General features: G+C 38.3%; 5 protein-coding genes and 1 long non-coding RNA gene across 16 annotated transcripts; 3 read left to right on the forward strand and 3 right to left on the reverse strand.

The window, feature by feature from the left end:
• Positions 1-396: 396 nt before the first annotated feature.
• On the reverse strand, positions 397-39,897 carry pak4 (p21 protein (Cdc42/Rac)-activated kinase 4). 4 transcript variants are annotated; one of them, XM_044120079.1, is made up of 11 exons: positions 39,721-39,897; positions 20,463-20,693; positions 18,597-18,775; positions 17,620-17,809; positions 16,325-16,558; positions 12,948-13,400; positions 10,860-10,993; positions 9,655-9,781; positions 4,446-4,571; positions 4,163-4,297; positions 397-2,465 (listed from the first exon to the last, which is right to left on the reverse strand). In XM_044120079.1, exons 2-11 carry the CDS (start codon positions 20,661-20,663, stop codon positions 2,310-2,312), a joined length of 1,935 nt encoding a protein of 644 aa, XP_043976014.1. In that variant the 5' UTR covers positions 20,664-20,693; positions 39,721-39,897; the 3' UTR covers positions 397-2,309. The 4 variants fall into 4 exon arrangements, with proteins under 4 accessions (XP_043976014.1, XP_043976013.1, XP_043976011.1 ...); XM_044120078.1 differs by lacking the exon at positions 39,721-39,897 and adding an exon at positions 29,517-29,842 and having other exon boundaries at positions 18,576-18,775; XM_044120076.1 differs by having other exon boundaries at positions 398-2,465; positions 18,576-18,775; positions 39,721-39,896.
• A 5,729-nt stretch (positions 39,898-45,626) lies between these two features.
• LOC122832927 lies at positions 45,627-60,243 on the forward strand. The gene is made up of 3 exons (XR_006370896.1): positions 45,627-47,937; positions 59,154-59,306; positions 60,162-60,243. It is a non-coding gene; the product is annotated as an uncharacterized LOC122832927 (long non-coding RNA).
• On the reverse strand, positions 51,972-72,369 carry ccdc9 (coiled-coil domain containing 9). 3 transcript variants are annotated; one of them, XM_044120072.1, is made up of 14 exons: positions 71,294-71,452; positions 70,148-70,195; positions 69,904-70,008; positions 68,162-68,311; positions 66,219-66,578; positions 65,701-65,784; positions 65,452-65,616; positions 65,179-65,363; positions 63,946-64,007; positions 62,546-62,666; positions 61,757-61,904; positions 61,054-61,678; positions 60,182-60,337; positions 51,972-54,531 (listed from the first exon to the last, which is right to left on the reverse strand). In XM_044120072.1, exons 2-14 carry the CDS (start codon positions 70,148-70,150, stop codon positions 54,527-54,529), a joined length of 2,169 nt encoding a protein of 722 aa, XP_043976007.1. In that variant the 5' UTR covers positions 70,151-70,195; positions 71,294-71,452; the 3' UTR covers positions 51,972-54,526. The 3 variants fall into 3 exon arrangements, with proteins under 3 accessions (XP_043976007.1, XP_043976006.1, XP_043976004.1); XM_044120071.1 differs by lacking the exon at positions 71,294-71,452 and adding an exon at positions 72,349-72,369 and having other exon boundaries at positions 51,974-54,531; positions 66,219-66,581; XM_044120069.1 differs by having other exon boundaries at positions 51,975-54,531; positions 66,219-66,581; positions 71,294-71,450.
• A 12,584-nt stretch (positions 72,370-84,953) lies between these two features.
• On the forward strand, positions 84,954-98,631 carry LOC122832915. 2 transcript variants are annotated; one of them, XM_044120150.1, is made up of 4 exons: positions 84,954-85,368; positions 86,851-87,172; positions 92,878-93,086; positions 93,619-94,370. In XM_044120150.1, exons 2-4 carry the CDS (start codon positions 86,863-86,865, stop codon positions 93,664-93,666), a joined length of 567 nt encoding a protein of 188 aa, XP_043976085.1. In that variant the 5' UTR covers positions 84,954-85,368; positions 86,851-86,862; the 3' UTR covers positions 93,667-94,370. The 2 variants fall into 2 exon arrangements, with proteins under 2 accessions (XP_043976085.1, XP_043976084.1); XM_044120149.1 differs by lacking the exon at positions 93,619-94,370 and adding an exon at positions 96,132-98,631 and having other exon boundaries at positions 84,962-85,368.
• A 6,448-nt stretch (positions 98,632-105,079) lies between these two features.
• sae1 (SUMO1 activating enzyme subunit 1) lies at positions 105,080-121,548 on the reverse strand. Of its 2 annotated transcripts, XM_044120118.1 has the most exons (10): positions 121,479-121,548; positions 119,042-119,151; positions 118,320-118,431; positions 117,804-117,977; positions 113,908-114,053; positions 113,021-113,120; positions 112,392-112,497; positions 107,036-107,180; positions 106,676-106,745; positions 105,087-105,359 (listed from the first exon to the last, which is right to left on the reverse strand). In XM_044120118.1, the coding sequence occupies exons 2-10, from the start codon at positions 119,131-119,133 to the stop codon at positions 105,267-105,269; spliced, it is 1,038 nt and encodes a 345-aa protein (XP_043976053.1). In that variant the 5' UTR covers positions 119,134-119,151; positions 121,479-121,548; the 3' UTR covers positions 105,087-105,266. The 2 variants fall into 2 exon arrangements, with proteins under 2 accessions (XP_043976052.1, XP_043976053.1); XM_044120117.1 differs by lacking the exon at positions 121,479-121,548 and having other exon boundaries at positions 105,080-105,359; positions 119,042-119,317.
• zc3h4 (zinc finger CCCH-type containing 4) lies at positions 120,835-137,534 on the forward strand. Of its 4 annotated transcripts, none has more exons than XM_044120045.1 (14): positions 120,835-121,140; positions 125,340-125,649; positions 125,730-125,837; positions 126,367-126,565; positions 127,355-127,500; positions 128,848-128,944; positions 129,035-129,171; positions 129,252-129,359; positions 130,028-130,139; positions 131,272-131,381; positions 131,807-132,270; positions 132,769-133,007; positions 133,091-133,318; positions 134,836-137,534. In XM_044120045.1, the coding sequence occupies exons 1-14, from the start codon at positions 121,061-121,063 to the stop codon at positions 136,386-136,388; spliced, it is 3,891 nt and encodes a 1,296-aa protein (XP_043975980.1). In that variant the 5' UTR covers positions 120,835-121,060; the 3' UTR covers positions 136,389-137,534. The 4 variants fall into 4 exon arrangements, with proteins under 4 accessions (XP_043975980.1, XP_043975981.1, XP_043975984.1 ...); XM_044120046.1 differs by having other exon boundaries at positions 132,772-133,007; XM_044120049.1 differs by lacking the exon at positions 120,835-121,140 and adding an exon at positions 121,652-121,945.
• The last annotated feature ends 6,645 nt before the right edge of the window (positions 137,535-144,179 follow it).

Genomic DNA, 144,179 nt, shown 5'->3' on the forward strand with positions numbered 1-144,179 from the left:
CCTTGCAGCAAGAAGGTCCTGGGTTCGATTCCCGGCCCGGGGTCTTTCTGCATGGAGTTTGCATGTTCTCCCTGTGCATGGTGGGTTCTCTCCGGGTTCTCCGGCTTCCTCCCACAGTTCAAAAACATGACTGTCAGGTTAATTGGTCTCTCTAAATTCTCCCTAGATGTGAGTGTGTGTGTGAATGGTTGTGTGTCTCTGTGTGTCTCTGTGTTGCCCTGCGACAGACTGGCGACCTGTCCAGGGTGACCCCCGCCTCTTGCCCAGAACGTAGCTGGAGAGGAACCAGCAACCCTCCCAACCCCATTAGGGACAAGGATGAACAGAAAATGGATGGATGGATTATAAGCTAAAAGTTAAAACCAATGCTAGTCATGTAGCAGCTTTCTGCCCTCCTGATTCCACAGAACAGCTGTTTGTGTTTACAACAAACACAGGAATCACTTAATCAATACCACAGATTGAGTTTACGTGGAGGAAAGCTGGTCCTCCGGATGTGGAAAACCAAACAGTTTATTTTATTTACAATCCAGGCGCCAGATCAAACAGATAAACCTGCAGACGTGCTCTGAGGACGCCTGACACCCGGCTGGAGCAGGAATACCCCAGTGTGGCATTTCATGGAGAAAAAGTGTCATTCAGAAACAGAACGGGTCGATTTCATCTGTTGTTTACTGTAAAAACAGTTTGTTAGTAGCAGGAGACGTAAAAATAAAAAAAAAAACATCACAAGAAATCAAAAAGTTTGAGTTTTTTAGTTCATTTTCTACAGTGAAAAAATTAAATATATATTTAAAAAAAAAAATCAAACATAAAGTGAAGCCTATTGTTCTAAAAAAATGCTACAGTTATTAAAAAGTAAAGCAGGAATGAGTTAAATTTGACCTGGTGTTACGGGACTGTGTGCTGATTGGTTAATGCTCCCGTAGCGTCTCTTCTAAAGGGTTTAGTGTTGCAGGAACGAACTGCGAGTGCAGCTGCTGTGCATCTCATCACCAGTGCTCAATACGCTTCACTCTGTACACTGCAAAAACTCAAAATCTCACCAAGTCTTTCTGGGGAGTTTCTAATGCAAACGTCTTATTACACCTGAAATAAGAGAAAATAACTTATAAGCAAAATACAGGAACTTGTGCATCACGTCACCATAAGGCTCCCTTTATAGATGGATAATAAATAGTTCTTAGATATGTTATTCATTCATCTATAAACACTTAATAAATCATCAATAAGTAATAAGTATAAGTATTAAGAATGAGAAGGAGATGTTATGCCAAAAATACATTTGCAAAAGCTTATTGTTCTTACAAGATAGTCTGAAACATTCAGTACAACAACTTAGACAATAATTAACAGCTAATAGTGATTTATAAAGTGCTTAAAGATTAATTAATGACATAGTTACAAATTACTGGTCATCTGTAAGGGAAGCCATATTGTAAAGTGGCATCAGAGTTTTATTTAAGTAAATAATCCCTTAATGTTGATGAAAAAGTACCAATTCTACTGGGAGATTATTTCATTTATAAAAATGTCTTGTTATAAGTCAGTTTAACTAGTCCTGCTTTTAATCAATCAGCTAATTATTTGCCTAAAACAAGCTCCTTTATTTTGCTGAAAAGTTATTTTGTCTTATTTCAAATGTATTGAAATATTTGCACTTCAAACTATGCAAATATATTTGGTAAGATTTTGTGCTTTTGCACAGCAACAAACAAAATACAACAATCACAAAAACAGAGACGGTAAATTATCGACGCTTTCTCTAAGTTCACCGTTTTTACACAGGAATATTAGCAAATAAGTGGAAGGAGAAAAAGTCCTCTGCTACCATGACTCCAGTGTTTACATGTTCACTTAGTGTGTTTTTGCTCGTTTACAACAGGAAGCTAGGATAATTATGGCTACAAAATACAGTCCGAGTCCAAAGGTCGCCGCTGTCAGTAGTAAATTCAGGGGTCCAGAGGTCGGGTTCAGTGTCTGTAGTGGAAACGTTTGCAGATTGTCGGTAAGTGAGATTTAAAAAGTTACTCCAACCGTCACCGACTCCTTCGAACCCGGCTGTTCACCAAAAAAAAAAAAAAAAAGAGAAAAAGCCTTTTACTGCGTCCGGAAACACACGATCTCACACTCATTCACCCACGCATTCGTCGTTATTGCCTCTGATCCGGGGAGTTCAGTGGCTCCCCACAGTTCAGTGACTCACAGCGGATAAGGAGGATACTCCCGCACAGCCGGGGCTCCCAGTGCAGGAGTATCCTGATCCATCCGAGTCGCCTTCACAGCCCGGAGGTGTCGAGCGCCGCGCTTCATCTCATCCTGTTCTGTCGCATCAGGGGGACGATGCAGGACGGCGGGCCGGCCTTGGACAGGAACTGGTGCTTGAGCAGCTCGCTGGCCGTCGCCCTCTGACCCGGCTCACGCACCAACATCCGGTCCAGGAAGCCTTTGAGGAGAGGGGACACCTGCAGGGGAACATACACGCCATTTATTTACCTTACAGGACGATAATTATGCATTTAGTTAGTTATGAATATTCAGACTGGCTGAGAATGCTAAGTTATATATATATATTCAGCAATATGTTATTATATTTATGTACAATCCTGATTTTTCTGTTAAAATTAAAATTTTTTGAATTAGTTTTTCTGTGGTCCGGTGGCCAAGCGATCACATTTCATTCCCAATTTCACTGTCGTGTCTTAAGGACAATAAAATAAGTCAAAGTTTATTTTATGCAATAAAAAGACACTTAAAGGCAAAAGAAATCCTGAATATTTCATCGTTCCAGCTAAACAGATTACGCCGGCGTCATTTGGAGAACCTCAAGGCTCAGAATTAGGATTCATCCTCTTCTCCACTTGGACGGAGCTTAAACCAGGGCTGCAGTTAATTATCTCACTAATCGATTATTTTATCGATTAATCAGATAAAAAAAATTCATTCAACCATTAAAGCCTTTTTATAAATTATTAAGAATACATTAAAGATGCAAATGAATAATTTAATTCCAGTTTTAAACAAGAAAATAAACATTTTACTGCCTAAAATGAAACGAGATCTTATTCCTTTGGTGAATGTGTGACGGTTTCTGGACTCTAATAAAATACTTTTCAACATGTGAAAAGCTGAAACCTTTCTGTTACAGTGTAGGGCGGATCTGGTGGTTAAACGGGAAATATATATATATTTTTATCTTAAATGCAAAATGAATATTCTCTTGTACAGTTTTGGATTAGATACCATTCTGAGTGTGCTTAGAAAATGTTTATTGTGTTTAAAAAATAGATGTTAATGGATTTTTAATATTGCATTAATAGGCTTAAGTGGCTTATTGAAAAATATGCAGAATGTGCTAATCTTCTTATCCGATTAATCGTCAGAATAATCAAGTAATCGGCAGCCCAATTATGAGAACATTCAATTGTCAGAATAATTAATTGTTTGTGTAATAACTAGAAAAATCGATTAATTGTAAGAATAGTTCTTTGAATCAATTAATTGTCTGAATAATCGATTAATCGTCAGAATAATTGTCTGAATAATCGATTAATCGTCAGAATAATTGTCAGAATAATTGTTTAATTGTCAGAATAAATGTAAGGTTAGTCGATAACTAAAATAATTGCTACCTGCAGCTCTATCTGAAATGTCCTGCTCCGCTATATTTCCCAACCAGCTGTTTTTGTGCCGTTTCACAGCTCAGTAGAAATGAATGGAAATGGGGAAACGACAAGCTGATAAGAACCTGAACCACATAGATGATAAACCCGTCAGCTGGACAGAAGCTGTCAGTTTCGTTCTCACTAAATATATCTGACACATTTCACAGTAAAAATACAATTATAGACTTCTTGATTCTGATGACCCAAAACTACGACTTAAAGAACCATTTGGACTGGTCGCTGTAACGAAACAGATTTTATGTTCTGTCCCAAAGGTTTCTGCTTCATTCTGATTTATTCTGTAATTATGAAAGCAGCAGTGAGAGTGAATAAAAGCTCAGATTACTCAACTCTTTTCCCATCTGGTGTCTCAATTCTTTCAACATTATAAAGAAACATTTTGGCCTTGAGGACGACGTGGGGAAACAACCACGTTTCACATTCCTCACAGAGAAACAAAGATTTCACATCCTGGTTTTCTGCTTCAGCAGTTTCACCTTGTGCAGGTTCTTCAGTTTGGGCGGCTTGTTGTCTCGAATCATCTTCATGGCTTTGAGCGGCGGCTCGTTGAAGTATGGCGGCTCGCCGTCCACCATCTCGATTACCATGATGCCCAGAGACCAGATGTCTACCTGCAAACGCCCAGCAGAAAAACATTAAAAAAACAAATAAAAGAAAGACAAGAAATAAACAGTAAACATTCAGTCGCCTGTTTGTTTCCACCTGCATGTTTCATGTACAGTAACTTTGAAAACATAATAATTTATCGGTAATTTTCACCTCTGGTCCGTACGGCAGCCTGGATATGAGCTCTGGTGCCATCCAGTACGGCGTTCCAACCAGAGACTTCCTCCGCTGGACTTCCTTAGAAACCTGAGCGCAGAAACCGAAGTCTGACAGCTTCACCTGGAGACAGAAATACAAACACGGTGACGTTAGGATGGTTTATGACAAGAAATACAGGCAGCATTCACACCAGCCCTGTTAATTGTTTGTTTATTGCGTCAGGCTCTGAATCCATATGTGAACTCCAAGCGGACCAGAGACCGCTCTAAAAGCAGGAAGTGGACTACAACACAGGGCATTCTGGGTAAATACAACCAAAACAAACGCAGAGGACAAAAGATTAAAATTTTAATTTCTGGTGGGCCGAAAAAGTCATTAAACAAAAAAAGTAAAAGTAAAAGAAAAACAGTTTTCAAATCGTTTGGATTATCAGGTGTTTTCTGCTTTGTTGTCCAAATTCTTTAGCATTCTTGACTTGAGGTCAGAGGTCGCTGACCCCTGGTTTAGCATTAGCAGGAGAAATGGCTCGAAATCCATCAACTGCTAAAATCTGACGCTACTCCATTTTTGTTTGGTGAAGAAGGAAGTCACACCGTCTCTTCTTTAGAGGTTTTTGTGTTGTTTTCTTCAGTCGTTCCTGGTGCAGCGCCCCCACAGTTCAGGAGGGGAACAGGTTTTCCAAAATGTTTGGTATGTTTGACACAGTGCCGAACCACAGCAGCTGAAAGTCTAACAAATACACTGCAAAACCTTACCAAACAATTTTGGTCCAGTTTTTAGTGCAAATATCTCAGCATGCTTGAAATAAGACAAAACCAACTTACAACTAACTTTTCAGCAAGATACAAGAGTTTGTTTTAGGTCAATAATTCCTTAATATTGATGAAAAAATACTAGTTCTACTGGCAGATTATTTCACCTACATTTTTCCCATAAGTAAAACAATCTGTCAGTGGAACTAGAACGTTAAATTAGTTGTATCTTATGCCAAGACATTTGCACTATAAACTAGACTTAAAATACCTTGTAAGGTTTTGTGTTTTTTGCAGTGTGTTGAAAGTTTGGACCCAAATCAAACTGAGCTTTTGGGTGTGAAAACAACCTACAAGTTAGAAAACTGATTTTCTGCTTTATTAGGTGTTTTAATCCAAAACAAAGTGGTACTTTTGTTTGAATATCTGGGACATAAGTTTGCAGCCTCCTGCAGTGGACAGATGAGAACCCACCTTTCTCTTTCTCAGAAAGTTTGTGCCTGGCTGAGTACTGTTGAGAGGCGGGTTGTGACACCGACCACAAGGCCGACTGCAGCGCTCAACCCCAGAGAGGGAAATGAAACAGGCTGGTTCAGAGAACTGACTCTCATTTACGCAAACAAATTCAAACAACAAATGTGTAACATGACCTCAGTGGATGCCACACAACACCTGATATAATTATATTTTACTGAACAACGCAGTAATTTAAGGCCAGATAATGATAAGAGATCAAAAACAAAGAGCAGCAAGCGGGTTCATGAGGAAGGTCAAACACACGCCCATTCTTCTGCCGGGAAACGCTTCAGGGTCGGTTGGGTCCGCTTCCCCTGCAAGGTCAAACCACAAAGTCCCTCACACCCAAACACCAAAACTCTGCAGCCTGCTCTGAGAACTGCAAACCAAAACCATGGATTCCTGCAAGCAAATCAGCTCTATTTGGTAAAAAAATAAGTGAAATTTGCATCCAGACATTTTGCACAAGCCCAAAAATAAAGGCTGAAAGTGTGAGAATACAGAGAACCGAGCTGGAGCTGCACAGCTGCAGAGTTCATCATCAAGTCAAGAAAAACGATGCAGGACATATTTCACTTTTAAAATAACGAGTGAAATTAAGCCTGTCATGATCAATTTTGTTGGACGATAAACTGTTCCAGAAGTTATTACGATAAACGATAATATTGTTGGTTTAATGCTAATAAAGAATCAATACATTCTCAAAGATCAATAAGCTTTAAACTCTGATGAACATTTAACACTGGAACTGGAAGACATTTAAATGATCCAAAACACATAACAAATAAAAGTGATAGCAAAGTTTCTATAAACAAAACTGTACTTCAAAAAAAAAAAAGAGCAAGTTGAGACCAAAACAACAGACTGAAACTTTTATCATCCAGTTAGAAAAGAAGGAAAAGAGAGAACCAATAAATCATGCAAATGGAAATTATTGAGTTTGTTTTAATTTATCATGCAATTAACTTATTTATTGCTTATCACGACAGATCTAAGAGTAATGTAAAGATGGTAAATTAGTTAACGATTATTTCTATAATCGATTAATCACGATTAATCGTTTCAGGCCCAAGGACGTCCTGGTTGGTTTACCTTCATAAATCTGTAAAGCCATTTTCTGGTAAAACATCCCACTACAAACTGGAGCGCTATGTCATTTTTTAAAGTTGTCACGTTTTTATTGAGCTCAGTCTGTTAATCATTAGAAGACGACACACGTTTCGACGTCTCAGGCGTGCAAAACATTTTCTACGACACCAACAAACCTCTTATCCTCCAGAGGTTAAAACAGAGAGTCAAACCCTGAGTTATTCAGCTCTGAATTATTAGCAGCAGACGATGAAACAGATTGTGGGTAACTGTGTTCGTTTTATCTTCTGGCTTGAAACCAAAGAGACAAAGCGACGCCTGCTGCAGCAGCTGGAGTCCAGAACTCTGGGTGAAACAAGCGAAGATGCCAAACCACAGACAAAGTCAGCTTCCACTGTGGTTTACACATTAGCTCATCTAAACTCATGCTGATCGTCAAGAGCACAAGACGGTCAGGCTCGACTCGAAACTAGCAAGTTAACAAACTTTGCTTTGTTTTGGTGCAACTGAAAAGGAAGAGAGAGAGGCAGCGCTCCGTGGATAAAAAAAGCAAGTTTATCCATGTTAAGACTGCAGCTAATGGCTATTTTATTAATTGATTATTCTGACGATTAATTGCATTAAAAATGGCCGAATTCTGCAGATTTTTCTTTTTAGTTTAGTGAACGCCTGATCATTTGTAGCAAACAACGGATCTGAAGATGTGAACAGCTCAGCCCTTTCTAGACTGAACGTCAATCCAGTGATCAGGTGATTATTTCTCCATAAAAATTAATTGGGTAGCAAAAGATGCTCAGGCTTAACAATTTCTAAATAAATGTGAATTATACAATAGTGCAACTTTCTACACGTTTTTCCTCTTCCTGTCAAATGTTTTGACTAATGCGATGGATAGTCTGGAAAATACGGCACTTCTTCAGTCACTCTTATCTGCAGGTAAACATCCGTGTTGCATGTTAATGTTTATCTCTGGAAAGTTTGCACATGAACATGTTTTCAGACTTTGTTTATTTTGTCATTATTAATAAGTAATCACTGTGGCTAATTAGCTACTGCTGCTATTAGCTAGGCTAACACAGCGGTGGTAGATTGCTCTACTGATGATCTGCCACAGTTGGTGTGTTTGTTGCTTTTTTAAAACTCAACCGAAACAACAATTCTGCAGCACATCTACAGGTTAAGGATGTCAAAGTCAAGCTAGCATAGCTAGCGCTTCCTCACTATTTTTTTCTTAAAACTTTTTCCTGGCCTTTTTATCTAGTATTTGTAGACAAATGGCATCTTCTTTTATATATGACGCGTACATTTAAGACTTAGCTTACGTTGCTAACGTGACAGCTAAAACAATGCTAGCAGTTTTTGCCCTCCAGTGGATAAATGGGAGGTGGGATCTTGCATGCATGACATCACGCTGCAATGTGTCTATATTAGCCACATAATTGTTGCCACAATGTTCAACACATTTGAAAAAAGTAACAACATATAGTCTGGAAATGACGATAAATAAATCACTGATATCAGTAATAGGAAATGTTTCTGATGCAACCTTAGAGATATGATCAAAAACCTGACAGAAACAATTAAATAGTTTATTTGGTTTTATAAAAAATACAAAAGCTAGTATATTACAGTTACGTATAAGCTTTAATTTAGCTGTTATGATGCAAACAGATGGCAAAGCTCAGGTTTTACCCAATGAAAGACAGACGGCCATAACAATCTGCAAGTACAGAATCTAACACACAGAGTGACTGTAATGTTCCTCTTCTGTTTATTACTCACTTGAGCTAACATTGCATCGCCAACATCAGTGTAATAAACTCTTCTGCTGACTGTGACACCAAGCAAACTGAGGCGCTTCTCACTTCGGAGTTGCTATGCAACCAGGCTGGTTTTATTTTCTGCAGAAAGCAGAAACCTGCTTGTCACCACGCAGGAAGTGATCTGGTATCTGCTGCAGCTCAGCAACAATACCAAATAACTAGAAATTAGGCCACTCTTAACTCCAGACTGGTTTTACTTACGTACATCTCAACTCAAGTTCCTTTTTTTAAAGAAGTGGGAGACTTATTGCTCTTTACTGCAATAAAAACTAGAATTTAAAAAAAGTAAAAGAAGAGCTGAGGATTGGTTCTAATATGAATGAGTAACTAAATATGTGTAAGAGGTTTTACAGCTGCAGTATGTAACTTTTATAAAAATATATTTTACATATTTGTGTAATATGTAAAATAAGTTATGTTTTTATGGGTTTGTAAAAAACAAACCAACCAAAACAAACCCGCTAGCTTAGCGTGAGCTGGAGAAATCTGACACTACTCCATTTTTATTTACATTTCATGAAGACTAGAGTTGCGCTCAGTGTCTTTAGAGGTTTTTGAGTCGCTTTCTTCAGTGGTTCTTGGTGCAGCGCCCCCACAGGTGAGGAGGGGAACAGGCTGCTTAAAGGGTTCTGTAGGTTTGACTCAGCAGAGAGAAAAAGAACCACAGCAGCTGGAAGTGGAACCAATGTTGCAACTTTGGTTTCCATCAAGTAGAAAAACACCCTTAGATTAACACTTCTGCATGAAAAACTTCAAATGAACGTCACTGTTGAGTAAGGTGGCAAATGTGTGATGCTGTGGGCCCAGTGAAACGTGTCAGAGACCTTTAAAATGCCTGAACGTAAACATGAGGGATATGATAAGTAATAAGTGATAGAACCAGGACTGAACATGGACAAACATCCCTCTTTCTGTGTGGATGTAGATGGTAAAGATGCCAATATTTCTGAACAGATCAGTTTATTTTGAAGCTTCTCGGACTTGGAGGGCGTTGTGTGTTTTTGGCGTGTGGCGGCTACGTACCCGGCCATCATGAGTCAGCAGGATGGAGTCGCTCTTGATGTCTCTGTGGATCACGCCTTGAGTGTGCAGGACAGACAGCGCCTTCAGCACCGACAGACACACGGTGGCGATCTGCTCCTCGTTCATCCTGCAGAGTCAAACAGAAACCAAAGTCATCCAGGATTTAGAGTTTCTGGATTTTAGAGTTTCACTGAATTTCATGGGCGACTAATTTGAATTTGGCACCAAGAAAAGCAGCAGAGACACTGGAGACATTAAAAAGCTGCTACTGTGGAAAAATACCAGGTCACAGCACAGATTCTCCATCACTTTGTGCAATGCTGCCCCCTACTGGACAGAAATATTTCTGCTGATTTCAGATCAGTTTAGTGAAAACATTTATTTTTAGTATTTTATACATTGCTTTTAACACTTTAAGAACTTATTTTCTCCTTTGTGGGAAAATAAAAAGCTGTTTCTATTCCATTCTTTTTTCTTTTTTTTTTTTTTAGATATTTCTTCATCAGAAGGTGGAAGGTTTCTGATCAATAAGCTGTAGTGAGTTTTCACACATTTCAGGTTCCACATTCTTCAACATTTTGTAACATTTCACCAAATTTTAGAATAACATCACTGATGGGACTCGATTAAAATATTTAATCAAGTTAATTACAGGGTGGATAATTAAATAATCGAAAGTAAAAAAAAAAAAAAAAAAAAAAACACCCTGAAAATAAATATCAATTTTAATTCAATAACTGTATTTTGCTGCTAAGTTATTGAATAAATAGACATATGAACTCAACAACAAAGATTTTAACGCTTATAGTTGCTTGTGCATCAGATTTAGGGGTGTATCAGAAACGTGCAAATACAAGGTTCCACTTCGGGACTTTAGTATCCAAAACAAAAACAAAAAGCAATAAATGGTGTTAAAGTTATTAATTAACAGAAATTTGCACGTAAAACTCTCAGAGGGTTTGTTTGGCACAACTTATTCTGCTGGACTGAGAAGACATATTTAAACACCAGAGTGTTTGTAAGCAGTATGTAAACTTCTGGTTCCAACGCGGAAACCAAAAATGTTTAAACTGAAACATTTTCAAACTCAACTTCCAATTTTTAATCCAAGAAATTCCAGCAAATCTGGCAAAGACCTGCAGCTTCTGCTAATGGAAAACAAAAACAAAGAGCTGCGTCGCCATGACGACGGGTTCAGCCGTCACCTGGTGTGCGTCACGATGTCGGTGAGCGCTCCTCCCTCCAGGAACTCCATGACCACCCAGAGTTCGTCGCCCACCAGGTAGCTGTTGTACATCTCCACCACGTTGTCATGGTGATAGTCCCGCATGATCACCACCTGCCGTCAGCGGGAAAAACAAAACCAACAACCAGGAATTATCATCACACAGCTGAGACTCATGAGAGGTCATTCCTACTTGATGGTAGTATAAAATAGTTTTTTGCTCTGCTGACCATAGAAGTCTTTTTTTTTTAAATCGTAAATATTTTTTTTGCAGTTTTTTTCTGAACATGTACTACAATTCACTCTAGCTACTGTATCTGTTGCATCTTTTCCTTCCACTCAACTTTCTAGGAATAAGCTTAAATTTTTACACAATATTTTAATTTTCTAAGACATAATTTTGTTATAGTTTATATAGATATATAAATGATGTTCTGTATAGTTTCTAATTCTCTACAGACCTTGTTGCCTGGACTTTTGCATTCTTCTTTTTTATCTAATCAACAACCATCAACTATTTTTTTATCAAGATTTTGATGCATCGCATTAGAGAAAGTTGATGAAAACTGAAAAATTCGAAATAACTCTCTCAATTTTGCAAAAAGGGCTGCACAGTGGCGCAGTTGGTAGAGCTGTTGCCTTGCAGCAAGAAGGTCCTGGGTTCGATTCCCGGCCCGGGATCTTTCTGCATGGAGTTTGCATGTTCTCCCTGTGCATGGTGGGTTCTCTCCGGGTTCTCCGGCTTCCTCCCACAGTCCAAAAACATGACTGCCAGGTTAATTGGTCTCTCTAAATTCTCCCTAGGTGTGAGTGTGTGTGTGAATGGTTGTGTGTCTCTGTGTTGCCCTGCGACAGACTGGCGACCTGTCCAGGGTGACCCCGCCTCTCGCCCGGAACGCAGCTGGAGAGGAACCAGCAACCCTCCCGACCCCATTAGGGACAAAGGTGGTAGAAAATGGATGGACTTCACAAAAAGATTTCTCTGCTTGTTTGAGGTGGTTTTTGGCTTTTCCATAACATTTTTTTAAATGGAAACAAAAGTTCTGACGCAGCTAAATAAGTTCTGACATGAGGGAACTTCCCTCTTCATTAGTGGGTCTGTGCCTTACCAGAGGCAGAGTTCAGACCTTCAGCTCAGATCGGATCATTCTGTTTTCTCAGATGTGTAGTTCAATTAGATCTTGTTTATTACAGCCATGCATGACGGCAACATCTGACTGGTTGATTTGCTGTAAACCTGTAAACAGAAACTCACCTAATTCGCATTTTGTTTGCAAAATTTTAAAAGTTCACTCAAAATGTAGATGACAATGAGATGGAAACGTGGCTTATTTTATGTCTAAATTAAATATTTTTGGCATCTGGTGTGGGCAGCAAAGAAATAATTTAATCATACAGAGAAACACTGTAAAATCACAAAAAAGTATTTTTGGTCTAGTTTCCAGTGCAAACACCTTAGTACACTTGAAATAAGACAAAACTCTCTTACAAGTAACTTTTCAGCAAGATATCGGAGCTTGTCAATAGTTAATAATTCCTTAATATTGATTCAATCAATGAAGTTTATTTGTATAACACATTTCACCAACAAGGCAGTTCAAAGTGCTTTGCATCATAAAAACACAAAAATACAAAGTAATCAACAATTGAAACATTACATTTTACTGACGTTTAAAAAAGAAACTAGTTTCACTACAGCATGGAAAAAATCTCATAAGTGAAATAATCTGAATAATCCAGCAGAACTAGAACTTTTTCATCAACATTAAGGAATTATTGACTTAAAACAAGCTCCGATATCTTGCAGAAAAGTTACTTTTAAGTTAATTTAGTCTTGTTTCCAGTGCACTAAGATATTGAAACTAAAAACTAGATAAAAATACTTTGTCAGGTTTTGTGTTTTTTCAGTGTGGATTCATTTTCTTAAACTGTGAAACTGTTGACCTGTTTTAGTTTTGCAGCAGACTTTGCTGGAATGTTTACAGCTTTTCTGAAAGCTCTCCGTTTCAGCCACAGTTCACCTCCAGGAGGGGTCAGAGGTCAAAGCGGCCAGCTGTTAAAGCAGTACCTCGTTGAAGAGAAGTTCCCTGCGCTGCTGCTTTCTCAGGTCCATCTTCTTCACGGCCACCAGCTTCCCCGTCGTCTTCACCGTGGCGATGCACACGATTCCCGTGGATCCCTCGCCGATCTTGATGTAGTGGTCCAGGTAGGTCCGCGGGTCGCCGGGGTCCACCACCAGCTGCAGCGCCGCTCTGAACTGCTCATGGGAAACCCTCTGGGGCTCCCGCTGCGGGGAGCGGCCCTGCGGCGCCGCGCCCGACCCCGGGGCCGCCGCGGGCACGGGGGGCCGCGGGGCCGGCACGCTGGGGTGGGGGGTGGGGGGCACCTGGGAGGAGTCCGGGGTCAGGCTGGGGTGGGATGTGTGGTGGGAATGAGGGAGGCTGACTGGGGGCTTGGAGGAACCCCGGGCGGAGCTGCTGGAGGGCCCGTTCTGGGGGGAAGACTCATGGTGTCGCACCACCTGGGCAGGGAGACGAAAAAACGTACAAAATGAAAAGGCGACATAAACACCAACTCTCACAGGTCATCGGTAGGGCAGGCGTTTAAATTAGCTAATCAGCCACCGCTGAGTTAGCATAGCTAATAGCAGCGGTAGCTAATCAATCACAGTGATCGCTTACTAATAATCACAAAATCAATCCTAAAAACATAAAACTGTGAAAGACTGAATGTAAAGGGAAACGTTTGAGTGTTTCTGGTGTTGAATCCTGAAAGTTTTTCTCAGTTGCTATGGCAACTAATCTGTGTAGCGTAGATGACACAAACAGCGAGAAAAAAAAAAACAACTGGTTTTAGTTTTTCCTCAAAGGTTTTTCTGAATTATTTTTCCCTTTGCACTGAAGTAACAATATCTTCATCTGCGTGTTTCGTTTTCGCAGATCTACCGCAAAAAACCCTAATTTAACAAAAACGTCCATAATTTCAATAATGTTGTATAAAGTATAAATTATAATCCATTATTTTAAATACACAGATCAATAGGTCCTTGAGCCATCAGGAATAATAAATATAGTTTAAATTGAAACATTTCAAACAAATCATGTTGAGGTAAATTATCTTTCTGTTCAGATTAAACACAAAACACAAAGAATGGTACAATAAAAATCTGTAAGAATTATCAGTTTTTTGGATTTAGTAAATAGAAATAATTTTGGTGATTCTAACCAAAACGATTTAAAACAAGAAAAGTTTAGACTGATTTAACTTCAGATGGCCAGAAAAAAAAAGTCTGACTTTTTATGAGGTGTATGAAAACATCTGGTTTAAACTGTAAATAAAATTTTTCAAATTTATGCCTTTAATAAAACATTAGTTTGAACTTTAATACCAACCTGTGCAGTTTGAATATGAAGAATTTTAAAGGACTTTAAAACCTTTCCAAACCTTGAAAACATCTAATTGAAATTCAAGCATTTTGTCAAGCAGCCACACAAAAAACTGCGGTAAAAACCGGACTCCGATAAAAACCGGACTCCGATAAAAACCGGACTCCGATAAAAGCCGGACTCCGATAAAAGCCGGACTCCGATAAAAGCCGGACTCCGATAAAAGCCGGATTCTACTCTGATAAAAAACGGACTCTGATAAAAGCCGGACTCCGATAAAAGCCGGACTCCGATAAAAGCCGGATTCTACTCTGATAAAAAACGGACTCTGATAAAAGCCGGACTCCGATAAAAGCCGGACTCCGATAAAAGCCGGATTCTACTCTGATAAAAACCGGACTCTGATAAAAACCGGACTCTGATAAAAACCGGACTCTGATAAAAACCGGACTCTGATAAAAACCGGACTCTGTTAAAAACCGGACTCTGATAAAAACCGGACTCTGATAAAAACCGGACTCTGATAAAAACCGGACTCTGATAAAAACCGGACTCTGATAAAACCGGACTCTGATAAAAAACGGATTCTGATAAAAAACGGATTCTGATAAAAACCGGATTCTGATAAAAACCGGACTCTGATAAAAACCGGACTCTGATAAAGACCGGACTCTGATAAAAACCGGACTCATATAAAAACCGGACTCTGACAAAAACCGGATTCTGATAAAAACCGGATTCTGATAAAAACCGGACTCTGTTAAAAACCGGACTCTGATAAAAACCGGACTCTGATAAAAACCGGACTCTGATAAAACCGGACTCTGATAAAAACCGGACTCTGATAAAACCGGACTCTAATAAAAACCGGATTCTGATAAAAACCGGACTCTGATAAAAACCGGACTCTGATAAAAACCGGACTCTGATAAAAACCGGACTCTGATAAAAAACGGATTCTGATAAAAAACGGATTCTGATAAAAACCGGATTCTGATAAAAACCGGATTCTGATAAAAACCGGATTCTGATAAAAACCGGACTCTGATAAAAACCGGACTCTGTTAAAAACCGGACTCTGATAAAAACCGGACTCTGATAAAAACCGGACTCTGATAAAAACCGGACTCTGATAAAGACCGGACTCTGATAAAAACCGGACTCATATAAAAACCGGACTCTGATAAAAACCGGATTCTGATAAAAACCGGACTCTGATAAAACCGGACTCTGATAAAAACCGGATTCTTATAAAAACCGGATTCTGATAAAAACCGGATTCTGATAAAAACCGGATTCTGATAAAAACCGGACTCTGATAAAAACCGGACTCTGATAAAAACCGGACTCTGATAAAAACCGGACTCTGATAAAAACCGGACTCTGATAAAAACCGGACTCTGATAAAAACCGGACTCTGATAAAAACCGGACTCTGATAAAAACCGGACTCTGATAAAAACCGGACTCTGATAAAAACCGGACTCTGATAAAAACCGGACTCTGATAAAAACCGGACTCTGATAAAAACCGGACTCTGATAAAGACCGGACTCTGATAAAAACCGGACTCATATAAAAACCGGACTCTGATAAAAACTGGATTCTGATAAAAACCGGATTCTGATAAAAACCGGACTCTGTTAAAAACCGGACTCTGATAAAAACCGGACTCTGATAACAACCGGACTCTGATAAAACCGGACTCTGATAAAAACCGGATTCTTATAAAAACCGGATTCTGATAAAAACCGGATTCTGATAAAAACCGGATTCTGATAAAAACCGGATTCTGATAAAAACTGGACTCTGATAAAAACCGGACTCTGATAAAAACCGGATTCTGATAAAAACCGGATTCTGATAAAAACCGGACTCTGATAAAAACCGGACTCTGATAAAAACCGGACTCTGATAAAAACCGGATTCTGATAAAAACCGGATTCTGATAAAAACCGGATTCTGATAAAAACCGGACTCTGATAAAAAACTGGATTCTGAGGAGGAAATACTTCACTGAACTAACCCGCAGTAGTGTCGAGGATCTCGGTGGACTCCTACCTGTCCCGTCGGACTGCGTCCTCCGTCGCTGTCCGTTCTCGGGTACGTGTTGAACGGCCGCGTGTTCTGCTGGGCCGTCTTCATCACGCCGTCGGTGACCGGCAGGTTGGGCGTTCGGATGTTGGGTCCCGACAGCGGCCTCTTGTCCCTCGGAGACGTGGGGCTGCCGTCACGCGCCGCGTAGCTGGACTTGGGACGGTGGTCGCCGGCTTGGTCCCGGCGGACCACCTGGTCCTGAAAAATGGAGAGGTTGATAAAAATACAACAGGCCGGTTCTTAGCGACATTTAATTGTATAAAAAGGAAGAAAAATCTGCAGATTCAAAAGCCGAGATGCGCTGATCAGAATTTAATCAGAGAATCCAAAAACTGTACTAAAGTAAGAATAGAACGACTTCAACATGTTTTTACGCAAGTACAAGTAAAAAGCAGCAAGAAATTACTAAAGTAAAAATGAATTTGGTTAAAAGTCTACTCCTGTAATATTTAAAAATTACATGTGGACCAAAACATAAAGTTTAGAGGAAATGTTGGCATTTTAACTTTAATAATTCATAGAAGTAACAAAAAATAACAAAATTAGGCAAAATATTTTTTTTCCCCCAAATCAGTTTCTTTCAATAAAAAAAACTTATGAAACTTTAACAGAAACTACAGGTGTGTGTTTGTGTTAAAAACTTTTTGATTTCCATTCAGTGGGAAGAAAATCCAGACATTTTACTCCAGCAGAAATACTTCATAATATAGTTGCTCAAGTACAAATACTTCTAAAAGTAATTTTTTATGTAACTGAGTAAATGTAACTAGTTACTATTTATCTCCTGATGGTTGATATTAATTTCCAGTCAGTTTGTTTTTTTAGATCTAAACTGATGAAAAGTTCATCCAGTTTTTCAGGAATTTGTGTAACAAGGACCAAAATATTTGATGTGTTTTTTAAATATTTGACCAGGTAGTCGACCTGTTTCCATCAGTTTCTGTCTTATTTATTTTAAACTGGCTGTTCCGCCCCTGAGTGAACAAATTAAACTTGTTCCTCCATGTTTGATGAGCTTTTGAAGCTACTGGTGTATTTCAGTGAGCTGAACTGGTGCAGAGTTATCAAATAAATTTGTAATTTAGGATATTAATGTCTGAGTTAGAAACAAAAAAGTTTTATGTCAGATCCTCAGTTCTTCTTTAACAGATTGGCCGAATGTGAACCTCGGGTATCGGAAGTTAAATAACTGGATCTGTGCGTCGCTGGTTAGTAACGTTTAGTGAGACTGAGTGAATCATTTGGGTCTTGGCTGGTACCTGGTCCCGGTCCCGGGGGTCTCTGCGAGGCTGCTGTCCCGAGCCGGACCGCTCCCTGTAGGCCCTGCTGGGCTCCTGGCCCCTGGGCTGCTGCTGGGGCCGGCCCTGCACGCCCTCGTCCCTGGGCTGGACGCCGCGCTGCCCGTGCTGCGGGTCCCCTGCGCCCGGGTAGTCCTGCCTCAGTCTGTCCCTGAGAGCCGCAAACATGCAGTTAGCAACACCAATTAATCAGTTATTTCATAATCAAGTCATCTAATTTTTGGTTTTCCCACTTTGTGAGTTTCCATAGCGCAGAGTGACGTCACCTCGCTCAGGGCGGCCATTTTGTTTGACAGCTTCTACTTATTTGAATTCAGGTCAACTTTAGTATCCAAAACTTGAACTGCAGCACAAGCAAAACTACTTCAACATGTTTTTACCCAAGTAAAAAGTAGCAAGAGATTAAAAAGAGTAAAAGAGTGTTTAGTAAACTTTAGTACTGAGCGACTGATCAAATTATCAATCATTTAATGTTTAAAAATTACATCATCAGATGGACCAAAATATGAAGTCAGTGGGAATTTTGGTATTTTAAAAACAAAATGTCAATAATTTAGATAAATAACAAAATCAGGCAAAATAATTTTCCTTTCCATAAAAAAACTTCTGAAACTTTAATAGAAACTGCAGATCTGAGTCTCAGCGAATTTAATTTTACTCAATTTAGAGTAGAGACACTTCATAATAAATTTACTCAAAGTAAAGCATAGTAAAAATACTCCCAAAAGTAAATTGGTTTCAAAAAAAGTTACTCAAATGTAACTGAGTAAATGTCATTGACAAAGTTACAATAACTCTCATCCTGGTTGTTAGAAGGGCTGATTGAGATAAAAGCCACTTTTTGAAGATATTTTTTTATTTTCTGTTTGTATTTTGTTTTCTAGAAAAGAAAGCCAAAGGAAAGTTATTTTTCCTACCTGTCTGGGTGTGTGTGGTACCTGGGTCGGGGGTCGCCGTTCTCCTGCTCTCCGCCTGCAGAGCTGGACTCCCTGCGGGGCTCAGTGGGGGGGCTGCCTCGCCGCAGGGAGTTCGACCGAGTCACGGACATGGTGTCGAACTCGTCCAGCAGCCACGTTAAAGAGCCGTCTGCTCCCAGCTTCGTGCCTCGAACGATCGTCTGCCGTTTACAGGACAGAAAACGGATCTTTTTAATCTAAAGCATGGAAAGGATCCAGTCATTTTCAAAGTCCATAAAATCAGAGCGCTGCCGTCCTGCTGCAGAGTAACGTACTCTTTAAATTTAAATAAACGCTTGGGCAATATGGTAAAATTCAAGAACATTTCAAGCATTTTCAAGGTAACTTTTAAAATCACCACACTGTGGAGTTAAACCTATAATAAAACTAAAAAAGACAGTTTAAAGTCCCCATTATATGATGTAATTTATCATATTATTATTATATTGTGATAGTATTCTGCATTCAGGGACAACATAAACAATAATATAACAAAAGTTCAGTAAATGTTGACCAGGCTGGTCTGAAAAAGTTACAAAAAATTCTCTAAAATGTTCATGCTGAGCCTTCTGGCATTTAGCAAATATAAATAATTTGGGTAATTCTAACTAACCTAAATCTAGAAAACATTGGTTTTAACTTCAGACAAAAAGGAAAACAAAATTATCTGTAAATATCTAGTTTCAACTGTAAGTAGCGTTTTCAAATCTAGGATTTTATGTTTTATTTAATGTTTGCACTTTATTAGAAAACTGTGCAGTTTGAATATCAAGCACTTTTCAGGTCTTTATACAGAAATCAAACACTTTCCAAACCTTGAAATCACCTGATGAAATTCAAGCATTTTCAAACATTTCAAGCACCTGTATGACCTCTGTCTTCAAAAGTGACTAAAACTCCACCAAGATTCACATTTAAACACTGAAATTAATACAATTACAGTTAAAAGTGAACCTTTATGCAGACGACATCGTTCTTTATTTGACTGATACTTTAGGAGCTTTAAGAAACCTTTCAGTGGTTGAAAGCTACTCAAGTTCTTGTGTTTCATTTCCTCCACGCTGGAAGGGAAGAAGCCTTTTGAGTGAAGCATCTCCGACACGGCAGAAAACACGTTTTTATCGACAGCATGTGAAGAACTAGAAGGATTCAGATTGTTGTTGTTAAAAGGTTTTATTGGCTCTAGTGACTTTTATTTGACAGCGATTTGACAGGAAAGTGGGAGAGGCGGGAAGACATGCGGCAAAGGTTGCCGGGCCGGGAATCGAACCCACGACGGCCGCGTTGAGGACCAAAGCCTCCACATGTGGGCCGTGCGTTACCCCTTCAGCACCTCAGGATTCAGTTATTTAAGGCGGTTACTGTTGGTGGGTCCAGTTCAGTCCCAGAAACTTGAATGTGGCTTTTGCATGTTTTTCAACACCTGATTTGATTAAATGTTTGAGTAATGTCAATATTTGCTCTACAAAAGTGACTAAAATGCCACCAAGATTCAAATTTAAACAACAGAATTAATACAATTACAGTTATAAGTCCCCTTTATGCAGATGGCAACATTTTTTATCTCACTGGTGCTACTTTAAGTATGTTGAGGAACTTGAAGCATCAGTTTAGGGTTTGAAATTCACTCAAGTTCTTTCATTTTGTTGAAGATGTTTTGCGTCTCGTCCAAAAACATTTCTTCATTTTAAACAGAAGAAGCCTTTGGGCGAAACAAAATCAAAATCTTTGAGACAGAAGGGAAACAGCCCAGTTGCTTTTTATCACTTCCTGTATGCCTGAGAATTGATGCCAACGCCTCAGCGTAACGTCAGGAATATGAATGAAACAGAGACTTGGTCCTCTTACCTTTCGCGGTTCTACAGTAGTGATGACCGTCGCGTCGATGAAAGGCTTTGGCCTCTTGGCCGTGTCTTCGATGAGGGATTGCCATTGGCGCGGCAACCCGACGAACTTCTGCTCCTGCTCGTCAAAGTCCGTGTGGACACGATGCTCGAAGTTGGACGGAGCAGAGATCTGGATTCGAGACTTCTTCTTTTTGGCAAACATGATGGCAACGGCTGCAAGCTAGCATCAGATCTGCAGCGAGGAAGAAGAGAAGAAGCCAATCTCATTAGCAAATAAATACAAAAGGAAAACATTAGTGCACCAGCACAATAAAACTGCAATCCACACATTTTATGGCATTAATATCTCATATGCTTGCATATTTCAGTCCAAGGACTAATAGGCTGGATGGTGGCATTTATCTAGCTCTGACCTTTAGCTAAAGGTCATCATCAGGCTCAAACAAAACTGGACCCCAATATTGATGACAAGACATAAGCTCCAAGCATTTCCTGAAGGGGAGAACAGTTTGAGGAGACGGAGACTCGACTTTAAAAGGTCACTTCCTGAACATTAGCAGCAGCTTTTATAACCCAGAGGAGAAAGTTAACGCGTTTCAGCTGAGAGCCGCACCATGCAAGAAACAGAGATGAAATCAACAAAACAAAAAATGAAAACAACAAACTGCAAGATGAGGGAAAATTAGGAAAAAAGCAGGTAGTCTGTAGGAGGACAGTTTTGTTTCCAGACTTTATAATTTATTTTGTTTGTCGTTTCTGCTTTAAATCTACAGTTTATCTTTGAGAATGTGTTCTTGCATTATTATTACCATTATATTACTTGTAAATGGTCTCAAAACAACAATATTATCATTTGATTAATGTTGCGATAATCATACAGTCAGAACCAGAAGTTAAATAGTCATTTTCCTCACCATCTACAGTTAAATAAGATCAAACTTCTCTTATTTTAGGTCCTTTAGAATCACCAAAATAAATTTCTTTTGCTAAATGCCAGAATAATGAAAGGCAGAATTAAGGCTTTATATATGGCAGAAAAATTTACCACAATGTGAGCATTTCATATCAGTCAATATCCACAATGGAATGGTTTTTGTTTAAATATAATGCAAAATAGTGTTACTGGTAGAGAAGAAACAGATGCTAGGCTACCAGCTAGCTCGTTAAATTGGTTACTATCCATTTGGATTTTGGAAAATGAAGGAATTTGACAAGATAAATGTTGGGAATCGGTAATTTCCACTTTGAAACCACACACAGAATCATAACGTACACCTGAGTACGTGGAAGCAGCTTCGTGTTTCCACCTGCGAGCCTCAAAACCGTCTAAAAATAAAACAAGATCTGGGTGGAGAGGAAGGAGAAAATCAGTGCAACTGAAGAGGAAATAGTGGATAAAAGAGGAAAGTTCATGTCAGCAGCTTAGCAGCATTTTGATTACTTAAATAAAATACAATAATTATGGATAGAGTGAAATCAAAAGCTTAAAGAGTGAAATCAAAAGCAATAAATGAAAAAAAAAAGCTCCAACTCAGTTCTAGCATGAAAATCAGGCGCATGTTGATAGAAAGGCCAGAAGAATAATTAGGTTTTTAAATGTGTGTTTGCTAGCTGGTGAAATCGGGTCACCAGCTGATTAATCGCTGCTGACCTAATATTTTTCATTTTTTTGGCCTGCTGAGCATCAGTAATCTCCTACAACTGGGAAACATCTACAAGGACGAGCGCACTGCAAAAACGCAAAATCTTACCAAGTAGTGTTGTCTAGTTTCTAGTGCAAATATCTTAACTGACAAGTAACTTTTGAGAAAGTTATAAGAGCTTGATGTAAGCCAATAAAGCCTTAATATTGATTTTAAAAAGTGCTTTTTCTACTGGCAGATTGTTTTAATTGAAACAAGACATTTTCATATGTTGTAAGTGAAATATTCTGCAAATCAAACAGGAACTTTTTCAGGAGTTTTAAAGTATTATTGACTTAGAACAAACTCCTATTTCCTGCTGAAAAGTTTCTTGTCTTTGGCTTATTTCAAGCATACTAAGATACTTGCTCTAACTGGACAAAAATAGTTGGTAAGATTTTGTGTTTTTGCAGTGTGGGACATCAGACGTCCCCTGTTGAGGTTTGACTCCATAAAAACCTGCAGGTTGAAGAGAAAACACTCCCAGTAATAAAACAGAGTCCTGCTGGTTAGCAGCATGCTAAACCGCTAAGGGGCATTTTTCATTTTCATCCAGCAAATTTTTCTGTTATTTCCTTCAAATAAACAGCACCACACCTTCAAGCACTGCTTAAATAATAAAAACAGACTAGAAGAAGAAAAAAGATGCAGGGATTGTGGGACAGAGTGAGGAAGAGCTGGGTGGGAGCGCTGGGTGGGAGCGCTGGGTGGGAGCGCTGGGTGGGAGCGCTGGGTGGGAGCGCTGGGTGGGAGCGCTGGGTGGGAGCGCTGGGTGGGAGCGTCGACTCGGGCCATTAGGGCGGATCATAAGCCAGAGGGTGAGTCATGCTGCTGGCCCAGGCAGTCTGCAGAGTTACGACAGACCTTCACAGCAGGGATGTTTGATGTGAAGAGAGACCCACCCAGAAACAGAAATGAAAAAATAAAACGACTCAGTCGCTGCCAATGTAGCGCTGGAGCCGCAGCAACATCCCACCGAGTCAAGATACTGGAAATATTTACCAGAGAGACGTTTATGTTTATGTATGGAGTCTAAATCAGGGTTAGTCAATGCAAACTTAATATTTTGTGGTAGATTACCCAAAAATGTCTCTCAAGCAGCACATCTTTACTGAAGAGTGATAAAGTATTTGGTAAAAAAAAAAAAAAATTTAAAAATAAACTCAAGTTTTGAGTAAATGATCAAATGATCAATCATTTAATGTTTAAAAATTACATCATAAAATGGACAAAAATAGAAAGTTAAGAGGATTTTTTTGGTATTTTAATAACCAAAATGACAATAATTCATACAATAAATAAAATCAGGCAAAACAATTTTTTTGAAAATCAATTTCTTTCAATAAAAAACCGTATAAAACTTTAACAGAAACTGCAGCTGTGTGTGGTGAATTTCATTCGTCATTCTGACGTTTTCATATTTATAGGCCGGGAGTAAAAGAACATTTTGGTTCTGAAACTCTGAGTTTTATCCTTCATCTGGTTCCAAATCCCTGTGGGCGAAAAACAAGATTTTACTGCAGCCCTGAGGAGCCAAGAAATCATAATATGTGATGCAAGGCGAGAAAAATGACAAACAGGAAGCGGATCACGGCGCGGCGGTTCAATGAAGCAGCTTTTCATGGGCTGATTCTGATTAATGGAAACCAATCAGCTGCTGATGAATGTTTAGAATCCAAAACAAGAAAATAAAATATTTAGATTGAAATTCGTCAACATTTTCTAACAATAAATACACCTGAAAGTGTTTCAGGAATGTTTTTATTTTAACTGAAAACTGTGGTGGAGATCTACTATTGAAAAATCACTTCATGTGTTCACAAGTCATTTCTTCCAAGTCCAAGTTAAGAAAACAAACATTTTCTGATAATCTAACTCCACCTTAACCCAGCATCGCTTTAAACTGAATATATTGGATTAGGAATCCAAACATCTGTCACTACAAAAAGAATAAAAAACTATTATCGTTTAATGTTCATAAACATGTACAAGCTAATAAATTCTGGTTTATATAATGTTGAAAATTTCTCATCATGTGTTCAAAATAAGATATAAATTACAGCATATTGAATTAGTCACAGCGTAGTAAGTAAGAAGTGCTGAATTTATGACGCAACGAAACAGGAAGTGCTTTTATTTTGACATTTCCAGCAGGCGGTGTCCCTAATGTAGCAGCTAGCTTAGCAGTGAGAGATTTGGGAGATGAGCTGTGTTCATTTTCTTCTGAAGTGACTCAAAGTTATTTAATGCAGCATTCAGTGTCTGTTATTTTACATGCCCCATATGGGCAGTTGCCCAGGGTGGCATTATGGAGGAGGGCGATCAGCTAATGGAGAGTTGAAGCCACTTTCACAGTAAAACATGGACAGCAGGTACAGTTTACAGCTCACAAACCGGCTTCTTTTCAGTTGAAAGTTTTCAAGGAAAAAAAAAAGAATTAAACAAAACCTTAGAAATTTTTCACTTTTGTAAATTTTCTGAGTTGAATTTTTGACTTAAAACTCCCAAGTTTTTTGTAGAATTTTTCTGGGATTAATTTTAAAGTTTTTTAGTGCTATTTTTGGGGAAACTTTTGTTTTTGTGTCTACAATGGCCTTAATACAGCGTCACACTTTTCTCTAAAAACCAATAATAGTAAAAATATAAAACCTTGTACATATCCACCGTTACATTCCTCCGTCATTTTCTGAGTTTTCCCATTCCTGTGTTGGTTTCCCGCCCTCCTCCCAGAGCGAAGCGGTCCCTCGCAGTCTGTCCATCCATGCCTGGCTGAACAGTGAGAAAGCCTGTCTGCTCTGTGGACCGAACCGGACTGATGGGTTCTGGACAGAGCCGCTGTCTTCTGGCCTGATTCTAGTATTGTGCGTGGGTGGTCTGCACTGTGAAAGATGCCAGTTTGAGTGAATAATGATACAAGATGAACTGAAGCCAGCTGCGACTATATGAAGAGATTTAGGCCGTAAGCATATGGACTAAATATGCTCCAGATTTCTTTTTCTTCATAAAGTTGGCAGGAGAGCAATAATATATTCAGTTTAAACAGACGAGATGATGCACATTATTGGATTCAGAGGAACAGAGAATAATTTAGGGTTGGAGCCGTTAATCATGATTAATCTGTTGATGAAATAATCAGCAACTAATTTAGTAATTGATTAATCATTCACTGAAGTACACAGAGTCAAAAAAAGTCTATTTTCTATAACAACAACATATCTGGAGGAATTATCAAGCCACACATTTTGCATTTAAGATAAAACACTTTTGTTTGTGATATTTTAAACAAAAACTCCTAAAGTGGCAGTTTTAGCTTCACCTGGTTCCAGGAATGCTGTTCTTGCCTTTTAAATCATAAAATGTTTAAAAAGGAATTGAATTTTGTTTATATTCATTTCAAAATATTGCTAATCTTGTATAAAAGTGGCTTAAGTGGTTAACATATGTAGGATGTGTGATTTGTCTGAGTAATCGTCAGAAAATCTGGCGGAATAATTAATTGCTAAAATAATGGTTAGTTGCAGCCATAGAGCAATTCTTAGGAAAAATAAGTTTGTGTATTTTCATCAACAGAGTGAAGGTTTCACAGATCAAACTCTGTGTTAATCCTGTGTTGAATGTCGAGTCATTCAGCTCAGATTTGATCTGTTTATGTTGACATTTTCTAACAAGGTAAGAAAATGTAAGTTTTTTTTACCCAAAAAAGTTTTGTTTATTTTGTATAACAAAACAATCCGGTTCGATTCAGAATAAGGCTGAAAGGATTAATCGGATTAATTGCAATGATTAAACTTATAGTGAACTAATTTAGTAATGGATTAACTGAGTATAGAGACTGGGAAAAAAGTCCAATCACTGAAAGAACTTCGCAGTAATTAAGACAAAACTCTACATAAAACATGCATTTTGCATATAAGACTATAAATACATTTCACCCACAGCACAAGTGGCAGTTTTTAAAAATAAAGAAATCTGTTAAGCACCTTTTGTTATTCAATTATTAATTGGTTAATCCAAAAATAATAACAGATCAGTTCTAAACTGCGGTGATGCCAAGTCCAGCAGAAAAGGCAGAGATTTTCAGATTAAGTATTTTACATCCTTTGCATTCACTAAAGAAATGTTTTTATTGCTTTTATGGCAATAAAATCTTGAATTTCTTATTTAGAAAAGGAACTGAATTCTTTACTTGCATGTTTGTATGCATTTCTGGTGTTGACAAAATGCTCACGTGGTTAAATGAAAAATCTGCAGAATGTGCCAATTATTTTATTTAACTAATCAATTAATCCCCAGAACAAACATTAGTTGCAGCCCTAATGCAAAAATACTTTATCAATTGCAGAGGGAACCTAAATTCCTCTCCAACAAATAAAATAGCGTTTGACCTGATGAACCCCGTTTCTCCTGAAATCTAAAATCATCTGTTTAGTTCACATCCAAGATAGGACGATTGTTTCCACACCAGGCCTTGTTTCACAGGGACAGATTATTGCTGTCGCACCACATGCTTCTAAAGCTGTGGACCCACAAACACCAGGCGTCCACACCAACGCAGACAGAAACAGAAAATAAGAACATCTCTTTTACCAAACACCCACACAGGAAAATACGGAGTCGTTCCCACCAACCATGTTTAATCCGCTTTAATCCAATTCCAGTCCATTTGTCTAGGAACTCCGGTCCATTTGTCTAGGAACTCCGGTCCATTTGTCTAGAACAGGGGTCTCAAACTCCAGTCCTTGAGGGCCGCAGTCCTGCAGGTTTTAGATGTGCCACAGGTACAAAACACTGGAATGAAATGGCTTAATTACCTCCACCTTGTGTAAACCAGTTCTCCAGAGCCTTAATTATTCTATTCAGCTGTGATGCAGCAGAGGCACATCTAAAAGTTGCAGGACTGCGGCCCTCGAGGACTGGAGTTTGAGACCCCTGGTCTAGAAACTCCGGTCCGTTTGTCTAGAAACTCCGGTCCGTTTGTATAATACACACCAAAATAAATGAATACTCGTCCGCCTACAAACCTTGGTGCCGGTTCGGTACAAGTGAACTTTGGTGCAGTTTGAATGCATTTATGAACACCAAACACACCAGAGACAACTCCAAAAACAGAAAGTGAACTACAGAGCAGGGCATTCTGGGTAAATACAACCAAAACAAACGACTTAACCTAGTGCTAGCAGCAGAAATGGCTTGATGTCTTTAGTCAAAGACAAAAGAGAAACCCCTAAAATCTGATGCAACTCCCATTTTTGTTTCCATTTTGTGAAAATTTTAATTTAATTTTATTTCTTTTCAAAATGTCAAACTGAGCAATTATATGGTGAATGGAAACATAGCTGATGTCTTCTTCAGAGGTTGTCATGTTGTTTTCCTTCAGTGGTTCTCGGTGCAGCGCCCCTACAGGTGAGGAGGAGAACAGTTTCAAACAGGTTTGGTTGGTTTGACAATGCGCGGAGTTAAAAAAACAACAAAAAAAAACAACAAAAAAAACTGAAAATGTAATAAATGTTGCCACTTTGATCCCCAAACAAACCGAGTGTAACGGATTATAATGTGTGAAAACAACCCAATAGGTACTGATACCTGAACTTATGCACAGCTGGCTGTCAGCTCACCTTGCTACAAACAAACAGGAGGGTTTATTTAAAGTCAAATGTCTCTCCTTCTGACCATACAGTTAAAAACTCTCAAAACCACAGGAATTGTGGTTCTAAATTAATTAAAACGAGGCACGAGCTGGAACAGGAAGTGAAGTAAACGGTGCAACCATGAGGTCTCACACAACTCACAAAATTATCCCAATCTATGCCATAATCTCTCTGTGTTGAAGCAAATTAATCCATTTATCACAGATAATGGTGCTGAAGTTAGTAAATACGACACGAATCCCAACATTAATAAGTTTAATCCAATGCAAATACCGTTTTGCATGTCAGACATTTGAAATAAAAAAAAAAAAAGCTTTTTATATACTGACCATAATGACAGCAGACCACAAAATTGAGATAATCAACTTCCTCTGAATGACTGGAAACCTGCCACAGAAACTGGCAGAATCTATAAATCCACCAGCCAAAAATCAACAATTTCTCACGTTTTAGTTGGAGGTAGCAGCTCTTTAACGGGACAGCACCATTTTGGCTTTAAAGTTATCCATCGTAAGGCTGCATTCAGGCTGCCCTCATTGTTTCTAATATTATCTCACTGCTGCTGAATCCGAGGTGATAATTCATAGGTTGTTCCCAAACTGCAGCAGATGCAGGATTCCCAGATTTATAACGGCCTGCAAAGACTTACAGTTCACAAAACTCTTTATACAATTAACCTGACAAAATCTGCTGTCAGTTGACATTATAAAAACTAGAGGTGAGCGATATGGACTTAAAATTTTATTGCATAATTTTGTGGTACTACTATGACAACTATAAAGGTGACTATTTATAACTACGGTATGTTTTTAGGAAACTGTAAAGCTGTGTCACATCAATTATAGCTTCACAAACACAAATACTGCTCTTGAAAAACATTTATATTTGTAATTTGCTTCTTTAGGCCTCCAGTCACATAAGAAAATGTGATTTATGACACTAAAATGCACAAATTCAGTGCATTTAGTCATATTTTCAAATATACCGATACACCTTTGTTGAACAAAATGGAGAAAAATAGTAAAAATCTCGACAGTTTGAGGTTTCTTTAAACAGTAATTGGAATTTATGGCAACAACAACAAATCAAAGTATTATTTTGATAAGAAATTTATCACAATAAATTATAAACAATTCACACCCCTATTATGAACTAACTTTAATAACTGTAAATAATAATTAACCTGATAACAATTTAATCATTTAAAATCCCACATTTTAAATGATTAAACTGGTTTATTTTTTAACCTGGTAACAAGCAGTGAGTGGCACTGTGTTTAACAGACGTTAATTACTTTATTAATGCTGATTAAAAATAGGATTTATTCCTCCAGGTTTTAACTGACAACACAAAAACAAAAAGGCAGCAGCAGCTCTATCTTATCTGTAAATGCCTGAAATTTTAATTTATCTACATTTCCCCCGTTTTTTATTAAAACTCCGGTTAAAAGTGCAAACATCGCCATCCTCCCCCTCTCTGCTCAGCTCCATGTGTCACTAACACTTGTGCAAATAAAGACAGATGACTGTGATGGTGGAGTCCAACAGCTGTCTCCACAGTCAGCAACAGGTCTGAATGGGAACACTGGGAGAGAAATAACACAAAAATAAAACTTACTCTGCTTTTTAAATCCCAAAACCGACCGCGAGATTTCAAGACGACTTTGGGAGAAATCAAACTTTCCTTCTGTCGCGATGAAACTCAGCTGTGATCAGTAATACTCACTACGAACCTGAACCAGAACCGAGTCCAGCGAACCAGCACCGGATCCGTTTCCGCGGAGGAATCCAGCTGGGAAGCCGCGACATTAACCGTGGAAGCGGCGGAACCGAGTGGAGCGGCCGTGGGCTCGGAAACACGAAGCGTGTCGCATTCCTTTGGTTTCAGTGTCGTGACGTTACCGGGTGAGACAGCCGGTCACCGGGGGGAGGGAGGGAGATTAGCGCGGCTCTGTCGGCAGCCAAACACGGGTTAGAAATCACAGACAGCAACGCCTCTTCCTCCTCTCCGTCCCTCGCCTCACAAACGGACCTGCAGGTGTTTCACCTGCACGGTCACGTGACGCACATTTGACTTTTTACACTTCCTGTTGGGAGGATCATTTCCAGGTTTGGTTTTGTTTCGGTTTTTTCCCCAAAGTAAATAATAAACCGTGTAAAACAAACCGTGATGCGTTCAAGGACCAAAACTGGCGGTGGGAAAATTAGAAAACAACCTATTGCTGTACTTTTTAAAATTTTTTACATGGATCAAGGTTGAACTAGTTAACAGTGGAGGAACTAGAGGCAAAGTGTCTCTCCTTCATTTGCATTTATTCATTTTAGTCTTTAAACTACCAGAATTTGCATATAAAAGTTTATTTTTGTTTGTCTGATGTCATTAACTATAAATCAGATTATCTGATCAGTAACTCAGTACTTAATTATCTTTTCATGGAATACTAAATTTAAATTTACATGACTAACTTCTTACCAAAAGCACACTCAAAACAAACCGTGATGCGTTCAAGGACCAAAACTGACGATGGGAAAATTAGAAAACAACAAGTGTAGATCAGGTGTTGCACCTTAAAATGCTTTCTCAAAAAATGCTTGGTGATATCTGGGAGCCCTCTGCGTTTAGTTTTGGTTTCATTTTTTATCGATGCGTTCGTTCTGCACATGTTCAGGTATGAAACAAACGGGGCAATCGTTCGGTATGCCAGATCAACGAGGCTGTTCTGGATGTTTTCAGTGAGAAGACGTGCCAGAAAACTTTAAAAACAAGAGTATATTCAACTTCCAGCCTCGCAAATGTGTATTTTGCATTAGATAATGACTCCCTCCTACACAACAAGCGGTGACAGTCTGCCTCAAATTAGCCTGTTTATCTAATCAAAGCATGCTGCTGTGAAATACCAAGTCTGCCTGTTAATATAAGCACATTCATCACCAAACTGGGCACAAACACAGACACAGCCAAGGCCAAATCACAGAACATGACGTCAGAAATCCAGTCAAAACCCTCCAAGGACTGTTTCATTTGCTTGAGTGTGGATGCAATCAGATAAGCAAAAAAACAAAGAAACAAATTGATTGAATGAAAAGTTTGGTTGTCTAATAAAGAAAACTGGTGAGTTTATTTTGAGGTGCCGATCAGGAATGTATCCAGTACTTGAGAAAGGAGAAAGCCTGTTGACATTCCTGAGTAAAAATACAGCAGAAACTGGTTCAGCCGACGTTTCGACGGCTGAGACGCACAAAGCTGTCAATCCGGAGGCCAAGTTCAAACAAAGCTCGCAGTGTTGCAGCCAATGAGAGCCGACCTTCAGGCGCAGGTTGTGGAATGTGGAAAGGTCAGAGATAAAGACAAGCAGAGAAAGTAGGGTAAACGAGTACACAAGCTGACTTCCACACATTTCAACACAGACTTTCTGAATGCGCCTGAAGGAACCTTTTCCAGATTTCTACACGCTCAACAACAAAGAAATACTTTAAATAAACCCTGAAGCACCTTTAGATCGGTTATAAACTTACCTTTAGGTTGCAGATGGTACATTTAAACCGGTCACAATAAGAAATAAATCAATTAATTTCATGATTAATTGAAAGAAGTGAAATAATTTCCATTTGCGTGATTCACCTGAAGAACATTTCCAGGATTAAAGGACTAATGTCTCAGCCAGATCTAGAGAAACTCATCCATGCGTTTATCTTCAGTCGTATTGATTATTGTAACGGCGTCTTCACAGGTCTGTCCAACAAATCAATCAAACAGCTGCAGCTGATCCAGAATGCTGCTGCTGGAGTTCTCACTAAAACCAGGAAGATAGAGCACATAACACCAGTTTTAAAGTCCCTCCACTGGCTCCCTGTAGCTCAAAGAATAGACTTTAAAATACTGTTGTTAGTTTATAAATCACTGAATGGTTTAGCACCACAATACATTAAAGATCTGCTGTTGTTGTATCAACCTTCCAGACCTCTGAGGTTCTGGTTCTGGTTCTGCTCTGCATCCCCAGAACCAGAACCAAACGAGAAGAAGCAGCATTTAGCATCTATGCACCAAAAATCTGGAACAAACTTCCAGAAAACTGTAAAACAGCTGAAACACTGACTTCCTTTAAATCTCAACTAAAAACCCACTTGTTTAGAGTTTTATTTGAAACGTAATCAATTGCAAATTTATTGACGGAATCTGACTATGTTGTGTTTTTGATGTTGATTCTATGTTGCATTGTGTTTTTGTGTTTGATTTAATGTAAAGCACTTTGAAATGCCTTGCTGCTGAAATGTGCTATACAAATAAAATTAGATTAGATTTATCGTTTTCTCTTTCTACCAAAACCTGGAAGATAAAAGTCTTCAGTCTGGTGTTTTAGTCTCAACTAGCTATTTTTTAAAGGATAATTTTGTTAACAGATACTTCATAATTAATTTTATTTGTTTCTCTTGTTTTGTTTATTTATTTAGGATATTTAAAATGTCTTTCAGTTCCAGTGTGAAATGTTCTTAAAGTTTATTGTTCTTTGAGAATGTGTTCTTGCATTATTGTCATCGCATTACTGGAAAATATTTATCGCAATAACTTCTGGGACAATTTATCATCCAGTAAAATTTGTCAGGAGTCACTACTGATTATTATGTTTTTAAGGGAAATTTTGCTTTTCTGTTTTATTTTGGATTTTTAAAATGTCTTCCAGTTTTCATGTTAAATGTTCTTTGGAAAGTAAAGTTTACTGATGTAAATGCATTATTATGTCTTTATCATATTTGTTGTAAATAGTCTCAAAATGATTATATTATTGTTTATATTGATCATTTCTGGGACAGTTCAGTATCCAGCAAATTTTTTATTGTGACAGCTTATAAAATAATACTAAAAATTCACATTTACTGCATTAAATATTTTCCATGACTTCAGACCTTTCCAGAAATATTACATTTTTTAATGTATTTATTAAACATTTTCTACATTTTTGTGCCTGTTTTGCTCATTAATCCTAACATTTGTGAAGTAGAATTACCAAAAATAGACGATATTTTCAAAAATAAATAAATAGAAATAACCTTTAATCTGATGTAGATATTGATCATCAAAAAAGACCACTTTTGTCAGATTTTGGGCGTCGAGACTTAACTTAACTGAAGCCTATCTGGAGGACATTATGACAATAAATGCAACAAAACACACATAGGAAATTGACTATTAACGTTCAATCCACTTCCAAATTATTTTAAAATAAAATAAGAAAAAGAGACAACTAATAGCAACCAAACACTTCATCCTTAATCTAGCACCAAATAAAATTCTACCAATTTAACAAAAGTTTCACCCTCATGTCTCGTGATGTCCTGTTGAAACCCATTTAGACCAAACTACACTGCAGAAACTATTTGAAATATGCGTAAAGTGAAGGATATACAATGTATAAGTAATTAATGTTGCATGAAACACAGCTCTCATTGTCAACAGAAAAATATGTGAATTAGTCAAAAGATTAACAGAAAAATGCTTCGGATTATAGATGAAAATACTTCGCGTCCTCGATATGCTGCGGTGAAAACAAAGTTCGGTGAGTCATGAGCGACTGAAAATGTCGTATGAATTTCCAGACAACAGGAATATCCACTTAGAAAGATAATAGATCCAGAAACGATTTCTGTTTCAGCAGGAAACAAATACCGACTCTGAGAGGGAAGGAAGAAACAGGACGGACAAGAATCTGCCGAGACCCGATACCTGCTAACTCATGCTTAGAAATAGATTAAATTTAATGTTTATAAATACGAGAGATAAGAAAAAAAGTGCCAAAGGTAATAAAGTTGTTCATTTGAGCTAATTATGTGCTTTTACACCAAATAAACAGCTGGTTCAAACATACTCACCACAAATAATTTAATTTCCCTTTCGGATGAATAAAGTATATTTTAATTTAATTGAATTATAATATTTTCAAATAGATATATGCGCTCACAGCGTACTTATGTTGGGAGCAGAATAATAATCAGGATGCTGGTCCAGTGTCAGAGCTCTGGTAATCATTTCCAGATGGTTCATGCTAGGAATGCACAATATAAATGGCCTCCAGTATGATGGAGACCTATAGTCTACCGGCTAACTGCGCTAAAGCTTGTTGATGACGTAACCGGCCGGCATCAAAACAGAGCAGGTGGGAAGCAGCGTGGCTGAGAGTGCAAAGGAAGAACTCATTAAAAAGCATGTGCAAAAAACATCCATTATCAGGTTTAACCTGCGGCGACGCTCAGGAGGAGCGCAGCAGATGTCACGGTCAGACAGCGACAATCTTTAATCAGACATTACATTACAATCGGTTAGTGTCTGATTTTTTTCTTTTCTACTGTAAGTTTTAAACAAATCATATTGTGGTATATATTATTACCACCACTCATTACAATATATATTGTGATATGAATTTCATGCCATATTGCACATCTCCAGTTCAGGCTTAAACTTTTTTTTTTGTTTAAATCGGGCAACATTTTAAAAAATAAAATCTTTTCTCTTTTAAAAAATGAACAGAATTATTATTTAGTAGCATCTTCTTCAAACGGTTATTTTACCAACTTAAGCAACTACTACAGAACAGGACAATTTTTTGATTACTCGATTAATCATCAGATTAATCCCTAAATGACTCAGTTACAAAACTAATCTAGTGAGAAATCAGGCTGAATTTGTGACCAAACTGGCCATAATCCCCAGTGGTGTCCAGTAAATATGTGAGTCATGGTGGCGTTGTCATTACATAATGATGTCATGTCGTAAACAGAAGCAATGAGCGTGCGATCGTCACCCCTCTCATTAGGAAAAGGCAGACGTCATGTGATCTCAGATTTAAAGACAGTCCTGAAAAGTGCTGCTCTTTAATCAGACATCATGTGACCTGTGAACCTGCTGGGAAGCTGCCGCTGTGGTGGAAGGGACCAAGTCAAGTTGTGTGAAGATTACTCACAATTTGAAAATATTATGTGAAGATGAACAGAAAGGTTCTTTCAAGAGTTCTACAAAAGGCAGGATCCTAGGAACGGGTCGAGTCCTGTCCAACTCATCCGGACTAGCGAAAGCTTTCGTTTCCTCCTCTGAAACCCGACCGGAACAGAGGTGACACGCCGCCACCATCCAGAAGTCTCTCTGCATTGTTTCTGCTAATCCTCCGTAACACTGGGAGCACACAAGCCTCAGCATGACTTCACAGCCAGAACGGGAAACGACTGCAGAACAAACATTTACTGAAGCCAAAATAGGGACAAAGAACGCATCGGCCTTCCAAAAAGAGAAAAACTACAACTCCCTTAAAGTAAAACACAAACTACTGGAGGAAAGTAGGTCAGGTTATTGTTCATTTACAATAAAGCTCACATTTTGCTTCCTCCTCTACTGCCGATATCCATATTTACAAGAGAAATACTCCACTTATCTGATTTTGTCTGATCCAATTCAAACATTTATCTCATCTGAAAAGAAGAAATCTGTTCATGCATACAGGCAGCAAAGTCACAAAATTAACCAACATCTCACACCGATGAAGATGCAGAAATGTAAGCAGAATTTCTGGGCTGGAACGATTAATCGTGACGAATTCATTATTGAAATAATCATCAACTTAGTTAGTAATCAAAATATGTTCATTTTGCATTAAAGGTATAAAAAAACTATGCAAAAATTTGTCCATCTACAAATGATCAAATGTTCACAAAAGGAATGATGTTATTGCACTCCAGGTATTTTTTTTATTATTTATGAAAAAAGAACCAAATTACTTGTTTATTTGCATCTTTTAATGTATTTCTAATGTATCATCAAAAAGACATAAATAGTTAAATAAAAAATCTGCTAACGTGCCAATTTTCTACCCAATTAATCGGCCTAATAATTGATGGAATAATTGATTACTGAAATCATTGTTGCATAATTTTCTTATTTGCTTCGCTCTGCATCATTTAGCAGTGAGTAAACAGCTGCTTCACATCTTATCTGCTGCAGCAGCAACAAGGGGAAACTTGTCCTTCACCTTATCAGGCCTTGTTATTGTTGGTGTCAACAATAACAACCTTGTTGCGTTTTTCTCTCGCTCTAAAACTCCTCATTCAAGTTTGCTTGTGCTTACAGAAGCAGAAGAGAAAATAAAAGCAAACAGTCTGACGCTCCTGTCAGTCAGGCAGGAGACGACAGGCGACCCGTCCTGCAGCAATTCTGTCGACTTCACCTGAACGCATTCGATTTAGTCTGAATCTGCTGCAGGAATCCCCAGCATTCTTTGCATGGTTTTATTTTAAATCGAATGGATTCTTCAGGCCTTGTTTCATAGATGAAGCCCTGCAGCTAACATTTACAAGATGCCATAATTGCGGGTTTGAACCAAACAAACGCAGCTAATTGACGGTGTCAGAAACGGATCTGCTGCTCCACTAACAGGGAAAATCTTCTTTAGTTCAGTAACTGTTGTTTCTGATTCTGAGCGCCTCCAGGCCCATGTTGGAGTTGGCCGGTTCAGTCATTCCTCAGAGGATTTTCCTTTCTGTTCACCAAGTCCAGTTCTTTAGCAATGTTTTTTTTAAAAAGTATTATTTCTTCATCTTCTCAATTTCTTCCTGTTTTCCAACCAGGACTTGTGCAAGTCTCCTCATCCAACCAGCGGAAACTGTTCTCTGGACCAGGATCCAACCCGCCGTATCTCCCCAGAGAGCAGAGTAATGTCAAATCATCCTTTGTTGAAAAGACATTTTGTTGAGATACATCGATGAGCAAAACATTCAGATACACCTGGCCATCTTGGGAGGTTCCTGAACCAGGTTTACAGTCCAGCATAATCAGGATCAATGTCTTAGATGATCAGAGAGCAGCAACTGTCCACATCATCCAACCTGGATGTGACTCTGAACAGCTGCTTCGTTCCAAACCTGCTGAGTATTTTCATCTCTGTGGTGAAACCAGGATGAGGGAAATGATGAAGGACTGTTACAGTCCTGTAATGTTTTGTTGTTGCAACATTATCCATATCTGTGGCTGAATTAATGGTTGAAATTAAATTTACATCAACATCCACCACATATTCCGTCACTTTGCTCTTATCAACTTTATCATTTCTAGAAACTGACAGAAAACCAACAAGAACAGCAAACAGCATAAACTTCAGTTAGACACGAACATTTAAACTACATTTAACTCCTTCATGCTGTAAAACTCAAATCTACTAAAGTGAACCATGTTTCAGCTGAAGGTCATCAACCAACCAAATACAAAGAAATAAACTTCAACACTGGAACTGGAAGACATTTTAAGTTTAAAAAACAAATAAAGCAACAGAAACAACAAATAAAATGAATTATGAAGTCTTTTTAAGCAAAACTGCCAAAATACGGGTTTGTTGAGACTAAAGCACCAAACCGAAGATTTTTATCATCCATTTTTTGGTAGAAAGAGAAAAACAAACCCTGGAAATGGAGCTTGTTTTAATTTGTCATGTGATTAATTGATTTATTGCTTATTGTTACTTCCTGTTCTTCCACATGAAGGTTAGCTTTGTGAAGCACACTTAGTTTAATGAAGACAGTCAGTTTGTATTTTATCATCTCAACTCCAATGTTTTGATATTAATAAATAAAGATCAGATGACCAACTCATATTTTAGCTATTGCTGATTATGGCTAATAATTTCACTAATTTAGAGTCAATCAAGTGTTTTTTAAACGTAAGATGACCGTTCTTTTTGCTGACTGAACGTTTGTCAGCTTAACTCTGCACCAGGTGCTCTGCAGGGCATGAAGTCGGCGCTGCTGCTGAGGTGTGATGTATAATGTGTGAGAACAGTGACCCCTGCATGCACCTCTGGCATCCAAGGAATGTGCTGTATGAACCCAGGACCAAACGGACAACTTTACTGAACTCCCTCCACTCACCGCAGACATAAACGATCACAGGCTCAACATGAACACAGAACATGAAATATTCTGTAGTCGATCCAGAACAAAAAACACTAAAACAACAGAGGAATGCTACAAGTTAATAATATTTTTCATTGCAAGTGTGCGCAAAAGAAACTCGATTAAAATCACATGAAAATATGTTTGTTCATGCAATAAGTTATTAAAAACAGGCTGCACCTCCTACCACTTCCTGTTCTCTTCTTTGTGGTTTCTGGCAGTAGTAACATCCTGTTGTTGATTATGTGACTCGTGATGCGAAAAAAGTGTTTCCATTGCAGTTTTGCAAAATAAACCAATTTTGATTCAATACTAATAAAAAGAACACTCAATCATCGCGCCAAAATATTTTTTTTGACAATCATTTTTTTCAAAATTGCCATTACTCCATTAAGCAAATTATTTTTCGAAATATAAGATTTTCCAATTATATAGTCAACTGATGTTTGATAGCAACTTAAAAAGTCAGTAAAGGAGTAAACCTCTTAGTCGACATAAGCTAACAACTTACATTTAAATATTAGCTTCATGTACGCCAACAGTCCAGTAACAAGATTTGGTAAGTCAGAAGAACACGATTCTCTGTTTTAAACCCGGAATGCTCTGTTCAAACCCCCACAACTCTCCATTTTACTCCGGTTCAGATTAACACAAGCAAATGTTAATCAGCTGTGCAGCAGACTATTGAAGCATTGACACAAACCAGTGTAACTTTGAATTCACAGCGACACGTGCAATATTGTTGAAGTTCTTGAAGTTCTGTGTAAAAGCTAAGGATTTTCCCCAACAATCAACGGCTACGTTCACACAGCAGACAAATGCAACCCAAACCCAACATTTTTTTTCCAAAATCTGACCAATATTTGGCTTTTTCACAGCAACCTGAATGGTCCAATTACAATCTGTATCCGATTGTTTTCAAAGTGTCCGCAGCCTGAAACAGTTATGTTACATTTTATCCAACTTTTACGTCATTGACACGAGACAAATGTAGTAAACCTGGATGTAAACAATGATTGAAAGTTATTACATGTTCAACCATTACTCAACCATCTTAAATGGAATGAAAATGTCAGCCTTGTTGTAAAAATAAGAAAACCAAAACAATTAATTTAATTTTTACTGGAGTTAAATAGTTTCAAAAGTAAAAATGCTAAAGAAAGACTTATTGGAACTGCTGACATCACTGCAATATTCAACAAAATTGCCATCACAGCAGCAAGTATGAATAAAAATCCCTTTCTTTCTACAGAATGAAGCTCCTCTAGTGCTTTAGTTTTGTAAAAAAAAAAAAAAAAAAGTTTATAATCTCTAATTTATTTAATTTATTCTCAATAAATATAGGTTATGTTTCCTATAAAATGGATGAAATTGTAACATAAAAACAAACACTGCTCTGGTGTTTATAAATTATTTTCTCTAAAACAACTTTAACATTAAGAAAAGTTAAAACTTGTTAAAATAAATAAAGAAATAAACAAATTGAGATGCAGGAATCACAGCTCAATAGTTGTACCTATTGTGATGTCATCGACCTAAATACTGACAGAGCAGAAGTAGTTTATTGTTTTTGCAACATGGTTTTTAAAGTCGTATTATTTTTAGTCCTTTAGTTGAAAACAGTACTTCAGTACTCAGCTGTTTTTCTCGTCAATGTTGTTGGTACAAAAAACACGCCTTTGGGCAATCGCTTTAAATCTCGTAATTCTTACATTAAAAAAACAGATTCTAAAACCCGATTAAGCGGTCAAATCTGCTGGATATACATTCATAAGCAATTTAAGACGTTTAGCGTAGGTCATTAATATCAAACTGTAAACTTTCCATCAAGCTGTGAGCGAGTTTTTATTAAATCAGAGAGAAGAGGCTGCTCTGCTTTCCTCGGAGGCAGCTTGGAGAGCACTGAGAGCGGCTAACGTTAGCTCCTGTTAGCTCCTGAACGCGGAGCGGAGCAGCAAAATAACCTTTAAATACTTTTATTAAACCCGAAGCCGCTTACTCACCCAGAAAGACACGGAGAAACTCTTTCCGCTGCCTCGGAGGGGACTCTGTAAACTTTCCCGGGCCTAGTGGAGCATGAGCGGCATAAGTTTGGGAAAACTGTCTGACATTAGCAGAAGTCTCTTACTTTCCCAGCGCCATGTTGAACAGGGAAAAGAGTACATCCGGGAAACTGGGGCCGCGCGTCACCATGGAAACGGAGTAGCGTCGGTCAGTCCTGCCTGAATATTCATGCAATTGGCGTCGTCTTAACCTTTTCATCTCTAACGTATTCATTAGCTTGTGAAGGTTTATTTTGATTAGCTATATTGTTGTGATTTATATAAAATCATAATTTGTTTTGGTCATTAAGGTCAAACCAAATCTATTAGATTAATCAAAAAAATTTCCGAGTTTATTCTAGAAAACCTTTGACTTTTGAAACTCAGAAATTTAAAAGTTTTGTGAGAAGATTTCTGAGATTAATTATTGAATTCATTCATTAATTCTTTTCTCACAAATGTTTTTTTTTCAGTTCTATAAAATTTCTGAGATTAAATTCAAAATATAAAATTAGGTTTTTCAAACCAAATTTTTGACTTTGCTTGTTTTTTCTAGAAAGTATTTGAGATCAAGCCTAAATTTTCAGATTTTTTTTCTTGAAAATTTTTTGACTTTTGTAGCTCAAAAATCTCCCATTTTCTTCTAGATTTTTCTCACAAATTTCAACTTTTGGAATGCAGAAATGTTCAAGTTTTTTCTAGAAAAATTTTCGGACTAATCTTAAAATTTCAGATTTTTTTTTTTTTGGCCAAAACTTTGAGTGGCTTCACAGCTGGTGTTTTTATTATAGAAGCTGAATAAGAGTCATGACTGTGTGGAAACTGATTCAGAACCAGCAGAGAAACAGATGTTGTTGATATAATAGCAGCCTCCTCCTTTGGCCCGCTCTCCTGCTGCAGGACCCGATTGGAAACAAAAAAAACATTTTAGGAGTCCAGAGCTGATAGGAAACCAACCGAGGTGAAACGCAGAGAGGAGGAAGAAAAACAAAACTGAATATTTATTTAAAGTTTGTAACAGAGGGAAGAACAATCTCTAAATGATTCATTTTAAAAGCGGAGCGGGGAAGAACAACATGTTCATGTTTCTGATCAGAGATTAGGCTGGAAGTTTGTTCTGGCTCAATCTGCTGGAAGAGGAAGATGAGGATGATGATGATGACAGAGACACTGTGTCTGTCTGTCTGCTGACTAAAGCAAAACAATACACAGTGTGCTTATTAATGAGAACAAACTGAAATGTTTCTAATTTGTGTTATTGTCCCTTAAAATAAAAATCTAAATTTTAAAAATCACTTTAGATATCTTCCACCGCCATTTCATTATACATCATTAAATATAGAAATAAAAGAAAGAGAGAAGACAGAAAACAAATAAATAGAAAGAAAGAAGAAAAGAAAGAAGCAAACAAATGAAAACAAATGGCTGCAGCGTCAGATATCCAACACTGACCTCTAGTGGTCGAATCCTCGCATTGCACCAACTGCCCCGCTAGTTTCCGCTGAGCGACTCAAACTTCAGTTATTTTAACCAAGCCACATTAATTAATAAATAAAAAATAATTAAATGTTCTGACTCTTAGAGTGTCATCAAGCTGACCTTTTATGATCTTAGAATATTTTTTGAAAATTATATTAATTAAAGTTTTCATATATATATTAATGTTCTACAATAATATATTTCAGAGAAAAAATATTAAAATTTATTCTCAATTCAGTTCAGTGCAATTTCCTTAAATATAATATTTTTTACACATAATAAAGAAGCAATTTATATGTATTCAACAGAATCTGACATTTTTTAATTTAATTTATTTGAATAAAACTCAGCATAATGCAGTCAGATAAATGCTTAATGATTAAAAATCATCAAGAAAAAAGTTTTCTGTCTGGGAAATCTTGTTTCAAGCTTTACAATTTACTAATTATTTTTGAAGACAGTATTTCACAATCACCTCAAATTCAAGCCAGACTTTTCAGGGAATCTTTCCATCCTCTTCACCACCTTGTGTTTGTTTAAATCCTACCTTTAAAAAGTGAAATAACTTCACTAATGTACAATTTTTTCTTAAAATTTCTTTAAATCTCCTCTGCTTTATAACACAGCGGCTTAAAGAGCCGCTTTGTCCTGCAGCAGAAACTCATTCAGTTTATCCCAGAAACATTGACTTTTTCTCATCACTTTGCAAACAGAGATCAATAAACCACAAAAGAGCTGAAAGTGCTAATTAGTTGTGTACTTTTAAAGCTCATTTGCAACATTTGTCTTGTGGAAAATGTTTTTGTTTTTGCTGATTTTGCTTCCTGATTTTACAGAAAGTTTACATGTGCCATTTAATCTCATTTTAGACTGCATCCTGCTGACTGTATGTAAATTTAAAGATATTAACGTGATTTAAACCTTTTTCCCACTTGGCTAGAAACTTTAGTGAATAAAGAGGCTAATCAAAATTATTTGCAGCCATATTTCTAAACCAATTTCAAATATAATTGTACCTGTTTAACAATAGATTAAGCATATAATGGAAATGAACAAAGCAGTTAGAGATTTTGTAAGAATGTGTTCAGAAATTATTTCCTCTGCAAAAACAAAAAAGCATGATGAACATTTATTGTGGTAAAAGACAGGCACGTTTATGGGGAAGGAAGGGATTTTTGTCACTTTACAGGTCAAATTTCAGTTAAACTAATTCATTATTTATTTATTTTTTGGTGATTCCAAGTAGTCATTAAATAGTTGTGTCTTTATTTAATATAAAACCAAAGAGAGTGTAAAAAGTTAGAAAAACTCACATTTTAAGGCTTTTTATTTTGAGTCCTATTAATATGTCCATGTTGTCTTCACTTGAGCTGCTGTTCATTCACGCGTCGGCTGTTTATTCTGCAGGCTGAGGCTCAAATGTTCTGCACCTGAAACGGAAAGGTTCGTCCTGGTCGCGTCCCTCGGGTGAGCCGGTCTGCTCTCAACTCTTTCATCTCTGAATCAGAGAACCAATTAGTGCCGCGGTGTGAAGTTTAGTGTAAAAACGAAACAAAACAACGGTTAGCAAACGGGTCTCAAGCTGCAGTCAGACAAAAAGGAGAGAGACTTTCAACAGAAAAAACGGTTAGAAGAAACAAACAAACAAACAAAAAAAACGTTTATCCGCTGACATGGGTGGCTATGCTAGCTAGCTTAGCATTCGCAACAAGGTATGCTAGCTGTCGCTCTGTGCACCGAAAGAAACTAAAAAATCATTCTTAATAAATATTTCCTGTTGCAAAATTGAAAATAATAGCATCTATAGTAAATAATATTTGTGTGTGGGTGGGGGGGACTTTATTAGTTCAGGATTTTTTAACGTGCTATTTTAAGAAAAGGTACCATCAGCAGAGAACTAAAATAAGGTGGTTCTGGAGGCTGGAAAGGTGAATCGATCTAAAATGTCGATATCATCAACATCTATTTGGCATCAGTATCAGATGGACCGTGGCGTGCTAGTTTAAGATTCTGCTATGCTTGCCTACTAAGATGGCCCGGATCACTTCCGGTTCAGACTTAGTATCAGATCAGTAACAAAATATCCCAGAAAAAAATAATTCTTGCAGTTGTGGAGAAACTATTGGCTCATTTAAGTCAGGTAAAAGCATTATTTTCTTTAGCTTTCTTGTTTATTTTATTTTTTTGTTTAATTTAGGGCTGAAGCGATTAATCTGACTTATAACAATTAATTGAATATTGAAGTAACACAACTAATTTAGTAATCGATTAATCGTTAACTGGAATACACAGACTCCAAAAAGTCTAATTGCTGGAAGAACAACACAATCAGAGTTGTGATTTACCCAAAGCTGCATAGAAATATAAACATTTTACATTTAATACTAAAAAAACTTCTTGGTCTTTAGATATATTCTACCCAGTCTTAACTTCACCTGGTCCAAATTGTGCTTCTATTAACACTATTTACTATCCAATTATTAATCAGTTAATCCAGTAAGTAATCAGTAGATCAGACCTGCACTGTATTGATGTTAAGTCACGTTTATCACATGCTGGTGTTAGTATTTATGAGCTGCAGACGCATCCTTTGCTGCAAATAATCAAGTATTTACATACTGAAATAATTGTTTATTTGCATTTTCTTCATCATTTTCTAATGTTTAAAATTAGTTTAAATGGTTACATCACAAATCTGCAGAAAGTGCTAATATTTATAATTAATCAATTAATTGTCAGAATAATTGATTACTAAAATAATGGCTAGTTGCAGCCCTACTCATATTGTTTTCAACATCAATTTTTCTGTTTTTTTACTGCATTAATTGTGTTTATTAGTCATGCATTACTTTCCTGTGGAGAACAAAACAGGCCTTTTGCTTTTTATACATTTTTTAGGCTCATTGTTGCTTATTTTTGGTGAATTATTAGCACTGCAGCTGAACAATATGCAGAATTAAAGAGAGAAAATCCTTCTTTCACCAGCAAACCAAGCACCAAATCCCCAAAACATTTGCAGCTTTTCATTTAAACAGCAGATTAAAATCAGCATCAATGAATGATGCAGAGCCTGTACTTTATCTAAGTCGCTCCATTTGCGCTGCAGATGTTTGCAGGAGAGAAAAGGAGCAAACAGTGAACCCTTGGAGTGGTTGGGGGGATGCAGCCTGCAGCAGAGGGTTTTTTTTGTTGCTGTTGCTGCAGTCTGAAGCTCAGAGATCTGCTGAGTCATGCCAGGGCTCAGTCTTCAGGTCACAGCTGCAGAACCACTGCTGAAAACTTCAGCTGCTGCTGATTTAATTATTGATCGGAGGAGGCGCAGCCACCTTCCGGCAGCTGCACACAGCTACGGCTGAGCCGGAGCAAATAATGCATGAAGTTAAAATCTGCGGAGCAAAACATGATGAGATTTAGAGCGGGCGTGACAGGCGGCTGAAACACATCGCTCTGGTTTTATTGGGCCTGTTACCCCCTCTGATTCCAACTAAAGGAAATGGCAAAACAACAGAATCAAATGGGGTCTAATGCAGCACAGCATGCAGGGAAATCAACATTTACTCTACATTTTATGTTAATTATTAGAAATTCTGAACTACTAGTTCCACTGGCAGATTATTTCACTTACACTGCAAAAGCACACAATCAGTCTTACTGAGTAATTTTGGTTTAGTTTCTAATGCAAATGTCTTAGCACAGTTGAAGTAAAACAACAAAAAAAAAATTAAAAGGAACTTTTCAGCGACATATGGGAGCTTGTTTTGTGTTAATTATTCCTTAATATTGATGAAAAATGCTTGTTCCACTGGGAGATTATTTTATGAGTAATAAGATGTTTTTATCTTGTTATCATCTGCTGGTGGAAATACAACTTTTAAAATATATTAAGGAGTTACTTGCTTTATTCAAGCTCCCATATCTTGCCGTTATACCATTAATCTGCTGCTATGCTAACTAGCTTTAGCATTCACAACATGCTATGCTAGCTGCTTTGCCACAGGGAGTTGGTTACTTGTGAGTTTTGTCTCATTTCAAGGATACTATGATATTTGCATTAGAAAATAGACACAATTACTTGTTAAGATTTTGCTTTTGCAGTGTACAAAATGTGAAATCTGCATATTAAGTGTGCATTTTCCATGTTTCCTTTGTGTTTTTCCTTAAAATCTGTGTTTATCTTACACTTAATGTTACATTTGGGTAATTTTAGAACCCAGTAAAGATCCTTTCTTTACGTAAAACCTTCAAACATGCTTATCAAGTTATTCTTTTGAAACTAGAAACATCTCAGATTGAAAGCAGAATCAAACTGATGTCAGCATGGCTGCTTCCCTTCTGCCATATTTCAGCCTGCAGTTCGTCTGTTTCCCCTCATCTGTCCACCGCAGTGAGAACAACACACACACGCAGTCTGGAATAAATGCATAGTTTATCATATCATAACAGTAAATAAAACAGTCTGGTTACATTTAAGGACTGCAGTCTAAGTTATAAAGTGAGGCGAATAAACGGTTTTCTCAGAATCAGTGTCACACTTCGTTGTAATATTTATGCTAATTTCTGTGAGGCGATGCTAAACAACGCTAAACGCTAAAAACAATAATAAAGAGAGGTTAATCATCCACTTGGTTTAGGCTACATCTCCTCCTGGTACCTGAATGAAAACAGCTTCCTGCCGTGCAAAGAAAAAGAAAGAAGACAACCGTTCTGCTGCAGGAGGGGAGGTCCATCAGTTCACTTCTTTCTTATATTGTTAAAAAGTTGCAGGAGTTTGTTGTCTTCCTGGGTAGAGCTCAACAGATGCAGAGTGATTCTCCTCCAGGGTTTTAAAGTGATTTAAAGTGTCTTAGTTTCAGTTTTCCGCTCTTAAGAAGGTCTTAAAGCAGGGGTGTCCAAACTTTTAGCAACATGGGCCAGAATCCCGACGTTGAAAATACCCAGGGGGCCATATTGTTTCTCCAACTTGAAATGCAAAATAATTACACTTGAAATATGACAAAACTAACTGACAGTAAAAAAAAAATAAAAAATTGGCTTGGGTTAATTTAAAATTTTCTTAATATTGATGAAAAAGTTCTAGTTCCAATGGCGAGTTATTCCACTTATTTTGCTAACAATGGTCGCTGCACCGTTACCTAGCAACCCCAGCCAAGCCCAGCCCGTAACCTAGCAACCGAATTCTAGTTCCATTGACAGATTATTTCATAATTTGCCATTGGAACTGGTACATTTTCATCAGTATTAAGGAATTATTGACATGTAATGAACAGTTACATGTTGGAAAAAAAATAGTTTTCTCTTATTTTAAATGTAGCCACTAAGTTATTTGCACTAGAAGTTAGAACAGAATTTGCTAGATTTTGTGTTTTTGCAGTGTAACTTTGATCAATTTTTAATTTTGGTTTAGAAAATCTTTTTTAGTCTATTTCCAGCAACATAAATGAGAACCTTCTTCAAAAAACAAGTTTATTAATAAAATAAATGTACACTATCCCCCCAAGTAAAGATTTTTAGCTGCTTAATATTAAATTAAACACTCTCCATTATAACGGCATTAAATTCTGTAAAATTTATTTTTTTTAAATTACCACTAAAGTGGCAAATTAGTAGCATTCCTGAACAGTCGGGGCCCACACAGAATTGTTCTAAAGGCCACAACTGGCCCCCGGGCCACATTTTGGACACCCCGGAATTAAAGCATGGGGGGATTTCTGAGCAGCAATTATGCATGTTTTTAAAAAACTTCTATAAGGATTACAGGAGCATCAGTCAAGACGCTTTGTGGTTCATGCATGGAATCAATTCTGCTGCAGAGAATATGAATATTTAAATATTTCAGAAGAAAAATGCTGAAAAACGTGATTGTTTTTATTTTTTAAAGGTTTTCTCACTCCAGACAATTTAGATGCTACCTATATGTACGTATAAGGAGTGGAAATAATGTGGCATTAGAGTCCATTTCTGTCCAACAAAGATAAAAAAAGCAGCAAGTTTTTAAAACATTCTTCACTGAAAAAAAGAGAACAGGTGATCCAACTTAAAAATTAAGTTTATCCAAGTAAATATATTAAGTTTATTACGTTGTCATGTTAAACAAACGTAAATGAAGTAAGTTTGACAAACTTAATTTGATTACGTGCAATAAATTAACTCTTTTTTTAAGTTGGAGCTCCAGTCACGTTCTAGAAACAGTTACACAGCTCTGAATGCATAACTGGACCAAAATAATCAAACTCTGATCCACATACAAACCTCGGTCTCGGTACGGTTGAAATGAACTCTGGTGTGGTTTGAATGCATATATGAACGCCAAGCGGGCTCTAGGCCGCTCCAAAAGCAGGATGTGGACTTCTGCGTAGGGCATTCTGGGTAAATACAACCAAAACTAACCTGCTAACCTGCGCTAGCAGGAAAAATGGCTTGTAGGGTTTTTTTTTTTGTTTGTTTTGTTTTTTTAGAAAAGACGAAAGAAAAATCCTACAACCTCTAAAATCTGACAGTTTTGTTTACATTTTTTGCAGAGAAGGAAGTTGGTTTCAGTGTCGTCTTCAGACGTTTTCATGTTGTTCCCTTCAGTGGATCTTGGTACAGCGCCCCCACAGGCGAGGAAGGGAACAGTTTGGATGGTTTGACTCAGTGTTTCAACTGAGATGGAAACCACTCCAAAAAGCTGGAAGTGGACTACAACGCAGGGCATTCTGGGTAAATACAATCAAACCAAACGTATTGATCTCGTGCCAGTGGGAGAAGGAGCTTGTGGTTTTTCTAAAACCAAAAACAAAAGAGAAATTCAAAAATCTGACGCTACTCCGTTTTTGTCTATATTTTTGTGAAGAAGGAAGCTAGGCTAGGCTCAATGTCTTCTTCATGTCGTTTTCTCCAACGCCCCTACAGGCGAGGAGAGGAACTGTTTTTAATTAGTTTGGATTGTTTGACACTGTGACCTCAGCAGCGGGAAATGTTGTATTTTTGTTCCCTAATCAAACCGTATCAGGTGTTTTCTGGAGGATCTCTTCTGGGAATCACGTCCTGCATCCGGAGGGACTTCTGGGGTCTTTTGGACGCCTCGGTGCCCAGAGGCTCGGACAAACTGAATCGGGCTCTGGCTTAAAGGTTGACAGAAGGGCAGCATCTGGACTCCTAAAAATCCAAAAACGACATTTCTGTGTCTGTTTGACGTGCAGAATGAGACCCAGAGGGTTCGGGGATAAAAACGGAAAAGCTCCTCCATCCATGCAGAATCCTCTCCATCACCCCGCAGCCGCCTGTCAGGTGTGTGCGTTCACCTGTCTACCGCGTCCCGCGCAGTCATCCGAAACTCGGCATGCACTCGGTGGAGTTCGCCGCCTCGGTGCTGTTCGGAGAGTTGGGTTTCCAGAAGAATGCGTAGTAGATAGCCAGGATGAAGGCGGCCACGGACACGCTGAAGAAGTAAGCGATGGCCATGGCCACTTTCACCCAGATCTTGGACGACATGTTGGCGTGCTTGGCCCGCAGCTCCCCGGGGTAACTCGGCCTCCGCTTCGTGTCTCCGTTCGGCGTCTCGGAGGACACCCCGACCTGCCTGCCGGCCGCTTTCATCTCGGAACCAGCGCTGGAATCTGCTCCTCAGATGGATGTGGTCTGTTCATTTGAGTCCGCGGCGGTCGGGACGGGTCTTCCTCAGGCTCTGGTGCCGGTCGCAGGGCAAGCAGGTTCGGATTCGGTCCGCGGGACGCTGCAGCTCCGTGACCCCGCAGAGTCCTCTGTGCGCACCGGACAAACTGAACTCACTGATGCTTTCCAGGCATGAGCTGCACGGGACCGCTGTGAAGCTGCGGAGAGCCGCACAAAGAGCTTCCGGTGCGCGCTTTCAAATTAAATGTGCGCAACTGAAACGTGTCATTTAAACCAAAAACGATGATATGGAGCTAAATTGAGGCGAATTTGTTTGTTTAAAGAAAAAATATTATACTGAAAAAAAAAGTTTTGATACTGAACAATTTTTAAACAGAAAAAATATGAAGCTGATAAAAACATTTTGAAACTTAAAAAAATATGCGAAACTGAAAAAATGTTCAAAGCTACTTTTTGAAACGTAGTTTAGAAAAGTTTATGTTTTTTCCATTTCAGATCTTTTTAATCAGCTTCTGGTTTTTTTCTTTTTAATAAACTTTATAGCCCAATTCAGAACCATACGGATTACAGAAATTTAAGGCACAATTTTGGAAAGAAAATGAAAAATGTGACATAAAGAAGCATAAAAAACAAAACCTTTAACATGCAACATGTGGTTTTCTAGAATTGTCATTTAGTTGCATATTGTGTTTATTATTTTTTATTTTGTATAAGCTTCAAATAGTTTTATTTACTCATATTGTTTTTAAAAGGGGCAGCATTATGTATTTCTGGTACATAGTACCATTTCATAGCACCATCATGTAATGATAACTGACAGCAACAACTGACTATGTTATCATCAGTTGCTATAAAATTACTGTGACTTGGAAGAAATTTGACTTTGTATTTAATTCCTTGAAACTGTCTCTTTAAGAAGCTTCTGCTTTGACATTTAGCCTTCAGGAAGTTAACAATGTTCCTATTATACGTTTATATTTTTAATAAGGAAATATAATTATGCAATTTCTAAGATAAAAAAAAATACAAAACGTAAGTTTTTACTGTACATTGGTGCCACAAGAATAAATTGAACTAAAGTAGTAAATAAATTCATAAATAATAAAAATACATACATCTCCATGAACCACATAAGACTAACAAAGTGACATATATTTCATTAGTGAATGCATTGGGCGATTTTAAAACTTTATGGCTTTTATTTTGAAATTGAAAAGTTGTACTTTAAATATCTTTAACCAGAGATTATTTTGACACTTTAATTCTCGTTTTAAATAAGAATTCCTGATGTTTGATTAAGATTTTATTTTGAAAAGCAGCCGGCATCATTTCCTGCTTTGTTCTTTGCGTTTCTGTTCGACTTGATGCCGTTTGGGTCGAGGAGGAGCTGAAAGGACGCAACATCCAACGATTGGGTCCCAGTTTGAGAGAAACGTCCCGCAGCAGAGACGAGCCGCTTCAGAACCAAAGGTTCTGCTTCTGGTTCTGGTCCGGGAAGAAAAACTCTGCAGTAGGGAAAACTGCAGCTAGGTTTTTTCTATCATAAAACAGACAAATCATCTCCCTGAGCTCCGAGATTTATTAAATAAATAAACAGAAATGTTTAAAAACAAACAAACCAAAAATCTTTGGTTTTAACATATAAGCACCGATTTATTTAACTCCGTAAATCAGAGATTTGTTACTTTGGAGAAGCAATAAATCCTAATTAGAGAAGCAACTGTTGTACTTCATTAATCTGGGGAGGATTATAAAACGGTTTCTAAACAAATTTTTTAATTCTACGGAACAAAAGCAGCTTTTCCAGCAAATTCAACGCCAAAGTCGATTATTCTGATGATTAATTGGATGATTAATCAGATTAATAATTTAACCACTTCAGCGTTTCAATACAATATTAGAAACACATTTACATTTTAACAGAATTCCTTATTAAAAGAGTACATCTGCAAATTTTTTATGCAACAAAGTTTACTTTGTGCAGTATTAGACATGGATTAAATAAATGCAAGTAGTTAATTTTCTAAATAATTAAAAACACTATGGCCTGAAATGCAATATGCAAATAGTTGATGATTTGTTTAAATCCGCAGCTTAAATATGTTTCTAACATCAACATATAAAAAGCTGATCTGATCTAAGATATTTTTTAAATGAATTTTCTCTTTTACAGAATTTTTAGAGACATCATGTAGTCTGGTGAAACTGTTTGGTCATAGGGATGCAAATGATCGATTGACGAGTTAATCTAAAGTTGATTGATCATATCGATCGACTTACGATTAATCGACATGCAGCAATTTTCTTAGATATTTTGAGACGCTTTCCATAACATAAAGGGCTAAACTTTTCATAATATTCTGAATAAAAACAAAAAATAATAACATTTTAACATTATTTTAGGTCAGTTGTTTAAAATACTGGCTGACTAAACAAACAATTGTGGTTTTCTGACACCATTAGATTTAGACATATTTATAAAGAACTTTTAAGTTGATGAATATAAAAATAAGTCAAACTTTTTAATTCCTCATGAACACCGAGATATTGACACAGAATTACCGTCTTTAATTTCTCTTGAAGGGAGGTTAAAACGGCTTCCAGAAGAGCATTAGCTCACGAAAGCTCCAAAAAGTATCAGCCTCGTTTATTTTCTGCTTTATCCCCTCCGCTTTTCTGTCATCATATTTCTTTACCTTCGCAGCACATCCGTAATTTCTGAATGAGAAGTCGACGCCGCTGTTAAGATGAAACTTAATCAGCTTATCGAGTGTTAATATTTCAAAACAAGACGCAGCAAGTAACATTTTCCTCCCAAACCGGATTCTGTTTCAACCGTTTTTCTTTCCTGTTCTGTTCCCGCCGCCATCTTTAATCTTGTATCAACGGATCGCTTCAAGAGGACGAGCGGCGCCCTCTGCTGGATGGCGGCCAAACCGCAACATTAAAAATAAGGAAACCAAACAAAAACTATTGAAGGGCCACAAAATTCATTTAAAAATGAAAAACAAAACAAAGAAACTGTCTGTCAACATTTTAATTAAATATATAAGTTCATTAAAGATCCAAAACTACTTTGAATCTAATAAACCAGTTACTAATTCATTGTTTACATCCTTAGTCATAATAACCATCCCAACATTTGGAGGAAAACAGGAAAGTTTGAACCACCATAACTTTGAAGTACGGTGGCGGCAGCATCATGCTGTGGGGCTGTTTTTGCTGCAGGAGGAATTGGTGGACTTCATAAAGTAGATGGCATTATGTGGAAATGCTGACAACATCTACAGAGATCAGGAGAAAGTTAAAGCTTCATGGAGGTTTTTGACATGGCTTGTTTTCCAGACACCAAAAAACAAGCAAATGAAGAATGGCTTTAAAATTGCTTCCGGGCAGAAAAAGAATGTTCTGGCTGTCACAAGGTACTCATCTCAGTTCTATGGAGAAGTTGTAGCGACCTACCCGCTGTTTGGATGATGGAGCGTCCAGATATTTTCTTCCACCACCAGAAGAATCGTAGTTTGTCGTGAACATAGAAAAACATGTTTTATCACAAAACTAAAGCAATCGACTTTACATGCAGGATTTAACAGAAACAGCTGCAGGACATTAAGAAAAGAAACTGCGGTGTCTTTGAACCCAAATTCACGATTTTTATTCATCAGATCCCAGACACGAATATTTTAAAGCAATCACTTTGCCGTTTTGTCCTCAAACTCCACACAGCTGCTCAGATAAAACACCATTTACAGACAAGGAAAAACTCAAAACAAACCAAATAAAAACCCTCTTGGTCTGCTGAGGTACGAGGGGAGAGACAAAACACACATACTGCATCCGAACAATACATCATTTTAAGGTAACTGAAAGTATAAAAACAAACTTTTAGCATCAGAGGCAGTGTTGTTCTTTGCGTCGCTGTGGCAACAAACTCAGACATAATTCATGGATGAAGAGAAAAGAGGAGCTGGTTTAAAGCAAAAAACATGATTGTTCAAAATTAAAAACATGATTTGATATGATGCAACATTTAATTAAAAAACAAACAAACTTGTGTTTGTTACTTAATGTAGTAAAAACAGACTTTATGATTTAAATCCAAGCAACATAATAATCAGCATTTCAGACTCAGGCATTGTTTACACGACGACAGTTTCTGGTGAAAATGGACGAGTTTTGTTGCGTTTGTGCTGCACATTTACGTCAAACCACTGAATGTTTCCTCTGACAACGGCACAGATTGAAGACGGGCTCCAGAGTGCAATGGTTCTGAAACGTTCCGGTCCTGTTGTCTTGTGGATCTTTTCTGTCAGGGAATCCCTACCTCATGCACAGCGTGACGCAAAACACAGAAGAAGAAACTACTGACAATGCTGCTCTTACTACAATTTGTGTTTTCCAATCAGATACGGTTCCTCCAGCGTCTCTTCACCGCTCCGCACCGCTCAGGTGGAAAAATACACGTGTGCTTGTTCAGTGATCATAACGAGCACTCGCTTGTTCAGCGCTCTTATCTAGAGAACTACGGACAGCGTGAAAGCTCTAACAACGTGTTTCAGCAAAGTTATCCCTCTTTTCTCCATCTCCATCCTAATCAGACACACATGGTGTGTGTTTCTCCCCAGTATCTGGGGGAACGGTACCTGATGGGGAAACACAAATCGACCTGCTTTCAAGTAGAGTGTGTGTTTGTTTTTTTTAAACACATGCGCACTTAGTTTCAAAGCACCTAGCACCAACTAGTGGCGTGGCCGGAGCATTACACGTTTACGATGTGTACCGTTAATGTGTAAACAAAAGATTGTAATTAGAACGTCTTCATGTAAACGTGTTAACAGAAACAGAACAAAAATTCCATTTTCGTTGGATCATTGTCGTGCAAACAGGGCCTCAGACGCCATGTTGTCTTCATGAAGTGTTTCTGTCAGTTTACTGCATCGTTTACATTCAAATCCAGCCAATCACTGTATCTGTTTGATCTTATTTACAACATGGGATTAAAGAGTCAGATCCCCTTTACTCACATCCTGCAGGTGGATTTAAAACCAGCAACTACACTTTAACCTGAGAGCGAAGCTTTGAATCAACTAGCTTAGCATCGCTAGCGGCTGCAGGTGACTTCATAACGTCACCAAGCCAGTCTTTTCTGAAAAATTGCAAATTATGTAGCATAATCTGGTCATTTCTAATCTAAAAATCTGAATTTAACTCACTTTGCTGAAAAGGAGGTTTGACCCCGACTAGATTATATCATGTGAACAGAAAAGATGCTAAAAGATGCTAAAAATGCCACTTTTTACACAGATTTCAGTTCATCAAAGAAATTTGTTTTCAAACCATGATTTCATGTAATAAATGTGAAAAAAAAAGATTTTTTTTTATAGATCTGGCCTTGTTTCAACAAGCCACATCCAGACTTTAGGTTAACATCTGGTTTATATCTCATTGGAGGAAGAAACCCTTCGTTTGCAGTGAGATTAAAACATTCAGAATACTGAAGAAACAGATGGAGATTTCACCAACGAGTGATCCAAAGTCTTAAAACCAGCTGAGAGCGACCGGTTGGTCCATGCGTGTAAAGCTCCGTCACTCCTCTTCCTCGTGATGATGATTAAAGTCATATTTAGATGTAAACCTCGGTGCCGCCAATGTTTCGCTCCCTCTCCTGTCCGTCTCAACCTGTCGGTGGAAACACGAAGAAAAGGATTAGATGGGGAGAAAAAACCCAAACTGACGTCGACTCAAGCAGCGAGACTCCAGTTAATCAGAGCAGGAAGGTAGAAACGATTAATTATCATATTAAACAACCACAATTAATCAGATTAATTTCATTTCTTGTGATTAATCAGATTAATTGTTACAATTGGATTAATCATGATTAATACTATTAATAAATGGTAATTTATTGGTGATTAATTAGATTGGTAATTTGCTGAAAGAACAACAAATTTAGGGCAGTAATTAAGCCAAAACTGTACAAAAAATACATACATTTTGCAATTAAGATAAAAATAATGTTGTACCCAGAAATCCTCAGAGGCGGTTTTAGCTTCTCTTGGTTCAAATTCTGTATAAAAAATGTATTAAGCAGCTTCTGCTATCAAATTAATAATCAGATAATCAAAACAAACAGATCAGTATTGATACGTCAAGCAGTGAGAACTGAGCTTTTGCTCTTAGTGACCAAGTGTTCACTAAAGGAATTATGTTTTTAAGCAACATTTGTTGTGTTACTTAAAAATTAATTGCATTATTGGTTTACTTTCATCTTTAAATGTATTTCTAATATTGTATAAAAAAAAGCTTAAGGGTTTAATGAAAAAAAACCGTGCCAAGTTTATTTGTAAAAATAATCGATTAATGGTCAGAAGAATCGATTAATCGTCAAACAATCAATTAGTCGTTAGAATGATTGTTTTTTAACAGTCCTGAAGAGGCTTTATGAGACCAGAGCAGACAGAGAGAGATCCTCATCCAGCTGTGAAACAACAACACACCCTGATCCTGTCGTCACAAACAATCAGTCAGACGTTCTTCAGATGCGAATTAGAGAGAACGTCTCTTAAATAAATCCAACTCAATCTGCCGAGATGAATGAATGAACGACAGGAAGGCGACTTTAAAGGAACACAGTTTCACTCTTTTTCTTTACTCCTTCAATACCACGTTACTGAATCTTCAGCTAAATCTGAGGAGTCCAAACTTTCTGTCACAAGGGCCAAAAATGTCAAATCAAAATGAGTCAGGAGCCAAAAAGATAAGAAAAAAACAAGAAACAAAATACTGACCGTCTCTGATCCAGTGAGCAGTAAACTAGTTGTAATAACTGAATTAAATAGTGGGACAGGAATTATTTGTTAATTTATTTTTTTTTAGAAAAAAGCTTAGAGTTATCAGGATTTGATGTGACAAACTGAGTGTGTGTGATCAGTCGTTTCCATGACTGTTTTAAAGTCCTGCTGGTCATAATAATTTGATGCTGAAATGTTAAAAACTCAAGTATTTCAATTAAGGATGAAGTATTTTCTATAAAACTTACAGAAAACTAAAACTTTTAACTTCAAAGTTTTGCTTTAGTTCTCATAAAATTAATACTTTGTGCTCCTAATATTACACCTTAATGCTGGTGTAATTGATTACTTTATTCCCGTAATATTACAATGTAATAAACAATAATAAATCTTATCCTGGTCCTAATATTTTATTGTAGAGTTGACCTGAATTTAAAGTCCAAATAGACAGAAGCTTTAAAATCTCTTCTGAAACAAGATGGCCGTCATGCACTCCAACATATGGAAACCCAAGTAGTGAATTGGTGGAAAACAATTATTTATTTTTTTAAATTAAATCTTCAGAAACCAAAAATACCAATTAATAAAACAACTGATTTACCGCCCAGTCTTAATAAAGCCTATAAATCACTACATCTTTAAGACTTTTTAGTCCGCTTTTCATTCTTTCTGATAAATGTTTAGCGTTTCCCTCCACTCTACTTTAGGTGGGAATCACCATAGCAACCAATGTCTCCACCGCTGAAATTGGATTTGGGGAAACATTGTAGCTTTTGTTTTTTATTTTTATTCCTGAAAGTTTTTTTTTGTGTACATTCGCCTGTCGCTGCTGCCATATTGTTCAGTCAGAAGTCTTGGAAACACGACGGGATTTAATTCAATCAGGCTTGAAACGCCTCCTGATATCTGCTCCATCATCGCTTCTGCAGGGTGCAGCTCATTTCCTCCAATGGAGCCGTTTAAAAGCTTTAATTGTGCCTCTGATTTCCCCGGTTTCCTGATCCCCACCCAGATCGCAACACACAGCTGCCGCCGTGATCCAACAACACACACACACACACACACACACACACACACACACGTCACCTGACTTCTGCTGGTAATCACACACCAGTTACCAGAAGCGTAAATGCGATCAGTGTTCCTCCTCATTCCAAAGAAAATAAAACGATGGCCATCTCAACCATGTTACGGTTTCACAGTTTACATGTTTTAAGACTCAAATCTTTGTCACTGAGTAAATATTGAGTGAATCGTTTGGAGAAACATAAAAATGGCTCCTGAAATCAACAAGTGTTTAAGTTATTTAAATCTTACTAAATTATTCGGACCTGAGGATCCGATAATATAGTTTTAGTTATTTTTAAAAATAAATCAAGTTGAAAATAAAACAAAACTAATTTAAATGTGTAACTTTCACATTTTATAGTAACTTATTGGTAAATTTTAATTTGCCATGTTGTTTAAATACCTAACATAATGTGTCATTGGTTCTAAATTTGAAATAATCAAAATAAATATCAATATTTTTAAAAGGGACTATTATGCAAAATTAACATTTTGGAAATTTTTATGCTTCTAAAAACAACCTGGGAATTTTAAAAAAACACTCGGCTGTTTTTTGGCAATAAGTTCATGTTTTTAGTGTCTGGAAAATGAGTCATTTCAAAAACTTCTGGAACAAAACATCTCAAATGAGCAGGAACTGTGCCGTTACCTAGCAACTCCGGGGGAACTCCGCCGGTTACCTAGCAACCCAACCCAAATTCCAGTATGTTTGGTGAGCATTTCTTACTTTCTACTCTACAAAAACAAAAAAATCTGCCTCTCTTCCCCTTTGCTCTCCATGACCAACCATCACAGACCCGCCGGTTCGTTTACAACAGCCGCCTGCCTCGCGCCCCGCCCAGCTGAAGGAAACCTCACAGGCTGTCATGCAAATCCTCGTTGATAGAAATATTGAAATGCAATATTTACTCTACACATTTTTATAGCATTAAGAATGATTGTGTCATGTTTGTCCTCATACAGAAACCATATTAAGACAAAAATATATTTCCCACCCCCATCTTTTTCCATTTTCAAACAGTTTTGAAAAACTTCAGGAAGCCACTGGGAAAGCTAAAGAGTTGCTCTGGAGCCGCGGGTTTCCGACCCCCAGTAGAGACCATGAACCGATCTTAACCTGTCTAAAGAAGCATCATGGGTCACCTTTAATTATTTCATCTCCTCATTTCTAAAGTTTTGCACTGCGTTGCGTCATGAAGTCACGGTAGGGGACCAGCCGGTACTTCAGGGTCGGAGGGTGGGACTGACACTGGTCTAGTCTGGATGACTGCTTTGGTCTGGAGATTCCTTCACAGCAATCAACTCCTTTTTTGGACCAGCGGCTGCCTGAGCCGACAGCAGCTATTTTAGACCCGACAGAGAAAACAGAAACAGCAGCTAAAGAGAACGACACTTAATCTAAAGCTGTTTCATATAAAGTAAATCTGTCTGTTTGTAAAATATAACTATATCTATTCTGTACTTCAACTCAGCGTAAAAAAATCATAATTTTTCCTGAACATGTAAATGGTCAAAAATATTGCCCAGAATTAATCTAGTAAATTCAGAGAAAATGTTTGATTTAGTTGATGAAACAGTGACTACAAGTTAACGAGGAAAATGTCCACTTCACATTCAGGCTGTTTTCACACCTGATATTCTGTTATATCAGGTTTTATTTGGGAACAAAGTTGAAAACAAACATTTGTTCCAGTTTCAGTTGTTGTGGTTCTATTTCTCTGTATACCAAGTCAAACCAACCCAACCCTTTGAGCAGCCTGTTCCCCTCCCCGCCTGTGGGGGCGCTGCACCAAGAATCACTGAAGGAAACAACACAAAATCCTCTGAAGACAAGTTCCTTCTCCAGAAAAATGTAAATAAAAATGGAGTGACATCAAATTTTAGGAGTTCTTCTTTGTTTTGGTTAAGACTGACACGTTGCTAGACTCCCAATGCATCAGCACCAACATCGGTATCAAACCATATTATACATTTTTTAATGTATTGGTATTGGCCTGATAAATAAAACTGGGCCGGTACCAACAACCGATATTTATTTCCATCTTGTGATATTAATATCAGACATCGAAATCGGCTCAGATTTTTATATTGATGCGTACCGAATAAAAGGTTTTTTGATTCTTACTTTAGCATCTTCAGCATTTGCTCTCAGGGTGAAACTTGTAAAGGATGTAATGTGTATAATTCTACTCATTTTTAAATACATGTAAATGTAGAGAAAATCCAGTTTAACTTTCTTTTCTAGTTACTTACTTGAATTTTTCCTACAAAGTACAAAAGGCTCATTTGGTTTCCGATTCACGTCTTTTTACAGTTTTCCTTTTTATGTTATAAATATCTAAAACGAACTTTTCCATTAGCTTAAGCGACGACACAGAGGACAGGAGCTAAACGGCTGTAATCAGAGGGATAATGACTGCAGCCTGTGGTTTATTCACTTAGCTCCACTTTCAAACCGCGGCGCTGAGACGATGAGGAGCTGCTGAGGAAATGTGAGCGGATTATTGATTCCAGCAGGATGACTGGTTCCCCTTCCCACTGGAGCCGCGCTGCAAACGGACACGCTAACGATTTATGGAAAGCATCGGGATTCAAGTAGCTCACACACAAACACGAGACAATAACGGGGAAATGATCAATAAAGACGTTCGTTTCTGAACGATTCCAAATGAGAAGCAAACATTTAAACGAAAAGAAAAATACAAAAAGCACCCAAAAGATTTGATTCAAAACTTACAGGCTTAAAAGTTAGAGTGGGCTTTATTCTGAACTGATGGAAACCACCGTTTAAACCAGAGTGTCCTAATAAAATAGAATATAATGTTTTATTGATCCCCAAGAGAAAATTGCTTATTAGTTGACAAGCTTTCCATTCAACATATTAAATATAAATAATACAAATATAAACATAAGCAATGAAATTGATAAGATATGTATGTATCTAAGAGTGATGCAAGTAACTTAAACATGACTGAATATAAATAAATTAATATTATTTATATATAATATTATATATTTATATATATCTAATATATATAAATATATAATATTCTTTATATATTATAGAGAAAATTAGATTTAAGTTGCCCAACTCCTTAGTTCAGGGGAGTCCAGACTTTTTACATCGATGGTCAAAATCAGCAATGTATTTGTATTTTTGTTTTAAACTAAAAATGTAAAATAATAATTGCATTTTAATTTAAAAAAAGGTCTGAAAATGTCTCAAAGTTGCACAATCTCCTTTCAATTATTTCTTTTTTTTCTCCAGCAATAAAAATGAAAGCCGTCTTTGGAAACTACAAATTGTATTTGATTATTGGATGTTTTACTGTTTTTGAGTAAAAAACTGCTGGAGATTTTTTAAATGTCATTTTTACTGACATTCTCTTAGTTTTTTTGTCTTTCTTTCTGTACCATTATTTGCTGTTTTGGACTCTAATGAACCGGAAGTCAGAGAAAAGCTTCCCAACCTGATGACGTCTGATCCGAGGAGAGTTCGGCTTCGGCTGCCGGGGCGTCGTCGCTCCCAGCGGGCGCCGTGTTGTCTTCGTTCTCTACCGGCGCGTCGGAGGAAATCTGTTCACCGTTAAAGGACTCAGCGGGACGGGGAGGGTCCAACTGACCCTCTGACAGAGAGACAGAAAGTCAAAAACAGACTCATGTACCACAGTCTTATCTAAAACAGTGTCAGGATAGGAAATTAGTGTTTGATTACAAGAATAAAGTCAATTTTAAGAGAATAAAGTCGCACTGATACAACGATAGTCGTAATAGTAAAAGAAAAATTCTAAATAATGATAATAACATCAGAAGTTGTAATAATACAAAAATAAAGTCATAATATTACCAAAATAAAGTCGTAATGATAGGAGAAAGCAGTTGAAATATTATGAAAATCGATCCAGTCTACTTCCTCCCTGAGCTGTTACTGCTGTCTGAAGAAACAACCAATCAGAGCCGGGAGGCGGGGTTTAGGGCCGTCAATCAACCTCTTGTACCTTGCTAAATATGCTAATGGATAACTAGCATTAGCATTCATGACAGGCTCTGATATTAGAAAGAAGAGAACAAGAGGAGGCTGTGAGCAGCGCGTACATGAGGTTTATTGACAGCATTAAGATCCTCCTCTTGCCTCTGATTGGTTGTTTCTGGGCAGAGGAACTCAGATTTTTCAATAATTATTTGTCTCAAATTCAAATTCAAAAATGCTTTATTGACTCCAAAGGTAAATTAAATAAAAATCGCATTTTACTGTCGCAACATAACGATCTTTTTGACAAATTAGTAACGAACTGCAGCTTTGATGTTCTTCATGTTGAGTTGTGGCTGTTAGACGTTTTACCTTCTGATGGAGCAGGAAGTGGATTCTGGTCGGTCGTCACGGCAACCTCATTGACCTCAGGAGCAGCAGAGGACGGGCCGAGGTCCGAACCTTCAGATGGAGGTTCTGAGGCGGTCTGTTGCGGTTCTGTCTCAGTGACGTTCTCCTGGGCGTCCGCCGCAGGAGCAGATTCATCCGTGGGCGCCCCGCCCGGTTGGCCGGCGCCGCCATCTTGGCTCTCCTTCTTCTGCGGCGGGCTGGACTCGGTGCTGGAGGGCTTCATCGGGCTCTCCGCCCCCATGCTGCTCCGCGGCGACTGCATCTCCATCTCCTCGCCCCAGTCTGACACCGGGTGGTGGCCCTCCAGCGTGAAGAACGGGCTGAGGGGCTTCCCCCCCTCTGGTGACCCCTGGGCCGCCGCCGCAGCCGGAGGAGGAGGGATTCGGACCTTTGGCCTCGGCGCCCGCTGCTCCTTCGGGCTTCCCGCCGTTTTCTCCTGCAAACGTTGTTTGGCCGACGGAGGTGAGACGGCTTTGCCTTTGTCTTTTTTCTCCAAGTCGCTTCTGTCTCCAGCTTCCTCCTCTTCACTGGCGTCCTCCCACTCATCATCATCGTCTCCTGCCTCGTCTTCTTTTTTCTCCTCCACCTGAAGAAAAAAAAAAGGATAAGTTAGGTAGAAAGTTTAGCTTCATGTGTATCTTCAGCTCCAGCTGAACCCGCTTACCTTCGGCTCTTCTGTTTCAGCTTTGGGTTTCTCTTCTTCTTCTTCTTTCTTTGTTTTCTTTGATGTAGTTTTTACCTCTTTCTTCGTCTTGTCCTCCTTTTCTTTCTCTTCTTCTTCTTTCTCTCCTTCCCAACGATTGTCGTGCATGCTGTCAATGACACCGAAAAGGAAACAGTTAATCACCATAAACGCCGTAGCATTAGCTTCTGCTAAATGCTGTGTTGGCGTAATGCTTCAGTGTTAGCGTAACTGATGTTTTAGCATTGGTAAATACAAACAATTTACATTTTGTTAAATAAAACTCTTCTTTTATTTACCCTTAAAAAATACCCTGGAACGAAGGCAACGTTCACCAGATTTAGCTTGAGCTAAATCAAAGCATCTTTTACTAATGGTTTCTGCACATTGTCCCTGAGGACGGCGTAAAACCAGAACCTTCAGATGGAGGTTCTGAAGCGGTCCGCACTGATTTTTTTTTTCCTCTTCCATGGGGTCATTTTGTGGGCTCTAGTGTCCCTTATATGACAGCAGGCTGACAGGAAGGGGGAAAGGAGAGGAAGACATGCGGCAAATGTCGGTCGGGTCCGGGAATCGAACCCACGTCAAGGACTGAAGGCCTCCAAATGTGGGTCGCGCTGTCTGTCCCCTACGCCACCACAGCACGTCCAGCCGCTCTGGTTCTGATACAGTGGCTGTTTGGTTCCTGCATCACGCCGCCACCACCATGCTCAACACTGGAGGTTTTTTGTTGACACGTTGCGTTTGGTCTGGGAAGGTTTCTGGACTCACCTGTAGCTCTGCCTCTGTCCTCGGCCCCTTCCTCTGCTCCAGTCCCCGCGGGGCCCCTGGCTCCTGCCCTGGGACAGGAAGTCGCCAAATGTTGGTCCTCTAGGAGGCCGCTTGCTGTCGTCTGTTGGAAATATTGTAAATATTACAGGAAGATAAATCCAAACCCAACTTTTTAATATAAATAATATTTTTTTTAAAAGCCCAAAATGCTGCACAAAAATAAGAATCAGGAGGCAAAACAGAAAAAACATTAAAGGAACCATGTCGAGCCCAACAAGATTAAAGAAAGATTTTAAGAGAGATACAAAAAACAAAATTATACAGGGATTCAGAACAAGTTTGGAAGCGTGTTCTGGATCAACACCCTCTTGGAAACTCCAGCTATTAGCGGTGTAATCAGCAAACAGAAGAGCTAATTTATCATTAATGCTGTGGCCAACTTTAAAAAACATTAAAGTAGTTAAATGTTCATAATCATGCTCTTATTTTGAAGTAGGTAAAGACCGTTTACAGTGCAGTTCCGTTTCCTCTCCTCACGTTCTTGGGATGTGGAGCAACAAATGCCATTTATTCTGTACCCAGAATGCATCAGTAAACAGTTTAAAATCTGCTAACGTCCTGCTGGTAGCTGACTGAAGCCCTACTGCGCTCAGTTAGGCAACATCAGCAACATGCTAGCAAAACAACAACTATAAAACTGAAGTAATGAATGAAAGGTCTTGTCCAAAGATAGGGACGTGCTGTTTTCACCGAGTGCATATAAATATGGTGGAAATTAGCACTGTAGCATTAGCTTGTGATAAATACCATGATAGCGAACAAATTTAGCATTATCTTCCACTCAATACCCTATTGGTGTAGCTCTTTAGCATTAGCTTCTGCTACCATGACAGTGCAGTAATTAACATTAGCTTCCACTGAATAGATTCTGAAAAGTACCATGTTGGTGTAGCGCTTCAGCGTTAGCAGAGCTAAGGTTATAATACTGGTAAAGGCTAATATTAATACATTTCCCCTGTTTTAAAGAACATAATAAACTGAACACAGCAGGCTAATGTTTATGGACTTTAAGACAGATTTTTTGATGGTTTTACCCTCTATTATGGTGACTTTAATGAATGTGAAAACATTGGTTTGATAGGCAACACTAGCGATGGACGTCACTCATCATCAAGCAGAAAGGAAAGCTGGAGTCTTTTATAAAAGCTCCTCCGATAACAGAACGGCTGAAGCTCATTTGGACCGTGGGGAAATACAGCAAGCGTTCACATAAGCAGCTTAATTAGCTGGAGGAAGGAGATGATGCTGTCTGATGTGTGAAGTTGCTAGAAAGTGTGTATGTGATGGAGGGTCAAAGGCTGTTGCGTAAGAAAAGAAGCAGCCTGTTTGGGTTGACTTGCCTCTCCTGCCACCCTCCTCTGCCGTTACACCCTCTGCAGCCGCATTTGGATCCTCCTTGAACCTGAAAACAAAGCCACAGGGGGAAAAACAGACGTTTTAGCTTCATTTATGGTTTACTTTGGTTTAGGAAGAATAAACCAGACTGTCTCTTAATGAGGTAACTGCATGGCTACACAGCGAGGGCAACGCGACACTGAAAGACCACAGCGCTCTTTATGACCTACACGACCTTTCTAAATGTGGCTGGATTAGCAGAACATTTAGAAATGTCCTTCAGTAGAAAAACACTTTGCACTCTACTGAACGCCGTCCTCCTTGTTACTTTTAGCCCGTTGACGTCAAACTAACAAATCTTATTTGCTTTCAAGCAATTCTCTGCTGTTTTATAACTTTATAGTTTATAATTTGCTTATGCGACATCAGTCAAAACAATCTATCAGGGTTTCCACCAGTGATACTTATAATACCAAGATAAATATCAGTGATATTTACTGTAGTACTTACTGCCGAACAAGCAAAAGTAGCTTAGCTAATGTAGCTTTTATCTGCATGTAGCCCAGGTGTTTGTTTCTACATGTTCTCACTCTGCCTGTCACCAGAACCTTGTTATTCACATGAAGAATTTGTACGTCTTTTACAAACCCATTTATAAATTATCAATAAACAAACACTGATTGGATGCTTCCATAGATTTCAGGTGAAGCTCCTCCATGTTGTGTCCTCTCTTCATGTTCACTAGGAGTTAACTGTGGCGCAGTAGGATGGCGAAAGCAGCTTGTCAGACATGTTTTCCTTCTCCGTCTCATTCGGACTGATCCCGGACCGATCCCAGACCGATCCCGGACCGATCCCGGACCGATCCCGGACCGATCCCGGACCGATCCCAGACCGATCCTGTTCATGTATCTTAATCTCACAAGAGCATCAACATATTTTCTTTTTATTGGTTAGGAAGTCATTTTTGCGCTTGCCTACTAAGATGGCATTTCAGACTTGTGGGAACAACGAATTGCTGCAAAAAAGTTTGAGGATTTGTTGATTTTGCGTGAAATCGCAAAACAGTGCAAACAAATAAAAACTGTTTTGATTTGATCGGCAAAATAATCTTGAAACACACAACTGTTATCTTAATGGTTCTATTTATGTAGAGCCCTAAGGGCCACATTAAAAGCGATGGCGGGCTGAAATTGGCCCCCAGGCCTCGAGTTTGACACCCGTGAAGCCGTTCTCACATGCTGTCAGTCTTCTGCGCGTCCCACTCCCGCCTCCACTGGCCCGTGGCGTTTCGGTGGCGTGCCAGTCTCTCCTCATCGATCTGCTCACGCTCCTTCTTCCAGCGGAGGTACTCTGCTCTCTCGCGGCCGGTCATCGACATCGTCATGTCCACAGAACCGCCTTTCGGACCCGGCCGCCGACTCTGCAACAGACCGGCGGAAAGCAGGGCGGCGTTAAAATATGAAACTTTTATCTTTTAATCCCGGTTTAGGATCACACAAACGGCTCACGGTCCACTCTCGCTCCAGTTCGTGTCCCGTTTTCACGTTGTCAAAGTCCAGCCCTCCCCAGTTCCGGACGTGTCTCCTGCTGCCTTCCTTCCGGTCAATGTCTGGAGCCGGACCCGAACGCCTCGGGTCATCCAGAAAATTACGGATCGGCTTCTCTCCTTCCACCTGAACAGATGAATCACAGACCAAACCCTGCAATCTGTGACTCAACAGAATAAAATCTGAGATTAAATCCGGTGGCTGGGATACCCTCTGTCCTCGTTCGTACTCTGCTATCCTCTCCATTTCCTCATTCATCTTCTCGATGTTCTGCCGCCTTTTCTCCTCCCATTCCTGACCACAAACAACAAACATTACAAATGCAACATTACATTTTACAAATGCAAAACATTCAAACAGGAAGCTAAATATATTTATAAATAGCGTTGGATTTCCACAACACTGACACTAAAAGCACCACTAACATATTTTATCTATTTTTTTTATCAGTTTGAAAATTACTCTGTTTTTTTTCCATAAAAGTTTAAAGTATTTCTTTATTTGAAAACCTTACAAGGTAGATAAAAATGCTGGTTCACTAATAATATTAATTTTAGTAAATAGTTAGTTAACCAACTGGAACTAATTATAATTAATAAACCATTAACTGACAATTAACCATAAGTTGATCCTTTGTTTGCATCGCAGTCGTAACCTCAATATTAATACCGGCTCATGGTTTCATATCTTTGCATCCATATAAATAAACTTTCCCCAACCTTTCTCACCTTTGACTTTCTGTCCATTCCTCCTGGTGTACCTTCCTCTCCGCCTCCACTCCCTGCTCCTCCTTCTCTAACTCCTCCTCCTCCTCCTCCTCCTGCTCTCCCGCCTCTTCCTCCTCGTCTTCCTCCTCTCCATCCCTGGCCGCCTGGCTCTGCAGACTCTCCCTCTCTGGGAGTTCTGGTCTCCCGGTCCCTCCTCTCTTGGCGTCCTCCTCCTCTCTGACCGCCTCGGCCCACTCTGCCCGACCCCGTCCTCCTGGGTGGGCTGCGGCCGTCGCTCTGACCTTTAGGACTGTCGCTCTCCTCTGACTTCTTCCGGCCGCGAGGCGTGCTGGGTTTCCAGTCGTTCACAACTCTCTTGTCCTGCTGCAGACACACACAATACAGGAACAGATGTACATGAATCCAAAATAATCACTCTAACACAATGTTTACCGGCGAATTGGTTCTATTAATTTCAGTTTAAAATTGTGAAATTTCAGCAGAAAACGTATTTCTCTGAAAGCCAGAAAAAAGATGGAGAACAAAATATTTTTTCCACCATCTAAGGTGCTCTAGCTTTTTTGAAACATGGCCAGTTAGGACTGAAAAACGAATCACGATATAAGAGTGTCATATCAGTCCATACTGATCATTACTGATGAGTTCTTTGTTTTAAATATCTGAAACAGGTGGCATTTTCTCTCTCACATGAAAATGGCTGTTAACAGATTCACAATTATACACTTTACATCTTTTGAAAAGCAGAAGTGGAGCCTCCTGCACAACCAACAAGAATGCAGCAAGTGGCTTCTGGATGACAAGGCAACAACAAAACTCTTGTTTTTTCCAACAATCATTGTACAGCGCATACAGCAGTAAAACCAGCTGACCAAACATGCTGGAACTCAGCTGGGGTTGCTAGGTAACGGGCGGAACTCAGCTTGGGTTGCTAAGTAACAGGCAGAATTTCACCAGGATTGCTAGGTACAACAATCAGGAGGTTTTGAAATGGCCTGTTTTTCAGACACCATTAAGCGCTTGGGTTGTTTTTATAGGTTCTAGAGACACAAATGAAGTTAAAAAATGTGTACAATGGGAATTTGACATGATAGGTCCTCTCTAAAGTTGAGTTCAAACATTTATTTTTGGATTGTAAAGGTTGCAGACCCCTGGTCTACCAGGTCCAACAGACACAAATCAACTCTGTCTGAACTAACGCCACAGAGAGGAAATAAAAACTCAAACTCATTTGCTGATGTTTAGGAAACGCAAGCCTCGTTAGGTTCCAAATTATCCAGACCAGGTGGCCAGTTTTCTCCATCGACAGTGGATTTCAAAGACCCATTTCAGTAGAGAATAATTTCATTAAGTCCATAAACAGGAGGAGGAGAATAGTTCAGCAGGATCAGAAGTAAATTTCCCAGAATAAATCAGTTTGGGTGAGCCGGTGGTCTGAGTCTTTAATTTTTAATCTGTTTTAACTACATGACTCAACATTATTACATCATCTGGGAAGCTCTGAGCCAACAGGTCTTACACTCCGACCCACTGAACCTTTTTAAATTTGCTTGTGAAATTAAAATTCAATAATTACCAAGTATTCCAAACATCAGCTTGTATTTATCTTTATAAAATATATTCAGCCAGTATTAAGCATCCAATATTGATATGTTAAAACGGGTAATTAGCAATCAGAATGTGTTTATTCCAGGCAATGACCACCAGGTGGCAGTGTTGAGAAACGAGCTGCAGTACCAATATTGTGGGAACATTTAGAGATTTAGTTTTTGTTCTCAATACACTGTTTTTTTGTAAAAATAAATCATGGAATTATTCTTAATATAAAACTACTGAATCATTGATTTATTCTTATAAAATCATTGAATTATTACTGTTTTTCTGTTTCAGTAAAAACATCATAATTTGCGGTGAATAATGTGAACCAGTGAGAAGCAGCGCCTGACCCCTGCCGGTTTGGACAGATCCACTGTGACCGTCAGGTTCTCCTTCTCCGTCTTCCTCCGGTCCGCTTCCGGCTCGTGTGTCCGGGGTTTCCGGGGCGTCGTCACGGCGATGCCTTCCTGCTCCGCCTTCTTCTTGTCTTCCTCAATTTCCTGTTGGGACCAACATCAATATTACAACCCCCCAGAAAAACCATTAAATCAACTTTTAAATGTAAGCCTGCATGAACTACAAAACACATGTTAACTGATATATTAGCTTCACTTAATGTTTATCAATTCTAGAATTAATCTCGTTTCATACACTTAGGTCACCTAAATTCACTGCTATTTTTATAGCTCATAAAGCTACATCATAATTATATAACAATAAAATCTATTTTTAAGACAAACCTTGTTAAATACATACTTTGTATGAGATAGTAATGTATAACTAAACAAAAAATGTAATGAGTTTAATTAATAAAACTTACAATAAACCCACTTCAGCAGAAAAAAAAATTTTAATTAGAGCTACAGCTAAACATTACTTTAGTCATTGATTAATCTGATGATTAATCGATTTATTAGATAAAAAATTGGCTCACTCTGTAGATTTTTTATACGATATAAAAAAATATATTGAGATCAACAAAAATTTAAATAAAAAACAATTTATTTCCTAAAATTCAGAAACAGCATTCCTTTTATGAACAATTGATCATTTGTAGCCAAGAAGAAATCTGCAGCTGAAAAAACATGTCTGTCTGTCTGTCTGTCTGTCTGTACGTACACCGGGTTACAAATTATTATGCAAATTGGATTCAAGTGTCATAAAGATTACATTTTTTGTTGTGCTATTAAATTTATGGATGGTTTTGTGGGTCAGGGCTCTTTGAATCACTATAATTATTTTCATAGAGCTGGTTGATTAGTTTGTCTGGTGAGCTCAACTAAAGGACATCTACTTAAGAAGGATGTTCCACATTATTAAGCAGGCCACAGGTTTCAAGCAATATGGGAAAGAGAAAGGATCTCTGCTGACAAAAATCACCAGATAGTGCAGTGCCGTAGGACAAGGTCTGAAAACATTAGATATTTAAAAAAAACTGAAGAATTATTGTACTGTGAAGAGATTTTGTGGCTGATTCAGAACAAAGATGGTTTGTACAGATAAAGGCAGAATGAGGACGTTTCTGTTAGACAAATGCAAATTGTTGTTAAAATGTCTTTACAAAGCAGCAAACAGTTATTTGAAGCTGCTGGAGCCTCTGGAACCTCAAGGTGGAGGATCCTCCAGAGGCTTGCGGTGCATGAACCTACTTTTGGGTCCCTAACCAGAGCTCACAAGCAGAACCGGTCCCAGTGGTCCCAGTGGTCCCAGCCGGACATGAAGATTCATTTTCAAACAGGCTTGTTTACTGATTACTGCTGAGCAACCCTGGATGGTCCAGATGGATGCAGTAGTGGATCGGTGGTGGACGGCCACCATGACCCAACACGGCTGTGACGTCAACAAGGAGGTGGTGGAGTCATGCTGTGGGCCAAAATCATGGGGAGAGAGAGAGCTGGCCGGCCCCTTCAGAGTCCATGAAGGTGTGAAAATGACCTCAGCAAAGTAGATGGACTTTCTGACTGATCACTTTCTTTCATGGTTCAAAAAGAAGAGCCAAACCTTCAATAGCAAAATCATCTTCATGCTGATTTCAGTAGGAGGGAGGACATGACAATATGTGGTATGTCCATATTAAATAACTTTTTCCTACCTGGTACCTCTTCATCAGAGCTTCGTTCTTCTTCCTCAAAGCTTCAATTCGTTTGTCCAACTCTGCATCTTTCTCCTCCTTGGTCTTCAGGTCCACTGCTGAAGACTGAGACGAAGAGGAGGAGGAAGAGGAGCGAAAATCAGTGAATTATGAGATGAAAACTTATCCTAAAATACAGTTTGTAGGGATGGATTTCCATCCATCATATCCCAAGTTCATTGTTTTTATTCTTCTCTCTACTTACCATAGCTGCCTTGGACTGTGCCTTCAAATACAAGTAAAAATCTTGGTTCTGCAATGTAAAAAAAAAATTATAAAACTTTATTTTATTTAGTTAACATTATAAGATAGGTTATATCATCCTGGCTATCATCTCATGTACATCGGTCCCATATGCCGCAGGCCCAAATATGCACCATTTTTCAACTGCAGTCAGGGGCCAAGCACTTTCAACTTTTATTTATTTAACCGAAAGTCAATTCTAGGTGACTTTACAATAAATTGTATATAATCCTGTTTTCGGTTGGTTGTGGTTATGTGCGTCTGTTTGAGTCTGAAATAAAGTTTCTATCTGTTGTTACGTAAAATAATAACCTCCCTTATGTCCATTTAGTGAACAACCAGCGGTAATTAGAATAATCAGTCAGGGGCCAAGCAAACTAATTCTTAGGGACACTAATGGCCCCCGGGGCCGCACTTTGGACATTCATATGTTAGATCAGGGGTCCCCAAACTCGGTCCTCGAGGGCCGGCCTCCTGCATGTTTTAGTTCTCTCCTTGGTTTAACGCACCTGAATCAGATGATGGCTCGTTAGAAGGCCTAAAAAGAAAATTGACATGTTGAAAAGGTTGTTGGTGCCACCAGGGAGAACTAAAACGTGCTGGATGCAATCGGCCCTCGAGGACCGAGTTTGGTGATGAACATTTAACGAATGTAGTTAATGGATACGTTTTATATTGAAAGAAGTGAATTTGGGAAAATGTCTGAATTGCTTGTTTTGTAATCATTCATTTTAGCCACTGAAATATTAGATATATGCGTTTTCATCCAGGTATACACACAGCAACCCACATGAATAAATCCTTCATGCGTTTCCAAAGCTTCTCTAAGCGTCTTAGAGCTGCGCTCACAATCAAAATAACTGAGCCTTTAGGGTCACACACAGACTTTAACGGATACAGAGCCTCAATAAACCCGTGTTTTATTCTTAATAATCAGTAACAGTAATGTATTTGTTTGTCTACATGTAATTCTGGCAACATGAGCCATGTCTGAGCAGTTTCAAACCGCCAAACCTCCATTTAAACCAAACGCAAACATCAACAACACCGACAAATGACAGTTAGCACGCGTTTATATCTTTAGAAGTCACGCGGTATTCATATCTACCTTCTTTAAGGAGCGTTAAAAGGCAGCTAAATGCTCCTCAATGTCTTCATTATTGGTTTTGAGCTAGCTTCAGCTAACTTCCTGCCAAATAATGACCCGCTCGGCAGATTTAAAGAGGCAGTGCTATACGTTAGCCGCCGGTGATACAAACACGGACACTTATTACCGCAACGACAGAAAAAACGGACTGTTTCAAATTAATTTGAACGGTTGGAAACAAATATAAAATTTAAGAAATTTTTTAAATTTCTTAAATTTTAAGAAATTGTAATGATATATTTTGACAACTAGATGGCGGGAGAGGCTAGCTACTAAATTTCATTTAACGGTAGTCAGCAACGGTAGTCTGGATGAAAGGTGCCGCCCAAATTCTTAAAGGTACACACACACCAAAAGAATGTCTGATACATTATAAAATCTACAATTATTTTAGTTTTTAAAATTCTGCAAAAGATAGAATAATGATAATTAAAAAAACAACAACCCCAAAAATAAAAATAGAGCTAAAATTTAATTTTATCAGATTTAGAATCACCTTTATTTGAAAAGTTTTTTTTATCACTTACCTAACATTGTGTTAAGTGATAAACACTTAACACTGACTGTTAAGTGTTTATTGGAGAGACAGTTAGAAAGAAGCTGTTTCTCTTATTTGTAAAAGTAGCACATTTAGTGCCGCCCTGAAGGTAAACAACTAAACAGTTTGTGTCCAGGATGTGTGGGGTCTGCAGAGATGTTCAGGTGCTCTTTTCCTTTATGCTAATTAACACAGGTCAACTGTAATATTGTGACCAGTCAGCTCAAACATATTTTATAGAGCAGAGAAAAAAACAAAAATGTAAATATTGAGAACATATTTTTCAACATAACAGAAAAAAATTAAAGCAGAAAATGTAACGACATCCAAAAATTTCTTTCTAGTACATAGCTGTTGTGAAGTTGTGCTGCTAGTTTGCTATCATATCGATAGCAGGAATGGATATTAGTACAGATGGATAAATAGATATATTTGTAGCACAGAAATAATTCATAACATAAAGGACAATAGTATTTACTTCTCACAGTGACTAAGCCTTTTTCATTAGACTCCACCTGGAGGGATGATGCACTTGTTATGAGTCTAATCAACCTGGACAGAGAAAACCACAAGGTGGATAAAGCTGATTATTCGATTAAATGGGATCGGTACAAAAAATAGATTTCTCAAAAGCAGCTGCAATATTTTAACTTTCACAGCTTTAAAATGCCACTTATTTACCTCTCAGCATCAACGCTGTCTCATGTAAACAACCGCGGCAGACTATCATGTGACCCAGTTTCAGCGGGGACAGTCAAAACAAACAGCTAGCTTGTTGTTAGGCAAAACACTGAGTAATGACCACGCAGGATTTGCTAATCGCCTGATAAGATCTTGAAACCAGAGCTGCTGTTTCTGCACCATCATATCACGAGAAGTAACACTGAGGAGACCTGCTGCCTGCGTTCAGGTGGAGACAGGTGAGGGGACGTGTCACACAGCAGCATAGATTATTCTGATAAGACTATTGTCGCTGACAGAAGCCGGGTTTCCTCCAAATGCAAATAAATTCAACACAACCACACAAGGTTTCTAAGTGAAACTACATGCAGTAAGAAAGTAAGAAAGTATTTGTTAAATAGTCCAGTCAAGTACTGAGTAACTGATCAAATTATCAGTCATTTAATATTTAAAAATTACATCATCAGATGGACAAACATATAAAGTTAAGTGGAATTTTTGGTATTTTAAGAACAAAAATGGCAATAATTTGTTAGTTTAAGTAACAAAAAATAACAAAATCATGCAAAAGAACATTTTTCTAAATCAGTTTCTGTCAATAAAAAAAATTTCGGAAACTTTAACAGAAGCTGCGGGTGTGTGTCTGAGTCTGGTAAATTTTGGGATAAAACGTTCAGAAATTTTACTCGAGTAAGAGTAGAGAAACTTCATAATAAAATTACTCAAGTAAAAGTAAAACGTGCAGTGTGGTAAAAATACATCAAAAAGTATATTTATATATTTTTTAAAGTTATTCAAATAAATGTAATTGAGTGAATGTAATTAGTTACTGCCCGACTCTGAAGTTGTTTAAAGTTGCAGTTGGTAACTTTTATTAAAATATGTTTTTTACATATTTTTTAAAACTGTCACCACGTTGAAACAGTTTGCTATGACACCGGGCCGCGGACCGGTACCTGTCCGTGGACCAATTGGTACCGGGCCGCGCAAGATGTCCGTTCTATGTATTGAGTCTGGAGGAGCTTTTATTTTGAAAATCCTAAACCGGATGCTGTCGGTTACGTCTTGCGCGCCAGCATGCAGCAGAATGAGTAACAATAAACGGCATAGGTCTCGATCCTTTCGGCGCGAGACGTAAGGATCGAGACCAAGACCCACCTAACCCCCCCCACCTCCAACCCCCCCCAGCTCCACCCCCCCGGCCGCAGAAAATTTGTGAGGGGTTGACCAGTCCGCTCTGCTAAAAAGGTTGGGGACCACTGTGGTATGAGAGAGATAATCTGTGAAAAGATCATTCTTCTGCACTTCCTCCTTAACTAGCATTAGCATTAAGAACATAGCCTGTCCGGAGGGGCTAAGACCCGCCTCCTGGCTCTGATTGGTTGTTTCTAGTTAGCACTGAAAGAAGAAAGTGATCCATTTTTTCACAGACTGTCTGCCTCATTTCATACATTCACATCATAGTGACGGCTTATACAGATATTTTAAAAATATGTATTTAAAAAAAATAAAAGCTACATAGTATGACTTGTTCTTCAGTTATAGTTCAACATTTTCTACAACTGTTTATTTTATTTATACTTTTTATGATAATTGTGTTGTAGTTTCCTTGTTTAGTGTTCATTGTTTGAATGTGTTGTTTTTACTGACCAAATTTGTGTAGTTAAATAATTTTAACCTTGTTTGTATAGCTATTGTTTGGTTTTAATGACATGGATTGAGCATTGTCCTGGGACAACACATAAAAAAAAGCTGTTTGGCTATTTCTGACACATTTACAGAATAAAATTAATGTGCATTGTCCTTACCACATAAATAAAATGAAAACGATTAATTAATGGAGAAGCTGTGAAACATGTAGTCCCATTGAATCAAATAAAAATAAATGTCTGCCTCATACCAACCATTAAACAAGTTGAATGTGTAATAAGACAATAAAAAGATTTATATCAGTGAAACTTAAGTAGATATTTTGCTCATTTGGAAAGAGGAAGAGTGAAGCACATTTGAGTCGTTGGCTTTATCTGCCAACCACAGTCTGCTACAGATAAGACACAAACTGCTCATATATGGCTTTACATAATCCTCCTTTAAAAAATAGAGGATTATCCCTTAGTAATAACTTAATAATGAGATTAAACTTCATGACACACAGGTGCAGGAAACATGAAGTCTCAATGTCAGGGAATACATGAAAAGTAATGTAATGTTTAGTCTGACTACTATTTGAACAAATAGGCTTTTGTAATGCTTCTGTTTGTTTCCTACTAGCTTAAAACCAACCCAGCTGTTCCAGTTAAAAATGGGAAACCAGTGGACCTGTTGACATTAGCTCATGCTTCATCTATCAATCCAATAACCCCAACCTCCAAAGCTAACTTCAACCATTACCAGCCATGTAAGCAGGCTACACAGTGGAGCAGTTGGTAGAAGGTCCTGGGTTCGATTCCCAGCCCGGGGTCTTTCTGCATGGAGTTTGCATGTTCTCCCTGTGCATGGTGGGTTCTCTCTGGTTCTCCGGCTTCCTCCCACAGTCCAAAAACATGACTGTCAGGTTAATTGGTTAAATTCCCGTTAGGTGTGTGTGGTTGTGTGTCCTGTTTGTCTCTGTGTTGCCCTGCGACAGACTGGCGACCTGTTCAGGGTGAACCCGCCTCTCACCTGTTGATATCTGGAGATAGGCACCAGCACCCCACCTAGAATAGGGTGGATGGATAGATGGATGGGTGATGGATGATGGATGGATGGATGGAGGGATGATGGATGGATGGATGATGGATGGATGGATGATGGAGGGATGGATGATGGAGGGATGATGGATGTATGATGGATGGATGATGGATGGATGGATGATGGATAGATGATGGATGGATGATGGAGGGATGATGGATGGATGGATGGATGATGGATGGATGGATGATGGATGGATGATGGATGGATGGATGATGGATGGATGGATAGATGATGGATGGCTGGATGGATGATGGATGATGGATGATGGATGGATGGATGATGGATGGATGATGGATGGATGGATGGATGATGGATGATGGATGGATGGATGGATGGATGGATGGATGGATGATGGATGGATGATGGATGGATGATGGATGGATGGATAGATGATGGATGGATGATGGATGATGGATGATGGATAGATGATGGATGATGGATGGATGGATGATGGATGGATGATGGATGGATGGATGGATGGATGGATGGATGGATGGATGGATGGATGATGGATGGATGATGGATGGATGATGGATGGATGGATAGATGATGGATGGATGATGGATGATGGATGATGGATGGATGGATGATGGATGGATGATGGATGGATGGATGGATGGATGGATGGATGGATGATGGATGGATGATGGATGGATGATGGATGGATGATGGATGGATGGATAGATGATGGATGGATGATGGATGATGGATGATGGATAGATGATGGATGATGGATGGATGGATGATGGATGGATGATGGATGGATGGATGATGGATGGATGGATGGATGGATGGACAGATGGATGGATGATGGATGGATGGATGGATGGATGATGGATGGATGATGGATGGATGGATAGATGATGGATGATGGATGATGGATGGATGGATGATGGATGGATGATGGATGGATGGATGGATGGATGATGGATGGATGGATGATGGATGGATGGATGGATGGATGATGGATGGACAGATGGATGGATGGATGGATGGATGATGGATGGATGGATGATGGATGGATGGATGGATGATGGATGGACAGATGGATGGATGATGGATGGATGGATGGATGGATGGATGGATGATGGATGATGGATAGATGATGGATGGATGGATGGATGATGGATGGATGGATGATGGATGGATGGATGGATGATGGATGGACAGATGGATGGATGATGGATGGATGATGGATGGATGGAATTGCAGTGTTCCAATAGAAATCAACATCATGCGGCTACCAAACAATCTAAATCAAATCTAAAATAACTCCTTTAGTAACTTTGATGTCTCTTTATTAAGGATCTTATTTTCCAAATGTCTGTTGGCATTTTAGGATTTCAGTTAACAAAATTATCCAGCCATAATGGGATAGAAATACAGTGATTTGACATTCAAGACATTTTTATATTTTAAGATTCCTTCACATTCAGTTTCTCTTTGCTTGAGCATCAACAAAGCCCAATCAATTGTAAAAAGACTCTTTGGATCAAACTTGGTGTCTCAGTTGACAAAGCAACTAAAGCTTTAATCCTTCTTGCTCCTGACTTATTAATTGGGATTCTTATGTCACCCAGCGAGATTACATGCATGTTGGATTAAGCACGGCTTAATTAACCTGGAGCTCTGGTTTGAAATGGTGCCCTGGTGGAGAGATGTGGATCCCCTTTCAGCCTGGATACAGGGCCTGGGTGGGCGGACCTGATGAGCTCATTGTTGTCTGAGCTAAACAACGGCCTCCCCAGGGACGACACGAGAACCCCCGAGTGTCCCTGATCACGCAGCGAGGAAAGTGATGGTGGTTTCGCTTGTTGATGTAAACAAGCAGCGCTCTGGGGTTTAAGTCACCAATACCAGTGGCTGCACCATGTGCCACCGGGCAGATGTTACAGATGACGACTTCGCTTATGAAGGGGGAAGTCAATAAGTTTCCTCTGAGAAATCTGAAAACTTTCCAACGTCACTGACCTTCACTTCTGCTTTACATGGTGACTTGCTCAACGGATACTCAGCTGTTTCTCTATTTATAGCCCAGTTAGGAATAAATAGGATTCACACATGAAATAAAAATATCAAACTGATCAGAGACATGATCAATCATGTCTGTATTGTTAGACAATACTTTAGAGCTGAGAAATATCATTGTTTTCCTGCCTGATAGTAGAGGAGACGAAAGGGGACAAAAATTGCAACATTTGCTACATTTTCAGCTGCTGTGGTTCAGGTTCTCACTGCTCAGAGTTAAACCAACCAAACCCTTTGGAAAACCTGTTCCCCTCCTCACCTGTGGGGGCGCTGCAGGCTGAACTGATCTGAGAGTCTCTTGATGCGATGCTATAAAATTACTCAAATTGAAATTATGAAAATATTGCCTTATGGAAACACAACAATTTAGAAAAGAACACGTTTTCCGATAACAACCAAACTGATAATGGTTTGTTTTTGTTTCTGGAGCTATGAGGAGGTTTTGATGGGGGTTCTTGATTGGTGTTTGATTGAACACCAAAATGTTCATTCAAACATTTTAATGTTTGAATGAAAGATTCAAACAACAAAATGCACAAACTTTTATTTAATTTCATATTTAATTGAAACACTGCAATTGCAAAATTGCGTTTTCTTTTATTTTAGCAGAATTTCGACAGAGTTCGGCCACATTTATAAAGCACACAGCCATTGTTAAGACTTTTTCAGCTTGTGTAAATCTACAGTTCCCTTTTTTTTTTTAGATCTTCACAGAATTTTTGGGACTTTCCCATTGATCTGAGCATTAGGTAATCAGTGCATACTGCAAAAAAAACCTTCCAGAATAATGACTAACCAGAGTTAACTGGCCTTGACCTCAGTAAGACTTCAGTAAGTAAGTAAGTAAGTAAGTAAGTAAGTAAGTAAGTAAGTGTCTTCTGTCTGGAAGTGTGGTGAACCCAAAGGCAAGCAGACTAAATGCAGAATGAAGAATTCAAGAATCAACAAGAAATTTAAATTTATGCAATCCTACCAAAGAAAGCTTTGACTAAAACAAAGATTAGATGAAGGCCAACAGGTGCAAACATGCAGCAAATGGTGAAACACATGAATGATTCAAACACCAAAATGCACAAACACAAACGAATACAGCAGAAATCTCAGCAAACAAAAAATGCTGCAATCAGAGAAAAGAGAAGCAAAAACCTACAATCAACAAAAAAACTAAAGCAAACAAAAATGCTCTGACCACAGACCAAATGCTTCAACCACATTAAATACAAGCAAAAGGGAAAGTTCTGCAAATATAAAACGTGGGACTGTTTGGACCTGAGATAATCTGAACCCAATGATGCGATTTTTCATATCCAAACCAGAAACGGAGTCGTGTGCAAACGGCCATGATGTGCTACAGATGCACATTCCTCCACGCTGTGGTGACCCGACCTATCATAACAGGGATCCGTTTGGCTGACACACATACATGCACAAACACAGCAGGTCCATCTGTCCAAATGAATGAGGTAACGGTGCCGACACCTTTCCTCTCCCCTCACAAGAACCGTCCGTCAGATTTAATCTTTACTGTGTTCTCTGTTCTGCAGTCAGTGAAGGATAACCATTCCAGTTTCACACCCAGTAATCTGCTAGAAGAAAGTCAGGAGAGTTAAATTTTGCACTTTTGGACAGATATTCCCAAAAGGCAAAACTCCAAACGGTTAAACTAATTTACAGTTTGTTCCACATCCTCTGTAATCTCAAGCGAAATTTATGTTAACCTCTTAACTGGCAGTACCAAAATCACCAAAAACGCCTGGAAAGGCCAAATATTTGTCTTATGAGGCAGAACGAATTAACAAAATGGAGAAATATAAGTTAATATTTGAGTAAAAATACACATTTTTCTCTTTCAGAGATTACAGCTGGACTGCAGCAGGTCATCAGTGGGGGTGAGGTCCGGGGGGATGAACAACATGAGGTCATTGCTGCAACCCAAACAGCGGCTCAGCTTTCAGCCAAGGTGACAAACGCCGAGGCTGTCTGCTTTGGTTACTGCAAGGCAAACAGCAGCTAAACACACACGGCGGGGATTCCTCAGCAGGGAAGGTGATACACTCATCATGTCTCACACCGGCCGACAAATCCAAAAAACCTCAACAGAGAGCAAAGTTCACCAGAACCAGTTCAAGACTGGACTGTAACAGACACAACCAGACACACTGGAAACACAGAACTGACAGAAATATCAATAAATGTTTTAGTTCAGGAATTAACATGAGAAATGAAAGTATGCATGTGTTTATGAGGGGGGGGGGGGGATTAAAAGTAATATTTTCACCAAGTTTTTCATTAATTTAAAAATGTCACAATTTAAACTAAGTATTTACTTAGCCAGCTAAATATTTAGTTTACTAACTAAATACTTAAAGAGCTCCAATATTTAACTTAGAACTCGATTTTAAGTTTACAACTAAACATTTAGAAAGAAGCTAAATATATAGCTAGGTGACTAACTACGTGCCTAAAAGCTTAATATTTAGTTAATAAACTAAATATTTGGTTCACTACCGAAATATAAGTTTGGAGCTTAGATATTTAGTTTCTAAGCTAAATAATTAGATGGGAGCTAAATATTAATCTCATTAACTAAATATTAAACATTTAGTTCGTCAACTAAATATTTTGTTTAAATTTGTGATTTAATATTTAAAATAATTTGTAAATGAACACGGAGCCAACAAACTAATGTACTAAAATGAAATCTTGGATCTGGGTTATCAGGCTTGGTGGTGGCTGATGTGGAGATATTTTCATTCTACTGGGCAGAAAGTAGAATGATTTAACCAGTTAAATGTGTTATTTGGCTGAATTGCGGATTAAATATCTTGTGGTTTGAAGGTTTAAAACGAGCAATGCCATCCGACTTGCATCCGGCTGCGGCTTTAGGAGAAAACCATTTCTGAGTGGCTTAAATTAGTTAAAAAGCAGCTTGTTTGTTTTTTTTTATGAAACAGCTGATGAAGATCCAGCATTTTGCTGACATGTAGGTGGAGAAAAGAAAGCCTGATATTCAGAGAGAAAACCCAGAGCTGGAGCCACTGCAGAAACGAGACCCACGGTAGCAGATCTCATTTACATCCTTATCACAACCACGCAGGTATAGATTACCTGTTGGAGGGTGTGTGTGTGTGTGTGTGTGTGTGTGTGTGTGTGTGTGCGTGTGTGTGTGTGTGTATAAACCTTATCTGGTGCTGTCATACTGTCTCTCTGCAGCATGACTGCACTCAGGTTACATTGAATACCCTCTAAATCCAATCACACACTCTGGAGGACAATAAACAATACTGGTGATGCAGCTTGGAACCCAAAGCCTGGCAGCTGACTTCATCCCAGGTGGCATCGGTCCGGGGGCGGCCCCGGCAGGTGTTCGGGTCGCAACGGGCCCGCCGCCTGCAGGAAGGGCATCAGAAAAGATTCGGAAAGTACCAAAAGTATTCCTCTGAAGTGATAAAAAAGTTGATTAAAAAAAAACAAAAAAACAACACAAACAAAAAGTTTTTTTGTTTTTTTTTTATGGAAATTTTAATGAAACATAAAATTAAAAAACATAGAAGTGCATCAAAACAAATAGATTTGGCCTCAATAATTAGAACAAAATTGTCAAAGTCCATCTCATTTTGCATTTCCATTACAAAAATTTACGATATTCCTCTAATGTAAAAAAAAACACCAAACTTGCAACGTCAGCAGCCCGTTACCTGGCAACCCAACCAGAACCCAGACTCCAGCAGGTTTGGTCAGCTGGTTTTAAAGCCTTATGTGCAGTACGTTGGCTGCTGGAAAAGGCAAAAGCTGTTACGACAAAATAACCCCTTAATATTGATTTTAAAAAAGTTCCTCCGACAGATAATTTTACTTAAAACAAGATATTTTCCCCATTTCATAAGTGAAATAATCTGCCAGTGGAACTAGAACTTTTTCATCAGTATTAAGGAATTATTGACTTAAAAAAAGCTTATTTGTCTTGCTGAAAAGTTAGTTTAGTCTTATTTCAATTTGCACTGGAAACCAGACCAGAAACACGTTGAAAATGTTTTGTTTTTGCAGTGCTGCAAAAACAAAGTCCAGAAATCCAGTGATTTCTGGACTTACCATCCAGAAATCACTTGCTGCATTCTTGCTGGTTGTGTTGGAGGCTCCACTTCTGCTTTTCAAAGATGAATGATTGTATAATTAAACATCTGTTTGCAGCCAGTTTCATGTGTGAGTGTAAAGTTGAGCTGGGGGGGCGTGGCCAGCAGCAGCTGATTATTCTGAAAGGAGCTGGACCTGATCAGAATAAAATCTCAGGAAGCATAACAGGTCATCTTTAATGTTATTTTCTTTTTGTGTTTGCTTTTAAAGCACATCTAGTTTTTTACGTATGATTTTTTTTCATAATATAAGCAAGCTTTGATTGCCCTTTTTCTTTCTTTCTAGATATTAAAAACTAAATCTATGCTGTTCACAACAACCCAGCATTTAAATTTTTTAAAATAATGTGCAACAAAGCAGTGTTAGTGTGTAATTTCTGCCTCAGAGACATAAACATTAATCATCCGGTCGTTGCAACATATCTTCTAGCTTGCAGAAGTGAAAGGTGCAGCAGGATATTTGCCTCGGCATGTACCTGAGAGAGGCTCCGCCCCCTGACACCCAAACAAACCCGGGGGTTCTGTCTCATGCCCCGCAGCCGAGAGGCGCTACCACAGGACAATAAAGGTCAAAGGTCGGGATGGAAGGGGGGTTCCAGGTCTGTTTAGGATGCTAATAATATGCAGGGTTCTTGCTGCAATAATTAGGCTGCTGCTGTGACCTGCTGCTCCTTTATTTACAGCGAGTTTCACAGCGAAGAGTCTGAGCATCGGCCTCTGCTGGTTTTATGGAGTCGCTCTCCATAAAACCATTAGTGTTTGATCTCTGACTGTTTTTCACCAATATTACGTAACAGTAAAGATCAGTCTTAATCTCTAAATATGTGGTGTTTAAATGTATTTTGAGCATCAGTCAGTGAGTTAATCATTACACGTTTCCAAGAGGTTTTCATGGTTCATCCATTCCTGTTCCAATAACAAATATCAGGTCTCCAGGCCATTTCACAGAACGCTATTACTGGAGATTTTAATAAAAATAATAATAATGAGGGAGAAAAAACACAACATTTTTGTTTTATTTTTAGATTTTATTTGTATTGATTATTTTGTATTTTATTTTGAGTTATGTATTTAAAATTTCATTTTATTTTTAGTAATAAATTTCAAATTTTATTTGTATTTATTAGTTATTTGCTTGTATAACAAATCTATTTTTTATTATGACTTACACATTGTCTTTTTATCTATTTATTTTTTATTTCATTTTATTTTCAGAAATTATTTTTTTATTTTATTTTTAGTTACTTATGGATTTTATTTATTATATACCAGAACCATTTTTAAATAATAACTTAGGCACTAAATGCTACAAACTCTATCTTACTACAGTTGCGTAACCGTGGCAACATGGTGTAGTTTTTACACCTTGGGGCAGCTGATTAGCATGGCTAAAGCTCAAATAACACCTGAACTATGACTCCAAATCCAGGAGAAGTTGAAAAGGTTTTCTAACCAAACGGCCAGACAGAGATTTAAAGAGGAGCAGCAAAAGCAAAGGAGGTGGATAAGCAGTGCTAGCAACAACCTGACATACTGTGAAAATACCGTCTCTGTTGACAATCATGAGATTGTAACATATAGACATCAGTCTGCAGTCAGAGGCTTCTTCAGGTTTGTTGCGAGACTGACTGCTACTGGAGATTCTTGTATATGACATGAGTTATGACAACATTTATTTTCCCTTTGGGGAATTTAAACTCTCAGAATCAGTTTCAAATATGAACTTTTAAGACAGAACATAGCAATTTAAGGACAAACCCGTTTGCAAAGCTGCAGCTAAATGATGAAGCACACGATTTATTAATTAATCTGTATTTATTCTGTGCAAATAATGATGTAAAATCCACATTCATAACTTAAAATGATGAAAACATAAATTAATTTGCCTCTTACTGCCAAAAAAGTGTTGAAATATCTTTGCATAAATCATTAATCAATACAACCAACACAAGAAGAGCTGATAAACACTTTCAGTGAAGTGTTTACTGAAGACTGACTCATCCTCTCCTCACACACAAACTTTACAGCTGCTGAAAATGTGTGTAAAACTGAGAGGAAATTAGGTTGGTGGAAGAAAGGAGGGGTTTGTTTTCACTGGGGTGTGGGTGGTGTGTGTGCAGGGCTGTGATGAGGAAATACCCCACAACTTTACTCTGGTGGAGAAAAGGAGGAGGGGGGAGATTCATGATCAGATTCATAAAGGGTTAATTTATTGGCTGCTGATATACAAAATGAGCAAAAATTATGAAAGTCAAACATTTTATCCCAGTTTTTTGTTCAAATTGCCTGTGAGAGAGAGAAAGGGAAGGAGAGACAGCAGCATCCTGCGTGGGAGCATGTCAGCACTTGTAATAAAGGAGAACCGGAAGTTAGATCACATCACTTCACAATAAAAGCGTCTGCACGTAGACAATAACGTGAAACATTGCTGCTGAGCAATAAATAAATTGGCCTAATTCTCTTCAGTCTATGGTTTTTCTGCTTGAATACAGATTAAATGTTGCTTTTGTGATACTTTTCTCCATTTTTAAATGTTTGAATCTATATCTTTTTGGTTTATAAAATTTTGCTTCAGCGTAGGAAAAATGTACGTTTAAAAACAGGAACAGAGTGTTTTTTCTGTCATTTTTATTCAGCCTTTAATAACTGAAACTTACAGTGTACTATTAATACATGCTTTAAAAAGTGTTTTATGGCAATTAATTTCAACTTAAATGTCTTTTTACATACCTCTTTTTCTTAGAATACACATTCTAATTAATTAAGAAATAAACAAATTACTGGTTTGAGCATAAGTGAAGACTTACAATCAGTTATTCAAAGTAAATTTACTGGTCAAACATATAATTAATTACTTATGATGCCAAACTCTACATGTTTAGAAGTAATGAAGCAGCAATAAATTGATTAATGAATAAAAACTATTTTTTTAGTTGGGGGAAAATACATATTTGAAAGAAACAACATAAACAAATAAATAAATATTCTCATTATAGAATTGCAACTGGTCTTGGTCATAAGTAAACATAATAAACAGAAAACAAACAAATAAATTACATTCTATTCAAATCAATTCAACTTCAATTTAGATTAAACCACATAAAGAATAAAAATTTGAAAAAAATAATTCCCCAGTAGAAATCACAGTGAAACATAAAAACAACAAAAAAAGGGGAGAGGAAAAAAATCTATACTGTAATTTACATATTTAAAATTGAGCGATAAATAGATAAATAAATAAATAATAAATACATGGATTATTTGATTATTTATTTATTAATGAGTACTCATTAATGAGTACTCATTAATAAATAAATAATCAAATAAGTAATTAAACAAACTTATTCAACCGTAATAATTCATTTAGGATTAAAACACTTTATTTAAGACCAGTTTAATCTATTTTTAAAATAAATGATTAGCACTACCTACTTCAAATAAATTTATAATAAGCAGATAAGTCAACAAATAAATAAATTGGGGTAATTAGTTATTTTATGTGGCGTATTTCCTCTTCGCGCTACAGTTAGCCTCTGCTAGCTAGCATTAACTCCTACGTAATAGGCGGAAGCATTTTATTTTGATAGGGTAAACGTGGAAGCAGCTCGCGGCACCGCCGTTGTTTTCTATTTTGACAGCAGCCTTAAAGCGGTGGAGCAGCAGACCCAAACATCAGACCGATCTCAGCGCTGCACCGGTATCTCTCCGCGTCTGGATGGGTCAACTGACATCGAAACACCCGCAATCCCGGAGCTCGTGACACGGAATGACGACTCGGTTTCCCGCCAACAGCCTGGACTCTACTTCCATGTTCTGATCTGAATCCTGGGCTGGATCTTCTGGAACATTCAGTTATCTCGAATGTCCACCTTTTCCCCACCGCAACATCCGCAGACCACATCACCACGGATCCCGTTCAGCAAGTAAGTGGATGGAGGCTGAAGTTGAGACTCTGACAGCACAATGTTGCGTCATCTCTGCAGAACGTTCGAAGAAAACGCGCCGTCAGCGTAATCTGTTTTAATATTAATCTAATTCTTCTTCTGAATAATCAATCTGGAGATCCAGATATTAAAATCAAGTTTGCTGCTGGTCAGTGCGTTGATGATGTCGTCGCTTTGTCAGACATGTCCAGACATGCCGGGTCAAAAAAGGGACAAAAACTTCTAAATATGCGCTGTTCAAAATAAATATTTACAATTAAACTGCACGTGAAAGTAGTAAATATACATACAGCATATATTCTTCAATAATCAAATAAAATGTCATTTTGAAAAATGTTTTTTTTTTATATAAACAGTTTTAATAAACAGGACATTAATTTTACGTTTCATCGCAGTTTTTTTCAGCTTCAGAAATAATAAAAATAATAACTTATGAGTTTTCTCCATTTAATCAACCTGTGCGTGCACCCTCGTGCACGTATTTGTTTACAAACACAAGTCTCGTGCTCAGGCAGACGGCGCATGTGCTGCCACCTGGCGGTGAACTATTGACTTGAGGTTAGCAGGTGAAGGTGAACGGAAAATGAATCTAGAAATAGATTAGTGAATTTAACTCTCACTTCTAACATATGTATGATACAGTTTTGTTTTTAATCATAATCTTAACTTATTTTACAATTTTAACTAACATTTAGGTTGTTTGATTATATATATTTTTTTACTTCTAATTAATGTTCAACTTTATTTTCATTTCAGTTTGTTCACTTAATGTTTCTCTACTTATATTTTAGCTCTGTACTTTGTTTATTTTTCTCAATTAAATTAATTAATTAATTTTTTTAAAGACTATGAACATTGTTGGCTAAATTACCTTTTGGCTAAATACCCTGTTGAAGTTAGGTTTCATTATTTCTGCATTTTGCATGTAATGCACCAGCTATATGCTATTTATTAACTCCAGATGTGCTTAATACTTAAATTCAGAGAAAAAATATTTGTCAAGTAAGTTATTTGTGTAAAATTAAAAAATAAGTTGGTCTGATAAGCTATTCTAAAACAAAAACTGTCTGATTTTAATGATAACTGATTGGCTTTGAAAGGAAATTTGTTTTGCTGAGGTTTCATAATCCATTTTATTTATTGTTTTGTTTATTTATTTCAAAGATCATCCAGTTACCAGTGTTAAGTGTACTTTAGAAATTCAGTTTTTATTGCTTTTTGAGAGGATATACTCGCATTATTGTGCTTTTATCATTATATTAGGTTAAAATGGTCTAAAAACGATTCTATTTTCATGTATCAAAATAATTTCTGTGACTATTTATTGGTTGGCAAAATTTGTTATGATGACAGGCCAATTCTACACAACCAGAGTAGATCAGATAAATATCAACCTGAATCATCAGTTGGTGTTAGAAGCTGGAGTAAAATCTGCATTTACGTCTTTTCTGGACCATTTAGGTTCCCGTTGAGATGGCCCGAGCAGAAACCATCGAGTCTGCCGGAGAAAATGGAGGCGGACGAAACGGCCTGCTGTCTCTGCACAATACCTGCCGCATGGAGCTACCCCAACCAATCCACAACCGACCAGGCCCGCGGACTGAACCCAGCGTCCACAGCATCCCCGCCCACAGGGAACCACTACCGGGCCTCTACCTGCCAAACCAGCTGCCTTACACTCACCCAGAGGGCCACCAGCAGGCGTCGGCTTTATCGCAGACGCCTTCCTGTCGTCTGGAAACCAGCCGGAGAACAGCTAGTAGTGATTCACCGAGAGAACCAGGTAAGAAACTGGTAATTACTCCAAACCACAAAAACCAGGTCTGTCAGGCTTGTTCAGTCTAGAAAAATGTTTAAAAAACAGTTGGACGGAACTCAATAAATCAATAACTACTTATATCGCCATAGAAACGTGATCAATATCAATTGATAATACGTCTGATAGAACAGGTGTAGGCAGAGGAAAGACATTAGCCACTCAACTTCTCACAGCTAGCTAAGCTAGGTTGGTGGAATAAACTAAGTCACTGGTTACCTAGCAACAACCTGCTGGGTAAGAAGCAGTTTCAAGTTCCCCTGGCCCCCTCCCAACGTTCGTTACCTAGCAACAACCTTCTGAGTAATTTACAGCAGCAGTTTAAGGTTTTGTGTCATAACTGCTTAAAAATAAAAAACAACAACATGGAGTGAAAACTGGATAAAACAGGAAACGTCACTCCACCAGTTTGGCTGTATTTCAAATATTTAAAGCAAAAAAACTAATCGATAATGATCAATCAACTGAAACAAACACTTATATTGTGTTACGATTTTCAGCCATATTGTCCAGCCCTAAACCGAACCCAAACCAATAATAGTAATTACATCTGTAACAAGCTGTTGTCGTATCTGAAGTATGTGGATTAGTTTTGACTAACAGGAAAGGCAGGAAAGCGAAACTGGTTTCAGAGCATGCTGTTTATGCTTGAAAGTGGGGATGTGTAGAGTAGTTATGAGCAGCAGGTATGTTGATATGACTTAAAGTTTTATGACGATATTCTGTAGTTCTATTATAAGTAGGCTTGTTGCAATAAATTAATTAACCGCATGATAAATTAAAACAAACTCAATAATTTCCATTTGCATGATTTGTTTTTTTTTTCTCTCTTTCTACCAAAAAGTGGACGATAAAAGTTTTCAGTTTGGTGTTTTTGTTTCAACTAGCTCTTGTTCTGAAGGACAATCTTGTTTACAGAGACTCCATAACTCATTTTATTGTTTTTTTTATTTAGGATATTTAAAATGTCTTCCATGTTAAATGTTCATTAGAATGTGCTCTTGCTTTGTTATTATCCCATTATTACAAATATATTACTTGGAAAGGGTCTCAAAATGACAATATTATCATTTGTTGCAATAACTCCGGGGGAAATTTATTATCCAGGAAAATTTGTTATTTTAACAACCCTAATTATGACAATGGTGAAAGTGATAAGAACTAATTATTACTTTTTTCTAGATAACTGTATGACACAGCATTCATAGTCCCGTAAACACAAATAATGGTCTTGAAAAACATTCCTAGTTGTAATACGCTTCATATGTGTGTCATACACTTATATGACACACATATTTTCAAATTAATTGCTATCTACTAATGGCACAAAAACTAAATTTCCCAATTGCGGTGTTTCTATTGAATAAGAAATGCAATTATAATCACTTGAGAATAAAATTTTTCACGCGATAAGTAATTAAAAAGATGCTGCACCATCATTCTCATACCACTTCCTGTCGCCTTCTTGTTTGTGGTTTCCGCCAGTAGTAACATCCTGTGGTTGATCATCTGACTCGTGTTTCCATTGCAGTTTTGAAGAATAAACTGCTTCAAAACCAATGTAAACACAGCTATTCTAACATATCTCAGATTAATGGCTTCACTCCCTCCATAAAGGTTAGTCTCTGAAGTAAAAACCTGCAAATATTAACTACTCCAAAGAAACCCAAACAACTCTCCCTTTAAGTGTAACCTTTGACCTAAACGGTGAACACTGTTACAGTGTTGGGAAGTATCAGGCGTGACTGAAGCACAGAGGACAGTTTGACTTTTGGACCTCCACCCTACAGTAAATATGAGCGTTATCAGTTAGCAGGACCGTATCGGTTATGTGGGAGTCGCACGCTGGTGTTTGTTTGGGTTGGATGATGATGATGATGATGATGATGATGATGAAGTGTCTTGCGGTTAGTTGTCAGAGGACAAATACTGCAAAAACACAAAATCTATTTTTTGTATTTAAGTATTTTTTGTCTTGTTTCCAGTGAATATAAAATTTAAAAGCAACTTTTCACCAAATAGGAGCTTTTTGTGAGTCAACAATTAAAATTATAGAGTGCAACTTTCACTGACAGTTCATTTCACTTAGAAAATGGTAAAAATGTGAAATAATATACGAGTGTAGCAAATACCTTTTCATTAATAATAAGGATTTACTTTAAACAAGCTCCGATATCTTCCTGAAGTTAGCTGTGTTTTATTTTAAGTGTAATGTGTATCTGCACTGGAAATTAGACTAAAATACTTGGTAAGATTTCGTGTTTTTGCAGTGCATATGCAGAATGGACAGCCGTTATGAAGCTACAGACCAGTTTGGTTTGCATAACAGCATCCGTCAGGCGTGAGGACTGACGTGTGCAGTTGGTAATTAAAATGTCAATAATCTGAAGGGAGACTCTTATTTGGTTATGATGGGAAAGGACGGTTGGTGTTTGGTTGTCTCGGGGCCATGGTGCAGGGAGAGATTTTTAACAATGTAAACAGAGAGTGAGCACCGCCCCCCTCAGCTGTGGGTCAGCTGTGCAGAGAGGCATGTTCAGACTTGTCCTATGCAACCTGACAGGAATAAAGAAATCTGCTACACTTCCTTGAGCTTCAGCAAGTCAACTAGTCAGACTGCATTTCTCCAACCAATCAGGCTCAGAAAAGTTATCAAAGAATACAATAATGGAAGGTATTTCCTAATTTGTGTTCAAATGTGTGAGTAAATCTAGTTTACTTTTTTTGAAAAAAGAAAGAAATGTCAAAGATTTTGTTTAAAGAAACAGTATTCTGTTATTTTCTGTTTTTGCTGTTAGGAAAAGGGAAAATATTTCTACCAATACTTGAATTTGTGTCGCCACATTGCAAAAACACAAAATGTTTCCAAATATTCTTGGTCTAGTTTCTAGTGTAAATATCTCAGTGCACTAAAAATAAGACAAAATGTACAAGTAACTTTTCTTAATTCCTGAAAGTTGATGAAAAAGTTGCAGTTCAACTAGGAGATTATTTCCTTTACCACATGGAAAAAATGTTTTAAAATATACATTTTCATTACTGCTTAATCGTGATACTGAAACAATGTTGAGTCTACCAAAACAGTCAGAGACACTAACAGCTTTAATGCAAATCAATCAGCTGCTAACGTTAGCATGCTAACACTAATGCTCTCTCTCTGTTAAACATCTTTTTGATAGCTTAAATCTAAAGTGACTAATACTACTAGTTTTCAGATACGTTCACATAAGTGAGGCTGAAGTCTTTGTTTATGTAACTGAATAAAGTGCAACAAGGAATTTAAGATATTAATCCACATTAAAATCTGCCTTCAGTTTGATGAAGATGAAATATTACATCAGAAAGTAAATTATTCTGTTTGTTGCTTCTCATTGGTTCCACGTTCGGTTGGTGTTTGATTTATTAGATTTTTAACTGTCCACATAATAAAACAAGCAGTCACCCATACATTTTCTTCTCTATTTTTTGTATCATTTTGTTTTTTGTCAATGAGCCCCACCCAGCAGACATCATGTGTCTCTTATCTGACTGGTCTGGGGTCTCTGAGTTCCCTTGTCGCTCCATCAAGCAGGCAGGTTCATCCGAAACCCCGCCTCTTTTCCTCTAATTCGTCCTATCAGAGCTCAGCCCCCTTGCGCTCTCCTCCAATCACACGCAGACGTCTCCGTGAGTCAGAGTTACCTTGGCAACAAGCCAGGGTTTTCCTGTTTATTTGGGGTTTTATTTGCCTCTGCCTTCTTTTTTGCCCCTTCTTCGTCTCCCTGGATCGTTCGTAATCTTCCCAACAAAGCGGATGACGTCTTTAAAACAAAAAAACAAAAAAAAAAGGAAGCAAAAGGGTGGACAAAGTAAAAAAAAAAAATATGCTGGAGATCAAAATGTGCAGAGTGTTTAGTTTGGAGCGACTGCTGATCAAAAACAAAAATCTTAAGAAGCTGGATCTGAAAAATAAAAATTTTGGAAAATAAAACCTCTAAAGTAGAAACAAGAAGTAAAATTGTATGTTTGGGGTAGTCCTGCCACAATACCAAATTTTAATGGATCATAAAATTAGGGCTGCAACTGACGATTATTTCTGACGATTAATCAGATAGAAAATATTCTGCATATTTTTAATTCAACCACTGAAGCCTTTTTATACAATGTTAGAAATGCATTAGAAGATGCAAATAAACTAGTCCAGTAATTTTAAAAAAAGAAAATGAACATGATATTCCCTGGCATGCAGGAACAAAACATTCCTTTAATGAATTTGAAGCAGTAAATTAAAACACTACTTAATCAATTGACCTTCTTTTGTCTGTTTTCCCCAGTTAATGATTAATTAATCACTAAACTAAACACTAATTTATTCCAATAATTGATTAATCACGATTAATCAGATTAATCATTTCAGCTCTGGATAAATTGTCCAAGAAATTCCAGCAATAAACAATAACATTGTCATCTTGACACCATTTGTGACTAATATAATAAAGATAATGACATAAATGCAGGTGCAGATAAAATGTTTCACACTGGACTGGAAATCATTTCAAATATGAAACAAACAAACAAAACAATCAAAACAACAATGAGTTTTAAAAAGTGGATTATGAAGTTTCGGTAACCAAAATAACACTTAAAGAAAATAATAATCATTCAGCTTCGACAGGGAAAAATGTCCGGCAGTCCAAACTCACTTCGTCATACTGGACGTCCAAGTGGAAATGATTGTGCTCATTTGATTTTATCCTGTGATTAATTGATTTATTGCAAGTTTAGTTTGGGGTCAATAAAAATGCTTAAAATAATAAAACATGGTCAATTTAAAAAAGAAAACATAAGTAGACACGGTTTCATGTGACAGTAAAATCCCCATTATGGTTGTGCTGCTTAATTACTGTCCTTAAAAATGTTCATCCTGTAGCATAAAGAACATATTTCCTCTTACAAAACTACATTTCCTCCAGCAGGTTTGTTTATGTGACCAGACAAAAGGTTGAGAAACCTGTTAAACAAACAAAACAAATACAACAAAAACACATAAATAGCAGAAGTTAACAAACCAGACTTATTAAGCAGATTAAAAGATTACGCTCCCAAATTCCATGAAGAGGAAAATAAGTCACAGTCAGGCTCCTTAAGAACCGTTTGTGGATTTGTGAGAACTAAATAACCCCACAGAGGAAGAACATGAGTCAGCTGGTGAGTCCCAACAGTCACTGTTTCATATCTGCCTCACATTTCAACCCCATTTGAATTTACAGTATGATGCAAATCACTACGAATGTATTTTTGTAACGATTAATCGGATCCGTCGTGATTAATTGATTATTGAAATCGATTAGTCGTCACAATAAGTGATAGAATAAAGTTGTTAATAAAACTGCAGCATTATTAATGCTTCAACTTTGTTTTTTTAATGAAAAAAGATGACTGACTTATATTTTGTTGTAATGTTGACTTGAATTCAAAGTCATAATAAATAGAAGCTGCGATTTATGTCAATCAAAATGGCCGCCTTGACCTCACTACGGAAACCAAAGGAGTCCTTTTTTCAGATCTCCAAAAAATGAAATCTTCATAAAACCAAAAATTTGATGAAAGTGATTAATCCCCCAGCTGCAGTGTTTCAGTTTATCGTCTACACTTCATGAAGAGTCTTTCTAAATACGGCTGATTCATCACAGATTTGAGCAAAGAAGAGCACCAGGACGCCTCGAGGCGGCAGGGTCCTCTCCCCGACCTGCTTCCCCAGAACGAGCACTCGTCCTGGGACTCGCCGCCCCAGCTGCTGGGCGTCGGCGGAGAGGCGGCGCAGCAGCTGGACGTCATCAGGGTGGCCAGCCAGCTCAGGATGATTGGGGACCAACTCAACGCCATGATCCTCCACAGAGCGGTAGGTTTCATTTGAACCCAGAATATGAGCGTAAAGTTTCCTTATTGCTCTTGAACGCACCACGGTTGCACTGATTTTTCCTTTCCTGCAAGCAGACAAATATCTCCACAGGCTAGTTTGTCTCTGCTTGGGTAAACGTTGAGTTTGTATTTTTGTTTCTGTGGAAACAGATTTGTGGGAGTCGATCAATTTATTTTGCTCAGTGTTTTATTTTTTATTTCTTGTTTTTGTTTCACAAAAATCCATGTTTTCAAAGTTCAGAAAGTGCTCCATATTCAAACTGCATAGTTTTCTAATAAAAGGAAAATATTACATACTTACGCCTAATACAAAAACTATCAAATACATTTTTCTCATTGTTTGACGTTAAATGAAACTAACCATTTTTGTTTTAGGTTAGTTGGAATAACCAGTATTATTCTGTTTGCTAAGCGTCAGAAAAGCACTTTTGATTTAACAGTCATTGTCAAACATTAAACTATTTTAATATGTTTTTCTTACGTTTTTCCTAACAAAATTTTTTTTATTACAGTATGATGTCAACTCTGCTATAGACAGCAAAGGGAGAAAAAGATTCTAACAGAGTAAATTAATTTTATTTCATTACATAAGCTGTATTAATACACTAACACTTCTATTGGAGATATTTAAAAATACACAAAAACTGAAAGAATAAAACATTTATTTATTATACTGGGAACACTGGCCACAGGCAGGGCTTCAGTCTGCTGGTCTCACTGGGAGAAGTCCAGTGACCTCTGAGACGTCCTGGTACACAGGCTGAAGTCCAGGAAAAAGAGAAATTATCTAAAAGTGTAATAGAAGTTACATATATTTTTTTCTTCACATTCAGAAAAAAGACATTTTCAGCATGTTGGGGCTCTGACTCGTAGCATCTTTGTAGCATAGCTAAATGCTGACATTGTGAAGCTGAGCTGTGAAACAGAAGAACAGCTCCAGCTCTGATCCTGACTGACCTTTCCTCAGAATCCCCTGGTTTTTAATGCACCTCCCCTCTAACAGCGGTTTATCATCAACTCCCATTAGATAACAGTATGAAAATGTTAGCTACGCTAACAATCAGTGGTTACTTCGGGCCAATTTAGCTACATAGGTAATGTAATTCTGTAATTCTGCTCTTTCATCCTTACCTGTGAAAGGTAATGCCAATGAATCCGGTTTGTTTTGTAAAACGGTTCAAACCAGTCCACACCGCACAGGACTAGAGCGATCGGAGCGTTCTACTGAACAAAACGTAACGCAGAACTCGGCACTCAATGAGATGTCTACGTATTCATGTCATTGGGGGTGGGGGTGGGGGTGGAAACTTCTTGCTCCCCAGCTGGTGGTTGCTAGGTAACCAAAGAGTGAGTGAGTTAGTTGATTCCACCAACCAAGCTTAGTTAACCATGAGAGGTTGAGCAGCTAAAGCCTTTCCTCTGCATTCATACTGATTATTGAATGTTTTATCTATTGATATTGATTAAGTCTCTATTGTAATATATATTTTTACTGATTTGTTGTTATTTTAAACATCATCATGGAAATTGCTGGATTTCCTTTTGTTGAATTAGTGTTTTGGTCTGTAGCAAAACACTAAATTTTACTATATGTTAGTTTCCTAGAATTCTATTAAAAGACTATTTACAACATGGCACATAATAGCGATTTGAAACTGTCTTTTTGTGATTATTTTGTATTGTTTTTATCTCTAAAGTCTTGCTGGAAAACTTTGACAGTTTTCAGTGGAAATGCTTGAATTTTACTGCGGTAAAAGAGTTCAAAACCTGGAAAATCTTTCAATTTCAAATTTGCCTTCCTGTTCTATCTGCTTTGCTTTTCCTCTTTTTGTTTTTTTTATTTGCATCTTTCTCAATAACTTAATTCTCCTCACAAAACAACAACCAATTAACTTTTGTCACAACAGAGAGCAATTTTAGCAGGTTTTACGGTAAAACTAAAGGCAGTATTGTAGCATTCAGTCTCTGGTTTCCCTCCGGCTGCCTGTCTGTTGTTATTTCCTTATCTCTCTCCTCCCTCCCTCTCTTTTCTTGCTGTTTTCGATCGCGTGCGGAGTTGCCGCTCGCCCTCCTCCTCCCGCCTTGTGCACATAAACAAAGCTGACGTCACCCTCGCTCGGCTCTCGCTTCACCCGCCGCGCCCGGCTCGCCTCTCTCACTGTCTGCTGGGGAAAATAATGAAAACTTGTGTGCAGCTTCTCTTTTTTTCTTTTTTCTAAACAAGCGGCTTGAAAGAAAAGAAAGGAATCTGTTAGCGGGGCGGTCAAACCTGCTCTGCTCCCATCTCCGAACCCGGGATCAACCAGCTCATTTTAATAATGAGCTGGTTGGGAATGAAACTTCCCAGTTCATACACAAACTGGTAAGTTTCATATCAGTTTGGGTATGAAACTTATTCATTGTTGCTGCAAAGTACACAGAAACAAGTAAACAAACAAAACCATCCTAAATCCTGCAGTTGTTTTTCTGCTCTGACCCAGATCCCCGACATAAAGTTTCTCAAGGAAGGAATAAAAGAAATTCCAAAGAATTGGAAGCAAATTTTACTTTTTGTGACAAAATGAGCCTAAAGATAAATTTCAAACTTTGACACAAAGATAAAACTGGTTTTCCTGTCATTTTAGAGTCAATTTCATAAAAAATTTGACTGACTGAATGGAAAGTTTGAAGAACTATTTCAGTGCACTATGTTTAATTGGGTTGTTTTGATCAGTTTAGTAAATATTTTCAGGTCTGCTTCCACTGACTCAAAGTTCAACAACATAAAATGATCAGATGTAATCAGCCCTCCACACCAAAGAAATGCAAAAGCAGCTGGAGGTCGAGTTTTAAAATGGTGGACACTCTTCTGTGAATGCGCCAGTAGCGGAGTTAATTTTTTATTTAGCACTAAAAGTCAGAAGTTTGATGACATATCAGACCTAAATAAAAAGTGTCTCCTGGTAACTGCATAAATTTGTATCTGCGTTCTATTTTTCTAGAGTGTGTTTTCTGTGGTCTGACGTTGCGTCTCTCTGTCTCGCAGCACATCGCCCCCCAGTGGCAGGACTGGAGAGAGGTCTGCCGGGGATTCCTGAACTTTATCGCCCAGTCACTCAGCACTCTCTACCGGCTGACGTAGAGCTACGATCCGGATCTTTTCCTGCGTTCTGGGCCAAGACGTTCTGTTGCTAAAGGCTCGCCAGACTGTCAATCGCCTCATAGATCAGATCGGACTGTTAGAACCGGACCTTTCCAGTCAGTCAGCACCGCTACACACTGCAGCCGCTGGACTGGACGGATGGACTTCCTGTTTATTTTGTAAAATATATATATATTTTTTTGTTTTTGTTCTGTCTCGGGGGACCAGGTCTTGACGTGGGTCAAACTTTGGTTTTTGTGGTGCTGAGAACATTCACACTGAATAAACACAAAACTCTACTGAGTATTTTCATGTAAATATCTTAGCATACTAACTTAAGACAAGAACAACTTACAAGTAACTTTTCTACAACATATAGGAACTTATTTAAGTCATTAGTTCCTCAATATTGATTTAAAAAAATGCTAGTTCTTCTCTCAAATTATTGACTTGTGTCAAGACCAGCGGAACTAGAGCTGGGTTGCTAAGTAACGGAGTAGGCCTGCCTGGGGTTGCTAAGTAACGGAGTAGGCCTGCCTGGGGTTGCTAGGTAACGGCGCAGTGCCTGTTGATAGTGAAATAATCCGCTTGTGGAACAAGTACTTTTTCGGCAATATTAAGAAATTACCGACTTATAAAAAGTTTATTTTAAGTTAATTTGTCTTATTTCAATTTTACTATGATATTTGCAGTAAAAGCTAGACTAAAATACTTGGCAAGATTTTGTGCTTTTGCAGTGTACCGGAGTAATTTGTAGCACGAAGGACACAAAAACTTGAAGTATTCATTTTAATAAGTTATTCTTTAACAAAGGTTGAAATCTCAGAATAAACCACTTTATTTACAAAAAGATATTCTTCAACCACATGTTTAAAACACAAAATCTTATCAAGTATTTTTTATTTTTGTTCTACTTTCTTGTGAAAATATCCTAGCACTCAAAACTAACTTACAAGTAACTTTTTAGCCAGATGTAGGAGCTTGTTTTAAGTTAATAATTCTTTAATACTGATTTTAAAAAATACAAGCTCCATCAGCAGATTTTCATTTATAACATGGGAAAAATATTTTGTCATAAGTGAAACTAGAACCTTTCATTGACTTAAAATAAGCTCCTATATCTTGCTGAAAAGTTACTAGTAAGTTAGTTTTGTCTTATTATATTTGCACTAGAAACTTGGTAATATTTTGTGTTTTTGCAGTGCAGCTGTGAAATCAGCCTTCACAAGCATTAAATTTCCCTTTAACTACACCGTTTTTCACTCTGCAACCCATGTTCCCATTTTAAAAATCAAAGAAACTGTGAAAGTGGACGCTGAGGTTGCATTTGCAGGGAATGTTTGGGTGCAAATCCACTTTGGGGCGAAGCACGGACCTGCTTCTCTTCGCCACTTCGACGTGCCTTCCTGCCTCCAGGTTCACCTGCAACACGACGACAATCAGCGTCGTTTTGAGTCACAGAACCTGAGAGCGATTTGCATTAAATTAAAATGTCCCTCAGTTCTGACTGGCAGGTTGTTTACAGTGTTCATGCAATTTACTGTAAATAGTTTATTTTGAAGATGAATTTAAGTTATCCAAGAAGCAGATGGAATTTAAGATGACTTGTTTTGTTGTTTTTCTTATTCCCAAGTGGATTTGAGAAGGTATTTAACGAGCAGCTGGAAGAAAATTTGAATTCTTGTAAACATGACCCCACTTTTTTTCTTTTTTCTACTGTGTTATTATTTTTGATTGAAGCAGAAGAGAAAACGTGTAATTTATTTTGGAAAAATCTGTAGCATTTTTATTTGTTTTCTATGATGATGTATTTATTTTTCTACCAACTGAGACTCAAAAGGTTTGAGCTGCTGTCGCACACACTGGCGATGGAGAAATCACTTTCAGATTTGGAAAATTAGTTGCACAAAAATAAAACGATAGAGAAAAAGCTTTGACATTGGGATGTTCCAGCTTTGAAAGGTACTGAAAAAGAAAAAGAGGTAGAAATCAGGCGTCGCAGCTTTAAGAATGACTGAAAACAAATCAGGTTTTGCTGTAAATTGGACTTTCCGGTTCTGAACGGGTTAAAAGGTTTCATGTATGTACTGTAGCATACTCCACGTAGAGGGTTCACGTTTACTGGAATATTTAAACTTTTAATTCAGGAATATCCACCGTTTCTCACTCATTTGTTGGGTTTTTTTAGATGTGGACCAAGCCTGCTCTTTTCCTGAAATCAGATTTCATCATTAGAGAGGAAAAGAAGAAAATGAGCACTTCTTGATTTGATACCGTTTATCCAACAGTTGAACAAACAAAGTTGTATTTTGCCGTTTTTCAGCTTTTTTCTATTGTAAAATTTCTACATGGATTTTGTACTTTTTCTTTTTTATACAATAAAGATAAGAATTTAAAAAAAAAATTTTTTTGGTGTTTTACTTTTAATCAGTTAGTTTTATATCAAGTTTATTTGTAAAGCACATTTCAGCAAAAATGCAGCTCAAAATACTTTATATCAAATAACATAAAACAATAACCAATTATGAAACAAGTAGTAAATATTACATTTTGTCAAACGCTGTCATCAAAATTTATCTAGGTTTTTCAGTTCTCAGTTTTTATGAATCAAATCAGCTCTAAATAGGTGCCGTTTTAGTCGTGTTTTAAAGGAACTCCGTGTTTTGGCTGTTTTGCAGTTTTCCGGAAGTTTGTTCCAGATTTGTGGTGCATAGATGCTGAATGATGCTTCTCCATGTTTGGTTTTTTAGGCATACGTGTTAAGACATTGTATGACTAAGGTTAAATGCATAAATGATCTTTCTGGACATTAGTTGTAATGCTGGAAATGTTGTTCAGGTGACAGAAGGCCGACTTTGTAACCATTTTTATGTGGCTTTGAATGTTCATGGTTTTCTATAATGTTCTTCATGTTATGTACCATCGTCTCAGAGAGTCCAGAGTTGTCCCTAGAGCAGAACCCGCCTTCTTCATCAGGTTTTTGAGCTTTTTTAGTTCCCGGGTCTGATGCTGCTACACCAACAGTTACTAGAATTTAGCATCTATGCACCAAAAATCTGGAACAAACTTCCAGAAAACTGTAAAACAGCAGAAACACTGACTTCCTTTAAATCTCAACTAAAAACCCACTTGTTTAGAGTTGTATTTGAAACGTAATCAATTGCAAATTTATTGACGGAATCTGACTTGATGTTGTGTTTTTATTGTTGATTCTATGTTGCATTGTATTTTTGTGTTTGATTTGATGTAAAGCACTTTGAAATGACTTGCTGCTGAAATGTGCTATACAAATAAAGTTTGATTTGATTTGATTTTGATTTGGAAGAAGAAATGACGCTCTGAACAACAGATTTATAGAAGATCTGCAGCATCTGGAGCATCAGTGATTGGGTGGACACTTACAGTCTGCGTTGTAGTTCACATATATATTCAATTGAACCAGAGTTCACTTCAACTCAACCAAGATCAAGGTTTGTAGGCAGACCAGAGTTAGCTTTATTGGTCCAATTACACATGCAAACCTCCTCAAACGAGTTGGACTTCCTACATCATGGACTGGAGTTTGATTAGGCTGGTTTAGTGCATTTTAATCCAACTCCAGTCCATTTGTCTTGAAAGTCCAGTATGTTTCAGGAGATGTGAATGGGCAATCAAACTCTGGTGTGGACCAAACAAGCAAACTCTGCTCGACTAAAAGTCTCTGTCTCGGTTTGGCAGAAGTAAAATCTGGTGTGAACACCAAGCGGATTAGAGACTGCTCCAAAAGCAGGAAGTGGACTGCAGCGCATGGCATTCTGGGTGAATACAACCAAAAAAAAAAATATGCTAGCCTAGCACTTGGGAGTAATAGCTCATGTTCTTCAGTCAAAGAGAAAAAATAAATCCTATAAACGCTAAAATCTGACGCTACTCCATTTTTGTTTACATTTTGTGAAGTTGCGCAAGGTTTTTGTGTCGTCTTCTTCAGTGGTTCTTGGTGCAGCGCCCCCACAGGTGAGGAGGGGAACAATTAGTTTTGGTTGCCAACAGGTGGAAAAACACCTTTAAAAATTGATGTAGATTTAATGGTGCTCGGTTAAAAAACACACAATCTGGCTCCATGTTTACTGCTGAAAACCAAAACAAGACCTAAAATAGAACTGGTGGAGCGATTAGTGAGTTCGGAGCACCGCTGCTCTTTTCCTGGGATTAGGAAAGGAGATTAATTACAAAATGCCTCTTTAAGCTCATCCTGCCTGCTTAATTACACCTAAACTCTTTTCTGCTAGGTGACAAACTCATTCAGACGACATTAAACTTCAGGCTGCTTTAATTCAACCCGTCTCTCTCAGAAGAGCTCTCATTCTCTGTTGTTTTCCAGTTTTTATTTCTGTGAGTTTAATCCAATCAGATGCCCCTGCTGCGTGGTCACTCTCTCTCCCAGAAGCAGCCAATCAGGTCGTTGGCTCTGCCCCGGGGAGACATGTGATTGGCTCGTTTTGAAGTTTAACTGGGGATACTGGTTCCCAGAGCTGCCTGTTGACTCAGTAACAGGACCAGTGGATGAATCACAGAGAAGAAATAAAAACTGGAGTACCCTGTTTACAACCTGAAACAATTACTTTTTTCTAAAAATATTACATCAAGAATTTGTACTTTACTGCGTTTTATAGCCTCCACAGATAAGTGGATACTGTTTGTTTTTAGAGAAATATTAAGCTAGTTTTATTAGACAGGAATTGAACTGGAGCAGAGGTCAACTCTGTCCTCACGTTAACACAGATAACATTAAAAAGCCCCTTTTGTGTGTTTTATCAACCACAGACAAACCTCTGAAATGGAAAGTAAATAACAAAACTTTCCTAAGAGCAAAGCTCTGAGCCAATCAGATGAGCATGAGTAATGGAAAAAACTATCTTAGCTTTTAACCATAAACCTTTACTCTTCGTTCTCAGGTTTAAAATACACACTGCTTTGTACTGTTTTATTCTTTGCAATTTTTGCAATAAAATCAAAAAGGAACAAATCAAAAGTGTTACAAGTACAGCTAAAAAAATACATTTTGTGTAAAGGTGTAGTATTTCTTACCAGTCATATCAGAAAGTTAAACAGCCATTTTATAAAGATTTACACTGCAAAAACACATTTTATCAAGCGTTTTTGATCTAGTTTCTAATGTAAATCTCTTAGTTCACTTGAAATAAGAAAACTAGCAACTGAAGTTGCTGAAAGTAACCTTTCAGCTAGATATACGAGTTTGTTTTATGTAAATAAAAAGTTCCAGCTATGAGTGAAATGATCTCCAAGTGGAACACAGACATTTTTACTAATAATACGGGTATAATGTAATTTAACACTTTAATGAGGCCAGTCTCAGGACTGTGGTAACCATGGAAACCGGACTGAAATACGTTAAAGCGTCCGATTAACGGCTTTTTCTACAAAGTTATCATGTGATGTCAAACTGTAACTGACAGTCATTTTCGGCAGGCAGTTGCTATGGAATTGCTATGACAACAACAAGCAAGCCACAAGCTTAGAAACTGGCTCTTGCCTGGTTCCTATGTAACTTATAAACAATATACATTACAGCTGTTCCTCGATCACGATTTTTGAGTGCTCTACACACCTCTGTGTAATACTAAATTATTAGTACTTAGATTAGCTAATGTAGCTGTTATGTACTAGCTAAGATGGACATGTAGCCTGTGTTTGTTACTGCAAAAAATTTTACAATTTTACGACTAGTACTTACTCAAAAAAATAAAAAAATAAAAAAAACCTTGTACTTACTCTGAACCTTGTTATTCACACAAAGAGTTCATGCGTTCTTTAAAAATCCGTTTTAACCTTGATTGCATGGATTTCAGGCCATGAAACTCCTCCATTTTGTTTCATTATTCCGAGCCCCCATGAGGCTTTGCGTGATTTATGGGCGCGACTTCCCCAGCTAACCGAAACCGCCATTTGTTTGCATGTTAGCAACTCGCTAACCGGCTTTCCACAGATGTTTTAGGCTATAAAATATGTGGGAACACCAACTATCACAGTTTACATGTGGCAATATTGTTTAACCGCTACCTACAGCTCATGTGGGAAGGGATGGCGACTTGAAGAAATTGCTGCAAATAACCCGCATTTAGCATAGTTAGCTTCTTCACTGACTCAGTTGTTTCGGATGCAGATGCGGGTTTTCTTCCCTTGGCTTTCTATCCACACAATGAAACGAGCACACATAAAGCATTTTGGGTTCTCTATTCAAGTTTATAATTTTTAGCCAATTTCTTTATCTCTCGGTAGGCGATGAAAACTACAGATTTTGTTTTGGGAGCATGTACAAGACACACCTGTTGCTGCCACAAATTAGACTTGGTCTGATTATTAAATTACAGCCACGAACAGCACAGCAGTTACCTGAGCTCCAAGGGCAGAAACTTTCCAGTGGCAAGTTGCTCTCTGTAACAGGTTAATGTGTGATTCGGTTCGGTTCTAGTCCAGTGGGGAGATTCTTCCTATTACGGCCTGGAGCGCAGCAGCTGCGGTCATTTCTCCGCTGATTTGCAGCGACACTCGGCAACAGAGGATCTCGACATCCTGGTTGTGATGTAGTTCTGGTGTTTTACACTGTCGGCGCTAACGGCAGCTCAGATCTCTGACCACCTTGTCTTCTTTATTACTGTCAGTTCTTCAGAGAAACGAGCTGCTAGCAGCGCTGCTAATTCACGGTCATAACGTTACAAAACGACCGTGTTCCTGTCGCTCCCCGTGATTAAACTCACAATTACAATCCTCGGTACTGAGCAGCTCTCTGATAGCAGATGGTATGTCTGTGAACAAGTTTAACTAATTATTGTATAACAAGGTGGACACTGTGTGAAATATTTGAAATATTTCAAAATGGCGGCTTTTCAATAATTTTAAAGCGCAGCATCACTTAAAAAATTAAGCAATCAACACAATTCTCAAGCAAATGGAAATTATTGCGCTCATTTTAATTTATTATGCGCCCATTCTGTTTTTAGATTTTCTACTGACCAACCCTTTCTTAGATTTAGCTAAGTAATAAGCATTTAAATGCTTACAGAATATCTGCACAGTGTGATATGAATCTAAGAGGTGATCTTCAGTTTGGAGTAATTTACTCCAAACTGTGGTAAACAGCATCAGAGCTATGTCAACATGGCAGAACTCAGCTTCCTGGAGTTCATCTGCAACAACATGAGTGTCATTTTTTCCATTCAGGCTCACATTGTCCGGTCAGAACAGGTTGAACTACCCAGGGGCCAAGGTGGGACCGTGGAGTTGCGAAGATAGGAAACGCTTCAGCTCAGATGTCGCCCCACCCTGCAGAACCGCCCATCCACACTCTGCACTGCAAAAACACAAAATCTTAAAGTATTTTTTCTCTAGTTTTTATTGTAAATATCTTAGTACACTTAAAATAAGACAAAACTGACTGACAAGTACATTTTCAGCAAGAAATATGAGATTGTTTTAAGTAAATAATTCCTTAATATTTATGGAAAACTGCTAGTTCTTCTGGCAGATTACTTCATTTATAACAGAATATTTTTCCCATAAGTGAAATAATCTGCCAGTGGAGCTAGAGTTGAGTTGCTAGGTTACGGGCTGGGCTTGGCTGGGGTTGCTAGGTAACGGCGCAGTGGAATATTCTACCAGCTGAACTAGCACTTGCACAAGAAACACAACCAAAAATACAAGGCAAGATTTTGTTTTTGCAGTGTACCCCCAGTAATTTTGTAACATTTCTACTACAAATATCTTAATACATTTGAAATAAGACAAAGCTGGGGCTGCACAGTGGTGCAGTTGGTAGAGCTGTTGCCTTGCAGCAAGAAGGTCCTGGGTTCGATTCCCGGCCCGGGGTCTTTCTGCATGGAGTTTGCATGTTCTCCCTGTGCATGGTGGGTTCTCTCCGGGTTCTCCAGCTTCCTCCCACAGTCCAAAAACATGACTGTCAGGTTAATTGGTCTCTCTTAATTCTCCCTAGGTGTGAGTGTGTGTGGCAATGCATGGTTGTTTGTCTTGTAAGTCTTTGTGTTGCCCTGCGACAGACTGGCGACCTGTCCAGGGTGAACCCCGCCTCTCGCCCGGACCGCAGCTGGAGATTGGAACCAGCAACCCTCCCGACCCCATTAGGGAAGAAGGGTGTAAGAAAATGGATGGATGGATGGATAAGACAAAGCTAACAAGTAATTTTCCAGCAAGATATAGGAGCTTGTTGTGTCAATAATTCCTTAATATGGATGAAAAATTTTGTTCTACTGCAGATTATTTAATTTGAAGACATTTTTCTCATGTTTCAGGTAAAATAATACTTTGCTTATTTACTTAAACAAGTTCCTATGTCTTCCCAAAATGAGTTAGGTTTGCCTTATTTCAAGTGAATTAAGATATTTTCTCTAGATTCTAGATATATTTTCACTAGAGTCTAGATAAAAACACGTGGTAAGAGTTTGTGTTTCTACAGTGTATGACCAGATTCATTACTGATCAAAAAGGGAGACAAAATCTAACGACATTAAAACAAATGCCATTTATTGGTCACTCTCTGTTTGTTAGAGAGTAGCACTTCAACAAAGCTGAGGTCTGAACTTTGATTAGGCCATTGTAATAACATGGCTACTGGGTGTCATTCTGGTGTGTTGGTACGAACGTGGTCTGTTTGGCTTTCTCTAAGAAATGCCGTTGCAATTTATGGTAAAATTTCTCTTCCTTGGTTCCGTCCAGAAGTCTTGTGATCAAATTGCAGAAACACTTATTTTATATTCTCACAACTAGAAAAGGTAAAGGTCCAGATTGTATTAAATTAGACAAAAAAACAAAACAAACAAACAACAAAAGGCAAACAGATTTGTTTACATCGTTTTATTAGCAAATGTAAAAAACACAACACCTGCGACAAGAAAAGAAAACTGTTAAACGTATTTTGTGTTTATGGCGTAGCTGACGGTGTCCCAGGTGGGACAACAGAACCTGGTATGTGGAGCTTGGGTTTTGCACTAAAACAGTTCCGAGGTCAAAGGTCGACCAGCGTCTTCAGTTCGGTCCAAAGTAGTCGACCATGCCGTTCCCTTTACGACCGTCAAAGAAGAAGAAGTTACGATGAGGAGCGTCTCTTTGGGAAAGAGCCTGCAAAGAAAGACGACAGCATAGATTTATCTTTTATTATTTTGGTTAACTTTTATGAACAGATTGAGAATAAATCTGGATAAAAATCCCAAAATGTTTTATGTTTCCCTTTCAAACAAACAGAATGTTAACATGTGAAAAAGCAGTTAAACTCCACAGAACTGATGAAGAACATTTCAATAAAAGTCAGATTTATTGGAAGGAAAATATTCAGAGTTGTTTTCTCGATGCTTCGGCTCAGAAATATTCAACCAGTGAGAGAGAGAAAGAAGCTGAAACTATACCTTTCTGATCCAGAAAAAACATTCCTGGAGTTACTTATATATCGACTATTAGCCCAATGTTTGAATCCTGATGTGAAGATCAGGATCTAAAGATCTCGGTTTCTGAAATTTTAACAGCTTAAATCATTAAATATTTAATGATTTGGTTAAATCAGTGAATTATTCCCTCTGCGGCTGGATGCTGTGCAGCTGGGAGAAATTTTACTTTATTCTCATAATGCTACAGCTTTCTCATAATAGGATTATTCTCAAAATATTGCAGCTTTATTCTCATAATATAACAACTTTATTCTTGTAATATCACCAAGGTTTCCTCCAGAAAACCTGCTAAACCCGGTGGTTGGCGCGCTCCGCAGTCAGTCATCTAGCAGCTCGCCGTGTTTTTGAGTTAATTTTTATTTAAAGTTTACAGGAAAATATTACTTGATAATTATGTGTTATTGGAAAATTAATATCTGAACACCAGGCCTAAAGTCTTAAAAAATCCAAACATGAAAAAACAACAACAAATAAAAAAGCAATGCTAAGCCTGGTGGGAGCACAAGTAAAGTCTGGTGGCCCGCCAGGCTCATAATTCACTCGGGGAAACGCTGTACCACAACTCGCGTACAATAATTCTTATAAAATTGTAATTTCTCATAATATTAAGACTTTATTCTTGTAATATTACAAATATTTTCTTACAACTATTCTCAAAATATTTAGACTTACTCAATTTCTGTAATTTCCGACTTTATTCTTGAATTATTTTGACTAAAAACGTACAACTTTATTCTTGCACTATGACTTTATTCTCATAATACGTTTACATTTTTTCTTTGTATGGGCCTAACACTCCATCGTAAAAACAAAAAACTGCAAAGGAACATTAAATATGATTAACGAAAACACAAGAAATCAACCAAAACATGGAAGATTATAGAAAACTTTACTAGATGTTGCCTGTTTTGGTTTGTGCAGGGCGTTGGTGAGCGTTATTTTTATCTTATGAGGTAAGTTTCTGAGCGCTTCACCTGAAACATTGTTTCTCACCTTGACCACCTCCTGCCCCAGAACTCCTCCCACGACGGCGCAAACCGGAGACATCTCTGAGAAACAGTAGCTGAGGACAAACAGAGCAGCAATGAGTTCAGGTTGGAGTTCAGGCGGAAAACTGGATTTCCAAATATCCGTTTTTTTCGATTATTTATGTACAACTTCATCCTTGCAATACGACTTTATTCCTGTAATATTTTTTAATTTTCTCTTAGTATGGCCCTTATACTCTGCAGTAGAAACAAAAAACAGCGAATGAACATTAATCTGATTCTAACAAAGACGTGAGAAATCAACCAGAACATGGAAGGCTGTAGAAAACGTTCCTAGATGTCATCCCTGTGAAATGGAAGCCACCTGATGAAGTCGTCGGCGAGCAGGTCGGCGCTCAGCCCCATGGCCTCCAGGACGTCATCTCTGATCTGCCTCAGCAGCCGGCTGTCCTCTGCACACGCCTTGGGGTCGGGGTCGCGACCTTTGTCTGTGCGAAACTTCAACAGGACTGTGGATGGACAAGCAGGTGTCCACAGTGAGTTGACCTGAATTATTATCTACACAGGAAAATGTGAAGTACAACACCAAATTGCAAAATTGCAGAATTTGAATTAATGAGTTGCAATAACAATTTAATTTTCCACTGGGAGCGATAAAGTAGTTTTGAATTTGAGTTGAACTGGAAGTGTTTGTTTTCTTATAACCGAGTTTTAACGAAAGGTAAAACCAAGTTTATCCATTATATTCTTACTGGACGCCAACTTTTGCTGCAAACAAATCAGATTTTAGTTTTTCTTAAACTTGGCTAAATATAGCAAACATTTTGAAACAAAGTGACCCAAATCATATTCCTATTACTGAAAATAAATTTATTCAATTGAGCAACAGAAACTGAAAACTAGTCGCCTTTCTTTTAACACAGCAAACCTGTAAAATCTGCTACAGTGTTTTAGGGACGTTGTAGACAGAAAAACCTTTTTATTTTTATTTTTAGATTAATATCAGAAGTTTTTTGCAAACAGACTTGGAAATTTCCAAATTTCAAATGTCAAAACTTTTCTTTTGAAAATGTCCCATTTTTGTAGAAAATTTCTTTTTGGCGGAAATGTTCTCCTTTTCTTTCACGTTTCGGATTCATAATAGATATCGGGCTACTTTTTATTTACTAGATTTTTGATTTGTTTGTGTTTTGGTTTGCTTTGCCACTACATCTGAGTCTACCAATTTGACCCATGTGACAAAAGGTTTGGACAAAGGCAATGTTTTCCAAATAACCTGTTGCTTTGTTGCCGTTTGTAATTTCATCATGCCGTTGAATTATCATGGCGTGGAAATTCGCTGCTGCTCCCTTTGAGAGAAGATAAGAATCTGAATGCGGTTGCACCATCGAGCCATTTCATCCGATTTGGCCTACGTTTCCCCCACATCAAATTAAAAGCATGCTCCTGCTGACATAAAGACCCCTGCTGCACAAATTCAGGAAGGAAGTGTTAGTTCATCCTCTGACAGATTAACAAAAAGAGAGAAAGAAATCTGAATTGTGCGCTTTATGAGCAATATTTCAGACGGCTCGGTGTGCGCAGACATCAGCACCTCGCCCACATGTTTCCGGCTCGTCCATTAAGTTCAACCACATGAGGATGTGGAGTCCTCCCACGGCCATTTCCACCACACACACACACACACACACACACACACACACACACACACACACACAAGTGGCAATGAATCATTTTCACACCTCTCTTCTGCCCTTTTATGAGAAACTCTACAAGAAGAAAGTTAAAAGTCTGGCACAAATGGCATCACATTCAGCTTTGACAGGAAATCAAATATAATCATAACACAATATAATATCATCAGCGTAAGTGGAAATATGATTGTATCTCTCAGCCCACATGAGCAGTAGTGACACAGATAAAACTGGATCTGAGGACGAAACCGACAACAACAACAACGGACATCGATTTTTCATCCCACTGGTTTAATTCACAGCTCAGATCAAATGATTTCAAATTCAAATGAAAGATACTTTATTGATCCCAACAGGAAATTAAAGGTTGTTCTTACTCATTAATTCAAAATTTTCAAAACGTTATTGTAGACTTTTAATTTCTACACAGTTTAAAAAAGGAACCTTTTAACATTTGGTCAACTTGAATTAAAGTGTCTGAACACCAGAAAAAAATGATTTTATTTCTTATTCTATGGTTTTGTAAGGTTCTGATGTGACATTATTTCACAACCTCTGGAGTTAAAAGGAGCCTCACCACAGGGAAAAGTCAAAACAGGACTGGACGATGTGACTACCACAATAAAAGCATTTCATATCAATGTTGATAAATATTAATACGCTTTTGTTTTTTTTGTTTTTTTTGGTTTTTTTGCCCCGCCCCTGCCAGGGGGTCTTTTGTGGGCTCTAGTGTCCCTTATTCGAAAGAAGGCTGACAGGAATGCGGCAAACATCAGTCGGGTCCGGGAATCGAACCCGCGACCGCCGCGTCGAGGACTGAAGGCCTCCAAATGTGGGTCGCGCTGTCCCCTACGCCACCACAGCACGCCCCATACGCTTTTGGTTTTAAATATCTGAAATTGAGTCACACTGGCAGTGAGACCTTCCCAATTTTAGCCAGTTTTCACTTCACTCCGTTGTTTTATTCTTTTTAAGCAGTTATGAAGTGTAACTGCTGGTGCACCAGTTACTCCTCAGGCTGTTGCTAGGTAACCGAAAGTGGGTGGGTGGGTGGGTGGAGGGGCGGGGGGGGGAGACTTGAAACTGCTTCTAAAGGCCCCAACATACTCTGGCGCGGTTCCGTCCAGACTCGAAGCGGACGTCTGCCGGACATGTCCACGCAGGGATAGATGTTTGTGACGGTGTTCTCGGTGTCGCACATTAAACCACCTGGTGGAAACGGTGTTCGGGCTGCACAGTGGTGCAGTTGGTAGAGCTGTTGCCTTGCAGCAAGAAGGTCCTGGGTTCGATTCCCGGCCCGGGGTCTTTCTGCATGGAGTTTGCATGTTCTCCCTGTGCATGGTGGGTTCTCTCCGGGTTCTCCGGCTTCCTCCCACAGTCCAAAAACATGACTGTCAGGTTAATTGGTCTCTCTAAATTCTCCCTAGGTGTGAGTGTGTGTGTGAATGGTTGTGTGTCTCTGTGTTGCCCTGCGACAGGCTGGCGACCTGTCCAGGGTGAACCCGCCTCTCACCCAGAATGTTAGCTGGAGAGGAACCAGCAACCCTCCTGACCCCATTAGGGTCAAGGGTGAACAGAAAATGGATGGATGGGTGGAAACGGTGTTCACATCAAACTGGTGTTCATGCGACACCGGGCTGATATAAGGGATTTATGAGTTCATGTTGTTTCGAAGTTGACATCAAGAACGACCAGCAAAAATCTGTTATTGTGACAGGCCTACAAGTATGTACCTAAAATGAAATCATTTAACAAAAAAAATTCTAAACAGTAAAAATATTTATGCAATCCAAATCCAAATTCTGAACTTTATATCAATAATTTGTTTAAAAAAAAAAAGAATTGGAAAAATAGGCTGTGGGTCATTTTATATTGGTATTCCTTTTTTTATTTCTGGTTTAAAAGAAATTTGAATCAGCCAATCAGAGACTCTTTAAGCTGCTGGATAGGAAATAAAAATAAACAATGTATAAAAAAAAGAAATCAGACTAATTAAAAAAAAAAGAAGCCAAAAATGCACACACACACCCAGCCTGTGGTTCAGATCAGCCGACTGTTCCTAGTGAGACAGGAAACAGTTACAACAGAGGAAGAGCCACTTCCTCATTGGTCGCCCAAAACAACAACTGCTTGCTCTAATTATAGAAACAGAGAAGGAATAATAACAGCGCTTCCTGTCTCCCCTCCACTAAATAACAACAACAACTCATGTTTCCACTGCTGAAAACTCTTCTGAGGTGCAGTGATGTGAAAACAGGGCGAGGCGGCAAATGTAGGTGGATTTCATCAAACTTTAGGTGTTAAAACTTTAAATGTGATCCAGACGAAATAATTACCCAAGAGCATAACCCTGATTTGGATAAGTTAACCTTTTAGTTTTAACCAATTTTTACATTTAATTCTTTCTATAAAACAGAATAAATTCTAAAAAATAATGCAACAGAATTTATGGTTAGGCCTGTCATGATAAATTTTGCTGGATGATAAATCGTCCCAGAAGTTATCGCGATAAACGATAATATTGTCATTGTGAGACCATTTTCAAGCATCAATAAACTTTCAATTCTAATCAACATTTAACACTGGAACTGGAAGACATTTTAAATATCCAAAATAAATAAACAAACCAAAAAATTATAAATAATATGGATTATGAAGTCTCTGGAATTTTTAAGTGCAGAATTGAAAAAGGTCAAAGTATTGTGATTATGTAAACATCGATTAGGTAATGAATATTCAACAGAAGATAACATTTTCATAAAACTTATTAAATTACTGTTTAACAACCAACTGACTGGTGTTCCCCCCAAAACTTCGGCTGTCAACTTTTTTCGGACTAGTAATCATCTGCTGGACGGCAAAAAGCTGCTCAGCAATAATGACTACCGTTGGCTTTAGCTGCCAGGTTGTCAACATAATGCATTAAACCCTAAACAAACGCCTAACGTGCCACTAATTGTCAACACTACAACAACTAGATAACAAGGTCAAGGAAAAGTTTTAATTAAGAAAGAAAAAAGCGAGGGAGACGGAAGTAGGTCAGTTATGCTAGCTTGACTATGACAACTTAACATGTAGATGTGCTGTGGAATATTTCATATCAGTTAAAAAATTAAATAAACGCAATCCACAAAAGTGAAATTTTGGTTAGAAAGGTTATTTTGTGAGTTTTAGTGAACTAAAACTAGGAGGTTCACTAAATTAATATTTTTGATTAGGAAAAGAAAAAACACTTTTTCTTTTAGTTGCATTACGGGGGTGAAATGGACCCGGAAGCCTGAGATTATTTGTAAAATGACGATTTCTGGTGAATTATTCTGAGGAGATATCAGTTTAAATCCAGCTCCGGTTGGGGTTTACTGTGTTGCAGCGTGGGAGTCGAGCTGCGCTACGCTCAGTGCACATGACTGGCCATGGACGGCCTGAGACGGAAACTAGCGCGTTGTGCGCGGGGACGCCGCGAGCGCCAGGTGACGAGGGAGACAAGAACGAGAAAAACAGGAAGATGAAAGATACAAAAACATCCAGAAACTACAAACGTGGTTATTTATCAGAGCAAACAGTGTTTGTTCTGAGAAACGCTGATTCAAATGTGAAGTTTTTCCATCAAAGCTGAGATGATGATCAACAAACTGTCTGGATACGTTGGAGTGGAACAAAGATTTTGGCATCATGGCTGCTGGAGAGTCACCCACATTTTCAGTTTCAGTTTTCGGTACTTTCTTTAGACCCTCCCGTCGTCCTTGGTGACATTTAAAGTCTTCCTCCTTTACGTATGGATGAATATCAGTTAAGAAAAGCCCCCGTTAATTTCATATTTTACAATGGAAATTGCATTCCTCCATGCATCATATTTTCCACAATATGGGGTCAAGGTTCAGGAAAAGAGGATCTTCACTGAGATTTTGGGTAAAGGAACCAACTCTGTGTTTAGCTGTAATCACTTCAAGCAGCAATAAGGCAAATTACAGGTTGTGATTTTTATCTAAAATGTCATAAATATAATAAATTATATTACATTCGTACCATGAAGCAGGAAGTAGTCAACCGGCGTTCGCTTCAGGCTGGCCTTGGCCTTCTCACTGGTCCAGTCAACCTCCAGCGCCGCCTTCAGCGTGCAGAAACTGGCCGTCTGATTGACGAGAAACAAGAAAAAATTATTTTAATTGATTTTAAAAAAGTAAGAAAGGTACAAAAATGCCTGAAAAAAATCCTAATCGGAGCAGTTTTAGCAGGAAGCAGTCTCTGGGTAAACTGATGCCTGTAAATAAAAATAAAATAAATCAATTTTTGAACAAAGAATCCTTTGGCAACTAAAAAATAAAAGTTGAATCTCTTCGACATGTGAGAATACAGATTTAAATCTGAAAACAAGTCTGAGATTTTACTCATTGGGATTTTTGTTGACAAACCAGAGAAATTTTATTTTTCCTTTTGAATTATTGCAACACATTTGCTTTACCTCAAATAAAAACATCTACATATAGCAAACAAATCAGATTAAAGCTTTCATTATTGTCATAAACAGAAAAAAATATCTTTTTGACATAAAATTACATTTTTCTAAATGATAAAAACATTAAACATCACCACTGTGGAAAGATAAAATGTGATTTGGAAATAAAACATGAGTCTGAGTACCGTAGGTGCCGTACCTTTTTCACCATGGTGGTCTCATTCGGGTCGACTTTGGCTTTCTTGGCTTCTGGACCGTCGCTGGAGTCGGACGACGGCTTCACCACTTTGGGTTTCTCCCTGAAACAAAAACAGTTTCTTCATTTTGAACACGAAATGGAAGACGACAGCGTTTTAAAAATAAAAATAAAAGCTTAAAGTTTTTTCTGTTTGAAAAAAACAAACGAAAAACCAGAGAGGAATAAAAACCAACTCTTCACCTGAACTGCTGGATGACAAAATATATAAATACATGTAGTTTAGTGAGGATAAACCATTTTTTATTGTGAAATAAAATAAGTAAAATAAACATTTTAAGCATCATTAATAATAAATATAATCATTAATTATAGAACATTAATAAATTTGTATTATTGTTAAAATAATGACAATAAAATATTAAATCTAGTTAGTATTATTAACAATAGCAATAAGTAAATCATTATGGAATATAAGTAATATTACTAATATTGCTGTTAAAATATTTTTAAAAAATGAGTAATATTATTTAAATTAGCACCATTAATAATAAAACTTTAGCAATAAATAATGATAAATGATAAGAATAAATGGAAAATATTAAAACTGCCACTTTAGAAAAAGGTAAATTTAAGAAAATTATTTTTAAATGAGTAATCAATAAATGTTAGCAAATTTTCCCCACTGGATAAATATTATGAAAATAAAAAGTAGATTTTTCTAAATTTTGCAGAGTGGAAATAAACTTTTATTTCCAGCGTTTTTAACGCTTCGTTCCCATCCAGCCAGAATCATCGTGTTGTCATAAAATGTTTAATGTTTTTCTGCAGTCCTACAAGCAGAACCAGATTAATGCCACTGAGCAAAAGGTGAGTGCAGGTGAACTCACTCCACATAGTTGTGCTCCTGTCCCAGGTTACAGAACATGTAACCATAGTAACCGTAGACGTCGCCACAGAACACCTTGATGTTGTGCTGAGAGCAGAGCTGGTCGACGCGCACCATCAGGTCTCTGGAGCAACCTGTGAGACACACCTGGGGAGAAAAGCAGCTGATTGGACCAGGAAAATATATACGAGATTAAAATCCTGAAAACTTCTAGATTATTTTACTCATTATGGATTTTATCCTGATAGTAGACGTTCAGAAAAAAATTGTCAATCATCTCTTTTGTCCAAGTTCAGTCCATAAAAAATTTATAAAACTATGTAAAATGTATACAAAACAATTGAGGTAAAATTTTAAATAAATATATATATAAAGTTTAAAATAAAAAATTGGAGTGAAACATTGAAATAAACATTAAAATTCATAAAAACATACTCAAACAGTTGACAATTAAAATTAAACCAATTCTAACATGTTGAAGTTAAAACAAAATATAAACAAGTCAAGAAAAAAGCAGAAAATAAATAACATTTAAAAGTAAAAAAAAATTATGCATAAAAATATATTTGAATAAATAGTTGATAATTATAAACAAAATAAATTAAAAAGTTCTCATTTTTAAAAAACTAAATGAAATAAATCAGAAGCTGAAAATAAAAAATTTAAAAGTAAAAAAAATTCTATAGTTAACATAACTGCAGTTATATGAAAAGGTTTGGGCACCCCTATTAATCTTAATTATTTTTATCTCTAAATATTTGCATTATGGACACAGTAATATTTCAGTACTGAAATGAGGTTTATTGGACTAAAAGAAAATGTGAAGAACGCATTAACACAAAATCTGACAGGTGCAAAAATATGGGCACCTCAGCAGAAAAGTGACATTAATATTTAGTAGATCCTCCTTTTGCAAAAATAACAGCCTCAACTCGCTTCCTGTAGCTTTTAATGAGATCCTGGATGAAGGGATTTTTCCTCTTTGCAAAACAATTCCAGTTCAGTTCAGTTTGATGGTCGCCGAGCTTCAAATCACCCCAAAGATGTTCAATGATATTCAGGACTGGGCTGGCCGTTCCAGAACATTGTAATTGTTCCTCTGCATGAATGCATGAGTAGATCTGGAGCGGGTTTTGGACCATTGTCTTGCTGAAATATCCATCCACGACGTAACTTCAACTTCGTAACTGATTCTTGAACATTATTCTCAAGAATCTGCTGATATCGAGTGGAATCCATGCGACCCTCAACTTTAACAAGATTGCCGGTGCTGGTCTTGATTTATTCTGGAAACTTCAGGGTTGGGTTTGAAAACTGGATATAATCCCATTATAGACAAAAAGTAACAAAACACAGCTGGGGGTTAAAAGAGGCAGAGCTGGAAACAACTCCTGCAGCAGATTACGATAAATCTAACACAGTTTCATCATGTGCTGTTGTACATCTAGGCTGGGCTGCTGCAGACTGTAAACAGCTGATAAGAACCATGCTGGTTCTGCAGAACCTGTTGGGTCCAGATAGTCTCTGGTTTAGGAGGTTGGAAGCTTTTCCACTTCAGTCAGGGCAAAAATGGTCTAAAGTTATTTACATGTAACATTAAGTTTATAAAAAAACAACCACATAGTTATTGTTTATACAACACAAAAGGGGCCAGAATTAAAGAAATCTTTGCTCTGACTGTCTTCTATACATGTGCAAATATTTCTGGTCAAAATTAAACTTTTGACTCTTTTGTGCTCAGATTTAATCCCTGTTCTCATTCCTTATGATGTTAAGTTACTGTTTTTATAGTAACTTAACATCTAAAGTTACATATGTCACACGGTTCACACATGCTAAGTCAGAGGTGTCCAAAGTGTGGTCCAGGGGCCATTTGTGGCCCTTGGAATAAGTTTGTGTGGCCCCTCACTGCAGTAGAAAAACGGTGCTGGAGCCGATGCAGATGAGATGGACATTTTTAAAAATCATTTTATGGTGAGATTTCTATATTAATATCTTAAATGTAAAATGTAGAACACAAAGAATCTTTCTTTCATTAGCAGATTATAGCATGACGTCATGACGCCAACATCCAGCAATTCTTTACTCTAAAGCACTTTGGCTACACACAACACATGATTTAAAGAAAATTCTTGCTTTTACAGCTGGAAATAAACCAAAACCAATTTATAGACCAAGAAAATTGAAAATAATTGACTCAGATTTAAATAAATGTAAACATTAAAGCAAATTTCTGTCGGTTTCGGTAACCTTCTTTAAAGGATAAAGAATTCACAATAATATGATTTTTGCTTAATGGAGAGAAAAAGCTCATTTTGGCATGTAAGGACTTCCATCTTGGGGATTTTGGCCCTCGGTGCAAAAAAGTTTGGACACCGCTGTGCAAAGTGAAGGTCAGGAGGAGGAGGCGAACTTTGGGGAAAAACTGAGGGAGGATGGAAAGAACCTTTCTGAAGTTTCATCTGGTTTGTAAAAATAGAAATGAAATAAAAATCAGAGTGGGAGTTCTGAAAGAAGGGTGATGCTGTGGACGATAAAACTGAAACAAACTGTGGCGATGTTCTCTTCGAACCCTAAACTCATATAAATGTGTTTATTTTTCTGTGAATTTTTACCTGTTTGTGAATATTTCTCAACATCCTTCATGGATGTAGAGCAGCGAGAGAAAGAGGTAGTTCTAACATCTCTTCTGGTGCTTGAATGTCAAATTAAATCCAAAAACACTTTATTGATCCCAAAGGGAAATGAAATGTTCCTGTAACTCATTAATTCAGAATCTAAACTCTTTGCTCAGAGACAACCTGCCAAGAAAAGAGCAGTGAGAAAGAGGTCACAGAAATCTGAAGAAAAAGCCCCACAGGGTCGTTTTGAGGCTACAGATCGAATTGCTCTCTGCCAGCCACATGGAGACCGAGTGTGTGACCAACTAAACAAACTGCTGTGTACATCATGTTAGTATGTCCTACAGCAACAACCTTATGTCAGAGGCCTCTTCAGATTTGTTGCAACACTGACGGCTACAGGAAATTCTTGCGATAACAATTTTAGTCGTGACATGTGTATTTTCTTGTATCTCTTTTTCATCTATGCTTAGTCCTGTCACAGTAATCAGTTTTGCTGGGGGATAAATTGTCCCAGAAGTTCTTGCGATAAATAATAAAACTGTTGTTTTTAGATCATTTCCAAGTAACATAAAGGTAATAACGGCTTAATGATCCAAGAAAACATTCTCAAAGTTAAATAAGTTTTTAATAATACTGAACATTTAACACTGGAACTGGAAAACATTTTAAATATCCAAAATAAGTAAATAAAACAACAAAAAGAGCAAATAAAATTATTTATGAAGTTTCTGTAAATAAAATTGTCCTTCCAGTTGTTGTCCTCAGTTACAACATCATTTAATTTCTCTTTTGGAATAAATAAAGTATTTGTGAATTGTTTCACATAATGCAAAAATGTTTTATGCAGCCAAGCAGAATAAAAATAAACACCAAAAATTTATAATTTTGTTGAAACAAAGGAGAGAAATATACAAGAAATACTTTGATAGTTCTCTGCCTCATGAAGGTTGGATTTGACAACAATTAAATACAAATTAAATAAAATTGTTACTTGCGTGTTTTCTTTATTTACTGTTTAATTGTGACTTTCTTGCCTGTATTTTAAGTTTAAAATAGAAGAAGAGCTGCACCAGCCTCTGGTGAAAATTATTACAAGTTCAGGTTTTAATGCACAATATGGACAAACACCAACATCTAGTGGTCAACCTGAGTGCTGCAAGGCAAGATCAATCCTCTGGTTGAATTCAGAGTCGTCTGTTGTTTGTTTTGAAAAAACTTTCCACCTTCCCGGTTCATGTCAGACCGACTCCATCCACCTTCTGTTCTCACTCACCGCGTCAAACTGTAGAAAGAAGTCATCTGGTTTGTCTTCGACTCTGTCCGGGTCGGCGTGCACCTCTACCATCGGGTTGAGGTTCTGGGCTCGCTCCAAGGATGCCTGAGCCCGATTCTGACCCTGAGCCGACACCGGGATCAGAAACTGGGCTCGACACGATTCCTCCGAAACCTGGGAAGATTGGCACACAGGCAGCACTTACAGTGGCTTGTTCTGCCGACTTAACAGCTTAATTAAAGCTAGAGATAAATTACTTTCCTGAATGACAAAACCAAAAGAGACACTGTGTTCTTTCAAATTTGCATGAAAAATATATTATTTAGTCACTTTGGTAAAGAATTATTTTGCAATCTGCCATCTGGTGGAGAAAAGTAGTACTACAAATCTAAAGTTATGAATCATAAGAAATGCATTGTACAAAACATTAATAATTGTTAAGAAAAACTTCCAGATTTGCATCTTTTTTTTTTTTTTTTTTATGACTCACTGACTTCAGGGTTAACGTGTTTGTACCTGTTCGTGATCCAGCAAAGTGAGTCCTTTAACTCCAGCAAGAATGAGGTTTTTAGCCAGTTCAGCTCCGAGACCTCTTACCCCTGCCAGCAGCACCCGGGACCCTCGCAGCCTGTTTCATTAACAAAGAATAAATAAAAACACAAAGAATGGCAGGTTACTGGAAAATATGTCTAATCACTGAATAGTGGACAGTTTAAATGTAACAAAATTGTATTATCCACTATTACAAGCTCAATCAAATAATTTTAAAAATACAGTAATAAGAAAAAAGTTCAACTTAATTTTAAATAAACTACAACAAAAAATAATTTAGAAAATTTAACAAAATTAATGTGTTTATTAAAAGAAGTAAAGTGAAAGCCCACTTTGAATCGAAACTCCACTGTTTTTGGGATTATGACATCATTCATAGTAGAATACAAAACGGGAGCATACGAAAGAGAAAAAAACATTTTTTATGTAAAAAAAAAAATGCAATAATAATTTATCAGATTAAGTTAATTAAAAATGTGCAAAAAAATTACATATTTTCAGTTAAATTAAAAAAACAGAACAAGAATAGACTCCTAAGTTATTTATTAAACTTACATTCATAAATAATATACCTCTTCTGATAATTTCCTACACAAAGAGGCTAGAATTAGTAGCAATAAAAGAAACGAACAAGAGAAACCTTCCGCTGCTTTGATTAGCCTACAGAGCTAACCGTGCTAGCTCACCTCTTCTGGGCATCCAGCCCCCATAACCGAATCTGGCGGTCATACTGTGCAGCTTCCTCCTCGCTGATTACCGGGTCCTCCTTCTCGATCATATCAACCGTCCTGGGTCACTGAAAAAGTTTAAATTAAGTAACAAAATCAACTTTTCTGCAGCAATACAGGCGAACGGTTCAAAAGGCTGCGAGTGAATGGACGCTCAATTGTGACGTCAGCAGACAGAAACAATGATTTTCTTCTTCCTTTTTTTGTAACTGGAAAATCACGTTGCTGCCACCCTCTGGCTTGAAACAATAACTTCGTTATGTGGCCGCGCTATCGTAGATTATTCTTCCTTTTCTTTCTTTACTTCCTTTCTGGAGACGTTTTTAGTTCCTAGATTTTACAAACGGCGCATTTAAAGGATTTATTTTAAATTGTATTCTGCTCTAAGTTTTATTTTAGTGATTTTAACTGGTATTTGTTCAAATTTGGCAAGCTCCTTTAATCTGTTCTCGATATTGTTAAAGAAAAGGAATACATCGTCAATTACATTATTTACCCCGGAATGCACATTAGGTTAAATTGTTATTTAATACGTATGTCTTTGTTTCTTCTTCGGAATTGAAAGGGATATTTGTCCCTCGGCGTTGTCTTTCAGGAAATGTCAAAAGACCGTTCAGTCGAATGACTGAACGGTCATTCGACTGAACGGTGGAATGACCGTTCAGTCGAACGGTCATTCGGTCTTTCTTGCTTTCCTTATGACCCATAAATATAGTTGCAAATAATAGCATAATGTGAAATAATCGTCGTTTTTTTCCGTTGTCTTTTTATGATTGGGCATCTTTTTCATAACCTCTAACGGGCAAGGATCACAGCAGTTGTGTATTTTTAAACAGACATATATTTAACATAATTTCAGATTTTTATTTGTAATCAATTGCTTTATTTTAGTGTGGAAGCAATATGAATAAACGCATCAGAATTGTGGACAGGAACTAGATTTTTGTGTGACAATGTCAATCAACCAGTCAATGAAGAAAGGAAGAACAGTCATGAGAAAGAAATTTGTTTAAATAGCAATGCAAATTTTAAAAGAACTTTAATAATATAATAACTCCCTCTGTCCCCAAAATACGGAAGTAACTAAACACTTGAAATAAAATACTTTTTATTATATGTTACAATTTGTTAAATTTTAATAGGGAATAATAGTGTTCGACTAAAAACAACACAATAAACAGAAACATCTGTTGTTTTGTACAAGTGCTCAAATTTTGTAATTTTGCATGATAGATGTTTTTTAATTATTTGCAAATAAAAATAAACATATCTAGTATCTCAACTTTAATTAGTGTACATGGGAAAATGCTAAATAAGTTAATTTAAAATAAAATTATACATACAAAAAGAGTATATATTATATTTTTAAAAATGATTTGAAAGATCTTTTTAAATATTTTTTTTCAATATTTTTGATTTGTTTTGAAGAAAACATAATGTGGTTGAGAATATAACCAACTAACACAGAAAATAGACCGAAACAATCCGTGGCCTAGTATTTTTATGTTCAATGAAGAATGTTTTTTATTTTTGCTATATTTCTGTTTCTAAAGACAAAAACGGCAACAACATTCATTTAAATTTTGCACAGACAAAGAATACCTCATGTTCTGATAACAGTTACGATGACTGCCTGCGAGTCAAACTCAGGGGTTACTTCACACGCAAAGTTTGTCTTTCGGTAACATCCGTGAATGTGTGTACGTCATTCTCGGAAAACTCCGCCCCTTTCTCTTTGGAGAAGACGGTCGTCCATTTTAAATGTATCAGTCGTCATTTCACACCGCTACAGTAGGACGGAGAACGTCAGGATTCAATTTCATCATATTTCTCTTACAACTGTAGTGGAGAATTGCCTACTATGAACTGAATCTCTTCCTAAAACAAAAACAAGTAGATCCTAGTGAAGTGACGCATAAGCCAGTAGAGTCCAGCGTCGAGTTGTAATTTTTTTGCTCCTCAATGTAGCTAGAGGAAATGGCTGTGGAAAGCATGACTGTCCATCCAAACTCCCCAACTACCAACCACGAACACAACAGTCTTCTGACTGACGAAAGGTCGAGTAATTCTACAGTCATATTTAAATGAATTAATTTATTTGTCCTGTGCTTTTACACAAAAGCCCGGGGGTTCTTTTTGTTGTTTTTTTCTGTCAAAGGGATTAAACTCGCCTTTTCTGGAAAACGAGTACAGAGGTAAAGAGAACGGCCATGTTGACACGGCATCGCCTACTGGGAGGCCTAATAGCAACTGGAACAGCGTTATTCCCTCTATTTTATTACAGTATTACAATCAGCGACCAGTCGATTCAAGAGAGCTTGTCAAAAAGGAAAAGACAAGGTCGAAACAGCTGATCATTTATAGTTTTTCACTGTCACGGTATAGTTTTAATTACCTTACAAGTTCGGAAATTGAGCGCTCTCCCATTTTGAAAATTTCTCAACGGTTTTTAATTTGTATGCGGAGTTAACCTCGCCATCGCAGGTAAACAAAGTTGAAAATCTAAAAACTAAAGAACCGACCGTTAGTTTCTCCAGCTGACGGCCTGGCATTAGCTTAGCAACTGGTGCTAATTGCTAAGCTAACGGCTAATCGGGTTAGACATTTGCAAATTTGCTCACGTTGCGTTCGTGGCTTTATTCCTTTGTTGTATCGATGGCAAACTTTTTTTTGACATTTTTTTACTTTTATTTGATTAAAATAGTACTATCAAAAATATTTATGAAATTCCACACTTTTCGACGTTTTGAAAACTGCCGCTTCAAAAACTGCGCAGTTTCATCCGGGCGTTTTGGTATCACCGTTTTGGGACGAGCGAAAGCCTTTTTAAATTCTACCAATCGTGCTCCTAAAACCTTAAAGGTAATTTTATTTTTAAAGTTACTTAATTTTTTACAAGTATCGATTGAATATTATTTCAGTCACTAAGGACATTTGTCACGACTGTGAAGTTAGCTTCTGACTTGGAATTTGGAAAACAAAGGGTTCTTAATTTCATTGTCTTTAGGGTTTGGTACACTAATCAAAAATGTTACTTACCAAAACTGGTTAAGCCTTCTCTGAGCTATTCTATATTTGTATTAAGAACACTTTTTGGTGTCAAAAACTTGCTGGAGGTGGCCTAACCACCAAAGCATCACTCTAACCCCCTTTTTCTTAACAAACTGCGTATTAAATAGTGTCTGTAATTGATGTATAATATATAAGCCCACATATGATTTGTCTAAGTAATTTAGGTCTTACTTTGGAACTGACTAAAAGTTGTTTATACCCCCTAACAGCTGTGAACCAGCCCTTTAATAAACGTTCTAATCAGAAGCTAACTTCAGTATAGTGTGTTAGCCTAACATGTCCCTTTTATTCACCCATACAGCCCATAAAACTCCCCCAAAATGTCTGCAAAGCATCCCGGAGTGTTTGAAGTCGAACACTAATGTTCCCTTCTCCAAAAGTGCCCACTTACAACCCCCCAGCCCCCACTAGACTACAGTCCTTAGAAAAGTAGGGAAAACTTATTTTTCTCTGGTTTTTGTGAAGAAAACCCATCACTGTAAGTATCTCCCCATTTTAATCAAGGCTTACATGATTATTACAGGAGCTTTTAAAGTAGAAGGAAAGTGCAGCAAAGCAAAAAGGTGTATAAGGAGAATTTAGAGGTTGGTGCAGTGTTTGTTAAAACTTGAAAATCTTATTCCGCTTGTGCATAGAGTTTAATAAATGACCCATTGAATAAATATCAACTTTTTGGTTCTGGATGGGATTGGTTATTGTGAGCTGGTTTTATTATAAGAATATTCAGCAATCTGAGCTTTGGGAGTTTGGTTGGCATCAGGTGATGTGTGCGTAGCACCAGAACTTGCCACTGGTTTGTCCATAGTTGATCCCAGCCATCCCCTTCCTATTCATAAAAAACAGCTCACGTAATGCTACCCTTTGCTGTGACAGGAGACGTTACTTTGTGTCTCATCTTTGTGCCATTAGTGAAACAGTCGAAATCTACTGGTGGAGAAAAAGTTAGCTGGCATTGCTGAAGTAGGAAAGGCTCAGATTTCTAATTATTGAATCAAAATGTACAGAATACACTTTGCATTTTTTATGTTTTGTGGTTTTAGATGTGTATTTTTTTAACTGTTTGGAAGGCTGAAAACTTGATTGGTGTAATTTTTAAGCCACAACTTTGAATGTAACTATTTAGAAGCATAAATTTGCGGTAATGTGTCGGCAGGTGAGTGTTTCTGTTTGTTTTGATGGAGAGAATACCCTCTGAATATTAGGAATGTGGTGTGTTTTGCAGAGATGGTTGACATTTTGTTCCAAAGTAGATCAACTGAACCACCTACTGTTTCAGATGTCTGAACTTTACTGCCCTGCTTTGGCTGTTTGTGTGTGTGAAATGTCTAATATGATGTATTAATACTCTGCTACGGAGCTCCAGAAAGGCTTTAATGTGCTTTGTGTGTCTGATCAATAGCTGGTTGAATTCCAGGTTAAACTGAGTTAAAAGGTCAACATTAACGCCACATCACAAAACCTCAACTGCACCTTAGATACTAGATTGTACATTTTGCACCATATTTCTATTTTTTGTTAATTTTGTAGAGAATTAATACAGATAATCTCGCCCCAATTTTAAAATTAGGAACAAGAAAATTTTAATTCAACATTTTGTGGATGTTTGTGAAATTTTGAAACCTCTAACATGTCTTTCGTGTTTCTGGCTTCTGTGGCGTTAAACAATAATACTGATTTTAGATCATTTTAAAGTAATATAATCATAATTGAATATTAATGCAAGAGCATATTCTCAAAGGTCAATAAACCTTAATTTGTAAAGAACATTTAAAACTAGGACTGGAAGACATTTTACATATCCACAATAAATAAGCAAAACAACCACTAACAATAAAATGTTTTACATAAAAACCAAACGAAACCTAAATTGTAAATATAATGCATTATAAAGTCTATAAACAAAATTTCCCCTCAAAAAATACTAATCATTCGGCTCCGATCGGAAAAACATTCAAGACTGCAAATAGGATTTGCTATTATTAAATTCATTTTAATTCATCATCTGATTAATTGATTTTTTTGTGACAATAAATTTCTTCCGATTTCTTTAACTTTGAAAGATTGGCAATCGGCCAATACTGCATGAGAAACCGACTCCGTGACTTTGTCTCTACATTTAGTGAATTTTCAGACAAGAAAAGTTGGTATCCGACAAAATCAGAATCAGGAGGTCAAGTTTCTTAAAGATCAGTGATCGGCCAGAAAACTGCGATCGGTGCACCGTTAGTATGAAACGACCAAAACAGAAACAACCAGAACCGCAGAGAGAAATAGGTTTGTTATTCTCAAGGTCAGATTTACTGATATTTGTGTGAAGTGTGCAAAAGTTTTGAGCCATAGTTTAAATAAGATGCTGCCTTAAAACACTGAGTTACAGTTTATGGCTTGAAAATAAGATCTCCAGTTTATTTCCTAATCTTACTTTTTTTCCCTCTTTGCTTTTCTAAAAACAGAAATTACAAATGACCAAAAAAAATTCTGAAAGTGTTTTATTTCAATCCTCCCTTCTGTGAGTTGTCTGACAAAGTACTAGGAGGCTTTGAGAATGTTTAAGAGAATAAATTCATAATATGAAGATGTAATTTTACTGAAAGAATGCCTTAAAATTATGAGAAAAAATGAGAAAAAAGCTTGAAAAATTACTACTTCGTTCACCAAATATTACAACTTTATTCTGGTAACATTAAGAGTTTATTTTCATATCAAATCGTGACTTTATTTTGTTTAAAACAAATAAAAATCTTAGCTTGACCTTTATATCTCTTCATAGAGTATGCATGACTTCAAAGAACAAATAAATGGAAGCTGTAAAAAAAACAAAACAATTGCTTGTCAAACAAGATGGCCGCCCTTTGCTCTTTACTATAGAAACCAAAAACATCGGTGAAAGAAAAACCAGATTTTCCATAAATTAAATCTACAAAAAACAAAAATTAGATTAAAAATCGATTTATCGTCCAGCTATCAGTGTTTGTTGTTGTCTCTTTGTATAAAGCAGAGTTTTAACCTTCAACCTAATAAATATCTGGTATTGATTATTAATAATGAATAATTTTCTACCAGCCTCTGTACTTGGGTTCCGTCTAATATTTGGGCTCCCAATTTGACAGTTTAAACTTCAGATGGCAGAACAATGAGGTCAGAATGAACAGCAGGAATAAAAGTGATTAATTTTCATGCCCAGGCCTGAAGATGGAGAGCTGGAGGAGGGCGAGTTGGAAGACGATGCAGGGGACATGGAGGAGGAGGCGGGCCAGGACTTGTCTGCAGCGGCGGGATCGGGCGGAGACCGGGGCGAGGACGCCGGCGGCGGCGGCGAAGGAGGAGGAGACGTGGCGGCGGACAGGCCTCGCCGAAGCCGAGACCGCCACCCGAGCAGCGCCTCAGACGACGAGCGCTCCCACCGCCACAAGAGAAAACGGAAGAAAGAGAAGGAACGAGAGCGTGAAAAAGAAAAGAGGAGGTCCAAGAAGAAACGCAAAGCCAAGCATAAAGTGAGTTGACATTCAGCCGTGAAGCTGAATCATCTTCTTCCCTCTCTATTCCTCTAATAACCACTTTCTGCTCCTCACAGCGGCACGCTTCTTCTGATGACGATCACTCAGACTTCAGCGATGACTCTGACTACAGTCCAAGTGAGAAGAGGAAGTACAGAGATTACAGTCCGCAGTACACCTCCTCTGTGAGTTTTAATGTCATTTTAAAACATTATGCAAACATCACATTATGCACATTTAGTTTTTCCTTTAATGTTTCTGATGCTGATAAAAACACCCAGCCAGTTTTCTGGTAAAATGTCATGTTTTTGGTGTCTGGACAAACATCTGAAATGTAACATCACAAATCAGCGAGCACTGCCTGTTACCTAGCGACCCCAGTAGAGCTACAGCACGTTACCTAGCAACGCAAACTGAGCTCCAGTACGTATGGTCTTAATTCAAGTATACTAATGTATTTGAACTAGAAACCGATGAGTTGGGGGGCGTGGTCAGCAGCAGCTGATTTGGATTTAAAGTGACAGGACGCCCTAAAACTGAGCAAACTAAAATCTCACTATCTAAGAATAATTTTGTGGGAAAAAATGTAATGAACATGATTTGTATAGACCGTATCGTAACCTGTCCAATGAAGTATAATAATCACCTTTAAAGTTTGTCTGACAGGAGAAAAATGTTTCTGATCCTTGGATTCTTTGTTGTTTCTGTCTGCAGTCTCATGGCGGCTACGGTGGGCCGAAGAAGGGCGGCTACATGAAGATGGACAAACAGGGCTACACTGGCTATGACGACTATGAAGAAGACATCTACGAGGGAGAGGAGGAGGAAGACATGGGCGATGAAGAGTATGACGACTTCGCGAAGGAGCTCAACCAGTACCGCAAGGCCAAGGAGGGCGGCCGGGGCGGAAGAGGTTCTTTTCTTTATTTCTGATCAAACCTAATGGATAAAATTAGAAAAAAAACAATGTGAAATTTATGCTTTTACATTATTAATAATGAGGATTGGATTAGATTATGGATTAATCAGTTATCGAAACAATTTATTAATTGTTTAATCGTTTGCTGGAGGATACAAACTTTTAAAAAAAGGTAATTTTCTAAAGGAACAAAACACTCAGAGACCTAATTATGGCAAAACTATACAAACATATATATATAGTTTTTAAATGTTTTCCATCTCAAGGAAAAAAAAAACACATTTGTCTTTAAATGTGTTCAACCAAGAAATCCTTCAGTTTTAACTTCTCCTGGTTCAAATTCTGTAAAAAAAAAACAAAAACAAAAACAAAAAACTCCTATTTAGCATCTTTTACTATCAGTTTTTAATCAGATCATCCCTACATTGTATAAGTCCTGCAGAAATGGCTGAGCTTTGAGCTTTTCATGCAAGTGATCATTTATAGTGAGGGAGGAAAAAATACTCCTATTTTTTCCTCCCTCACTATAAATGATCAAGTTTTCACTAAAAGAATGTTAAGTTATCACATTTTAGGCAATATAATGTTTATTTTCTTATTTGTTTATTTGCATGGTTCATGTAGTTTTAATATTGTTAAAAATTGTAAGCTTGAGTGGTTAAACTGCCGAATGGGTTAATTTAAAAAACAAATCTCATTATTACATTAATCATCAGAATAATCAATAAATATAAGAAAATCCAAAGAAATTAAACCCACGCTGCTTTTATTTGTCTCCTGCAGGGGGCAGAGGTCGCATGAAGAGCCTGAGAGGACGCGGGGGAATGAGGGGAGGGAGGCGGGGGAGAGGAGGAAGCCGAGGACGGGGCGGACGAGTTGGAAGGATGGGCGGAGACGACGACGGGGACGGATACGGAGAGGACATGGAGGTCAGGGGTCACTGAGCGTCTCTCTCCTTCAACTCCAGCTTGTCTCCGCTGTTTATCAGGAGTTATGTGACGGAAAAACACAAAGCAGTGGAAGGAAAATGAGAAACGTTTTCAAAGTATTTGTCAAGACAGAATCTGAAAAGTGTGGCGTGCATTTGTAGTCAGTCGAGTTCAGCTCTAGAACTTCACAGAGACTATGCTACCAACCTTCCAGGTTTCCCACCTGTCACCAGGTGGGTGTGGCTCTGGAAAGCCTGATAAATCGAGTTCTGACTCCCACCTGACCTGTGGATCTCTGCACCGTCCAACAGGTCTCTTTGTTGCTTCTCTGATTAGTCATGAAACGATCAGTTATTGAAATAACCGTCAACTAATTTAGCAATCAATTAATCACTAACTGGAGATTATAGACTCTAAAATGTCTAATTTGTTTAAAGAACAAAACCCTCATAGCCATAATTCAGCACAAATTACATTAAAATTATTTTCATTTTGCATTAAATATTAAAAAAGATCTTCTTTATCTGTAAATATTTTCTACCCAGAAAATACTCAAGTTGCAGTTTTAGCTTCACCTGGTGAGAATTCTTGTGTCCGATTAGCAAGTTTTGCCATCCAGCTATATATTTTTTAAATAAACAGACTTTTCCTACACTGTCTGGATGCTAGAAGGATTTTTCAGCTGCAGATTCATCCTTTGCTACAGATGATAAAGCATTCATTATAGGAATGCTGTTTTTTCATTTTAGACAGTAAAATGTGCATTTTATTTCTAAAATAAAAAGGAATTAAGTTTTTGCCATTGTCATGCATTTCTAATATTGTATAAATTAAAAACTTAAGTAGTCAAATGCTGAATCTGCAGAATGTGCTTATTTTATCGGCCAGAAAACTGACATCGGTGCAGCTTGAGTAAAAGATTTTAATGATGCAGAATTAGACCTGCCACTGTGAAAAGAAAAATTCAGGATGATAAATTGTCCCAGAAGTTATTATGATAAATGACGATATTGTGAGTTTGAGTCCGTTTTCACTGTAATATAATGGTAACGGCATAATGATGCAGGATCAATAAACTTCTGAACATTTAACACCGGAACTGGAGGGCATTTTAAATATCCAAAATAAACAAACAAAACAACAGTTTATTTTGATCCTTTAGTTAATTGGTGACTGCGACAGGCCTTCGCATCGTTTTCCTTCTACTTTGTGTTGATTTATCACATACAAACCGGGTGAAACGCTGGAGTTTGGTGTTGTATTGTGCAAAAGTTTAAGGGTGTGAATACTTTTTTGTGAAGAATGTCGTCGTTGAGATCCAATTTTTAAGTAACTCTTTGTCTTCAGTACGGAGAGGAAGAATACGACAACATGGCGGACGATGATTATGACGACTACTCCAAGGAACTCAGCCACTACAAACGCTCTAAAGACAGAGGCAGAGGTCGGCAGTGTTCACTTTTCAACCTCATTACTTTGCTGCCTTGGATCTTCGACTGGAAGAATAAATTTTGATCTGATGTTTCTTGTCCAGGAATGAAAGGAGGCCGCGGCCGAGGCAGAGGGAAAGGAGGAAGAGGAATGATGCGAGGAGCGAAGGGCCGCAGCAGAGGGCGAGGAAGAGGCGACATGGGCAACGACGACGACAACAACGGCGACATGGACAACGGGGTACGTTCACTGATCCTTATCAGATCCCACGTTTCAAAGTCTGACGTGGCTAACGAGTTTCTGCTGCTTCTGTGACTCAGGATGGAGGCGACGGTCCAGGAGTCGGGAGGAGGCATCACCACGAAAAGCACCAGGACAAGAAAGGAAAAGCCATCTGCAAGTACTATATCGAGGGCAGATGCACCTGGGTACGAGTGTCCTCCGCTTTAAACTATTTATGTAAAACCTCTGGCAAAACCTTCTTAAGTCACTGGTTTAAAAACGTTCCAATACTTCAGATTAGATCTGCAGAATGGAACTTTAATAAATAATCTATTTTTTACGTACTTGTTAAAAATGTCACCATATCATGATAGTGTGAGACAGATAATCTGTGAGAAGATTATCCTCCTCCATCTCCTCCTTGAGCTAGCATCACCGTCTGAAGAAACGCACCAAAAACAACCAGTCAGTACCAGGAGGCGGGCCTTAGCGCTGTCAATCAATATACTGCTGCTAAATGTGCAAATAGTGGAGAAACAACTCACTGTTGCGGGAAAATCTGCTGTCATCAGTGGCCATGCTAACTTCCATTAGCATTCACAACAGGATCTCCTGATGGGGAGAGGCTGTAGAGGGCCTGATTGACAGCACTAAGTCCCGCCTCCTGGCTCTGATTGGTTGTTTCTAGTTACCACTGGGAGAAGGCAGAGGAGTTTGATTTCTTTTTCCACAGGCTCATCTGTCTCATACCAAACTGTCACGGCATGCTGACAGTTTCAACAGATGTGTAAAAGAATATATTTGACATTCCTTACATACGTGCCGCTTTAATAGTATTTGTGATGTAACATTGCTTACCATTTTCAACCACCAGGGGGACCACTGCAACTTCAGCCATGACATTGAACTGCCGAAGAAGAAGGAGTTGTGTAAATTCTACATCACTGGATTCTGCGCCCGCGCCGACCACTGTCCCTACATGCATGATATCCTTCGCTGGCAATGTTTGAATCTCTTTCTGCTGCTGCAGCCAATCGTGTTCACATGTTTGGTTAAGGCTCGACTCGCAGCGCTGCGCTTTATTTAAGGGCGTCACACCTGAGGGGCCTGTGGGTGGTTAAACATCCCACTTTTCCCACAGTTTACCTCAAATTCTGTGAGAAAGACAAAAGTGACACAAATCGCCACGTTTACCACATCTGGATCTACAGTGTCAGGAAAACGACGGTTTATGAAGTTTATGAAGTCCCTTCAAAACGTTTCTTTCCACACCGTTGTAAGACCAGCTTCTGAACAGTGAAAATCTGTTCCAGTCATTGAATACTGGAATATTACGCATGACGGCTTACAGAGACGTACGGCAGCGTTCAAAGTGCTGTTCAATGCCATGAATAAATGCAGTAATTTTCACTATTCAGACAGTAGTCATACAATAATGTAAAAATCTAAACTTTAAAGGGATTTTTGCAGTATTTTGTGGCATCCTAAGTCATAAGCCAGCGTTTTCTTACCTGATCTTATTACCAGATGTGTTGTAAAAGCAGAAAGTTGTGGCACTTTTGTCTTTCCAAAGCAACAGAGCCAAGTCAGCGTCCAGAGCAATCAGTGAGGAGCGCGTATTTACCGTTAAACTCTCACACAACTAATTATGCTTCTAATATTAATATAGTGTATCTATAGTGTTAATTATCTTTTTGATTATGAATAATTTAATGCAAAAGTGCTTAATAAGAAAGTAGAATAGGACAGAATTTGGACCAGTTGAAGCTAAAACTGCTGCTTAAGGAGTTCTGGGTAGAACAATTTTTTAAAAATCTTGAATACAAATGTATATTTTCTGTCTAGTTTTAGCTTGATTACTGCTCTGAATGTTTTCTTTTTGTCAGCAAATGTCTGTTTTTGTGTGTGCTTCCTCCAGTTAACGATTAATCAATGACTAAATTTGTTGACAATAATGTAAAAAAGGAATTAATTACAATTACTCCGACTAATCTACTCTGTGACCCGATTACAAGCTGTAATCCCGTCGCTCTCGTCCTCCATGCTTTAAAAATCCCGGAGTGGTTACGCTGCTCACTTTTTCTTCACGCAGTGGTTTCTCCTTGACTCCAAGTTCACGTGAGTTTCCATGTAAGCTGTTCCACACCACAGGAAACTGTGTGAACGGAGATGAGTGCATGTTCTCCCATGAAGACCTCAACAACGACACCCAGGAGCTGCTCAACAAGGTGGGAACATCCGTAAATACATAATCCCATGAAACAGCCTACATACCTGCAGGGTTTATTAAGATGTTTTAAGATTCATTTGTTTTTCTACAGCTGTCAATCCATTAACCAAACTAATCAGATTAATCGCTGTGCCTACTTTTATTAGTTTGATTTATTTCAGTTTTGTCACGTGATTGCAACCAGTCGACTGGCCCAGAAAAAGTCACTACAGAGAAAATAATCGACTAGTTGACTAATTGGTGCAACCCCTACTACACAGGGATACGAGTAGCATAAATGTGACCACATAAATGTGAACACATAAATGTGAACACATAAATGTGAACACATAAATGTGAACACATAAATGTGAACACATAAATGTGAAGACGCAGGCATCAGAGTAACGGAGCTGTGGATTTATTTTTGGTGTTTCTGTCCAGATGCTGGCAGAAGATGCTGAGGCTGGAGCCGAGGATGAAAAGGAGGTGGAGGAGCTGAAGAAACAGGGCATCAACCCTCTTCCCAAACCCCCTCCTGGAGTCGGGCTGCTCCCCACCCCTCCCCGCCCTGTTTCCATGGACGCCAACATGGGGGTCGGGGACTTTGGCGGACCTGTGGTGGAGACCTTTGGGGGTCCTCCTGGACCCAGCCAGGTTCCTCTTGCAGGCAAAGGTCCCCCGGTTCCACCGCCCGTCCCCGGACCCAACGTCCCTGTTGGTCCGGTCCACAGTCCTGATGGAAGCCCCTTCCCAGGAGGACCCCCCACCAATCCCGGCTGCCCCTCCCCACACATGGTGCCCCCGCCCGCTGGTGGGTCGGGGGCCTTGGCCGGGAAGAAGATCCCGTCGCTGTTTGAGATTAAAGTCCAGCCAACTGGACAGCTGGCTCAGAAACTGGCTGTCAGGTACGAGATCAGAGACTTGATTGTCACTGTGTGCCTGGAAACACTTTAAATGTATACAAGGAATTTAGTCTATGGATTTAACAAGCAAACTCTTGATGTATTTGTGTGTTAGACAGTTTTGAAAAAATTCTTTAGAAACTTGTTATATTTTGCTATTGGTAGCATTTTTCCTCATGGCTTTAAAATCGCTCAAAATGTTTTTATTAGTCGTGATGAAACAATCAGGACTTTACTAGATCATCACTATTTCAGTGAAGTTCTAATAAAATCATATTTACAGAACACATTTATAATTTTGATAACTTGTATTCAATTATTTATTATAGTTTTTGTAATTTATAAATTATATGTATATAATTTTGTACAAAAGGAAATCAGAGTTTAATGACAATTATTGTCTTTTAATGATAGAAAAAATAATAATAATAGAAAAAATTCTTATTTTTGTCATGAATCGTGCTCTGTACTTGTTGAATCACAATTTCCTGTTTGCATCAGAAGTCAGGCTCCCAGTACCGGCCCGGCTCAGACCGCACCCTCAGGACCGCAGGGCGCCCCGGGAGCCGCTCCGCCCCGCTTCCCCGGACCCGCCGGCATCATGACCCCCGAATCGCAGAACATGGGGCCCGGCGGAGCCCCCATGATGGGAGGGCCGGGGCCGCCGCCGGGAGGAGGAAACTTCTTCAACGAGTTCTACAATCAGCAGGACGGGATGAAGATGGAAGGAGTGCAGGAGGGTGAGGACGGGTTACAGATAAAACCGGGAAGTTCTGCTTAAAATGCGTTTATAAGCAACGACTTCCTCCTCTTTCCCTCTCAGGCGACAGGTTTCAGAGTTTTCCCGCCATGGACGACAGAGGAGCGCCCGGACCCAGAGACAGTTCTGCTAACGGGGCGCCAGCCGGACAGGGAGGGATCTCCGTGCCGGACTTCCTGCCTCCTGCCCAGCGGGTTCTGTTCATGAGGATCCAGCAGAAACAGCAGGAGGAGGAGGAGCGCGCTCGCAGGATGGCTGAGGGCGGAGCAGAAAAGACCAAAGATGTCGAAGGTATTTTAAAATCCATCCGCTCCCCTCTGGCTGGATTTCTGACAGGCAGCTTCAAGTTTGATGCAGTGTTTTTGAAGCAACATAGCTTGGAAAATTATGATGATTATTATTATTTATTCAAGGAAATTGTGATCATACGACAGTTTGTTCTGGGATAGATTGGTAATGCCTCCATCCTCCACCAGGGGGCGTATGCATTCTGCTCTCATGGCATTAAACTGCAGCATGACAGAAATACAGAACATTTTTCATGTTTTTCTGTCTCCCCTGTTTTCGAAGGTGGAACAATGACAGTTTTTCCAGCACAGAGGGAACCATAAATCTTAATTTCATTGTCTTTGGCGACACAAACGAAATCTAACTTTTATTTCCAGCTAGAAAAACGTGCATCTCTCGACTTCCTCCATTGTTTGTTTGTGTTGCTGCTGGTATTACAAGAGGCGCCTCTCCCACAAGAGGAAAACAACAATTTATCCGTTTATTAAGTAAAAGTCAAAAAGTCAAATTACAGTAAAAGTAACTCAGTGACTTCAATGGAAAAACACAAAATCTTACTAAGTGTGTTTGATCTAGTTTATAGAGCAAATATGTTATTAAACCTGAAAAAAGACCAAACTAACTTACAAGTGACTTTTCAACCAGATAATAGGAGCTTATTCTATTACATTATTTCCTTAAATGTTGATGAAAAGATTCTAGTTATGAGTGAAACAATCTGCCTGGAACTAGTATTTTTATCTTTACTATTAATTATTGTAGCTGTAAAGTTACTTGGAGGTTCGTTTCATGTTAATTAAAGTGTACTAAGAAAAAAATGCATGTTTAAATTTTGTTTTTACAGTGTTTGACAAGTAACTTTAAAGCTCCAGTATGTAATTTTTATGAATTTCTTTAACAAATTAAAACCGTCGCCATGTTGTGACAGTTTAAGAGACAAATAATCTGTGAAAAGATCGACTTCCTCCAGGAGCTGCTGTTGCCGTCTGAAAAAAAATGCACCAAAAACAACCAATCAGAGCCAGAAGGAGGGGCTTAATGCTGTCAATCAATCTTGTGAACGTGCTGCTCAGCGTGCTAATGATGAAGAAACAACTTATCATTACAGAAAAACAATTCTGTCACAGTCATCAGTGGCCATGCTAACTTGAATTAGCAGTGACGACAGGCTATGCTAACAGGGAGATGATTGACAGCGCTAAGCCCCGCCTCCTGGTTCTGATTGGTTGTTTCTAGTTGGCATTGGTAGAAGGCAGAAGAGCTCAATAATTTTCACAGATTGTGTTACACCGTATTGTTAGACAGTTTCAACAGAAATGTAATTTGTTTTCTATAAAAGTTTCATACTGCAGCTGTAATCTGATTACTGCACTGAAACAGAAAAAGTCAAAAACATGGCAGCACTGACCCAGGACTGTTTTTTTATTGGACATGTTTCCATGTTGATCCTGCAGCAGAAATCCCCTCAGATGTGAAATAAAGTTTTATTTGAATGAGTTTAATGTTTTTTCCTCTTCCAGGCGATTCGGGGAACTGGTACTCCAGTGAGGATGAGGACGGCGGCAGCAGCGTGACCTCCATCTTGAAGACGCTGCGCCAGCAGACTCAGCCGACCCAGAAACCCGACGGCCATCCTGGCGACTCCCGCCTCCAGAAGACGGCCGTGGCTCGCCCAGCGGACCCCCGTCTGGCCCGGGACCCCCGCCTGGCGCGCGCCACTGAGTCGTCCCACGCAGCGGATGGCGCCCAGCCGGCGGCGCCGCCGTCCCTGGGCCCGCCCACCGACCCGCGGCTAGCCAGGCTGGCGGCCGCCAAGGTGGAGCCGGCGCTGGTCTACAAGCCACCGCCGCTCACCGCCCCGGCAGCCGAGGAGGAGGAGACGGAGCGGGTCCTGCGGGAGAAACCTGTGCCGATCCCGTTGGACCCGCTGATGGGCATGGCGCTGAGGGACCCGCGCTCGCAGCTGCAGCAGTTCAGCCACATCAAGAAGGACATCGTTCTGCACATGCCCGCCTTCGCCAAGACCGTCACCTGGTCGCCCGAAGACCTGCTCCCCCTGCCGCCGCCCAAACAGGACCTGCTGCCGCTGCCGCCCGGCATCCCGCCCGCCCCCCCGGCGGACCCGCGCCTCACCAGAACCCAGCCGCCGGCCTCCACGCAGCCGCAGGACCCGCCCGCCTCTTCCTCCTCCTCCTCTTCCTCGTCCCTTCCAGACTTTGAGCTGCTGTCTCGCATCCTGAAGACGGTGAACTCCCAGACTTCCTCCCCGCCCCACGCGCCCACCCCCCCCTTGGCGCTGCTCGCTCAGCCGCCCCCCGCAGACAAACCCGTCGACCCCCGCGTACGCAAGCCTCCGTCCGACCCGCGCCTGCAGCCGCAGAAATCAGCGCTAAAGCAGCCGGAACCGGCTCCGTCCGCTCCGACTCCACCTCCAGCCGCTCCGTCCACTTCCTCCCCGCCGGGCATCGCGCCCTATGACCCCCGGCTGCTGTCTGCCGGGGGGTCCGGCCGCAGCGGGGCCGCCGGGGCCCCAGGAGGCGCCAGTGTGCTCAGCAGCATCAGCCTGTATGACCCGCGGACTAACAAACCGGCCAGCCCCGGTACCAGCAGCGGCTCCCCCAACTCGGCCAGCACCGAGCCCAAACCCAGCGACCCGACGGCGGGGAAACCCAAACCCAAAGAGCCGTTGTTTGTCCGGAAGTCCGCACTGGACCAGCCGGAACCAGAAAAGAGCTCAGAGCAAGGCACCGACCGTTACAACAGCTACAACCGGCCGCGACCCAAACCCGCTCCGTCGCCGAACTCCGCCTCCCAAGCGGGTCTGGCTGCCGTCACCGGGTCGCCGGCTCCCACAGGAGCGCCTGGCGACCCGGCGCCAGCGGGAGTCCACAACCTGCCGGTGCCGTCGCTGTTTGGCGTGGTGAAGCAGGCGTCCAAAGCGGGCGGCGCCGGCAGCCCGTTCGGAGGAAGCAGCCCGGCGCAGTCGGATCCGGCCGCCGCCGAGCAGGACAACGCTTCACTGAAAGACGTGTTCAAAGGCTTCGACCCCACGGCGTCGCCTTTCTGCCAGTAACCATGGAAACGGGGAGCCATTCAGGCGCCTCGCAGGTTTTACGGTTACTGGACAGTGAAGCATAGAGGTGGCTGTGGAAACCGTCTGAAAGACCCAAAGGTCCGGGTTCGGGCCGCTGCACTGAGAGAAAAAGAGTTTCTATTTTAAACGTATGGATGTGTAAAATCCTCCCGACCCGGATATCAACGTTTCTAACGAACATTTTAGCTTTTTCTGCTCCGATTCAGCTCCAACTTCTGGGAACAATCAGATCCTGTCAACGCGTTGAATATTTAAAATCTTTTTTTATGTTTTCTGGAGGAAGATATAAAAGTATCTAATTATAAATCTATAACCTGCCTGATTTATTTTTTAGTATTTATTTTTATACTTCTTGGCTCTGTCAGCTCTGGTCTGAGGTTTAGATTGATTTATTTTTACTGTGCAAAACTTTTGCTTCCAACTTGTTTTTATTTTAGTTCACACATTTTGTTGAAGCAAATTTCAGTCTGCTTGGTCAGTGCTCCACAGTTACATTACAATCCTCTTTTTTCCTTCTTTTACGCCAATTTATTACGTTTTAGTCACTTTCTTGTTCAGGAACAGAAATAAATCTTCATCTTCTCGATTGCAGAACTCATTTTCAGGGTTTGATTCACATTATGGATCTTTTGTGTGCAGATTCAGAGTGAAAACAGCTCCCAGAATTGCTAACGATGCGTTTTTCTGTACAGATGTTACTTATTTTAATTTATTTCTTTGTTTTGTTTTTTATACCTATTCTGGTTCTGAATCAACACGTAAATCAACTCACCTCAGCGGACGCAGGCAGTCGTTTTGTTAACCTGTTAGAATCTCGCCAGGAAACTCGATTTATTGTTTGGTTTTGGGTTTTTTTGTGCATTTTTATGTTTTTTTTTTTCTTCTCTTTGTAAATTTGAGCAGAATCTTTAACATCATTGGAGGGAGTTTTCTAACTGTACACATTTAGGTGAGGATGTAAGTATTTAAATAAAGTCCAGACATGATCAGAAGGTTAAAAAAAACTCTATTTTCTGTATTTTTATTACCTCAGCTGATTCATCTGACGTGTTTATGTAAGAATGCCTAAATCACAATAAAACTGTTTTCTCTGATGATGTCATTGGAAGAAACACAAACTCCTTATTCTCTCCTTTTTTTCTTCTTCCATGGTGCCCAAACTTTTTACCTCCTATAATTTTTAAAAGCTAAACTCATTCAGCTAAACTCAACTTTTATTACCTGCACAACAAAAACTAAACTTGAACTATTTTAATTGGACAAATAAAGTAACTTCAAATAAGTTTTTGCATTTAACAGTTAGCTTATTATTTTGGGCTGTTCTCAGCTATAATAACTGAATCTAGGTCAAATCTTTATTTTAAAATATTTCCTGAAGATTAAAACTGTTACTAAAACCAAGTTTTTTGGTGCAACATGCTGTAATTCAAGGGCTGCCCAAACTTTTCCAGGCATGACCTCCAAACAGCGTTGACATAAAATTAACTTTAAAATTTATGAAGTTTTCTTTACAATTCAATAATTAGATTCTTTTAGCATAAATTCTGCCTACGCAGCTTTTTGACTGGCAGCCAATCAGAAAGATGAGCATGGTGGATAATATTTAAATGTTATCTTAGATTTTATTATAAAGAGTTAAAAACAGATTATGTTTTATCATTTGCAAAATTTATTTAAAAATGTTTTTTTTTTTTTTTTTTTTTTTCCATTTTCCTGGACTCCCTCTGGGGCTCCCAGTTTGAAAAACACAGATTAAGAGTAAAAGTCGATGAGTGGACTGTGTGTTGTGTGACAGAGTGTTAAAAACATTCCAATAAAAAATACAATTATGAGAATAAAGACGTAATATTTTGACAATAAAAATTTAATGTGACGTAAATAGTCACATTAAAAGAATAAAGCAGAACGAGAATAAAGTAATTTTGCACAAATAAATATGAAATAATATGAAAGTAAAGTTGTAGTATTACGAGATAAAAGTTTATGTATGAGAATAAAATCGTAGGATAGTAAAGCTGAAATAATACCAGAATAAAGCTGTATTATTTTAACTTTAATCTTGTTTGACTTTATTCTAAAAACACTCGTAATTTTCTCAGAATGACTCTAATACTCCAAACTTTAATCTCAGAATTCAGACTTTAATCTCCTGAGATCAAAAGTCAAACTTTTGTTTCTTCAGGGACCCTAAAGCTCTTCTGTAATATGGATGGTTGATTGATGTTTAGTTTCTTATGGTTACACCTACCCATTTTCATTCAAAACTTTTGTTTATATCAACATGTAGCATTTTCATTTTAAGCTGTAAATAAATTAAACTATTTATTCTTGAACTGTGGTCTGGGCGGCCACATAAAATCACTTCATGCCCCCAGACCTCACTTTGAAAACCCTTTGGTTTTTTTCAGTAAGTTTTGATGTGAACATTTGTGACGCAGCAGAGCTGCTTTTTGTCTGGTGGATTCGGATCAGCAGCTCGTTTCCCCGGTTCGGCGTGATCCCTCTGACGACTCGCTTCCTGCTCCCCTCCCATCCTGCAGCGCCGGTTCCAGGAAGGCGCAGCATTCATCCCTACCTCAAAGGCTTCCTATCACGCACACAAACACGCCAGGCCACAAATCTGATGTTTGGCACCTCTGCACTGCAAAAACACTAAATCTTTCCAGCTATTCCTGTCTAGTTTCCATTGCAAATGTCTCAGCACATTTGAAGTAAGACGAAACTAACATATAAGTAACTTTTCAGAAAGATGTTGGAGCTGGATTTAAGTCAATAATTCTTTAATATTGTTGAAAAGGTACTAGTCTCACTGGCAGATTATTTCACTGGTAACATAGTGAAACTATATTGTTTTAGTGAAATAATCTGCCAGTGGAACTCATATTACTTACTTAAAACAAGCTCCTGTTTGCTGAAGATTACTTGTAAGTTAGTTTTGTCTTATTTCAAGTGCAATGCAATATTTACACTAGAAATTAGACCAAAAGTACCTGGTAAGATTTTGTGTTTTTGCAGCGCACAGCGATGAAGCCAGCTCACCAAAAGTGCAGGAGTTTGGTTGCTAGGTAACAGGTCGGGCTTCACTGGGGTTGCTAGCTTTAGGTCAATAATTCAATAATATTGAATATTGATTATTTCACTTGTAATTCGGGGAAAACGTTCTGGAAGGAATCTGCCAAACGTTTTAATCAATATTAGGGAATTATTGAGCGAAAACAAGCTTCTTTCTTGATAAAAAGTTACTGGGAAGTCAGATATTTGCACAATAAATTCAATAAAAAATACGCTGCAAGATTTTGTGTTTTTGCCGTAAATTTGACAAAATGAAAACTAAGCTTTTCATTTAATTACTGGTTTCTACTTTAAGTGTTTGAAATTTGAAATTTTGGCAAATGAAACAATGAAACCTGGTAATTTGCATCCTACAGTTACAGATGGTGGTTTCCCTGCAACATTCTCCTGTAATCTGTGTGGATTCACCGGTGCTCAGTGTATATATAGCAGTGATCCTCTTAGAGGATGACTGCAGCAGGGATTGGAGGAGCAACGCGCTGCAGCTTTCTGCCGGGTGTGTGAACAGAGATGTTGATGCCTCGGCTCAACCTTCAGACTCTCACTGTGTGTTGTGTCTCTCCCTGCTTGTTTGTTTCTGCTGGATTTTGTTATCGTAAGGATTTCAGTTTAATAAAATGTTCCCACACTCACAGTTCTGAAATGAATGAAGACACTGGTGAGGTTCGCTCACAAACATGGAGATGATTATTTTCTTTATTAGAGACCAAAAGAGGGAATTTTAATACAGAAATATTCTGGTAAGGTGAGCAAGGAAAGGCCATTGCTAACTGAGCTAACTGTTGAAATAGTAAATATAGTTTAGTGGAAGGAAAAAATGTTGCACAACAGGGATAACCAACTTTTTGAACTGGTTTTCATTACAAAATGTACAAAAATCTTTGTTGATATTCTGCTAATGTGAAAAAAACACAATTTTGCGGAGCTGCAGAATAATTTATTTATTAATTATATATTTTTTTACATATTTTTACATCCACAGTTTGTTTGAATCCAAACTGGGGATGTAGTGATAATTAGAAACAACCAATCAGAGCCAGGAGGCGGGTCTTAGCGCTGTTAATCACCCATGTGTGGCGCTGCTCTCTGCTACACTATAAATAGCATAGCCTGTTGCGAATGTTACTTAGCATAGTGACAGCGATAACAGTAAGTTTTTTTACCCTCCATTAGCACACTTTGCAGCGCATACACAAGGTTGATTAACAACATAAAAACCCTCAGAATTTCTTTCTTAGTTTGTAAGATTTTTGACAGAAATTTACTCTTATTTTTTAATCTGTTATAGCCCTAAAAGCTGCTCCCTAACTCAAGGGATGAGCCAATAGGTGAACAGTAAACTGCAGTACTATGTGTCTTCTAGGCACTTGGTGTCATGATTTGTGGTTTGTTTTTGGTGAGGTTGAGACGCGGTCGACTCAGGTTATGGTGAAAAATGATGGTTTTAATGACGATCATAGATGAGTACAGAAGTCCAGGCAGCACAGGTGAACGATGAGACAAGGAACCACAGACACTGGTAGCACTGGAAGTTACCCAAACAAATGGCAACGAAGACAGGGTGTAAGACACGACATAAACTAGGATCCGACAGGAAGCAGGGGACACTTGTGAGGTTAAATACACGGGGAGATAATCAGGGGAAACAAGAGACAGCTGGACTCAATCAGGGGGAAAACACGACAATACAGGAACTAATTAACACAGAGAAAACAAAATCCTCATACACAGTCTCATTTTTTAGCATAATCAAGTAACTAAGTTAGCTTCTGTTGTTATAAAAAGATATATTAACTGTGACTTGAAATTGGACCTCTGTCTCTTTAAAAACTCCTGCTCTTTCTGAAGCTCCGCCTTCAGGAAGTAATCACAACATGGCTCCTCTATTAACCCTTTAATGACGTTTTTACCAGCGTTTCACTGAGAAGTAGCTCCTATAACGAGCTCAGCAGATGTAACACCAGGTGTTTGCTAATTGCTGCTGGCTAGTCTGAAGGAGCTGAGTGGGGGAGGAGCTTCATCCTCGAAGGCGGAGCTTGGTCCACTCAGCCGTTTTTAACAGCTGAATGTTTGTTATGAAGATTACATAATCAAGGGAACACTCCATGAGGGAATAGCATAACATAATGTAAAGCTCAGAAACATTTTACATGACGCTGCCCCTTTAAATAAGATCTTTAAGCAATTTCTTCACATTTTTCACAATTTTACACACAATCAGACACATAAACTGGACAGAAAATGAGAGATAAATAGAAAATCTCGAGAACGTTGAGAATTCCTATTATATTATTTTTATATTTTTGTCAACATTAAATCATTATAATAAGTACAGCAGAGCCGGTTTGCACCAGGCTGCATGTTGTGTGTGACCGGTTCGACTCGTCACCTCCTCCTGACGCCAGAGGATCCAGAAAACAAATGATTTTGAAGGAGAAAAGGCTCGCCTGTGCTCCGCTGTGGCCTTCAGCTGCAGCGTTTCTGGTGAATAGAAGAACAAACTGACATCAGTGTGCTGGTATGTATCTGCTCCACATGTGACAGAGCCCTTTCTGTGGTAGCACATGCTTGTGGCGTATGCGATCTACAACAGAGGGTTCTGTATCTGTGTCTCAGTGCTACATTTCCACTGAATATGTGGCTGACGTCATGAGATTCATGAGTTTATAACAAAGCCTGGAGTTTATAATGATTAAATCAATGCTGTTCCCACTTACACCAACTGTTTCTGATAGTTTCACCATTTTAAAATCTCAGATTTATTTGATTCTTGCGCTTAAATTAACTTACCATTCAGTGATTTATACCCCTACCGAAGCACGGAACAGGTTAGCATCTATGGGCTATGAAACGTGTTCATTACATTTTTGGGGGACGTTCTGCCATTTTGAATCCAAATAAGCTGCTACAGGCCACGCCCCCATATCTCAACATTTACGCTCGCACCTGAAAGTGGAAAACAGATGCGCAATAACACAACCGTACGTCTATGAAAAGCAGAAGTGGAGCCTCAAGCACAACCAAGAAGAATGCAGCAAGCAAATAGTTTCTGGATGATTAGTCAACAACAAAACACTTGTCTTTTCCAGCAGCCATTGTACAGCACATACAGCAGTAAGCAGTAAGACCAAACATGCAGGAGCTCCACTCGTTGCTAGGTGACAAGTGGAGAGTTCCACTGGGGTTACCTAGCAACCCCAGTGGAAGGGCCTCCTGATTTGTGACATTACATTCTGGAAGTTTTGGAAATGGCTCATTTTCCAGACACCAAAAAACATTAAATTATTGCCAAAAACCGGCTGTGTGGTTTTTAGAAGCAGTCGAAACCCATAATAATACATAATACACCCCTTTTAACCCTCCTGTTGTCCTAAAATAACATTTAGTGGATCTTTGGGGAGTTTTAACACAGTGGCGGGTCATTTTGACCCGAGGACAACAGGAGGGTTAAAGTCCATTCTCCAGTGTAAGGACTTCAGAACCGGGGTGCTCCATCTTCCTGGTTTTAGTCAGAACCCGAGTGGCAGCGTTGTGGATCTGAATGATTCTTTTAGGAATACCTGTGAAGATACTATTGCAGTTATCAATTCGACTAAAGATAGACACATGGATGAGTTTCTCTAGAACGTTAGTCCGTCAACCATGGAAATGTTCTTCAGGTGATAGAAGGCCGACATTGTAACTGTCTTTATGTGGCTCTGAATGTTCAGGTCTGAGTCCATCATTACACCCAGATTTCAGCCTGATTTCTGGTTTCTCGCTGTAATAACTGAAGCTTTGCTGACTCCAGATTGTTCTTCCCCATTAGGTGCAAAGATGGGCACAAAAGACTCTAAGTAAATTACTTGAGCAAAATAGGAAACTTCAGAGGTTGGAGTCTGAAATCCCCTGAGGATCTGGGATGTTCCAGGATTGCGTCTTGGTCTGACTCAACCTTACGTTCACTGGCAGGTGATTCTCAGTCATGACCAGTCAGAGCTCACCAGCCAATCAGGAATGGAGCAGAAAAAACAAGTCACAACCACCTGGAACCCCAACACAAAGACGACCCAAATAAATACAAAATTACTGTAACCTGAAATGAGTCACTTATATTTACAGCCAAGTTTTAGGGCCATTATAGATAGAAAAATAAAAATAATGCCAAAAATAATGGAAGCAAAAACCGGAATTTTCCCAGTTTGAAAAGACAGAAATTTCCAAGAATTTTTTTCTCAGCTTTTAGAAATTTTCTGAGTTTAAATGGTCAAGAATTTCTGTGATTAATGTGAAAAGGTTTTATATTTTCATGCAAATTTTTTCAAAGTGAGAAAGCTTTTTTTTTTTGCTTTTAGAAAATTTCTGGGAATTATCTGGAAAGTTTTTTCTAGAAAATATTCAAAAGTTCAAATTTACAAATGCCCATGTTTTGCCTTGAGATTTTCTTAAACATTTCAAGTATTTTTTTAGTACATTTTCAACTTCTCAAAAGCTGAACATTTCTAGAAAGTCTTCTCCAAAATTTCTGAGAATAATCAAAAGATTTCTATGTATTTTGGCAGAAATGTACTTATCGTTTTTTTTTTATTTACAGTGGCCATAATATGCTGCAGCTATCAAATCTTTGCATAATTGTTTAATTCAGTTTATTTTCTTCTACTGTTGGGATGTTTTGACTCTTTCCAGTGAGCCAACTCTTTCACCAACGGTTCTTAATTT

This window comes from Gambusia affinis, linkage group LG06, assembly GCF_019740435.1.
Source record: "Gambusia affinis linkage group LG06, SWU_Gaff_1.0, whole genome shotgun sequence".
NCBI lineage: Eukaryota > Metazoa > Chordata > Actinopteri > Cyprinodontiformes > Poeciliidae > Gambusia > Gambusia affinis.

Excerpts from the sequence above, each read along its gene's own strand:
- pak4 (XM_044120078.1), bottom strand. The coding sequence starts at position 20,663 with ATGTTTGCCAAAAAGAAGAAGTCTCGAATCCAGATCTCTGCTCCGTCC. Across the intron at positions 18,776-20,462 it reads CTACTGTAGAACCGCGAAAG|ACGATCGTTCGAGGCACGAA; the intron begins GTAAGAGGACCA and ends TGTAAACGGCAG. Across the intron at positions 16,559-17,619 it reads ACCCCCGGGACCGGGACCAG|GACCAGGTGGTCCGCCGGGA; the intron begins GTACCAGCCAAG and ends TCCATTTTTCAG.
- ccdc9 (XM_044120071.1), bottom strand. Across the intron at positions 61,905-62,545 it reads GGACAGAGGCAGAGCTACAG|CATGCACGACAATCGTTGGG; the intron begins GTGAGTCCAGAA and ends TGTCATTGACAG. Across the intron at positions 61,679-61,756 it reads CTGAAACAGAAGAGCCGAAG|GTGGAGGAGAAAAAAGAAGA; the intron begins GTAAGCGGGTTC and ends TTTTTTCTTCAG.
- LOC122832915 (XM_044120149.1), top strand. The coding sequence starts at position 86,863 with ATGGCCCGAGCAGAAACCATCGAGTCTGCCGGAGAAAATGGAGGCGGA. Across the intron at positions 87,173-92,877 it reads TGATTCACCGAGAGAACCAG|ATTTGAGCAAAGAAGAGCAC; the intron begins GTAAGAAACTGG and ends GATTCATCACAG. Across the intron at positions 93,087-96,131 it reads CCATGATCCTCCACAGAGCG|CACATCGCCCCCCAGTGGCA; the intron begins GTAGGTTTCATT and ends TCTGTCTCGCAG.
- sae1 (XM_044120117.1), bottom strand. The coding sequence starts at position 119,133 with ATGATCGAGAAGGAGGACCCGGTAATCAGCGAGGAGGAAGCTGCACAG. Across the intron at positions 112,498-113,020 it reads AGACCACCATGGTGAAAAAG|ACGGCCAGTTTCTGCACGCT; the intron begins GTACGGCACCTA and ends CTCGTCAATCAG. Across the intron at positions 105,360-106,675 it reads TGGGGCAGGAGGTGGTCAAG|GCTCTTTCCCAAAGAGACGC; the intron begins GTGAGAAACAAT and ends CTTTCTTTGCAG.
- zc3h4 (XM_044120045.1), top strand. The coding sequence starts at position 121,061 with ATGGCTGTGGAAAGCATGACTGTCCATCCAAACTCCCCAACTACCAAC. Across the intron at positions 126,566-127,354 it reads GGGCGGCCGGGGCGGAAGAG|GGGGCAGAGGTCGCATGAAG; the intron begins GTTCTTTTCTTT and ends TGTCTCCTGCAG. Across the intron at positions 128,945-129,034 it reads CTCTAAAGACAGAGGCAGAG|GAATGAAAGGAGGCCGCGGC; the intron begins GTCGGCAGTGTT and ends TTTCTTGTCCAG.